This window comes from Megascapheus bottae, chromosome 13 (assembly GCF_031878675.1).
Source record: "Megascapheus bottae isolate mThoBot1 chromosome 13, mThoBot2.hap1, whole genome shotgun sequence".
Taxonomy (NCBI): domain Eukaryota; kingdom Metazoa; phylum Chordata; class Mammalia; order Rodentia; family Geomyidae; genus Megascapheus; species Megascapheus bottae.
Genome location: NC_143521.1, coordinates 53,377,875 through 53,522,053, shown reverse-complemented (window position 1 = coordinate 53,522,053; position 144,179 = coordinate 53,377,875). Strand labels below are relative to the sequence as shown.

General features: G+C 40.6%; 1 protein-coding gene across 2 annotated transcripts; it reads left to right on the top strand.

Annotated features, from left to right (window-relative positions):
* Positions 1–48,296: 48,296 nt before the first annotated feature.
* On the top strand, positions 48,297–137,335 carry C1qtnf7 (C1q and TNF related 7). 2 transcript variants are annotated; one of them, XM_090344103.1, is made up of 3 exons: positions 48,297–48,534; positions 130,388–130,633; positions 136,237–137,335. In XM_090344103.1, the coding sequence occupies exons 1-3, from the start codon at positions 48,522–48,524 to the stop codon at positions 136,866–136,868; spliced, it is 891 nt and encodes a 296-aa protein (XP_090200229.1). In that variant the 5' UTR covers positions 48,297–48,521; the 3' UTR covers positions 136,869–137,335. The 2 variants fall into 2 exon arrangements, with proteins under 2 accessions (XP_090200229.1, XP_090200230.1); XM_090344104.1 differs by lacking the exon at positions 48,297–48,534 and adding an exon at positions 83,324–83,741.
* The last annotated feature ends 6,844 nt before the right edge of the window (positions 137,336–144,179 follow it).

Here is a 144,179-nt window from a genome sequence, read left to right as displayed (position 1 = left end):
CGTGAAAATGGCAATCTTGCCAAGGGCTATCTACAAATTAAATGCAATACCCATCAATATCCCAATGTCATTCTTTAAAGAAATAGAAGAGGCAATCAAAAATTTCACATGGAATAATAAAAGACCCCATAAAGCAAAAACAATTCTTAGCAGAAAGAAGAGTGCAGGAGGAATTTCAATACCGAACTTGAGACTACTATAGAACTATAGTGACCAAAACAGCTTGGTACTAGCACAAGAACAGGCCTGAACACCAATGGAATAAAACTGAGGACCCAGATATTAACCCACAGAAATATGGCCACCTAATCTTTGATAAGGGAGCCAAAAACTAGAATAGAAGAAAGACAGCCTCTTCAACAAGTGGTGCTGGCAGAACTGGTTAAGCACCTGCAGAAAACTAAAGTTGGATCCTTCTTTGTCATCCTGCACCAGGATTAACTCCAAATGAATCAAAGACCTCAAGGTAAAAGCAGATTCACTGAAAACTTTACAAGAAATAATAGGAGATACACTAGGTCTCCTTGGCACAGGTTGAAACTTTCTTAATAAGGACCAAGAAACACAACAAATCAGAGAAAGTCTGGATAAGTGGGACTGCATTAAACTGCAGAGATTCTGTATGGCAAAGGACATAGCTAGCAAATTAACTAGAAAGCCTACAGAGGGGAGAAGATCTTCACTATCCATAAAACAGACAAAGGCCTCATATCTAAAATATATCAACAGCTCAAAAAATTGAATCACTCCCAAAGTAATCTCCAAAGAAACAACCATCCCATTAAAAGATGGGCCAAAGACTTAAAGAGAGTCTTCTCTGAAGAAGAAACAAAAATGGCCTATAGACACATGAAGAAATGCTCAACATCTCTGGCCATAAAAGAAATGCAAATCAAAACAACTCTAAGATTCCACCTCACTCCAGGTAGAATGGCCAGGATCAAGAAAACTAATAACAACAGATGCTGGAGGGGATGTGGCCAGGAGGGATCACTACTACACTGTTGGTGGGAGTGCAAACTCATTCAACCACTATGGAAAGCAGTATGGCAGTGCCTCAAAAGACTAACCATAGAGCTCCCCTATGACCCAGCAATTCCACTACTTGGCATTTATCCAATGGTCCAGAAACAAGAACATACTAAATCGATTAGCCTGATGATGTTCATTGCAGCACTATTTACCATAGCAAAGATATGGAAGAATTACTCTTTAATGGCAATCGACCAGGGACTTATATGTTTCATCTCCATTAAAGATCCCTAAGTGGAGCAGGGTGCAGTGGCTCACACCTGTAATCCTAGCTACTCAGGAGGCTGAGATCTGAGGATCGTGGTTCAAAGCCATCCCAGGCATTCAAAGTCCATGAAACTCTTATCTCCAATTAGCCACCAGAAAACCGGGAGTGACACTGTGGCTCCAGGGATAGGGTGGTAGCCTTGAGTTGAAGAGCTCAGAGATAGCACTGAGGCCCAGAGTTCAAGTTCCAACCAAAAGAAGAAGAAAAATAAAAGATCCTAAGGGGAAGTACATCATCCCTCTTCCTCGAGGGAGAAACAAAGACTTCAGGATTTGGTGGTACTGAGGAAAAGGATTTAGCAAAAGCTCCATGCCTCCATTCTCACTAACGGACCAGGTCTTTCTGACCCTCAATTCTGTAAGCTTACAAGAGAATCCTTCAACACTCTTGGAGAGGTAACTAGTGTTTAGACAAGAAAAGAAAATGGGATTTAGTGAGAACATTTTAGGGATTTGGGTGGTTAAAGACTCACACCATAAGTTGACATTAATAAAAATGTAGCATATATAAACTGCTTTGTTAAAGGTCAACTCTTTTGTACAACCACCTAAAGATAAACTTTTTAGAAAGAAAATAGAAATATTTGCATTAAAAAAAGATTCAGGGGCCAAGAGTTTGGCCTACTGATAGAGTGTTTGCCTAGCATATGCAAAGTCCCAGGTTCGATTCATCAGTACCACATACATTTAAAAAGCCAGAAGTGGTGCTGTGGCTTAAGTGGTAGAGTGCTAGCCTTGACAAGGTCCAAAGACAGTGCTCAGGCCCTGAGTTCAAGCCCAGGACTGGCAAAAAAAAAAAACCCAAAAGATTCATTCTATAAAAATTGAACACGATAAGTTAAAATCTCTTTGTAAAGCCCTTGGAGGATAAAAATATAAAATTAAGTAAGGTCAAACATAAAAAAATAATAAAGACTCGTTCCTTCAACCAACTGTATGAAAAATAAGTTCAAAATATTGATCTCTGTACAATTCTTGCAACTATCCTTCCAAAGGTTCCAGACACGTTTGCAATAACCAATGTGTTCCCAAATGTCTCATGCTACCACGAGAAGCATTTCCATGAAAACATGAAGAATCTGAAGCTCACTGAGGTGCAGCAAAAGGGTAGTAGAAATAGTAGGCCACATACTTATACCCAATGGAATTCAATGCTGCCATCAGAAAGAATGACATCACCCCATTCGTAAGGAAATGAAAAGACTTGGAAAAAAATCATATTAAGTGAAGTAAGCCAGACCCAAAAGAACATAGGCTCCATGGTTTCCCTCACTTGTAATAATCAATACACATCTAGGATTCTCCTAGCAGAGGATCATAATAGCATAAAAGCTATGTACATAAGTCATATAGGATTAGACTAAACAAAATGAACTCTAGCATATGGAAAGAAGAGATTTATCTTTGTGATTGTTGTTCTTAATGTACTATGTGCAGTTACTTCTTTTCTCTTTTTTTCATCTTATGGTTAATCTCATGTCATTACTGTATCTGACTTTGTTACCTGGTATATTGTATATAGGTTTATTTCTTTATTTGAAATAGGGAAGGAAGGGGGAAAACAAGATGATTGGGAGGGGGTGGGGAAAGGGAAAAGGGGACAAAAACATAGGAAGGGGCATCAATGTTCAAGAAGTAATGCAACTACTACCTGACAAATATAATTGTAACCCCTCTATACATTATCCCAACAATAAAATACAATAAATAAATTAAATTAAATTAAAAAGTAGGCCACAAAGATGGAATTGAATCCAAGATTCTTGGCTTCTAAACCACAGCTTAGCCTGTATTATAGGATGCTACTCCAAAAGCAAGTGTTCCATCCTCAGTCAACTTGAACCAACAGCCTTCTCACAGAACAATCTGGGAAACTAACTTCTCCCCCTTATTCTTAGTTTTCATACCTGAAAAAGCAAGAGGTCGGAATACTAAAAGACCATGAAAGTGTCTCTGAAATTCAAAATCCTGAGCGTGGGGAGTTGCTCAGTGGTGGAACACAAGATTAGCGGGAGGCACCAGGTACAATATGAAAAATGGAAAGCAAAGATCATGCAATTCTATGAAGGTTTCTTTAGTTCATATCCACTCTCCCTCAGTGTTGTGAATCTAGGTTTTAGATTCCAGAAAGAAATAAAACGATTTCATGGAGTCTGAACTCTGGATCTTGGCACTGTCCCTGAGCTCCTCAGCTCCAGGCTATCTCTCTATGCCTTGAACCACAGTGCCACTTCCAGTTTTCTGGTGGTTAATTAGAAATAAGAGTCTCATGGTCTTTAGTGCCCGGGCTGGCTTTGAACCACAATCCTCAGATATCATCCTCCTGAGTAGCTAGGATTACAGACAAAAACTATAGCCCCTAGCTCTGAAACCATTTCTTAAAGTTTTATGCATGTCATCACAAGAAAAATGTATGAACCTGTAAATATAGGAGCTAGTCATTGAAAATAAATAAAAAGCAGGGTTGATCATTAAAAGGATTGAAAAATCTGAAGATAAGTACTTTCGACCATCATCTCTCTCGCATTAAATTTTAAGACATCACAACACAAATAAGGAGTATGTTGTAACTCAACTAGAAAAATCACTGAATGAGAAAAGCATGAACAAGACAGCCAGAAGGACTGAGTTCTTCGCCACCATGTGAAGTAGACAAGTCATTGAGCAGATTTCTTTCTATGATTATTAGGAATCATATCATCATGGTAGCTAGGATGCAAGTTGTTTTAAAAAATGTCAAACACTATACAACTGTTAATCACTTGTATGAATAAGGTAATTTTCTCCTTGATGAGCATCATACCTTCTTATGATGCATAGGTAAAATTTTCATCTTCCAGATAGCTCATTACACAGAGAACTGTAGAAGTGCCATATTTTGGGCCAATTAGGGTTGAATCCAAGTGAAGTGGAAGAGACTGGTTCTCAAGACTGAGCTGGGAATCTTTCCCTGAGGGCTGACCTGTCAACAGGACAGGAACAGATTTTCCAAGCCCCCCACCTTCGAGGCAGCTCCCTGCCCTGCTGATACCCCAGACGACTGGGTAACATGTGTTTTCCATGTCATGCAACTTTATGCTATGACTTTAACAATTTGCATGTGACAAAGAGCTTCATATAAAGTGGATTGCTTGGATATTAGTCACTCGTCCTCCTTCTACTGAGTTTTCCAGATTGGATGGTTTTCTCCTAATGAACTTTTTGTTTTTTTTTTTTTAACCAGTCCTGGGGACTGAACTCAGGGCCTGAGGATGGTCCTTGGGTTTTCCTCTAGCACTAGTAGGCTAGTACTCTACTGCTTGAGCCACAGCACCAATTCCAGCTTTTTTTATGTATGTGATACCGAGGAATTGAACGCCGGTCTTTGTGTATGCTAGACAAGCACTCTACTAATAGGCCAAACTCCCGGCCCCGCTAAGGAACTTTTTGATACCTGTAAGTAAACATACATCCTTTGCCTTCCCCCAGAAATAATTTGATTGATTTCTCCTTCCCAGTGTTTGCATTGAACTTGTATTCTTGCATTTTTGGTAGGTTCTCACTCTTCTCATTAGGGTTTCTATGGAATCACCATAAATGCTGAATGAATACTGAATGCTGATCTTAGGTGAAAGAAATAATGTGTTTCTGAAAACTTCTGGTTATACATTTGAATAACCATCAATGCATAACTTTGATTTATGTGAAGTTATGTTTAATATAGCTTACCTATTACACAATGTTGGTTCATTAGAACTCAACTCATAGCCCACAATACATTTCTTGCTTGAACAAAACTTAACTGGCATGTGTTTGTTTCTGTAAGTACCTCCCAGTCTTCTTGCCTTCTTGTGCTTACAAACATTAGACTGTGCTTGAAGATCATTTTAAACAGAGAAATCCTCACGAAAACACCCAAAGACAAACACAAAAACAAACAAGCAAACCAGTGTTGTTCTTGTTGTTGTTTTGCCAGTCCTAGGCTTGAGCTCAGGATCTGAGCACTGTCCTTGGACATTTTTCTCAAGGCTAGAGCTCTACCACTTGAGCCTCAGCACCACTTTCAGCTTTTTTCTATGTATGTGGTACTGAGGAATCAAACCCAGGACTTCGTGCATGCTAGGCAAGCACTCTACCACTAGGCTAAACTCTTGGCCCCACAAACCAGTTTGAAACAGACATTCATAAAATATCTCTTCTGGGGTGACAGTTTGTTCATCCTTAGTTAGGAATGAATGTATGGACACTTTGCTGTTCTGAGAATGTTCATGAATGATTGGAAAAATGGCATAAATATTGACTTTGGAATTACAAATTTCAGCAACTGAATGACTTCCCCAATATGGAATCTATTATAACTCTGCTAGAGATCTTACCAATGTGCATTATTCTTTTGCTTTTGATTACTGTGCTCAGTGTTAAACCAAATAAGCATAGATCTTCTCACTGATTTTCAATTTTTTTAACCTTTATAGGTTAAGACTGCCCAGATTGTTTCCAGTGACTGGTTTTCTGAGTCTAAGAATAGCAAACATCTCTAAGAATAATTAAGGTAGATCCTCAATAGAAAAGATTACGCTAGCCAAGCTTAACTGGAATACCGATTCAGTTAAGATATGATTTTAACCTCCAGTTGTTGTTTCCTGATTTCTCCTGAAGGACCTATAATTCATGAAACACTCAAAACCCTCTATTCTGTTCTCTTTAGATACCTCCAAGCCATTTTGTTTTTTCAGATCAAGGTCAAGTGATCTAGACTCATTGTCATTTTGTTTATATTCTCCTTATTTTCTTTTCTTAAAGAAAATCACTTTCAGCCAAGCATGGTAGTGCAAATACGTATTCTCAGGAATGGAGGAGCGGGAGTAAGAAGTGGCAGACCACGTGTTCCAGGACATCCTGAACCCCAGAGCACAGCAATGCCTCACAAGCAAAACAATGTGTTTTTTCCCTTTTGCCATTTCTCCAGTTTTCTTATGTCCTAGCTTCCCATTTTTCCTCTTTACAAGCATATCCTTTTTTATTTTTAATTTTAATGCCAGTCCCTGGGCTTGAACTCAGGGCTTAGACATTATTCCTGAGCTTTTGTGCTCAAGGCTAGTGTACTACCACTTGAGCCACTGCTTCCTTCCAGCTTTTGGGTGATTATCTGCAGATAAGAGTCTCAAAGACTTTCCTGCCCAGTCTGGTTTTGAACCAGGATTCTCAGATCTCAGCCTCCTGAGCCATTGACATCTGGCTACAAACAGTTTTGCTTTTTTTTTTTTTTCAGATCCATGATTGGGACTTGAATTTGGTACCTGTGACTTTCAGTTATTGGGTAGCATTTTACCAAATGAGCCACATGTCTAACCCCCAAACAAATACTTTTTTTTTTTTTTGCCAGTCATGAGCACTGTCCTTGGACTTTCTCAAGGCTAGAGCTCTACCACTTGAGCCTCAGCACCACTTCTGGTTTTTTTCTATGTGTGTGGTACCAAGGAATCAACCCGAATCTTCGTGCATGATAGGCAAGCACTCTGCCACTAGACCAAACTTCCGGCCCTGCAAACATTTGCTTTTAACAAGTGGTTTTCATTCTCTTTCACTCATCTTAAGTGTTGGATTTTGGCCTCTGCTTTGACCCTTCATGATACCGTAGTCACTAAGTATGCCACTCCTTTCTCCACTCTGTAGCTATGTATATTTGTACATTTGGTCATATCAACTCCTTTCTTCCTCCTTCCTTCTGGAGAGCAAGGGAAAGGTTAAGGCAATTATCAACAACAACAACCTCGAACATCTGAGCAACTAAGGGCATGAAATGTCTAGTTGCACACTCCTCACCAGGATTTACTGTATCAAGAAAAGAACATGTTCTTAATGCAGGAATCAAAGACAGCGTTTGCAACTCAATAACCATCCCTAATGATACTGACCTGAGGATCACAGTTCAAAGCCATCCTGGGCAAGAAAGTTTGTGAGACTCTTATCTCCAATGAAGCACTAAGAAATGGAGGTGTGGCTCAAGTGGTAGAGCACTTGGTTTTTGCTCACAAAAATCTCGGTGACAACACCCTTAGTTCAAGCTCTAGGATAGACACACATACACACACACACGCACACACACACACACACACACACACACACACACACACAGAAATAATGGATATATCTGGGAATGGTGAAGAGTAAATCAAGGCTGAATATTGGATGTTTTAATTACTTTAGAATAAGAAAATAAAAAGGTAAACATCAAAAAAAGAAAAGAAAAATGTTCTTCTTATAAACGAGAATTCTGAATCCTTTTTATGAATAATGACTTGTTTTGCCAGTCCTGGGGCTTAAACTCAGGGCCTGACACTGTCTTTGGGGTTAGAGTTCTACCATTTGAGTCATAGCACCACTTCTGGCTTTTTCTATATATGTGGTACCAAGGAATCGAACCCAGGTCTTCATGCCTGCTAAGCAAGCACTCTACCACTAGGTCAAACTCTTGGCCCTTATGATCGCATAATGTAAAGTAAGTTTTCCAAATTCTATTGTGGGCAAACTATCATGTTAAAAAAATTGTTTACAGCAGTAAGAAGAAATTTTGTGTGGGATCCAAGTTCTTGAACAGGTGACACAGTTCTTGACTGTGAAAAGGATGAATTACGCCTGTTACTAAGACACAGCACTATCCTTAAGGCCTCACGCCTTTAGTGCTATCCTTCATGGTATGTGTCTTCTCCCTTGAGCTTTCCTCTGTGCACCTGCCTCCAAATCCCATCAGACCAACAGTTCATCATGGAGTTTGTGGAAAGCTAATTTTCCCCGAAAGGTCTTGCGCTTGTGTGTGTTTGCCTGGTTTTAAAAACTTACATCTTTTATTTTACTTTCAAAAACCAGACATCTGTGAACAAATAAGAACATCTCTTAGCTTTATTTCCTAATTTTTGGCTTTAAACCAAATGTTCGTGCAGCTCATAAAATCTCCATATATTAGCTAAAATCCTAAATTATATTTCTTTGGTTTCAACAACACTTAAATCAGGAAGATTTTGTCCAATGGGAAGAATCATATTCATTTTTTACCCAAATGACTTATAGCAGATTAAAACAATCTTAGAATCTTTCAGTGTTTAATTTCTAGAGAAAGAAAGAAATGTTCAGAATCATTTTAATAATTTTTTTAAGAACCAGTATATTCATTCAAATTTTCCCTTTAATCTGATCTTACTATGTTGTCAAAATGTTTCTGGCTATCTCTCCACTGACTGAGGAAAAACAATACAATTTAAACGATTGGTCCAGTTGTTTTTAGCTGTAACCCCATGTGGCATGCAGTAAGGAGGCGGTCTGGTATGTGAATGAAGAATACTTGCATTAGTTAACCTTAATCAGATCCCAGGACTTCTGTATTCCCATTCTGATTGCCTCACACCAATTCCTCAACCATTCCTCATCATCTCGTAGTCCTTTGTTTCTTTCCTTATTTTCATGACTTTTGAATTCCCTCAGACGTGATCTTGGGAAACTCTTCATCAATTCTGTTCATTTTGTTTCTATAAAATCCATAAGTTAGAAAGACACTTCTGGCAAAAGTCAGAATCTACCAGTCCAGTACGCGCGCGCGCGCACACACACACACACACACACAATTGCTTTCCTTTCCAGACTTGGAATCTACAGCTCTCCAGACCTGGAAATGTAAACAAACAAAAACAACCCTATGGAAAGAATCATAATCTAGGGGAATATTTTCAAGAAACATGACTCCAGTACCAACCTATCCAACCCCACCTACTTCCTGCCCTTGAGAAAAACAGATCAAGCAAGTAGTAAAGCAATCTTGCTCTATCTGTATCTCACCTCAGTCCTTGTGCATACATGTGCTCCACATACACATGAATAGAATGTTCCAGTCACTACATTGTAGAATTCAAGGAAAGCATGCTTCTTCACTCTCATGTATGTAGAGACTGCTTAGGAGAAGAAAGTCTACCTTTAGCATATAGAATGGCTGAAGACATGATTTGGTATGTGTTCTCCAAGGTTCCAAGCTGATTTGATTGACACCTCAGGAGGGACAGAGCTAAGGAAGCAAGCCCTTCCCACGGAGCAATGACTGTCCCTCCCCTAGCTTTTCTAGAACTGCTGCCAACTACTCATCTGACCATTTCTTCCACAGTGATTAGAATCAAATGAGAATGCAAAGTCCAGTCAAATCTGGGGGTGTTTGCATGTAACTTCAAAATTAAAAATTCAATTTTTTAATAGTAAGGATGATAATAGATAACAAAGTCTGGGGTGAGAGACATTCCACCCAGATACAAAAGGTCTCCTTACCCACTCAAAATTTGTTTCAGAACCGTGCTGTCATCCACATATCCACAAGGGTAGGAAAATGTTTGTTATTCACCTAATGAAGTTTTCTAGGGAATTGAGCACAATCCCTCAACCCCACCTCCCCAGCCAAGCTGGTCTGAAGATAGAGAGAGCAAGTAATAGATATTGGCTTGAAATCCTCATTGTGGTGGGGGCCAGGGGGGAGGGAGGTTGGAAGGACTTCTGGGTATATCAGAAGGATCTCTGGGCATTTTTTTTTTTTTTGCCAGTCCTGGGCTTGGGCTCAGGGCTTGAGCACTGTCCTTGGACTTTCTCAAGGCTAGAGCTCTACCACTTGAGCCTCAGCACCACTTCCAGCTTTTTGCTATGTATGTGGTACCAAGGAATCGAACCCGGGCCTTTGTGCATGCTAGGCAAGCATTCTACCACTAGGCCAAACTCCCGGCCCCTTCTTTTTTTTTTTTTTTTTTGTCAGTCCTGGGCTTGAGTTCAGGGCCTGAGCACTGTCCTTAGACTTTCTCAAGGCTAGAGCTCTAGCATTTGAGCTTCAGCACCACTTCTGGCTTTTTTTTTTCTATGTATGTAGTACCAAGGAATTGAACCCAGGTCTTTGTGCATGCTAGGTAAGCACTCTACCACTAGGCCAAACTCCTGGCCAAACTCCTGGCCCTGGGCATTTCTTATCTGATGCTTCAAATGATAGGAAAGAGCTAGGTTGAGAGAAAAAGCTGTCAGCAGAGAAACATTAGAAATAGATTCAGACTATCACAATGGTAGATCCTATACTGAGGGCATTCTCTGACTATTTCATTGGAAATCTCTCCTCAGCCCCTTGAAGCAGCTGATTTGTCTTTCTCAACACATGGGGAGGCTGACACTTTCACAGGAGCAGAGATTTCTCCTGGTCAAATAGGAAATGCATTCTGGCCTCTGAGAATCAGTGAGAAAGATCTGACCTGATGGACCACCAGAGCTGCCTGCCCAAGCTGACAACCCGGAGGCTGTGGTAAAATTCTCAGTGGGTGCTTCTCAATTTGGATGATCAGTGCAAGTCCTTGTTAATAAGTTAGTTCCAGTAATAACTGTTCCAGTAATGTCAGGTCCAAAGCCTGGATAGAGAGATTATGTCATAAAGAAGAAGACAAAGAAACAAAAATACAAAACAGGATACACTCCCTCTAAGTCATTCCCTTTCCTGAATAAGTAGAGCAGGCTTCTTCACACTCCACACTCCCTACACATGCCAGATTCCATCTGCAGGGTGGGTTCAAACAAAATCCAGGAAGCTTCCGAGCCCTAATACCTCGAAACAAAACGCAATATCTGGCATGAGCTTGGCTGATATTCTCACCATTCTCTACGCAGCTCAATACAATTTTTATGTGGATTGGCTAAATAGAAGAGCAGGTTACATCTATCCAGAGAAGTGATAGCGCGTTGTATGGGTTTTTTTTTTCAATATTTGAAAAGTGGTGACATGTAATAGTCTTGGCCCATAATCTCATGGAAATTCACATAAGAGTTCCCTTCCTTTCGTAAGCTATTTCCTTCCTGACAGGCATAAGTGGATGAATGATTACATCTCTGCTGTTTGCTCATAGGGCTGAGTGAAAAGTGTCTTGGAACCACGACTGCAATCTTAGGGTACTGTCAGCTGAGAGCACTTGTAAAGATGCAAATTTAATCTCCAGTTCAAACTTTACCAAAAACTCTCAGGCCACTTCAGCTCCTATCCCAGACTGCCGATGAATACATAAATTGTACAAAAGACATACCAAGTTTATTGTTCCTACTTCTCAGCAAGTTATATAGCCTAATTGAGAAAGCAATGTGACTCCGCAAACCCTGGAATGGATGACGGGAGCTTCTCTGCCAGAAATCAACTTACGATGCTAATAGAAATGATGAATGGTGTTCCAGAGAGTATTGAACAGCAGTCTGAGATTAAATGGAAGATGGCTACACACCCTCTTTGAGCTACTGGAGCACTGTTGTCTGGAAACACGCTCCCTGTGTGCTGTATTGCAAGGATATTGCAGGGGGACATTCTCCCAGTGGGTGAGGTCCCAGGTAGTAGCTGGAATCTTGAGACCAGCCTTCCTCTGTGTGTGTGTGTGTGTGTGTGTGTGTGTGTGTGTGTGTGTGTGTGTGTGTGTGCGCAGCATGGTCTGCAGTTTAACATCAATGATAAGTCACCAATTAATTTTCTCATCTTATGCTTTTATGCCCTGGCAGCTCTTTGGCACAATCCTAACTTTGCTGAAATGGAAAAATGAGGTTCAGGAAACTAGCCCAGGCTGTCAACTATGACTGATGGCTTAGAAGAGATTTTGTATTCTCCAGGTTAGTATCGTAATTGAATAAGAGAGAGGCGGAGATGGCGTCATCTGGAGCCCTGAATTCCCATCAGCAAGTGAGTGCCAAGCACGGATTGAGTGAGACACGTTTAAAGATCTCATGGTAATTTAAATACATTAAAATATTATATTAAGGATTCAGTTCCTAGAATGAGGCTTTATACCTGGCAGGTCCTTTGTATTTGTTATATGAATAAGGATGTATCGATCTTTTCTTAAGTATTATGATGTTCCAGGACCACAAAAAATGCTTGAAAGTTTAAACTAATTGAAGTTTAGCAACATCCTGTGAGTGCCCAAGGGGGAGCCTATGATATATTCTCCTCTTTATAGATGTGTTTTCAGAGATATGGAAGAGCTAAGTGATTTGGAAAGATAACATACAATAAATCAAGAATGAGGTAGAGAGAAAACATGTCTGAAACTTCCTGCTTCCCTTCTAGTGAGCATTCTGATTCAGTGCCTCCATCGGCTTCTTTTTCTTCCTTCTCATCATATTAAATCTCCCACCCAGCCTCCTGAGATTTCAGCACAGGAAGTTATGATCTTGATAAACAGATCTTATTAAGATGGCCTACGGTGCATTTTTGCTTCCGTTAGGTTCTGGCCACTTTGGACAAGTGCCAGAGCTTTACCTCAGACCAGGCCAGCAGAGGAATATGGGCTTCTCCCCACACCAAAGCCTGCTGTGCAAGGCCAGTGTGAAATAACAATGGGGGCGGAGCCCTGAGGTCTGAGAAGGACAGCAATAGACATGCCTCAGAGGGGCTGTTGATGCTGGATGTCCTACTTCACTTTCAGCCGATGAACAAAAGGAGTCTGTCAAGGCAGAAGTGGCACCTGCCCACAATGTAAATGAAATCACTCCAGAGCTTGCTGCTGGTGCCCCAGGCTCACACCACAGCCTCAGGTTCACAGAGAGATCACTTCCAGGGAGAGTGGCAACACTGTATCATGGGATTAATGTCTCTGTGTCATGTGCTTTGTGCTGTGAAAAAAAATGATCTGTTTTGAGATGAACTCAATGCCCTGAGTATGGGAGAATGAAAATCCATGAAAAAGGAAATGGTCAATTGGGGATAGTGTCAGAGGGGAAAAAATGAGGGAGGGGGTAACACTGTTGAAAAATAAGTGTGGCTAGGAATATGGCTTAGTGGTGGAATGCTTGCCTAGCATGCACGAAGCCCTGGCTTTGATTCCTCAGTACCACATAAACAAAAAAAAGCCAGAATTGGTGCTGTGGCTCAAGTGGTAGAGTGCTAGCCTTAGCAAAAGAAGCTCAGGGACAATACTCAGGTCCTGAGTTCAAGCCCCAGGACTGGCAAAAGAAAGAAAGAAAGAAAGAAAGAAAGAAAGAAAGAAAGAAAGAAAGAAAGAAAGAAAGAAAGAAAGAAAGAGAAACAGACTTATTACCTGACTTACATAACCCCTCGGTACATTATCTCTATAATAAAATTAAAAATAAATAATTAGCCAGGAGGAGAGAGTCCATGTTAAAGGCATCTTAGTACACCACTATTATACTATAGCCAGTTTTCACCATGGTGAGGACACTAATTGAAAAGTTGGTCTTCTATCCAATAATTGTTTCCCCTTGGAAATTTTAGAACATTTGGATGAAATAACCATTCTTATCATTCTGCAGTCCAAATGCATGTTGACAACGTGAAAACATGTATCTACCCTCTATAGACTAACTGGAATCATAGATCAGGTCAGAAACTCCCTAACCGTGTAACCTTGAACAATCTTCTTAACTTCTTCGTGCATCAATATCCTAGTTTGTATAATATCATCAGAGAACATGCCTCATAGTGTTGATATAAATAGAGACGACTTTGTAGTTATTGGTTCTTGAGAGAGTGTCTGGTCCACAGCAAACATGCTTATTAAGGGGTTTGTTATTCTCTTCACTGTCTTTTAGTCACTTTGCTAATAATTACATGCAATCACAGCTCCTCCTCCTAAGAACCTGCAATCTCACAATGGAAGTCTGTGTGTGCTTTCAGTACACAGTCCTCTACCCGTCAGCTCACCATATTACCATGTGACTCTGTTAGATGCTGAACACAAAGACGGACACATCATGGGTTGTTATTCTATGGTGACAGGGGTTCAGAGGCAGATACACCCCTGGGGTGAAGTGCCAGTCGCCGTGCATGATGTTGAGCAAGTTACTTAACCTCTACAACCTCCTGTTCTCTTGTGTGCAAATGACACTCACCTTTGGCCAGTGACATTCCTCTCTCTGGATGGAGAATATGAGGTACTAGCACAAGGCACAACACAAGTAGATATGTGGGAAGCTTTTCTGGGTATTCACAAAAAAAGGTGGGGGAGCAAGGTGCCATATATATCAAAGACACTGAAGGTACCAAGGAAGCATAGAATAGAGGTGCCCAGCTCGAAAAGAGCCAGGGGAGGAGAGATGAATGTTTGGGTATGCAGGATGTGATTGACTATTAAATAACAAGCAGGGTGATTATGCATAACATTGCAGAACACTCCAGCTTCAGAAAACCTGGTAGCTAGAAAGCATAATGCAGATAGAATTTTCTAGGATATTTTCTCCACTCTGGGTACCATCATAATAGCCCAGCTCTCCTGCTGAGTTCAGGTCAAAGGATATTGGATCATCCTGAGGTTTCAAAACTACATCTTGAGTTAATTGCCCACAAGAGAGCAGCCTAGCTCCAGATGCAGAGCCAAATTCTCCAGGTTTGTTTATGAGACTGGAACTTCATGGTGAGTATAAATGCTGTGTCCCTGGAGTGTCATCATCCCTTGCCACCTGCATTTGATGTGAAATCTGACGTGAAAGAGAGCCCTGGCTTGGCTGAGCTCAACTCCAGCTCTCTAAATTCGAGCTATTCCATATCATTCCATGTTGCTTCTCCGAAGAACAAAATTAGCACAGCTAGGACGCACAGCATAAAGAAGGTCAACACATGCTCCACCTAAGAAATTAGCAGAGTTTAAAATTCTGGCAGCTTCTCCCCAAGCCCAGGAGAGCCATAAAGTCAGACTACAATGCCAAAGACAATTACATTTCACAGCCCTCCACTGCGGAGGAGAGCTCTGCTGCTCAGCATAGCTGAGGACACCTCTACTGATAGAAAGCAGAGGTTTTCTGCAAACAAATGACCCCAGGAAACAAAGTCAGTCCTCACTCTTCCAGGCCCTGCAACTTTTAAACTAGGAACTATATAAACCAGAAATATTTAAGCTAGAGATGTGGCCTAGTGTCCACAGTATAGAGAATACGCTCAAGGAGTTGATGAAAACAGGAGCCTGCATCTGCTAGGAATGCACAGCACACACACAAGAAAACAGGGAAGAAGATGAAAAGGACAAAAATGAATGCCCTCTGCCATTCCTTATCTCATCTTTGTGGATGGCCCCTGTCTACATGGAAAGGTTGTGTAGCGGGTACACAAGAACTTAGCTGAGTTTGTTTGAGCATTGATTGTGTATCCCCGATTCCTAGGTGAGTTAAGCTTTAGGGGATGATGTGACCAGGAAAACACAGGAGCAATATCTGCTTCCTTTGGTGTTGGCTCTGTACAGAGGAATACTACCAGTCCTGGTCCCGTATGAGTATATTAAAACAAACAAACCCTGGAGGATGTGCAGTCTTCACCCAGAGATTTGTCTCCATCATAGCACTAGCTCATCTACTACCTAATAGATTAATGTTGGGTCACCTCCGAACCAGATCCTAGGTGGTTTGCTAAGCTTTCTCTACCTTCTTTCTTTGAGTGAAGTCCTCCATCTGAAAGGTTTTAACAGCTCCGGGCTTTAGGACTTGTGTACTTCTCCAGAGCGAGAAATCCCCTTAATCTCAAAGGCCTGAAACAATAAAGGCCAATTTACATGCCTACACCAAGTGAAATGGAGTCTGGATGACTGGTTGTGTGATGGTTCCGCATGAGCTTCTCAGATTGCCTTGACAGGAGTAAAGTGGTTCGATTATAATTAGGCTCTAACATGATTCTTTCTGGAAGAGACTTCTCTCACCTCTGACTGGCTAGATCACTGGTCCTACTCAGGCACTGACCCCTGTTGTCATTTCCTACTACTCACCCCTTTCTGGATGGTGTTATGCTAATCTGTGAAGAGTTCCCATGAATACTTCCCAGAATTCCCATGACTACTTCATGTGTTGCCCCTCGGGGAAGTTGCTAGAAGATACCTACATCCTGATCATCAATGCTTCCAAAAGAGATCATCATCTCTGCTGGCTTCACAGGTGTGATTGAGTTAGGGTCTCAAACATAAAAAGATGACCTTGGATGTTTGCGGTTGTCCCATTATCATCACAGAGATGCATAAAAGTAAAGGAGTGCTTGAGGGAGTATTGCTGGTGGCTTAGAAGATGAGAAGGAACTAGTCCGAGAAAGGCAGACAACCTCTAGAAACCCAAAAAGGCAAGAAAGTGGACTCCCTTCTGGAATCTCTACAAAAAATGTATCTCTAGGGATACATTAATTTTTGAACCCACTAAGACCTATACAGAATTGCTGATGGACTGAATCACAAAATAACACATTGGTGTTTGTTATACTATGCTAACAATAGCTATAGCAAATCAGCACAGTCCCTTAATAACTCTTTCTCTCAGAGATTTAAAATGTGTCCTAGACTCCAGAAAAATAAAAAAAGAGTTCAAGGAAGGTGCTGGGAGTTTGGCCTAGAGGTAGAGTGCTTGCCTAGCATGCATGAAGGCCTGGGTTCCATTCCTCGGTACCACATACATAGAAAAAGCTAGAAGTGGTGCTGTGGCTCAAGTAGTAGAGCTCTAGCCTTGAGAAAGTCCAAGGACAGTGCTCAGGCCCTGAGTTCAAGCCCCACAACTGGCAAAAAAAAAAAAGAGTTCAAGGACATTAACTCACCTGGAGATAGGGGTGGGTGAGGGACTTTTTGAGAAAGCTACCAAATTAGTTGTTTAGTAGTTGAGTTTGCATGTGGGAAGCCACAGAGGCCTTCTCTTGCTCCTTGGTATGGAGCCTGGACCAGCCACCTCAGCAGGATCCCATTGCTTATGAGAGAATAAGAAAGGATGAGAAGCCTGCTGACTTGCAATCTGCATGCTAATAAGACCTGCAGATGATCCACATGCATAATAAAGTTTGTTGCACTGCTCTCCCGCATCTGAAAGGGAACCTAAAAATAGTTGCATTGATTGATTGCTTTCCTGCCATCAGCATCTGTTTACACCGCCATCAGAATTCCTTAAGTCCTGGGCTAGACAGCAACTTGAAATGAGTTCAGTGAATGGCTTTCAAGCAAGTTCCTGGAAGAACTTAACTTCTAAAGACCTCCTCTTAGAAGCCCAGTTTATAAACAGATGAGAGTGAAGCTTCACAATTAGGGGTATGGTGTGGCTCTGCAGAATCCTAGACTACTTCACAGTTTGAACCTCCCTGTTCTATATGGAAAAACTAAGACTTACAGAGAATGCAAGTATTACATAGGCAGAAAGCAGGGCTAGAGGCAGAAGCTTCTCAATTTGATCATTTGTTAATAAGTACAGGGACATTTATTTGTGCAAAAGCATAGGAGTATTTTCTTTTTCACATTATTCTACAGAAATCATCCTGCCCCTCAAAACTCACTTGGAAAGCTATGTGGTTACCTATAGCTAAGCTCAAGTTTCCTGTCCAGAATTCACCATGGTGCACTCCACAGCACTCAGCCAGTGAACTCCACGGCTTCTTCTGAGTCTTCCCAGAAGGTCTTGGCAGGCATTGGGGAAGGAACATTCTCTTCCTTGGAAATAATTACAATCACCCACAGCTAAGTCTGGTAAATTTGGAGTTGGTAGAGTACTGTCTAATGAATAAAAATATTCAGGTATTTAGTTCGTGTCTCAGTTTAAGAACAAAAAAAAAGCAAGAAAGAAAAGAAGGAAGGAAGGAAGGAAGGAAGGAAGGAAGGAAGGAAGGAAGGAAGGAAGGAAGGAAGGAAGGGAAGGAAGGAAGGAGGGAAGGAAGGGAAGGGAAGAAGATTGATTCATGAAGGATTCTTAGAGAAGGCTATAATACCGCTTATGGAGATGAACTGATCTGTGATGAATATAAATCATCACAAATGAGGGCCTGGAAAGAGCCTTTAGTAAGCACCTATAGTTTGCCATGATTGAGTTCAGGGCCTGAGCACTGTCCTTGGACTTTCTCAAGGCTAGAGCTCTACCACTTGAGTCTCTGCACCACTTCCAGCTTTTGTCTATGTATATGGTACTGAGGAATTGAACCCAGGTCTTCGTGCATGCTAGTCAAGCACTCTATGGAGAGGGGCTATTTCTATTGCTGATGATAAACTATTTCAGTGAAGGAGTTGACGCCAAAGGTCATACAGACAATAAAGGATGTGGTAGGTTCCTATCCAGCTGTGTTCCTCTGCTAGGCCCCTTGGAAAACAAACCAGGCCACAGGGTCCTAGAAGGAGGAAGGCACTTGGTCTTCTGAATGTACCTCTGTAAAGAAAATTTCTTTTCTGTCGTGCTTATCAGTCTGCTAACAATAAGTTGTTTATATGTCTCCCTCCTCAGTTCTGGGGGAACTGTTGTATTCCCTGCACTTAGCACAGTTCTCAGCACTAAGCAGTAACAGTAACTCAATGCTGCAGTCTGAATGTTGGTATTCCCTCATAATTCTGTGTGTGTGTGTGTGTGTGTGTGTGTGTGTGTGTGTGTGTGTGTGTGTGTGTTAGCAAGCTTGCCAATACTAGGTCTTAAACTCAGGGTCTTGTGTTCTCACTTGGATTTTTGTTTTTTCTTTTTAAGGCTGGCCCTAACCACTTTAAACCATTTCTATTTCCAGCGTGTGATTCATTACCTAGAATTCAGAGTCTTCAAGCTTTTGGCACTGGCTGACTTTGGATGATTACCCTCAAGTCTCAGCCTCCTAAGTAGCTAGGATTGCAAGAGTGAGCCACCAGTCTGTAGAAACTATCAAAATTCTTACGTTGAAAGTTAGCTTTCGATATGAAAATGTCAAGAGTTGGGCCTCTGACAAAGCGAGTAAGTCATGAGAATTTCACCTTCACAAGTAAGCCAGAGCCAAAGAAACACAGGCTCATTTCCCTCCTTTGTAGTTACTTGAATGTGCCTAGAAATCTACAAGTAAACACACTGAAATACATACACCAGGACATGATAAATTACGTAGGACTCTAGACTTTCACACACCGAGGCCAAAGGAAGATATGCATAGGAGTGGTTGGCAAAGACTCAATAACTGTGCATATGATCATGTAAAATAATATCCTATGAAATGAACTCCAAGAAAAGCAAACAAGAAATGTTTTTAGTTTCCCTTGGTGCTGTTTTGTTTCCTTTTCCTTTTGTCTTGCTTACTTGTTTGTACTTGGGAGGATAAGGGAGGGCACAGAAAAGGTGGAACAATGGTGAACAAATATAACAGTGATACTCACAAGACACTATGTAGAAAATGAACTGTATATCTTGTGGATGGGGACAGGAGGACAAAACCAAGAGAGAGTAATGGAAGTGGAGACATGATTCAAATGAAAGTGCACTCATTATTTGTTTCATTTAACTGTAACGGCTCTGTATATCAACTCTACAATAATAATTAAAATAAAGAAGAATAGCTAAATAAAGAAAAGGAAGAGAGTAAGTCTATATCAAATTGAAATGTGGATAAATTGCTACATTGTAGCTATTGTCTTTATTTTAAAAGTAGACATAAAACTCACTGTTGTTGGGGCCGGGAGTTTGGCCTAGTCGTAGAGTGCTTGCCTAGCATGCATGAAGACCCGGGTTCGATTCCTCGGTACCACATACATAGAAAAAAGCCAGAAATGGCGCTGAGACTCCAGTGGTAGAGTTCTAGCCTTGAGAAAGTCCAAGGACAGTGCTCAGGCTCTGAGCTCAAGCCCAGAACTGGAAAAAAAAAGTCACTGTTGTTATGTGGCCAAGGAGAACATGAATTTCAAAGCCAAATGAGTGTGATTTTTGAATCCTCAATGCATCTCTTAAAAATAGTGAGGTCTTACGGGGTGTCAGTGGCTCATCCCTATACATAATCCTAGCTACTCAGGAGGCAGAGATTTGTGAGTCTCTTTATCTCCAATTAAGTATCCAAAAGCCAGCAAAAGAGCTGTGTCTCAAGTGGCAGAGGGTCAGCCTTGAGCAAAACACTTAGGCTCTGAGTTGAAGCCTGAGGACTGGAATGCAAGTGTGCATGTGCACACACATTCACACACACACACACACAATAGGATATCAATCCTAGGATTTGGGAGGCAAGGGTAGAACGATCACAGGTCAGGGGTTAGCCTGGACACAAGGTTTTACATAATGTGACATCTCCAAACTGGAATGAACAATAGTACCACGTATGTAGACTATTAGAATTAAATGAGATGTTGAACATAAAACATGCAGCTCTCTGGGTGGCACTTAGTAAACACTCAGTAAATACCAGACACCAGAGCATTCTTTCCCATACAGATGACTCGGTGCTAGCCAGCTCTTTGCAAGCTAATGTGAGACAAGTGATCCACTGTATATTTTAAGCATGAACTTGTTCCGTGAGCTTCACTAAACTCTAAGTTCCAGGGATTGAAGCTTGCTTTGGTCACACTGAGGAGCACAAGGTATAAAAAAATGAAAGCAATAGGAAAACAGAACATGAACAAAAACCCACGCCTGCAGATGGGTTCATTTGAGTGACAATACTTAACTGTCACAATATGCTGCCGTTTCTCCATTTATCAGTAATACTAAGAGCTATAAGAGGAGTTGGGTTATTAAATATGAGCCACTTCAAAGAGCATCAAGCATAGACGAATGTGTCTACAACAGTTTGCTGTTAAAATATGTTATTTTTATTAATATTTTTATTATTATTGTAATAGTATTATAGTATTTTTGTGTCTCTGGCACCGGCTGCAAAGCAAATTATAGGGATCACCTATCTTTTACTAGAGGTTTGGTAGGCCCATTAAAATCCACAGTAAAAGCATAGCTAAGATTTAAGCAAACTATGTCCCAAATTGACACTCTCCTTCCCCATCACGGCTTCCCAACTCTCACCGCATACCTCTATGAAAAATTTATTTTGTGTACATATCCTGCCTAATATAAACAGTTCTTTCATAGGCTTCTTTTTTCCAGAGTCATTTTCTCTTAGTAAATGGGTTTTCCAGGGTTGGCATGAAAATAGAATTCTTACTTCAAGGCTGATCTCATTAGCCAGGGCAGAGTCCAAGAAAGCCCAGCATTGTTGTGCCATGCAAAACAAGGAAGGAAGAAAGCAGATGAGAAGCAGCTTCATGCCACATTTTGGAGATGCTTAGAACTGATTTTTACTAGTATTTAATATAAACCAGTAGGATAATACTGGAATTTTGAGGGATAAGCAGACTTTTTTCCTTAAAAGTGACTTGGGCAAGGGTGTACATTTTTTTGTTCATCCTTCTAGTAATGAATATTCTGTCCATTTTCTCTAAAGATAACCCATTTTAGCCTAACAATTAACACCTAGGCAGAAATGATATTCTTTTCCCTGATAAAAGAGACGTGGGAGACAAAACCAACATTGTGTGGAGGTATTTCTCAAAGAGCTCCATTCAGAGCTAAAGCAGAGAACTTCAGGGGGGAGTATGCAAAGTATGTAACAGTTGGAAGATACAAAAGAAAAAAATGGATTAATAAAAATCTATGCCAGGGCAGGAAACCAACTTAGACATATTTTTACTTAAGTCTTTTGACTTTCTGTTTGGGTTGCATTTCAATAGCTTTGAACATTTTTTAATGACATGTAAAGCTATTTCTTTCAGATGGAGAAATTTTGGTGTAAATATGGAAATTCCATGAGATTCTTCTTGTGCTCTGGCCTCCCCTGCTGCCTCCAATGCCCCTAAGAAATTGACCAAAGCTCCAAATCCTGATGGTTCAAATCCTATGAAATCAAAAGCCCAGGTGCAGAGGGAAATTGGAGGTGACTTTGGGTTTTTGTTTTATCAGTTGTGAGGTTTGAACTCAGGGCCTGAGTGGTGTCTCTGAGCTTTCTCCCTCAAGGACAGTGCTCTATTACTCAAGCCACAGTGTTACCTCGGGTTTCTTGGTGGTTATTGAGAGATAAGACCCTCGCTCTGGATAGAACAACCAAGCACCAAGCACACGTTTTGATGTTTGAATTTCTCACTCTAATTAAAATATATGCATAATGCACAACATACTCTTGTTACCATTTCAAATGGATATTGAGGGGACACGAAAGCACATCATGCTGCCATCCAGTCTCCAGAATGTTTTCATCATTCCAAGAAAAGCCCTAGACCCGCCCAACAATAAACTGCTCATTTTATCCTCTACTCTCAGCAATCATCATCTTACTTCACTTTCCATGAATTTGACTATTTTATATGTTTTTCATTTCCAGTCTTTTCACTTAGCTCATTTTCAAAATTCATCCATATTGAAATATGTATCTGAATTTCATTCCCTTTTACAGTACAACAATCTTTCATAATGTGTATAGGTATATCCACACATTTACATATTTCCTAACCTAAAGTTCTTTAGCAGGAAGTAAAATGCATCTATGCGATTACCTGCCCACAGATTTTAGTAGTCCAATTATTCCCTTCAGGTATTTTTTGTACTTCTTTCTTGCATTCTTTATGTATTTCCCCTCATTCATGTATTCAGCTCTAACTTTGAGATTGCTCTTTCAGCAATACAAAATGTTTGGTACTTTATATTGTCTGTACATCCATCCATCCACAGACATTGAAATCTGAGTTTTTAATCACCTTTGTCAAGGGACGCGAAATTTTGCCTGGCAATCTTTGTTTTTTTCATCACCATCACAGGTTTATGAGATCTAGCTAATAAAAATACAGAATGTCCAGCTGAATTTCAGCTGGTAGACAAAATATTGTGTTTAGTATGAATATACCCTATACAATATTTGAAATGTAATTATACAAAAAATAATTCGTTGTCTGAAATTCAAATTTAACTGTATGTTCTGTCTTTTGTCTGATAGCGCAGTAGTCCTATTGAGTAAAACCACACACACCTATACCCATGCTTATCTATAATCTTGAGACGCCAGAGTTCCTTCTTTTGAATCACTTCTTACCCAAGGTGAATACAAAGCCCCCAAAAGTGTGGTAAATGCCTGCTACACCTACACACTTACTTCACTTTGTCTGATGATTCCATCCTTTCCTCAATGCTACAGTCATCAATCCATCTCCTAGAAAAGGAAACAGAGGCTCATCCAGATCTTGTCCATTTCCCCACTTCATGCAAGTGATATCAGGCGAGGCTCAGATTCAATATAACTGGCAATTTAGTTATCAATATCGTTCAACTCCAATAGATTTACTAAGTAAATAACTCTCCATCTTTAGGGACAGATTAGTCACCTCTCCCAAGATCAATACAGCCAACTGAATGAAGACAAAAATGTTTTGATTGCTGGGTGATTTGGAGTCAGACATTGAGTTTCCACTTGGCTTTGACAACCTAAGGGAAGAGCACAATGACCACGTGGCTGAGTTCACACCGCTGAGTCCACACACAGGGGCTCCTCTCCTTGCACTACTCCATTTATTTCTTCAAGCGCTTAAGACAACCTGACCTATTTTCTCATTTATTGGCCATGTTTTATCTAGTGTAAGATCTCTTATTGTGTTCCATAAAATAAGGCAACTCTAGCCACTAAACTATGGTGTCATTGAATATTTGCATTCACCTGTCAGAGGTGTTAAAAATGTGTGTGAGAGGACATCTAACAACTAACAAAACAAGGCATAAAAATGGTCCTTAAAGATATGAAGGAAATGACCAGTATCATTAAGAGTAAAAGCAATGTCACTCAGCCATTAGAATGATGTGTCATTTGCAAAGAAATGGAATGACCTGTAAACAGTCATGCTATGTGAAATAAGTCAGCAGAGCAAGGCAAAGGATGCATGTCTTTTCTCGTATGTGAAAGCTAGGATTATTTTATTAATATATATGTGAACACTTCTTGGTGTCACACAAGCATATTCAAGTATAGTAGCCAAAATACAGTAGATTCAGGGGACACCTCAAACAGTGTAATTCCTGAGAAAGGCTAAACTTACCATCCAGAAAAATATTTACCAGAAAATGGGTGCTCAGAAGGAGGAGGCTAGGAAGCAGAGGCAGGTAGATCAACAAAGAGAGAAACAGGGACAAGGCAAGAGGGCTGGGAGGGTAACAGAATGCAGTCATAAAAATTCAATGCATAGTCTATAAAATTAAGAAAAGTAAGGAAAGGGGGTGGGTTAGGAGGGATGGGGAGGAATAATGGAAGGGATGACATTGATCACGATGCATTGTACGCATAAAGTGCTTTGTTGAACAGTAAGTCTTGTATCACTACTAAAAATCACACTATCATTTCAAAAGGAGATGTGAACTAAGGCTACGCTGAGGTGGTATTTCTCATCTACCATAGGGACAGGGGTCCAGTGCCTGAAAGTGCCATGGACTGGAGAAATGCAGGGAAATAGATGCTGTCACCCCAGAAGAAGCATAAAATGAGAAGCACAACTCCTGCAGAGGAGAATTTGGCAATCCTTAAAACCACATAAGCATTTATCCATTGGTCCTATAATCTCACAGCTACAGTTTTACCCCAAACATATGCTTCCAAAAACTCTGAAAACACATGTGTATGTTTACTTTTTGCTTTCATTGACATCTAAAAATATTAGAAATGATATAAAAATTTTTCAGCTTTGGACACTAAATAAATTGTAACAAATTCCCAATATAGTACTGTGCAGCCTGAAGGTCTCTAAAAAGTAATAAAGACTCATTTCTGAAAGATGAGGATAAGTGACAAAATCAAAGTGAAAAAGAAGTTTTCATCATACATTATCTTTTGTGACAAACAGAAACAGAAATAAAAAAGAGAAGTCCAGCAATATAACTGCTTATCTCTTTACATGAAACACAGAAAGGAGAAAGCATCAGGGTTGATGGAACATAAGGTAGAATACTCACAGGATTCAGTGCTACGTTCTTATTTTATTTTATTTTGGTATGGATTTGGCTTTTGGAAGCATACTCATGCTCTACATATTTTTTTTAAATCAAAATAAAATTAAATCAACCAGAATGGAAACCTCAAATGAAAACCAAACTAAAATAAATAAACATAAACAAGAACATTGGGGGATGGGGAGCGTGATGAATCCAGGTACTTGGCACAGGGTATGAGTGTCTCACCCCATAGTTTTTTTTATTTTTTAATATTCTTTGTTATGGTAATTAATAGAAGGGTTACATTATATTCACCAGATAGAAGGTGCATACTTCACATTGATACCCCTTCTCATGTTTTTGTCCCCATTTCCTTCCCCCACCCTCTCCCCTCATCTAGTTTTCCCCCTTTCCTTTCCTAGTTCAAGTAAACAAATAAACATATATACCATATACTAGATAAGAAGGTAAGAAACTGTAACAATATGAGATAACCAAGTGACAGCAAAAGAGATGAGAAATAACATAGTACATTAAGGACAACAACCACTCATTATAAGGCTTTTGATTCTATATCCTGGAGGTCCTTTCATTTAGCCTCATCCTATATGGCCTTATGTATCTAGGTTTTGCCATATTGTAAACCTTTGCTAGGAGAGCCCAAGGTTTATACTAATTATGACAAATGAGGGAAACCATTGAGCCTATGTTCCTTTGAGTCTGGCTTACTTCACTTAATATAATTTTGTTCCAAGTGTTTCCATTTCCTTACTAATGGGGCAATGTCATTCTTTCTGATGGCAGCATACAATTCCATTGTGTATAAACACCACATCTTGTTGATCTAATCATCAACTGAGGGGCATCTGGGTTGGTTCCATATCTTCACTATGGTAAATACTGCTGCAATGAACATTGTTGTGCTGGTGGATTTAGTATGTCCTTGTTTCTGGACAATTGGGTAAATGCCAAGTAGTGGAATTGCTGGGTCATAGGGGAGCTCTATGTTTAGTCTTTTGAGGAACTGCCATACTGCTTTCCATAGTGGTTGAACGAGTTTGCACTCCCACCAACAATGTAGTAGTGATCCCTCCTGGCCACATCCCTTCCAGCATCTGTTGTTATTAGATTTCTTGATCCTGGCCATTCTAACTGGAGTGAGGTGGAATCTTAGAGTTGTTTTGATTTGCATTTCTTTTATGGCCAGAGATGTTGAGCATTTTTTCATGTGTCTATAGGCCATTCTTATTTCTTCTTCAGAGAAGACTCTCTTTAAGTCTTTGGCCCATCTTTTAATGGGATGGTTGTTTCTTTGGAGATTACTTTGGGAGTGATTCAATTTTTTGAGCTGTTGATATATTTTAGATATGAGGCCTTTGTCTGTTGTATGGTTAGTGACGATCTTCTCCCCCTCTGCAGGCTTTCTAGTTAATTTGCTAGCTATGTCCTTTGCCATACAGAATCTCCGCAGTTTAATGCAGTCCCACTTATCCAGACTTTCTCTGATTTGTTGTGTTTCTTGGTCCTTATTAAGAAAGTTTCAATCGGTGCCAAGGGGACCTAGTGTATCTCCTATTCTTTCTTGTAAAGTGTTCAGTGTATCTGCTTTTACTTCGAGGTCTTTGATTCATTTGGAGTTAATCCTGGTGCAGGGTGACAAAGAAGGATCCAACTTTAGTTTTCTGCAGGTGCTTAACCAGTTCTGCCAGCACCACTTGTTGAAGAGGCTGTCTTTCTTCCATTCTATTTTTTGGCTCTCTTATCAAAGATTAGGTGGCCATGGGTCTGTGAGTTAATATCTAGGTCCTCAGTTTTATTCCATTGGTGTTCAGGCCTGTTCTTGTGCAAGTACCAAGCTGTTTTGGTCACTATAGCTCTGTAGTAGAGTTTCAAGTTTGGTATTGAAATTCCTCCTGCACTCTTCCTTCTGCTAAGAATTGTTTTTACTATACGGGTTTTTTTATTATTCCATATGAAATTTTTGATTGCCTCTTCTATTTCCTAAAAGAATGACATTGGGATATTGGTGGGTATTGCATTGAATTTGTAGATAGCCCTTGGCAAGATTGCCATTTTCACGATGTTAATTCTTCTAATCCAGGAGCATGGGAGGTTTTTCCATTTCCACAGTTCTGCTTTAATTTTCTTTTTCAGGATTTTAAAGTTTTCATCATAAATCAACCCCTGAGTTCAGGTAGAAACCTCTCCCCTCCAAAAAAGCTCACTTTTCTCAGTGTGACGGGTGAAGCAGTCCACATGTAAGAAGATTCAGCAAATGAGTGACGTGTCCATAAACTTAAGTTTCTCACTAAGGAAGAAAGGATATTCTAATTGGGAGTGAAAGAAGTCAAATAAGAGCTCTCTAGGAGGTTCTGGTCACTGTAGATTCATGGTTCTAAGTAATATATGTCCACATGTGTAGATGCATGTGTGTGCACATGAATGTAGGTGAAGCATGTCCATGGTAGGTTGCAGACAGCTGTGCTGGCTTGAGAGCATTGAATTGCACATGTTACCACGTGTTTAAAGCCAAGTGGGCAACACAACTATTATCAAAATTAACTTATGTAAGTGTAACATTACGTAAATGATACTTAAAGTAATTCTTACTCAAAATTCATACTTTCTAGTTCTCTTCCAATATTTTGTTATCATCTCTGCCTTTGGGGGTTTTTACAATGATTCTGCAGATGTGCTGGCATCATCTTGTGGGATTAAATTTTACCTTGGATGGATTGTTTATACCGACACTGTAGAAATCAGTGAGTGTTACAAAGCATAATTTATCATTTGTTTTTGATAATCTGCTTGCAAATCATGTGGCAGAAACATTGCAGATAAATATTCATGCATCAGCTTTCTAGTTCTACTTGTGTTGTAGTTTTTCTGCAAGGTTAATATAATCTCCGAGTTGAAAGTTTTAATGATGCACACTTAAGAATTAGTGGGACGTGATCTAGTTTTTCTGTGGTCTATCTGATCTTCTTCTGGAACATTCTCTGAGGCTGAGGAAGGAAGGACAAAGCCTTTCTTACTTTGTGCATTTCTTAGTTATCAGCATTATGTTCAGATGAGTCAAAGAATCCTAAACACTAGCAAATGGTAATTCAGCAGTGTGCTCTCTTCTGCATATAAGTAGATATATGTATGCACAGACTTCAACACACAGCCTGAGGCTTTCCCCAAGCTCCTTCTGGACCACTTCCAGGAAGACATGGCTAGGCCTATCTGACTGCTTACAGCTTCTGGCTCAATATCTGGCCTCAAGTGGTCTCTTGATTAATGGGATTCCTTCTGGCCATCCTTTTATACAGAAAATGAGACTGACACTCTGTTACCCCACCACCAACACACACACATTTTTTACTTATCACCCTCTCCTAATTAACATCCATGTGACTTAAGGCAGATTTAAGGAAGTTATGCTCAAGCAAAATCCAAGTCAAGAACCTGATAACTTTATACCTCATCAACAACAAATTTTGTCTGGTTTATTTTGGATCTGGGCTTTGCACTTACTAGACAAGTACTTGGTATCACTGAGTCACACCTCTGGACCTTTTATGTTGTAGTTATTTGCTCTATAGTCACACTCTCTGCCTAGGGCCAGCCTCCATCTGTGATCCTCCTATCAGCATTCCCTGCCTAGCTGGGACTTTAGTTGTGAACCACCATGCATGCGTGGCTTGTTTGCTAAGATGATATCTCCCTAACTTGTGATAGGGAAATAATTAAGCAATATAAAGAAAACATTTATGAATGGGTCTCTGAAAGAAAGAACCCCAGAGAGATCTCTCCCTTTCTAGCAAATGAAATTGACAGCCCGAGGGAGGGGGGGGAAAGAATGAGGAAATAAGAATGAGGCAGTAAATCTTTGGAAATCTTACGGAATCTTACAGAAAACATAAAGGAGACACCAGACAGACTGCTATCCAATCACCATTTAACTCAAGGACAAAGTCTCTAACAAGGAAGATGGCTGAAGACAGTACAAAATGACTGACTTTAGCTATTTTCCCATGGTATATCTACACCATGTGCTCTCTTTCTCTGCCATCTCTCTCTTCTAATAAACTCTTCCATTACACTTACTATGCTAGCATCTCAGTTGAATTCCTCACTGGCCAGATGCAAGAACCAAGACTATTTAACTGCCATAAGCTTTCTGGTAACATATTCCATTCATTGACCAGGAAGTGAGGGATTAAGTATGACCTCTACTGAAAGACTCATCTCATCAATTGGTTTCCCATGTTGGAGTCATGACTCGAGTCAACTGTTCTGGTTACATCAATATCACAGATTTCTCTCTCCCTTTCTACATAAAGGAGCAAGTTGCAATGTAGTCCGTATTCTTCCAGCTTCTCCAAATAGCAGAAACATGGACACTTCCCTTCAGATGAAGAAGGATATAAGCAGATCAGCCTAGAAGTAAAGATAGGAAACCAGTGCTGTCAGTAATTCAACCTTCAGTTGCTTAATCTGGCCAACACTGACAAATTTTCACTCCACAAACCTGGACACAAGGAAGCAAGCTCTCCTTGCTTGTATCCCTGCACCCTCAAAATATTGAAGTCTGAACTACCCCAGGATATAGTAATGTACTACATTACCAAGAATATTAATTCTTATCATCTATAGTTTAAAAATTCATAATCCTCTGCTTAATTTACATGCTTTCTGAGGTACTAACAATCTTACCTCTGATGATGCATTTGCAACCCCTATCCTTTGCTGATTCCCACTTTCTCCTTTGTATCATAGACCTAGTACAATGCATTTGGTATCCAAAGGCCCCATCCCTATGAGTTTCTACCTAGCACAGCGTTGTTCCACTAATCCTACAAAGAAAAGCAAAAAAAAAAAAATACAGTGATAGCTGCAACCTTCTGGAACATGTTCATCGTGCACAAGATGGAAAAGGGGGCCAGTTTCTGAACCAAACAGCACCCAGCTCAGTCGAAGATTTATATTTGTCTTGCTGATTAGGCTTGAGCATGGAGCAGTTCAATAATCCTGGTTTCATCCACGTGCTCATTTATAAATGGACAGAGCAGTACCTCACCACTGAAAGTTAGATGAGACTATGGAACTAAAAATCATTCTTACACTGCAAGAACTATACAAATGCAAAAGATTGCTGGGTTTTTTTCAATGCAGACATTTCTAATTTCCTCCTATATGAAATGATTGCTCTATGCCAACAAACTCTCAGTTTCTTTAGTTGGAAAAGCTGTTGACAAGCCCATTGGAAGGCAGATGTGAATACAGAAATAATGACTTCAAAGGGCATAGACCAACATCATTATCATTAGGAGGCTTGGAATTCTTTCAAGAGAATTTCCTTCCTGCTCATTCTCTCAACAATTCCTTTAAGGTTCCCTTTATAGAGTGATTATAACTTGATACCCCATTTGGCTGCTATGTCAAAGATAATCATCTTCATCATCCATAATTATTAACCCACTGAATCTCCACGTCACTCGCTCTTTGAATAAGGAAAGGAATTAAGCGCATCATCTGCAGATACTAGAGTTCAAGTTTAAGTCTTTTTAATATATGCATCCCTATTTTATTTTACAATGGCATGCAGCAATACCTTATTAAACTAATAATGAACACTTATTAATATGGGATGAGCACCTGAAAGCCAAAAATCCAAAATACTCTAAAGTTGAAAACTTTAAGAATGCTAACACCATGAGTGGAAATTACAGCATCCAATCTCATGTGAAAGGTTGTAGTCATGATGCAGCTGCACTAAAAATATTATATAAAATTACTTCCAGGCTGTGGATGTATGAGGTATATATAAAACATAATCATAATAATTTAGATTGTGGCTCTAGCACACACAAGCTACAAATACACATAGAGAGCACATACAAATACTCTGAAATGGGAAAATCCCCAACACTTCCAGTCCTATGTATCTCGGATAAAGGATACTCAATTTGGATTTTCAATGGGCCATTGTTCTTTTTAACTTCTGTGCCTCCCAGAGAAGCAGAACCAAAGAGAGAGACAGAGGCTTGTTTTGAAGGACGGGTTCACCTGCTTGTGGGGCAAGCAAGTCCATGTTCTGCCAGACATATCGGCACCTAGAAACTAGGGTAGAACCGACATGTTATTACCCTGAGATAGAATTCTGCTCTCCTAAAGGACCCTCAACTGACTGACAGAGGGCCAGTTGTGAAGCTAATCTATTGATCCTATCTACAAAATACTGTCCTAGCATCAAGTGTATAGTTTGAGCTAACACTTGAGCACCAGAGCGTAGGCACATTGACACATGAAACTGACCATCACCTCTGGCTATGAAGGCTTTTCAGGCCTATTAACATGGGAGGGATGTAGACTGCTATATTTTGGCTCTGAATGAGGGGTACTGAAGTCCTGGCTCTCTCTACTTCTTCACATTGTGCTATGCAGAGAATTCTGAACTTGGGATTTTAAAATATATAGGTGGGGCAGGGAATTTGGCCTAGTGATAGAGTGCTTTATCATGCATAAAGACCCGGGTTCAATTCCTTGGTACTACATACACAGAAAAAGCTGGAAGTGGTGCTGTGACTCAAATGGTAGAGCTCTTGCCTTGAGAAAGTCCAAGGACAGTGCTCAGGCCCTGAGTTCAAGACCCAGGACTGGCAAAAAGAAAGAAAGAAGCAGGGTGGGTGGAGAGTTACCTAGGAAAAGGCAGTCAAGAAAAAATGGTTAACAAGACTTATTTCCTAAATGGGCTATTTTTGATAGAAAGTAAAAGCCTGACTGATTTTATTAGCTAGCTTCCATCTCAATAAAAAAATCATAAAATACTTGAGGTAATTGCTTTTTAAAAAAGAACAGATTAATTTTGACTTCCGGTTTGGGAAGCCTTAGTCCACGATCTGGTGTCCTCATGGCTTTGGGACTATGGCAAGATCATCAGAATAGAGGGATGCTTGACAGAACAAACGGCTCACTTCATGAGATGGAAGCAAAACTGGAAGACAAGGAGGTGAAGGTCCTACAAGGACATTCACTAATGACCTTAGAGGCCCCTCGTTGGTTCATGAACAGATTCTCTACTTCCCTGACAGCCACACCTTTAACACATGGAACTTAGACATTTACACAAGTCATAGCAATAACCAATTCCATTGCCATGCATTGTTTTATTTTGCTACTTAAAATTTAATCGCTGATTTCCAATAGTGGCAGCATTTTAGAACTTATTTGAAATGTAGAACTTCAGTTCCTCTTATACCTACTGAGACAAAAGCCTAACAAACCTTGGGTGTATTCACTTAGGCTATCTGTGTAACAAATGACCACAAACGCACACAAGTCACACTTCTTTATTAGTTCATAGTTTTCTAGCTCTGAATTGGGTGTAAATGAGAACTGGGGTGGGAGCTGTCAAGATTCTACATTCAGTCCTAGCTGTATGGAATCAGCATACACAAGAGCCCCACTGGGTTCTTGTCTGCCCTGAAGAAGGAAAACTTCAAGTTCATTCAAGTTGCTGGAAGATGTTTTCTCCATTGACACTGTAGGGATGAAGCCTTTTCTCCTTTGCAGCTATGATTTTGCTCACTATTTGCTCTCAGATACTGTGCACATTCCTTTTCCGCAGGGCCTGCAAAACCACGGTGCTTATGTGTCAGGTCCCTGGATGCACAGAGAATCCTGTACTGCTGGATGGAGCCCTCCACTTGAAGGACTGGTTCACATCTTCCTCAGAGCAGGTCTACTTTATCCCCAAAGAAGACATCATTATTGTTACACAAGCTCGGGGGATATGGGTGGGACATCTTTGTGAATGCACAAGTGCATTTGTGACATCTGTCTGTCACATCACTCTTCCCATTAAACATTGTCTTACAGGGTCTGGAATCATGAATTTATTCACACTGTCAACTCTTAAAATGTATGACCAAGAAACTCAAAAATGATCTTCAACTGCATGCGATGTCTCACTACATTATGAAAATGGCTTAAGTATAGTGGCAGATCTTTCCTTCTGAAGATGGAGGAGTTGAGACTCGGACTCGGTGTCCTGCATGGGGTATGAGATAAGTGGGCAGAATCATTGTTATTGGAACCCAGATTGCTGATTAATAGTCAGATATGTCTCCTCTCTCTCTTCTTCCTCCAAATAACACTTGTACACATGGAGAAGCCAGCTTCTGTAAATTATTAGGAAAGCAACTTAGGCCAGTAGACTCATTTTTACTGAAGCACAAGAGACTGATAGAATGACACATTAATTTTCTGCTGCATGACAAGACTATTCATTGGTACACAAGACCAGCTAGTGCTATCCTCACTGGAGTGGCATGTCAACAATCAGATGGCAGCTGGGCACTGAAGGAGCTGGCAACACAGAGTGACTATGACTGATCAAGAGCTTGAGTGCAATTTACTGTAGCGAATCTGAACAGATGGCTTTTAGATCACTTCAAAGATGGTACTCTAATACCCAGCCTTTCTTTTGAAAAGCCTCCTCTGTACCCCCAGAGGAAACCTGGATGTTGTTGGAGGTAAGAAGCATGGGTTCTAGGTAAGAAGCATGGGTTCTAGATCTGGTGTCAGCCACTGTCATTGAAAATGCCATGTACTGGCAATGAGTCCAGGTTTTGGCAAACCTTGCTTGGAGTAGAATCACTGTGACTCTTCAGCTCAAGATTTTGCCCTGAAAATAGCAGGGAACTGTAAGGGGAACTGGCCAAAGGAAGGACACGGTACCTGGAAAATAGCACATGGAAACAGTCCTCAGCTCTGGTGGCCCCGGGCTTAGCTCTCAGCCCACAGGGTTGGGTAGACAGCCGGTTCTGATCACTGAGCAAAAGCCAGGAAAATTGGTGGCAGCAGACTGAGCCAAGAAAAGGTGGCCTGGAGAACTTTGTTTGCCAGTGTTCTGCACATTCCCACCTCATGCCTGCAGGACAAGTGGGAGTGGTAACTATGTGTACCCCTCCTGGCCAGGACCCCACCCTGCTGACAACTTTGGACTACTTCCCTCCATCTACTGTCAGCCACCTTCTTCTTCAGCAGTGTTTTAACAACTCACACGGAAAACACTTAGGGACCTAGTTTCTGAAGCCTGGCGAGTCAAGTCATCAAGTTAAATGATGCCACCTGCATACGCTATTTCATCTGGAAGGCTTTTACAGTCATTTTTTTTTTAAAGTGGAGACTGAGCAGCTGGCCACCAGATGCCAGTCTCCACTCTGAGTTATGCTGGCAGCTCAGAGTGGAGATAATTTAATGACCAATAGTCACTGAAGCTGGTGTTCAGTTTCTTCTAGGCTAGACTTTTACTGTCATGTGGCATTTAAGTTCGGGACCATGGAAGGTTTAATGAAGAGAGGCTAAAGGTAAGCCAGGAAAAAAACTTTTAAGGACAGAGTGACTGGAACCAACCAAAGATTAGAATTTTGAGTTAAATAGTTTGTGTGTGGATAAAGAAACAGATCAAAATAAATATATAAAATAGGACCAGCGTACAGGTAATAATTCAAAACAACTATCAATTTGAAGTCCATATCAAGACTTGTAATGATTATCAGAAATGCATTTGTTCAATCATGAGAAGGGATATCAATGTTCCAGAAGTAATGTACCCACTACCTGACGAATATAACTGTAACCCCTCTATACATTACCTCAACAATAAAATACAATTTAAAAAGAAAGAAATGCATTTGTTCTACAAAGAACTGAAAATACCCAAAGCTATGTGTGAGAGGCATCGCATTCAAATATTGTCAAATTCACTGATGTGAAATGGCTATGCAAACTGAAAGGAGTAGATTTCTCAAATAATTGCAGAAAATAATTTAGGGCATTTTTCTTTCTTTTTCAAAAAAATCTTTAAGTAGTTGTACAAAAGTTTCCATTTAATACAACACTGAAATTCCACCTCACCCCAATTAGAATAGCCATTATCAAGAAAATAACAAATGCTGACGTGGATGTCACCAGAAGAGAGCCCTATCACACTGTTAGTAGAAATGTAGGCTTGTTTGGTCACCCTGGAAAGAAATATGGACCATCCTCAAAGAAATATATAGAATCACCCTATGAACCACCTATTGACTGTAGCATGAACAACAGGAATTTAATTCTCACTATTCTAAAAAACTGAAAAGCTCCATGTCAGAGTGCTAACTGATTGTGTTCCCCAATGAGAGCTCTCATCCTGAGCGGTAGATGGTTGCTTCCTGTCCATGTCCTTATGAATTTACAGAGGAAGCCAAATCTCTAGTGTTTCTTCTTCTGAAGACAGTACACCATCAGAAAGGCCCATCTGTATAACCTCATCTAAATCTAAATGCTTTGACACGATGTCATCTCCAAACATCATACCATCAGGGGCTTATGAGACATGATTAGTCCATAGCAGCCCTAGAATGACCACAAAGAAAAAGAAAAAATGTTGGCGAGCATGCCTGTATGTCTGCTTTAAATTGCAATGATAAAATATCTGAGAAAGGACCGGGAGTTTGGCCTAGTGGTAGAGTGCTTGCCTAGCCTGCACAAAGACTCAAGTTTGATTCCTCATACATGGAAAAAAGCCAGAAGTGGTGCTGTGGCTCAAGTGGTAGTGCTCAAGGCTTGAGAAGGTTCAAGGACAGTGCTCAGGCCCTGAGCTCAAGCCCAGGACTGGCAAAAAATAAAAATAAAAATAAATACCTGAGAAAAGCTAGCTTATGGAGAAAGAAAGTTCTTTAGTTCTTAGTTCTGGAGGTTCAAGGATAGAGCACCAGCAGCTCTGGAGAATCTCACTGACAAGGGTAGAATTTGGGTGGGAAGATGATATGCTAAAGCTGGAAGGAAGATAAAGGGCAGGGGTCCAGTTTCCTCCCTTACTAAGCACTTCTCTTAAGAACTATCAAGGACAGGCACAGGAACCACCTTAATTCCTATCAAGAGCATGTCCCCAAGCCAGGTGCTGGTGGCTTATGTCTGTAAACCTAGCTACTTAGGAGGCTACAATCCGAGGATTCTCCAACTCAGCTGCAAGCAGAAAAGTCTGTGAGACTCTTATCTCCGTTAACCACTAGAAAGTGGGGAATGGTGCTGTGTTTCAAGGAGTAGAGTGAAAGTCAAGCAAAACAGCTCAGGGACAGCACCCAGGCCCTGAGTTCAAGACCCACAACTGACAATAAAATAAAATAAAGTGCATGCCCCCGATGAGCTAAGAGGCCCTACCTCTTACAGCTCTCAGAACTTCCAATACCATCACCTCAGAAACCAAGATTCCAATATAGACCCCAGCCATGGCAGCATGTATATACTTTTCTTTCTCTCTGGTTTCTTTTCTTCCCTCTCCTTCACTCCATTCCTCCCTCCCTCCTTTTCTCCATATCTACTTGTCTCTCTCTCTCTCTTCCCCTTGCTTAAAAGTCTCTCCCTACTTCTGTTATGCTAAAATAAATCTTCTGCTAACACTTAAAAACAAGGAGTTACCCAAGCATATTTCATCACATTCGTGCTACAATTATTATAAATCTTTATAATATTCAAAAGTATGCACTATTATATGCTTCATGTTATTGGACTATTAGCTTTTCTTCCAAATGAAGTTCAATATTTTGATCTATGAAACTTGCACCATAAAATATGATATAAACTAAAAGAGTCACTATTATCAATGAAAATATATTATGTCAAATTTGGGTGAATTCTAAAACAATTTTTTGAAGATTTAGCCTTCTATGGGTTTATATAACATTTTCTTTTGACCCTTTGTGAACTGAGAGATTCACACTCTATAATCAGGAATAAGTTTATACATGAAGGCAAAATAAAAGTTGAACCAAAGATTTTGAACATCCCTGAGACCAATTCCAAGCAAAATGTTTTCTTGACTTTCTTCCCATTTCCTCTTTCATTCTGGCAAGAAACTATCATCAGAATGTAATCATTTTAGTTCCCCATTGCCTATCTCTGCTCTTTATAATATTTATTATACACTAACATTGTGTCCCAAGTAGCACTTACTGATTGAAAATGGATAAAAATAAGCACACATACCTTAAATCTGTTTCATAAGTCTGGCTACATTTTTTTAAGCTATAAATAACCTTTCAAATGGTTTGCCCTTACATGGCTTCCTTTACTTGCGTCAGTACATACATTCAAGTAATTACAGGCAATTTGAAAGCTACAAAGAAGTTCAAGACGTGGGACAGCTTTTCAGACATTATACCTTGTTACAGAAGAAAAGGACACACACATGAAGAAGAGCACCATAAAGCAGAAAGTAATAAATGCCCTGTACGTGATAAAGAGCTCCAGCTTGAAAGAATTGACTATTCTCTGCCAAGAGAGCTATGCAAGCAAGAATTAGCCAAGGGAGGGATAAAGTCATACTTTTATTAATAACTGAGAAAAGTATCCATCAAGACCACCCCATACTTGGGGAGTGGAGGGCATCTCTGAGAATATTGTTGAAGCACAATATTTATGCTTTCAGACTGAAAAAGGGCTTGTCTAGCCTTCTACTACCAAGTTTGTAAAACCAATACAGACCACATTCTTGATCAACTCTGTACACCAAAAAAGAAAAAAATCTAAAACAAGAAAAGAAAGAGGTACCCACTGCATGAGGAATTGATTTTCTTACACTTACAGGGGAAACTAGGAAATTGAAAATCCACCTTACCTGAGAACAGGAAGGACAAAGGTAAGCAGGAAGACTGTCTCTTCCCTGATCTATTACAGAAGCCACAGAACCAAACTTTTAAGCCTTAAAAGAAACAGTGTCCTGTGAATTTCAGTTTTAGATTAAGGAAATTATAATTCCACTGTCAGAAGAAACTTAGAGAAAGAAAAGAAAATTATGAGAAGGGAAAGCTGTATTGTTTTGCTTCAGTTTTTCCTTTCTGGTTTTACTATGGCTTGAATTCAAGGTCTTGCACTTGCTAGATCCCGTTATCATTTGAGCCATGGTCCCTGCCCTGTTTTGCTTTGGTTGTATTGTTTTGTTTTGTTTTTGTCTTTTCCTTTTTTTTTTTTGTACTGGAGATCAAACCCAAGATGTCACACTTGCTAGGCAAGCACTTTTCCACTGAGCTACATTTCAACCCAACTTTGGCTATTTTTTTTTAATGAAATCTCCTGTTTATGCCTGGATCCAACCTCTGATCATGATCCTCTCACCTCTACCTCCATGTATCTAGGAGTACAAGTATGTGCCAGTAAACACACCTTGATTTGTTGACAAAAAGTCTCCCTTTTTACCTGAGCTTTGGTCCTTCCAGCCTCTGCTTTCTGAATAGCTAAGATTGCTGATGTTTACCACTATACCCAGCAAACCTCTTTTCTTTTCTATAAGCTAAAGATGAGATAGGAGCTGAGGAGAAAGCATGCACTATCTGTCCTCACATACAAGTAACTTAGAACTGATTCTTTCCAAATGTGCTTTGCACAATATTTGTATCATAATACGTTTCTAAAAATAGGAATTCTTTCATCACAGGCTTCTCTGGAAAACATGGAGTATTTTACCCCCTGGTAGAAGATGGAACATATCTATGATGCCAGTCTCTCAAATCTTCTTGTATCCAGAAGTTATGGTTTGCACATATTCCCTCACAGGTTTGTGTGCTGAGAGCTTTATCCCAGTGTGCTAACATTCAACTAGAGGAGTTCTGAAAAGAAGGGGTGTAGTCAAAGATAATATATTACCAAAGATAACACCCTTAGAAGCGGATTCTTTCAAACCCTCGTTCTCACTTGTTATAAAGGAAGCATGTACCATGTACTTGGCAATTCTCCTTCATCTGTTCTGTTTTGTTTTTTCCTCTATGTGGCAATCTAGCCAGGGAGCTCTCACCCAAACACAGGTTCCATACTGTATGGGCCACCAAAATCATGATCCAAAGAAACCTCTGATTTATAAGGTATTGTGTTACAACCACATACACACAAAAAGACACACTAAGGCTTCACATTTTAGTAGATTGACGATGAGCTTAAGTATGGAACTTGCTTGAGCCAATCAATGAACAATAATCTTGGTACAAGCAAAGAATTTTTTTGTGGCCCATGGAGCTTGAATTCTGCCTGGGTACACTGTGCCTGAGCTCTTCAGCTCAAGGCTACCACCCTATCCCTGAGCCTAGGCATTGTCCCTTACCCTTGAACCAATCCCCATTTCCATTTTCTAGAGATTAATTAGAGAAAAGAGTCTCAGGTCCTTTTGTGCCTGGGTTGGCTTTGAACCTTGAAACTCAGATCTCAGCCTCCTGAATAGATAGGATTACAGGCATGAGCCACCATGCCAGCTAAGCAAAGAATGTTTTAGAAAGTGGGGGCAGGAATTTGGCTTAGTGGAAGAGTACTTGTCTACCATGCATGAAAACTCAGGCTTAATTCCTCCTACCACATACATAGAAAAGGCTAGAAGTGGTGCTGTGGATCAAGTGGTAAGAGTGCTAGCCTTGAGAAAGCCCAAGGATAGTGGTCAGGCCCCAGGACTGGCAAAAAAAAAATTAAAAAACCACTTTCATATTTCTACCTCTTCTCTTGGAATCTTAGAAAGGCATGTCTTCATGTCCACAAAACCCTGGTGGAGGATAAGACATACGCATCAGAGCCAGTTGCTTATTCAGTAACATTGAAGATGTACCAGACTCTGAGTAAAGACAGAACTGCCTAGCCTAGCCCAGTCAAGATCAACACAGCTGACCAAGCAACCTTGAGATTGATGAGAATGACGCTATTTACTGTTTATAGCTACTTAGATTTATTATGTTTATTAGATTTGAGAGGAGACTAAAGATAGGAATCATTTATTGAATCTTAGTAAATTCTATATATAATTGCTATTATTCAACTTTATTTTACTACATGTCCCTTTTGATTGAACATTTAAAAGTATGGTTTCACAGACAATACTCCAGGGAAACAACTGTGATAACACAATTTTTTAATACTTCGAAGTGCCTAGGATGCTAAGTTTAGAGAGATAATAAAGAAAAGATATCCAGAATTAGATGATGGAATGTTTGGAGAAAGGAGAGGAAGTAAAACCAATAACATGTGTTTAAAAGTCCTAAGCCCTTGGGAGAACTGACACTAATGACAAAACTAAGCCATTCAGAAAGAATGGATTAGAAGGAAAATAGTTCTGCTCCAGGAATATTAAACCTGAAAAGAATTCACTGAAAGGAAGTGACAGCCAGAGAGGAATTATGCCAAGAGAGATGCTGGATTGTTCCTATTCGTTCAGAATGGAAAATAACTGACTCCAAAAAGAAGATCTTGCAAAGAACTCCTAGTCCAGGACCCAGGGGTGCCTCGAAAGTTGTGACATACAGGGGGCCACATTCAGAGATGAAGGATGGGGCTGTGCCTTCTCCAGGCTAATAACAGAGACAAAGCTATAACTCAGACTGTTGATTCCTTGATCATCTCTTCACACTGTTTCTGAGTTAGTTAGCCCACAGTTGGATATTGCCTTATTGGAAGGGTACCAACCAAGTTAGTAACCTAATTGAAATCACGTTGCATAAAGCATAGTTGAAAAAAGCCATAACCATTGAACTTGAAGAAAGGAAGACGGAGTTGGCAGGAAGAGTGGAAGGCAGAATGGTGCGTTGGCTATTTGAAAAGTTCTTATATGTAGAAAATAAAGCCAACGTATTTGCTGATGTTCAGAAAATAATGTTAATTTCTGGTGAAATTGCATCTCCTTTTTCCTGGGAATAGCTCAACAGATGTGATATAGGCATCTGCCAAAGCTGTGCAGATGACCGTGAACACAGTAAGAGAATAAAAACACTTTCAAGTCTTCTTTCAATGTCTTCTTTCTGCCATCCTATAGACTCCATTAGATTTCTTCTGGTGTCTTCCAATAGTGTGAACTATCAATAATAAGCTGATTTTCAACCTTAATGACCCAGAAACTTAAAATGTGCCTTTACAGCCGGGAGTTTGGCCTAGTGGTTAAAGTGCTTGCCTAGCATGCATGAAGACCCGGGTTCGATTCCTCGGTACCACATACATAGAAAAAAGCCGGAAGTGGTGCTGAGGCTCAAGTGGTAGATCTCTAGCCTTGAGAAAACCCAAGGACAGTGCTCAGGCCCTGAGCTCAAGCCCAGGACTGGCAAAAAAAAAATGTGCCTTTATATTTCCCAATGTATCAGTCAGTATCTTCTTATAAAATACTTGAGACAATCAACTCATTAAAAAAAAAGTTGACTGAGAATATGACCTAGTGATAGAGTGCTTGCCTAGCTTACAGGAACCGCTGGATTTGATTCCTCAGTACCACATACACATAAAAAGCCAGAAGTGGTGCTATGGCTCAAGTGGTGGAGAGCTAGCCTTGAACCAGAAAGCTTAACGACAGTGCCTAGTCCCTAAGTTCAAGCCCCAGGACTGGCAAAAATAAAAGTTATATTGGCCCATGAAGCTTTATAGGTTTCAGTCCATGGTTGATTGGCCTCATTAGTGATGGCAGTAATGAGATAGGCAATCATGGGAGAAGCATGTAGGGAATGCAAACTGCTTAATTCATAGCCTGAAAACAAAGAGGAATTAAAAAAGAAAAAAAGACGTGTTGTCCTGAAATCCCAATCTCTTAAAGGTTCCGCTGTCTCCTAATAGTGTTGCTTATGGTATCAAACTTTTGTTTCTTTGTTTATTTATTTTCCCCAAGAGCCTTTATTTTAATGATGAGATTCTGCTTTCCATTTCCTCCCTACTTCAAATAAAGCTCATTTCATTCATTTCTAATCTGCAGACTTTGACTCTCTCCTTCAAAAGAATGGTGGAGTTTCCTGGTAAGTTTTGTTTCTTCTTTTGTCTCTTCCTTGATGTCTTCATGTTTGCCAGAACTCAGCAAAGGCTTCATTATAAAATCCAGATGAAGCCATCTGGGTATCACCATACTATATGAAACTTGGCTGCTTCCTGCAAGCCAAGGAAAAGAAAGGGAAGTTAACCGTGAGAGCATGAAGTTTCATATATGAAGAATGCTCGAGAGTTATAATTATATTCAGATAAGGAAGTGATGCTTTCCAAGAATAACAACCTGCTGTTTGTTCAGAATATCTTTCAGAAGCAATCTGCACTTATCTCAGACATCCAGCCAGCAATCAGTGCTAAGGAAAATATAGGGTTTCAGAATAGTCTCCTCATTTGGACTAGAGATGATTTCCCCAACACTTAAGAGCTAAAATTGCCAAAACTAGGCAGCCTAGATCAATTTTTTCTTACTGATTTTTATGATCATAACTTAAGTCACTTAGCCTCTCGGTGTTTCAAATCCTCTAACTATAACATGAAGGAGAATGTTAGAACACCTGCTTGCAGGACTTTTCAGAGACTAAATGAATGAAAATATATCATGCATTTAAAAAGGTGTGAGTAGAGTGCCTGCCTAGCAAGCACAAAGACCCAGGTTCCATTCCTTGGTACCACATACATACAAAAATGGTGCTGTGTCTCAAGTGGTAGAGCTCTAGCCTTGAGAAAGTCCAAGGACAGTGCTCAGGCCCTGAGTTCAAGGCCCACGGCTGGCAAAAAAAAAAGTGTGAGGGCGGGGAGTGTGGCCTAGGAGAAGACTGCTTGCCTAGCATGCACAAAGACATGGATTCAAAATACAGAAAAGGCCAGAACTGGTGCTGTGACTCAAGAGGTAGAGCACTATAACTTTGAGAAAGTCCAAGGACAGCACCCAGGCCCAGAGTTCAAGGCAAAAAAAAAAAGGGTAGTCAGTAATGCTCAACAGATGAGTTCACTATTGTTACTTCTGCTTCAAACTGGTAGAAGAGAAGAGTTTGGCCTTTTTCTTAAAAAAATTTTTTATAGAGTAAAGGAGGCCACATTTCTAGTGGAGAACTTCTAAATATCTAGGGTAGAAATAACTAGACGCTTTCTGTTCCCCTGTTCATAGTAATCTAAAAAGGCAGCTATTCTACATGGGCTTAGTAGAGGGGGAAAACTCAGGAAATGGTCTGTTAACTAGTGTTAATGGGACATCCTCTGTGTCCACTGAACAGCAGCCTAGACACGGCAAAACCAAAGTGGAGCAAGTGGAGTTTATAGTAATCAAATGCTATGGAGAATAACTCATAATGTTGAATTTCTACGTTTCTTTCTCCTTTGCTTTGAAGGTTGCTTATGAAATCTGACAGGAATAGACTGTGTGATTTTCCTAATTCAGGTATACCTTTTTTTAAGGTGATGGATATATTTAGTCTTGATTTTATTCCTCTTACTATCTTCCTATAGTTTTTCAATTATTCAGCCCATTCGTAAACACCAAACTTTAAGTTTATGTAAGTTTATGCACAAACTAGCACTCACTTGCATTTTCTTTGCAAAAACAGAAAATAGAGATCTGTAGTTAATAAAAATTAGCTATTAAAGGGAAAAATTTCAGTATGTAACATGAACAGGTCCTTGGTCTACTGTACAACAAAGTACCTACATTAAATGATTAAAGTCACTAAATAGACATTATTACAGGAGTATGTCTGCAATTCTAGCACTCAGAATGCTAAGACAGGGGATCCCTACATTTCAAGACTCTCTCAAAATAAACTAGTTTTGCTAAGAATATAGATCTTACATTAAGTGTTCTCATTAGAAAATAATAGGTAGGCAGGCAGGCAGACAAAAAGGAAACATTTTGGAGGAGAAAACATGGTTATATCATAGACTATGTTTTCACAGCTGTGTGCCTTCCAAGCTCATCAAGCTGTATACATTACATATGTGTGGCTTTTCTGTCCTCACAGTAGAATAAGGTGATTATACTAGATTATACTGTGCAATTGGCTCAGGCTAACTATATTCCCCAATCCAGTGAGGAAATATAATATCAATGTCTATGCTATTCAGTAAAGTCAGATGTAGGTCAGATGACTCTCATCTTCTGGATAGCAGAGGCTAAGAAATGCTTTGGGATTTGTGGTTCCTTGTACATCTTCTCTAAGTCATTTGCTTCCTGCCTTACTGATGACAGAAAAGAAAGAAGGAATGTGAAGGAGGCACATCAGGTCTTAGCTACCCTGGCCCAGAAATAACTCTATTATACCTGTTCACATCCCTTTGGGCCAGCAATCAATCTCCAAGTCAACATCCTGCAAGATGGGCTAGGAAATGTAGACAAATATGAAGACATTAGAAAATGCTGGAAGTATCTGCCAGAGTTTACCTTTTGACCACCAAGGGTGGTCAATTCATTCCTTCTTTTGAACACAGAACACATCCTCCAGAGGAAACATCCTTAATTCTGTTGGATCACCTGGACTTGACTCATGGCCAAGACCTCCTGGTTTTATGAATTTCTTGTCATAGGTCTGTAGGTGAACTAACCTAAGAGTTGAAATAGAAGTCACCCGTGACGATAACAGAGAACGTTACCTTTTAGCACGTGTATCTCTGTCTCTATCTCTGCCTCTCTTCCACACACATACACATACACACTCACACAGGATAATCAGAATAAAAATGAGAAGTTAGCCAGGCACCAGTGGCTCATGACTATAATCCTCACTCTTTAGGAGGCAGAGACCTGAGGATCATGGTTCAAGGCCAGCCCAAGCAGCAAAATCTCCATGAGACTCTTCTCTCCCAACTGCTACTCAAAAACTGGAAGCAAAACTGTGGCTTAAGTGGTAGAGTCCTAGTCTTGAGCAAAAGAGCTCAGGGACAGCGCCTAGACCCTGAGTTCAAGCCCTACAACCAACAAAAAATATATATATAAGAAAAGGACATAGTAACTACTGATATTTTATCTGGTAAAGATCCACCCGTCCATAAGCAGAGAAGGGTCTTGGCCCTGTTCTGTAATGGGGGTAAGGAGATTCCCTTTTCCATTTTTCTCTTCTAGCTCTTACTTCCTGCCGGGGCCAGCCGGCAGCAAACCAGGGTTCGCAGATTGGGATTCCTGAAATAGGGGCAAGGACTAGGAAAAAATAGAAGAGAGACAAACAGATGGAGTTCGGGAGGACTACAGCCCAAGTCAGCAGTCCAAGAAGACTGTGAGCTCCAGACTGCTGCCTAAGACTGTGTCGTTTATTTTTAGTTCCGACCTTAAATACTCTTCTTAAAACTAGGGAACTGCCAGAGGCTACATTCATACAAAATAGTAAACAAATCACATATAGGATAATTGAGAAAGGATTAACATTGCTTAAAGTCATCATGATAAGAACTGATTGACATAGCTTAAAGTCATCATGATAAGAACAGATTGACATTGCTTAAAGTCATCATGATAAGAGTTACTTCCTTGTGTATACCGTTGTGTAGGTCCAAGGTCAGGTCCAAGGTCATTGATCCCACAGTCGGTCCCCAACAACTTCCGAGAGCTCCACCACCACCACTCCACTCTCCTCTTGAGCCACCGTGGCAATGGCATTAGGGAATGTGACTGCACTCAAGCTTACCATCCAGTTCCCAACCAATGGAAGGAGGGATTTTTGGTCTTAAAAAACATGTTGAGAATAGATTAATAGAATTATTAACTGTATAGATGTGTCTAGCTCCTCAAGAAATTTGATAGGCACTTGCTGAACCATCTAACATCTGCCTTTCTCCCTATTACCTTTCATAATTTCCATTTATAATCTAGCCATTTATTTCCTGTGCCTATCTCATTCTTTAAATACCCTGTCAAATTCAGGCAACAATCTACACACTCTTGGTTTTTACTTTCCCTTGAGTTACAAGGTGTCTGAGCACTCTGCCTGCCCAAGGTGCCACACCCACCAAGATGACCACCCCTATAAAACCACTAGAAAACCAGAAATTCCACCTTCCAACCTCAGGTCTCAACTTCCTTTCCTCTCTTCTATTTTCACCATTGGTGTAATGCCACTAATTTAAACTTTGGAAAGTGAGGAAAATTAGTGTATGTGAACAATGGTTTAATGTTGTTTAAGGGGTTAAAGAATTTTCCACATTGGGTGGTCATAGTGTCAGTCAGGGAAAGTCATGCTCACTGCTATGATAAGTATCCCTCAAGCCCAGTGGCTCCTAATTTGGTCTTACCAAAAAAACTCATACATAAAAAGGAGCTTAAATAATATGACGTATACATATACAAATATGTTTTTGAACAAATTTGTATTTAATCTTTCCTCATAAGGGCAATAAGTAAAAAAGAATGAAGAACCACATCTAAGATGTTAAAGTAGGAAGGGGGTAGGTTTAGGGTCTGAGAGGTCTAGGATAGACATCAGGTGATAGAAGCTGCCCCCCTCCCTCTGGAGAAAACTGAGCATAGCAGATACTGTCACTTTCTCCATGCTTGCAGCCATGAAAACCACAGGTGTCCTCTTTAAACTATTTCTTAATTTTTATTTTATTTTTATCTTTTAAGCAGTTTTACAGAGAAATTGCCATTCAACAAAGCAGAATATGTACACAATGAATCTTGACCCATGTCATCCTTTTTATCAGCTCCCATCCCTCTCAGAAACACCCCTTCCTATGGAAAGACTTGGAAAAAAAATCATATTAACTGAAGTAAGCCAGACCCAAAGAAACATAGGCTCCATGGTTTCCCTCATTTGTAATAATTAGTATAAGTTTAGAATTCTAATAACAGACTATCACAATAGCTCAAAAGCTATGTATATGTGTCCATATAGGATGAGGCTAAGCGAAATGAACTCCAGGATATGGAAACAAGAGGATTTACCTTTGTGATTATTGGTCTTAATGTACTATGTGAATCTATTTCTTTTCTCTTCTTTTCCCCTTATGTTTTATCTCATGTTGTTATTGTATCTGAATGTGGTACCTGGACTATTGTATATATGCTTACTTATGTATTTGAAAAAGGGAAGGAAAGAGAAAAACAAGAAGAGTGGGAGGAGGTGGGGGAGGGAAAGTGGGAGAAAAAAACATGGGAAGGGGTATCAATGTTCAAGAAGTAATGTACCCACTACCTAATGAATGTAACTCTAACCCCTCTGTACATCATCCCAACAATAAAATAAATTTTAAAGAAGAATCACTCCATCCTCCTATTTTCTTAATTTGGTAGAATATGTATTGAATTTTATGGCTGCATTTTCTGCCTTCCTCTTTTCATTCTTCTATCTAGCACTGTTGATTCCACTCCTCTCTTCAAACACCCATTTAAACTATTTTAATCGAGTATAGCCTTCTACTTATTATGAAAGTTACTCTAGGTGACTGAAATAATACAGTAAACAATAATGTATAGTTTCTGCAATAATGAAGTTTTTATCCTGGAATTTGTTTGTATAACTTTGCGCCATGAATTTACTTAATGGTTTGTGCAGGGACAATATTTCTATTCTCTACCAAATGGTTCATCTATTAAACAAACATTTTCTATTCATTTAGGGGATTTAATGCATAGTTATTCAATAGTCTGACAAATGTTTACTTCATGAAATCTGTTACATATTAGTCATAATGAGAATATATATGAAAACTGAAATTGTCAAAAGCTGCTGATTGGTTTAAACATAGATAACATTCACTAATTACTAGTCACTAGTAAGCATGTAGCAGGCATAGAACAAATTTTAGTTAGAGACATACTATAAAGTATTTTTGAAATTCCTGTTTTTGGGTGCAAACACTTTAAAAGTTAGCAGTAATTTGAGCTTATAAATGCTTGTGTGTGTGTGTGTGTGTGTGTGTATGTGTGTGTGTGTGTATGCAGTGTTGATCAAAAACGGAAAGAAAATACTGGGAAAAAAAGAAACAAAAAGAAAAACTGTAACACATTCACAGATCCAAATGTCAGACTTATTTTGATTACAGGCTAAAATGTCAGGCTTATTAAACTACATTGAATTTGCAAAGAAAGTGTTCTTAGAATTTATGATTCCCATATGTAATAAATTTAAATATGACCAATACATAAAACATCATTTAAAGTACTCCCCCATTTTCTGAAAACCTTTACAATTATTCAGACTTTTCAAACACTAAGAACAAGTTGCCTAGAAGTAGTTCTGCTAACAAAAATGATATGTCGATGCAAATCAACTAGTATTTCCTGTATCCTAAGTAAAGGTATAAACTTTCCTAAGTGCTTTTATGACGTCCAGGGAGACAATGCCATTTTGGACCCTTGGGTATCACTTGAAACGGCAAAAGCAACTTGAAATAATATGGTGGGTAGAGCAATGGAGACGAGAGAAAGAGAGCTGTTTAGATACCTGAGAGTTTTGCTTTTCCTTTGCCTCTGTCTGGAGTTCGCTGAAGGGGGGAAATAAAACAGTTGCCCGTTTCTCATGCCTAACGAGTGTATATATTAAGCTCTTTGAAATGTGAGTATTATGGGAAGGATCGCAGTTGCTTTAAATTATAGAAGTTGGCAAGTGCCTGGGAGAAAGAGTGGGAGGTTGTTTAAACTCAGAAAGACAGTTGCAAAACTGAGTTCAACAGCATGAGCTCCAGGCTTCAAACACATTCTCATGCTCAGACGAGCACTTTATTTTTCATCAGGTTATTATTTGCATTGTTTTGGTGCAGCTTTGAATAACAACTATATTTCTTCTTTGAATATTTTCAATGGTTTCAAAATTCATGGGAGAACCAAAGCAAGAAAATCTCATGCTTGGGAGTAAAGTTTGATTCCGACAATGCCCAGAAAAGGTAAGCTTACCAATTTCATCCTTGTTTTTTTGTTTGTTTGTTTGTTTGTTTTTTCTCATCTCCTGTTTGGACTTCATCAAAATACTTACTGGAGGAACTTAAGACAGCTACTTGTAAAGAAATGGGAGACCTTGTAGAAAGAATGTCAACAAATGATAAATCAGAGGTTGGAAAAAAACCTCAGCCGCGGGGCTTTTTCCTACTTTCTATTCTCCTTCATGCAGGAATCTTTGTCAGAGATCTGACTATATTTTTTTAAGGTCATTTCTCTTAGAAAATGTGAGGGGGGTGGTCTTTACAATCTCCAGTCTGATAAACATTCCTTTTGTCTGTGTGGAAGTGGGCAAATTTATTTCCAAGGTCAGAATGCCTATGTTTTCTTAGCCCAAAGTATGCAATTCAAGTTCTAAAACTGTGATTCTTCTGACTCCACAAAACTTGCATGTAGGTTTTAATGTCCAAAACCTCTTTGAATCACATTTACGGTGATGACTTATTACAGACCCGTTTTTATAAAAATGTTTCATGGTTTTTGTTTTTTCAAAGTAAATCTGTTGACTTTTCCTCGGAGTGTCATGAGAGGGTGCCACAGACAGGCATCCTTCGAGGGGAGAAAAAAACAACAACAACAAAACAATTGAACTCAAAGATTCTTATTTCCACTCGCAGTCAGTTGATAGCCCTGCTTTGTTATCTGACCAGGGTGGGGTGACTTTGATTTCTCAGTGGTATCTTATGAACAAGTCGCAGCCTAAGCTAGTTCCTTGCTTTCCTATACCCTGGTTATAGGAGAGATGGCTTGCTTGGTGGACAGCATGGGGATGTGAGGTACATCGCTGCTGTTTCCTGGAGAAGCCTTCTGGTATCTGGGTTTCTCTCTTTGCAAGGCACAACTCCAGGTGCAAAACACAAGCTATCCACTGGGGAAAATTCTGCAACCTTCTTCCCGCAGGCGAAGGGTTTTAAACAGAGCCCCGCATGCATTCCTCCACACACATGGATGTGTGTGCAGGCCGAGGTTAAATAAACTGGGGGTGGGATGGAGCCTGAGTGCTGTGGGACCCACGCGACCTCCACATGCACAACTCATGGGGACAGAAACACTCCGAGGAAGGGGGTCAGAGCTTGGGGGAGAAGCAAAGGTCGTCCACCGCGGGGGATGCGAAAGCCCCTGCCTTGTATTTATTTCCCCTGTGTGGGCAGGCACAGCGACTTACATAAGGGCGATGACAGTGGCTTTCCACTGAATCACTTGTGGCCTCTGTGACTAAGGTCAGAGGAAGGACATTATTATTCAGAAGCCAGAAGGCAGCTCATCGCAAGGTGGTCAAGGGACATGGCTCTGTTACTTTCGTCTCCCCATCCGTGGCTGTTAGGGAAGCGACCTTGTGACTGACCATTCCCTGACCATTCTCTTCCCAAATGCTCCCTGCTCTGCGCTTCTGCCTCCCTTCCCATCCATGCAGGGAGTGGTAAGCTGTACAGACAGGACGATTAACCAGGTCCACTGAGCCCACCCTAGGCCTGTCTGGAGGGGGTCTCCAGGCCCCACCCATGACCTCATCCCAGGCAGGGATGGCCAGCGCTTGCTCGGCGCCTGAGCACACCCAGGGGATGGGTGTAGCCCAGAAATGCGCACTGTGGCATGACGTGGCTTCCCGTGGCGGGCTCCGTGGAAGCCAGACTCGCCAGGCCCAACCCCAGAACCCCAGGAAGGCCCAAGGAAGACAAAAACAAAAGGCGATTTAGGGTTGCTAACGAAGCCCCCACGCCAGCTGACTGACTCATCTACAGCCACGGGGAGCTGTGGGGTGAAACCTGCACAGCGCCCTGGAAACAACAGGACAGGGCTGTCCCCAAAATGGTGCTGCCGAAGGAGCTCCAAGCTGTGTATCTGGGGAGCCAGGATGAGAGATCCATGGGGAGAGACCCAGAAAGGGCATCTCCTCCTAATTCAGTAAGCCTTCCCCAAGGGGCGACTCTGCACCTCCCTACTTTGGCAAATCTGTTCCGACAAGGTTTTTTACTGAGGCGAATCAGGCTGACAGTGCAGAAATCTCTCCCCAAATGTCAGCAAGTGCTTTGCCAGTCAGCCTGCTAAAATTAAAGAAAAAAAAAATTTCGCTATAGTTTGACATTTGAGCTAGTCCTTGAAGGATGAGCCACTTGCTGTGGGGGGGGGGGGAAAGAAAGCCAAAACAGGCAGTGGTTTATCCAAGCAGAGAGGCAAGAGGCTAAAAATCATGGCTGTGACCATAGACCAAGGAATGTGGAAATTCCCAGGTTCTGTCTCCCAAAGCCAGTTCCAAAGCAGGTCAGTTTCATGTGTAATTCAGGAGAGAGAGCAACGTGTTTCGTGGTCAGGCACATTTGGGGAGGTACAAAGCTGTGCAGCACAGTAGATCAGAGCTTTGGGCTCAGGACTCAAAACAATGTATGACTTCAAATCCCTACGCCCATTCTAACACCCTTTTCTTCATTGTTAGGGGAGAATAGTAGAAATGTGAAGTGGAGTGGGGGGGAGGGTAATGGGTACCAAGACATGTGAAAGGGTATCAGTGTATGTGAATTAATGCACCTTCTATCTGGCAAATATCATGTAACCCTTTTACTAATTACAATAAAAAATTAAAAAAAAAACAAAAACAAAAGCAAACAAAAAAAAGAAATATGAAGTGGAGATGGGTGTGATGAGGTTTAAACTAGAGACAGGACAGAGTGCTATCAGAGTGCCTAGAAAGACAACTTGATGGATGTTCCAGCTATTATTAGCTGTGCGACACTGGCTTCTTTGCTGCGAGACCCCTTATACATTTCAGTGAAGTAACAGGTTCTCCAGCTCTCCCAAGTAGGACACTACATCTAATATTTTCCATATTTATTTGGCCAGGAAATCATTTGTTCTCCCTCCCCACCAAGCACTACAGATACATGCAAAAAAAAAAATAGAAGGAGGAGAAAATGGAGATGGAGTAAAGATGGTCTGGTGGATTGAGGATAAGCATCTTGAAAAAGGTTTAATTAAAATGTACCAATCTTTATCAGTCACTCCACAAATTATCTTCCATTTATCTAAGTCCAAAAGAGCCAGCCTTTGGGGACTCACATATCTAACAAAACTTACTTTTTAAAACTGTTGTCAATGTGTGTGTGTGTGTGTGTGTGTGTGTGTGTGTGTGTGTGTGTGTGTGTGTGTGTTGCTTCTGAGGCTTGAACTGAGGCTTGCTTCTAAGGCTGGGGCATGGTCCCTGAGCTTTTCTGCTCAAGGCTAGTACTTTAGCCATAGCTCTACTTTCAGCTTTTTTTTTTTTTTTTTGCCAGTCCTGGGCTCGAGCTCAGGGTCTGAGCACTGTCCTTGGACTTTCTCAAGGCTAGAGCTGTACCACTTGAGCCTCAGCACCACTTCCGGCTTTCTTCTATGTATGTGGTACCAAGGAATAGAACCAGGGTCTTCATGCATGTGAGGCAAGCACTTTAACCACTAGGCCAAACTCCCGGCCCTACTTTCAGCTTTTATGATGCTTAATTGGAGATAAGATTCTCACAGACTTTCTTTCCCAGCTGGCTTTGAACTGTGATCCTCAGACATAAGCCACCAATACCCAGCTTGGTTCTTCACTATTCTTTGGAAGTGAAGAAGGACAATGACATTAAAGTAAACCTTTGTCAGTAATTTCACACTTGAAAAGTCAACCTTGGCCTACAGTGTGAGGACCTACTATGTAGAGGATAATGTAAAAATTTAGGTGCTAAATGGTATTATCATGATCCATTAGAAAAAATAAGTATTCTGATTGATATCTGAGATGCAAAATTTGGCAATTACAAGACATAATGTCAAAGAAGCTCAAAGTGAATGGGAATTCAAAGAGAGGACCCAAGCAATTATTATCACGTTCTTTGACCCCTGCCAGGCAAGAGGAGCCAAGCTAAGTCCTTTGTAGTATGGTTAGACGATTTATATCGCATTCCATGGATGAGAAAAGTCACAGCGGAATTCAGTAACCTGCCGGGAATCTTTCAGAACCTAAGATGTCAAAGTGAAATCCATCTGATGATCTGTCTTCCTTAAAAGCAGCTTCTCAAGGCCAGGAGTTTGGCTTAGTGGTAGAGTGCTTGCCTAGCATGCACTAAGACCGGGGTGTGATTGCTTGGAACCACATACAGAGAAAAAAAGGCAGAAGTGTGCTGTGGTTCAAGTGGTAGAGCTCTAACCTTGAGAAAGCCCAAGGACAGTGCTCAGACCCAAAGCCCAGGACTGGCAAAAGAGAGAGAGAGACAGAGAGATTTCTCAAAGGAAATGACCTATAAGCTGGTCTTCAGAAATGAAGAAGGATTGGTGGGATGGTGCATTCCAGACAGGATAATACTAACAGATGCACATGTCAGAACAGCGGAGGACAGCCAGGAAAACTGCCCTGGCAAAAATATAGACAAGAAAGGAGGGAGATGCACTGGGAAGACTTGGCTGAAATCTTAGAAAGCCTTGGGTGCCAAACCACAATGTTTTGCCTTTTTCTTTATTTTCCAAAATTTATCATTAAAGGTTTGTAAGCAAGAAAGTAGCACATTGAAAACAGTGACTTCAGATAATTAATCCATGTATAGCAGAGGCAGAGACTAAACCTCTGCTTATGGGGCCAGATTTGTCAGGCAAGAAAGAATGGCAGCTAGGACTCAAGCAACAGTGAAACAGAGAAAGGAAAAGCTGTGCATGATAACGCATGCCTGTAATCTAATCCTAGGTACTTGGAAGACAGAAGCAGGAGGCTCTGAAATTTGAGACTAACCTAGACAAAGTGAGACATAATCTCAAAAGCAAAATGAGGTGGGGTGTGGTTACAGTGATCAAATGCTTGCCTGGGCAGAGTGAGGCTTCAGTTCCATGCCAGGACCTCTGAAGGAGAAGAGTACGTTTAGCCCAAACTTGGAGGCTGGCTCTTTCAAAATAACAACTCTGGGGCCTCACTAAAGCCAGATTCTCTGTGAGCCTCAATTTCAATCCTGTAAAACAGGCATAATAGGAAATGTAGGAGGGTTAGTTGACCCTTGAGGGCTCTCCCCAGCATTCAAACTCCATGGGACTAACATTCCAAGCCCTTTTATGGAATTCATTAACTATATAGCTCCCTATTCGATTACCAAGTTCCAGATATCTACTTCATATCAAACAGGCATATTTCCAAAACAACTTTAAGGTCTACAAAAGTTTTATGAGTTCACAGATATATAGCAATTACATAATAATGGTATTGGTATGTAACAACTTGGGAAGGGTAGATTTTGATATATCCCTTTGGGAGAATTTTTAATCCATCTTCCTGGCTATCTGCCTTGTGCTAAATTCAATTGTCTATCTCTCATGACTGAGAACTCTTACAGCAGCTTTATACCACATAGAAACTAGGTAGTGACTTGAATGATAATCATATAAGCAGTGTTTCAAATGATAATTAGTCATATTAGTAGTGTTTCAAATGATAATTAATCATATAACCTACTGCTGCTTCCAAATGAATGGTAAGCTTTCCAAGAGCAGGGATTAATTAATCTTTAGATTCTCCAGTGTCTTACACCTGTAGTAGATCTAAATCTCAATTTAAAAAAGATTCAGGGGCCAAGAGTATGGCCTAGTGGTAGAGTGTTTGCTTAGCAAGCACAAAGACCCGGGTTCAATTCCTCAGTACCACATACATAGAAAAGCCAGGCATAGTGCAGTGGCTCAAGTGCCAGAGTGCTAGACTTGAGGAAAAAGCCCAAGGATGATGCTCAGGCCCTGAGTTCAAGCCCCAGAACTGGCAGGGAAAAAAAGATTCTTGGACTGCAAGAAACACAGTATCATAATATTCCTATATTAAAAAATATATAACTCAAATCCAGTATCTAAGAAGCAATACGAGAAAGAACTTGAACTTTACAAATTACTGCTCTTCCTACATCTCCAAATACATGTTCCAGTAAACATACAGTTACAATCATTCTTATGGCTATCTGTTGCTTTGACATCTGTGTATTCTGCCTTCAAGCCCTAGCTGGAAACTGGAAACTACTCGGAAGACTGGGATTCTGGTATCTGAGCATCCCCAGGCAGTCATGTCCTTGATCTGGCCAGCCATGAGCATGTCCACTTTTCATAGATGTCCACAACCATACACTCCAAGTCTTAGGAATTTATCTCCCATCAGAATTTCTTCTCTTCTCCCATTGCCAAGGTACACTTTAGACCGGGGACTCTAAAATGTCATGAAGGAATGTTATTAAGACGCTTCTGATTTGATAGGGAAGGGGGGAAAACCAAGACGGGTGGGGGGTGTGGGGGGGGAGGGAAACGGGTACCAAGACATGTGAAAGGGTATCAATGTATGTGAATTAATGCACCTTCTATCTGGCAAATATCATGTAACCCTTTTACTAATTACAATAAAAAAATTAAATTAAAAAAAAAAGACGCTTCTGCTTCCTGCACTGTAAAACCCCTGACATGAGGAAATACAAAAGCAACATCCAGGAAATAATTAGTTGGGGATGGAGTACAAAATACTAAACATACTAACACTTTAGAGCATGCTTCAGCCTCTCTAAAGCCCAGACTTTTTTTCAATATATTATCATAATTGGTCTCCTCCATTAGTTACTATGAATTAGTGTTATTAACCCTTCATTGCACCTAATTTATAAATCAAAGTATATCATAGCACAAATCATCACTTTAGGCATGCCTCTAACATCTGTTATATAGTATTCAACAATCATCAATATGATTGTAAAATGACTTCTTATAAGTTACTCAACTTGTCACCAGAGGAGATATTTATTATGATCAGAGTGTCTTCCTTTTTTTTTTTTTCATCAGTCATGGGGCTTGAACTCGGGGTCTGGGCACTGTCCCTGAGCTCTTTTGCTCAAGGCTAGCATTCTACCACTTTGAGCCACAGAGCCCCTTCTGGTTTTCTGAATGGTTAATTGGAGATAAGATGCCTCAGGATTGCTCCTGGTTCTGCTTCTTTCCTCTGCCTTCCCTACCTCTCCCTGATGCTGCTGTCTCTCTCTGATGACTTGAATCTTAAAACTATCTTGATCATCCTCATAGAGAGGGGGACTCTCTCAAGCTCTAGAATGAGAAAGTAGCCAGACCCTGAGAGGAATCAGCAAAGAAGTATTAAAAGAGCAATTAGTGACTTCTTATAGAAAACCATTAAGGCTATACCTACTATCCTCTGCACATTACCTGAGAGCTCAGAGTACAGAGATCATATTACTCTTCCAAATTTACATTCCCTGTTACTCTTTATGTTTCTATGATTTGAATTTTTAATTATCATTTTTTTATTTTTACAATTAAGTAGTTATGTATATTTTATACTACTGTGACATAGTTATTCTTAGCAATTATCACAGTCACTTTTTTACTTTGCTAATACTAGGCATCAGTGTTACAGTCTACAAAATGTATAAAAGTTGGAATATACAAAACCTCTAGACTTACATAGAATGAAAGGTTTAACTCTTTGAGTATTGGCAATGAAACCATTTCTTCCAGGTCACATGTTATGTACAATTCTTCTCTTCTCGAGGGATTCAGTTATTTCCTCTTTCTCTCTCATTCTCTCTGGCACATCATCACACTTGCATTGTTTAGATCTAATACCCACATATCAGGGAGACTATGAGCCTTCTGGCTTATCTCACTCAGCATGAATTGCTCTAGTTCTATCCACTGCTAAAAGTGCATTAAATTTGCCAGTAAGTTCTTGTCATATAATGATAGACTAAAACACCCAATTCATTTACTAATTACAGAAAGACTTATTGCAACTATGTTAATTTGGGGGGGGTTGCCCTACTTAACTAAAAACAAGTTGAAGCATGTGGAATTATGATATTTTTGAATGGCAATTTCAGCCATCACTCTTCCTGTCTGTGTGATGAGTATAAAATTATTTCCAACCCTGAACTCAGGACAGAGGAGCATACATATGTTAGAAGATGAATGCATGTGTTAGTTATCATTAAAAACATGACTAGGTGATAGGAGATACACTAGGTCTCCTTGGCACAGATCAAAAATTTCTTAACAAGGACCCAGAAACACAACAAATCAAAGAAAGTCTGGATAAGTGGGACTGCATTAAACCGCAGAGCTTCTGTATGGCAAAGGACATAGCTAGCAAACTAACCAGAAAGCCTACAGAGTGGGAGATCTTCACTAACCATACAACTGACAAAGGCCTCATATCTAAAATATATCAACAGCTCAAAAAAATTGAATCACTCCCAAACTGATATCCAAAGAAACAACCATCCCATTAAAAGATGGGCCAAAGACTTAAAGAGAGTCTTCTCTGAAGAAGAAATAAAAATGGCCTATAGACACATGAAGAAATGCTCAACATCTCTGGTCATAAAAGAAATGCAAATCAAAACAACTCTAAGATTCCACCTCATTCCAGTTAGAATGGCCAGGATCAAGAAATCTAATAACAACAGATGCTGGAAGGGATGTGGCCAGGAGGGATCACTACTACATTGTTGGTGGCAGTGCAAACTCATTCAACCACTATGGAAAGCAGTATGGCAATTTCTCAAAAGACTAAACATAGAGCTCCCCTATGACCCAGCAATTCCACTCCTTGGCATTTACCCAGTTGTTCAGAAACAAGGACATACTAAATCCACTAACACAATGATGTTCATTGCAGCACTATTTACCATAGTGAAGGTATGGAACCAACCCAGATGCCCCTCAGTTGATGATTAGATCAATAAGATGTAGTATTTATACACAATGGAATTCTATGCTGCTGTCAGAAAGAATGACATGATCCCATTTGTAAGGAAATGGAAAGACTTCATATTAAGTGAAGTAAACCAGACTCAAAGGAACATAGGCTCAATGGTTTCCCTCATTTGTCATAATTAGTACAAACCTTGGACTCTCCTAGCAGAAGATTACAATAGGGCAAAACCTAGATACATAAGGCCATATAGGAGGAGGGCTAAATGAAAGGACCTCCAGGATATAGAAACAAAAGCCATATAATGAGTGATTGTTGTTCTTAATGTACTATGTTATCTCTGCTGTCCTTTGGCTACCTCATACTGTTACAGTATTTTACCTTGTTATATGATGTATTGTATATATGTTTATTTGGTTATTTGAAATAGGATAGGGAAGGGGGGAAAACAAGATGAAGGGCAGGGGTGGGGGTGGGAAATGGTGAGCAAGACATGAGAAAAGGTATCAATGTTTGTGAAGTAATGCACCTTCTATCTGGAGAATATAATGTAACCCTTCTATTAATTACAATAAAAATATATGAAAAAAATAAACATGACTAGCTGGCTGCACAGTGAGTCTTGCCCTTGTCCTGCTTGGTACAGTGGATTTCCTCTCTCTAGCAAAGTGACATCTGGTGTGGGATTTTTTTTTTTAAGAATAGCGGTGTGGTGTGGGGGGGGGAGGGAAATGGGTACCAAGACATGTGAAAGGGTATCAATGTATGTGAATTAATGCACCTTCTATCTGGCAAATATCATGTAACCCTTTTACTAATTACAATAAAAAAAGAATAGCGGTGTGTTGGTGGTTCATATCTATAATTCTAGTTACTCAGGATGCTGAAGTCTGAGGATTGTTGTTTGAAGCCAGCCCTTGCAGAAAATTCTGTAATACTTTTGCCTCTAATTAACCACCAAAAAGCCAGAAGTGGAGCTATGGCTCAAGTGGTAAAATGTTAGACCTGAGTCTTGAGGGACAGGGCATATGTCCTGAGTTCAAGCCTTAAGATCAGCATGGAAATATATATGCACGCAAACATATATATTATGTGCATATTAATATATGAATATATGTATATTATGCACATGCTAATATATATGTATATTGTAAGCAAGAGTGCCTAAAAGCTACAGTTCAAGTGGTAGAGCACCTGCCTAGCAAGCATGAAGCCCCGAGTCCCATACTTTAAAAAAAAAAATGGGCTGAAGGATGACAAACTGACATGAATGTGGCAATAAACATATCAGGAAAGAGAATTTAAGCCAAATGAAAATATTCTCAGCCTGTTGTCAAAGCAAAGGGCAAGTCGAATGAAAACCGAGGCTTGCTTTGAGCACAGACATGTCCCCTTCTCTTATCTGTAGTTTCACATCCCACCATGTCTGTCCAGTCCAACTATATGTTGTTGGCTGAAAATACTAACTAGAAAGTTCTGGAAATAAATAACCTGCATACCATTTGGATAGGGAAATATTACCCTATCCTGCTCTTTCTTGCCTGGAAACTGAGTTGTTCTTTGTTCAGTAGATCTATCAAGCAAATATTTTCTGACCATTGTTCTCTAGTTACTGGCTTTGTCTTGGTACTGCAGTGTGACACCACATTCAGGGTACCCTTAGACTTCTTAATAATGATCCCAAAGCTCAGACTTTTTTCAATATATTATCATAATTGATCTAATATGAAATGAATTAGCTTTTTAACCCTTCACTGCGCCTCACAGTGACTAATTTATGAACTAAAGTATAATATAGAGATGCTTGTATGGGGAAACATAGTGTCTGTGGAAGTCAGTTTGAACTGGTATTTTAGGCATTCACTGCTGGTCTTAGAGTGAACCCTTCTTACCTTACAGGAACTGGTCTATCCAAGGCCTTGAGTATTTGATTTGTGCTTGACTATTTCTCAGACAGTTCCATATCTCTGCCCTAATATCTGTTCATTGAAGAAAATATAACTATTTCTCAGAGACACATTATCAATAAGACCTTGGCATAGCTCAAAGAAACATACTAAAGTCATGGGCACATACCTAAATCTACAGGACAATTACAAGACAATTACTGGAGAGCCATTGGTAGATAGCGCAGAACACTTCCTGACATGTGCAGTCCCCACCTGCCTCAATGGGTGGAGGCCATGAACAAATACAGGGCTTAGCATTGTCTGAGCTGGAGATTTTCTCTAGACAACCAAGGCATCTAGATATGTTTGTGTGGAATGTTGTTGCTTTTTAAATACTTGCCGTGCACTTGGCTTATAAAAATAGCACTTTCTAGCCTAGTTCTGCTGGTTCACACCTATAATCCTAGCTACTAAAGAGTTTGAGATCTGAGGATCATGGTTCAGAGCCAGCCTGGGGCAGGAAAGTCCATGAGACTCTAATCTCCAATTAACTACCAGAAAACCAGAAGTGGAGCTATGGCTCAAAGTAGTAGAGCACTATCCTTGAGCAAAAAAAAAGCTCAGAGACAGAGTCCAGGCCCTGAATTCAAGATCCATGACCAACCAAAAAATAAAAAGAACCAGTTTAACCCACTATAATCTAGAAACATTAAATACTTCCTTACTTTGTCTAGGAAATCTTGAGAACTTTTCTTTTCATTCAAGAATCATGTCTTGAATAAATATGTTCACACACATGTACGCTACCCTTGCAGTAACAGAGACAAACACACTGACTCACTCCACAGAAGGTACAACTATATAAACCCTCATTTTATCTCATCAATACATTTAGATCCTACATCTATTCTTACTTCACAAAGAAAGCCTAAAGCCTTACCATTAGCAAAAAAGTGACACATAAATAAGTATATAATCTACAGACCAACACAGTTAGTATCCCAAAAAGCCTTTTGCCACAAAGAACGTGTTAGATGTCTCTTGATTTCCATCTTCCCAGAGGTGGATAACAGCCTATGTTGGTGTCTTCAGTCTTTATGCCCGTATATCCCTGGTTACCCCTATTTTATGTGATCCCCTTTCCCTGTCCTTAGCTTAGTCCTCCTCTCATCCACACCACTTCATGTACCCACTACTATTTTTCTATGCCATTCTTCGTGGCATGCATTTCATTTTTCAGCTTTCTTCTTCCCTCCTATTGTCCCTCTCATCATATTTCTGATTCTTCTTCTATTTCTCTTTTTCTTTGCTGTTCCTACCTTTCTCTCTCCTTCCATCCATGGTCTTCACCAAAGTCCTTTTCTCTGTTTTTATTTCCTTCATTCCCCCTTGACGCAACTAATTTTCTATGTATGCTTTACCTCCTGTGACTTTTATGACCCAGATAAATGAAATGCCTAGCACAGTGTCTGGTACTTGCTAGAATCTATATAGATACCATTTTGGTCCCTTCTAAACACAATTGAAAGCAAACTGAAAGGAATATGCCAAATAAAGCAGTCTAAATGGAAACAGAAAATCAACACCATGAAGAGGAGAAACAAAATATGAGAACCGTAAGACCCAATCTGGTTACGATGATTGAGCATGAAATTTCACTTCCTGACAACCAAACCCCAGTCTTTTCAGACTTAAAGTGACCCAGGCATTCTTTGGTGTGCTTAGGGTAAAGGACCGAAGGAAAGGAATTCTCCTTCTTTTGTCCTGATCTGGATCCTGCCTTGGAGCAATGCTTTTTCCTCTCTCAAATCACATTTTTATTTTCAGAAATCCACTAATCTCTCACTGAACATCCAGTGCTGTATTGTGTTAAAACCTCACTCAAATCCTATTTAAAACCATGTTTTGTGTAGTAAAGAATACAGGCCTTAAAATGAAGGCAATTCATACTTGACGCTGTTGCTATGGTGTTGCTATAGGAGTCCTGTAATTCCTGCTCAAGCTCCCTGAATACAGGTTTGAGCTGCCACTGGGTGGTTTATGGGAGAAAAGCACCAGATAAAGGAAGGAAGGAAGGAAGGAAGGAAGGAAGGAAGGAAGGAAGGAAAAATTCTTCTGAATTCTTATCCATTTTTCTGTAAAGATACTCCTTTGCTTCATCCTTTCTTGTCTTTTCCTTCTGAAGCTGGCTTTAGGTTTGAAAATTTTCCTCCAATAGGACTTCAGAAGGGATTGTCTGAAATTTGGTGTTAATTCTTTAGATTTTAATCCAAAAAGAGAGCAAAGCTGCCTTAGACATCTTATTTTTTAAAAAAAAATGAGGGCATGAGAATCTTTCTCACTAGAGTTGCTATGAGGATTTAAATACCATGGTATCCTATGGGAACAAAATAGGAGAAAAAAGTTACATATTCAGCATGTTGAAAGAATTCTAGAACATCCAGTTTTCTTTTCTCTCCTCTCCCCTTCCTCTTTCCTTCCTTCTTTTCTTTCCCTCTTGTCTTCTTTCTCCTTCCAAATCTATCCAATAGGAGCATAAATTCAGTAAGCTTTCTAATCAAACAAAAATTACAGATTTCTTTTTCAAAAAACACTATAACCACAACCCCAACTATAAATTGCCTCGATGTTGAGACTTTCGTCCTTTACTACACACACTATTTTGAATATGATTTGAGTGAAATCCCAAAAGAGATTCAGAACCACTTTTCAAGAAAAAGAAACAGAGCTTGACAATATATAAATGAGACAAAGAGAGGGGGAGGGGGGGAGAGACAGAGAGAGAGAGAGAGAGAGAGAGAGAGAGGGGGGGGGGCATTCCAGCCTGAGTTTTCAGTGTTTGCTGCACTTTAAAGATCAACAAGGAAGGCTAGAATGAATCCCAAGCCCAGTCTGTATTACAAACTATTACATCAGAAAGACTAAAGGGAGCATCCAGACACACACAATTTAAAAAAACAAAACAAACAAACAAACAAAAAAACCTCCAAGGTGATTCTATTGGACAGCCAAAATGGAGAAACATCATTTTAGGGGAAATGACCACCAATGATGTAGAAAGCTGCAGAGCTCTCAAAGCTGTTTTCTTTGTGCATGATGGTGAAGATACCAGTAACTTTCTAGACTCTACAGAGTAGAGATTGGAAGACATACACGTCATATTATCGGTGGCAGGGAGTGATTGTCACAAAAGAGCTAGGCAACTCAGTATGTTAGAAAGGAAACGATGAATGTAGCTCGATGGAACCCTAAAAATAAGTTCAGATATGGAATGCTCATACATTGTTCTGTACTTTGAACAAGCAAAATTATATTTTAAAAAGTAGCCATGCCTTCAAACTGTAAATAATTAAAATCTAAATCATTTGTTTAAAAAAAAAAAGTGAGGCAAGTGGGGCTTCATCCTTCAATAACCATGAAGGGTACCTAAAGGGAGAAGCAGAAGATAGCTTGAGGAGTTAACAAAACTGATTATTTTATTTTAGAATATAATTCATCTCTACAATATTGAAGACCTAAATATATTTGATCTCAAGTGTGTAAAACCAGGTCTTTTGGGGGGAAAATGGTTACCAAAATGTCTTCTGCTTCATATATTCCATTTAAATTGCCATTTGTTAAATCTCCTGATATATCACATATGTCACTGGATTAACTTTTCTCATCCTCATACATAGCCTGTGATTTGTTGCCTCCCATTTTTACAAAGAATTTTTTCAATATATTTGCAATTTTACATGAATGAGTACAAGAGTTTGCCTGAAGATAATAAGTGGCAAAGGGGGGGGAGCTATCATATCAAAAATTCAGGGTGATTTGACACTGACACTGTAGTTATAAAGCATAAATTTCAAAACCTGCAAAATAACCAAAAGAAAAGAAAATCTGTGTTCTGAAAGATACGCCCCACATCGATGCCTCTGAATAAAATAAATAAAAAGAAAATAGATCTGAGGCTGCTGCTATATCTTCTGGCTGCAGAAGGATTTGAAAAGGTCCAAATCATTACAGATAAATATAGGCGGGTGTAAAGTCTGTGCCATCATTAAACACAGATGCCCTGGACGATGGTGGAGGAGCAGCCAGAGTCAAGATTGTCTATGGCTGATACCAGTCACAGAAGGTAGCGTCCTGAGCTCCAGGCAGTTGGGCTTGTCTAGAAATGACCATTCCATGCACCATTCATCTCCACCATCTGCCCACTCCTCCTTTCTGCCCCGGGCATGCAGTCCTAGCAGACTTCTGCCTGCCAAATTCATCCCACATGGGCCAACTCATTTGGCGGTGTTCTCTCGCATAAACCATACCTCCATATCCCTTGGTTACCTTGAAAAATGATTAGTGTCCACTTGCAAGCAATATTTTCCTCCTAATCTATCCAGGTATATTATGACCTAGAGCAATTCACTGATTTTTCTGAACGATTAACTTAGAAAAGAATGAAACCTAATAGAAATATTAGATCAACTCCACATAGCTGCATAATCTGTGTCAATGAGATGATTTGTACTTGGTCTGTGGATTCTAGGCATCAGTATTCGTTATCATTTGCAATGGGATATGGAAATGAGCCAAACAGCACTTTCTTGCCAGTGAAAAAAGGCTTCAAATTCTGGAATTGTTAATATCCTTTTGAAAATGCCAGTGTCCTGCTTTGTTGTTTAAAAAAAATAGCATTTAAGGAAAAAAAAAACTAGTTTGCCAGTTTATTCCAAGGCAAATTTAGAGTCTTTGAGAATAATGTTGGATAGTACCATAACAAAGAGTTAAACAGAAAAATTGCCAGTCTCCCATAAGAACGTGAATAGCCTAAATATTTCCCTTTCAGCTCACATTTTCAGATTTTCTTCAAAAGTTATTCAAACAAAAACTTGAGAGAAATCATGTAATGCAAACATTTCCAGTTGAGCTCGTGTCTCAGCCCGAATTACTCCAGCGAGGCTGTGGGGTTCGGCGAAGGCTGCTAACTGACTGAAGAAGTTAAGGAAGACGTGGTTCGGGTGGTACGCCTGTCTCACTTGGTGCTGAGCAGGTCCTGCCAATGGCATCTTCAGCTAGTTTTGGTTTGTTTTTTCACCAAAAAAAAAAAGGTAGGAGGAGTTGTGACAGATGACATAACTAGATACCATGGCCAGTGAAAAGTCCCAATCTGATCACAAGACTGAAACTCCCATTTGTCTAAAACATGTTTGGGTCTCCAGACTGTATGATATTATATAATGAGTCCAGAGATACGGTCTATGAAAACGCTTCGACCTTAGAAACAGGAGTCTAAAGCTTTCACCAGGCATTTCCAGGGACTTAGGGATCTGACAAGAGGTGTCCTGGCCGCCTTCACGTCTGGTGTAGAAGGAAGACTGAGTATGCACTGTTAATCCTCATAAAAACCCACTTGCCAATAAGGGGAAAGGAGCCACAGACATCTCACAGGAAAGGAAAGGCAAGTCCTGGAAGGAATGAGAAGAGCCAAGTAAATAGTAACAGGGAAGGGAAAATTTACTCATGGAGTCTTTGATTCCCACCAAGTAGCCTTGTTTGGTCAGAGAGAAATGCTCTAGGGGAGGGTGGAAGGGGAAAGAGGTAAGAAAAAAAGATTAGGAAAGGCTCAAATGATGAACAGATGAAGATACAATGGTTAATGCTGGCTCCATTCTGAAGGATATGGGAAGGCATCAAACCTGAATGAGGAAATGACATGTGGGAGTCAGAGTTTGGGGGAGAGGAGCTGCTGTGGTGAGGAAGGAAATCGGAGGTGGGGAGACAGATGGGGAGTATCCTTCAGAATTCCATGGAAACCAAAGGGCAGGGTGGCTGTGGGGGCCTGAGCCGCATTCAAGCCCTGCTCTGCTCTGTCCTGCGGGCAGAAAATCTGTACAGCTGAAGCATTATTATCTTTGGGAGGCCATGTGCTGCCTGAGGTAGCTTGGATTAGATGGTCCAAATTCCCATGGTCATTGAGGTGGAAATGTCACCAGGATATTGAGTGGATTCCTGGAAATCTTTCAGGGGACAACATGCAATAAAGGACGCCCCGCAGTGCACATATATGGACCTTGCATAGCAGCGAGACAGAGATAAGGGGGTAAAAAACACAGCGAAGGAAAAATAAGATTTCATTTTCCTCCAATGTGATGAGACAGAAATTTAAATTATGGGCCCCAAGTAGAGATAATAATATGTGAAGGGATTACTTCAATGTTGCTAATACTTTAGAATGATTTTCTGCAGACAGCTTACCTCACCCCCATCCATATGTGTGTGTGTGTGTGTGTGTGTGTGTGTGTGTGTGTGTGTGTGTGTGTATGAGGCCCTGATGGATTCTGGTTGTTTGCAGAGCAATCAGTAGAAATCAATTGGGAATATCCTATCCAGGACTTATCTTCTGAAGAAATGGGTTCATGCAGTTTACAAGTTGTAAAAAAAAAAAGTATTCAAGAAAGCTGTGCTGGGGAACTAGAATTGGACCTGAGTTCACTTCTTAATCATGTGACTAACAAGTTTGCTCCTCTCAGAATAGTTATAGAAACATGACAGGCTGATGAAATAATATGACAACATCATAGTCAAAGTAAGAAGTTGACACAGCAGTGCTTAGAGGGTCATAAATCAATGCAACCGGAGCCAGGCAGGAAATATAAATGCATTCCGAGGACTAAGAGAAAGAATGAAAGGCCAGAACCCAAACTATACCCAAAGTGATGCTAGCTACTTGGCTTCATCCAGAATCCCCACCCCTGGGACCACAATAACAACTAGAAGACATATGACAAGTCAAGAGAGACCAAAGGAGAAAAGAAAAAATATTTTCTCTGGATTTTCATTTTCATTTTGAACAGGACCATAAATTGTATTTCTGGCCATACAAGTGAGATTCGTAGCGGGAAGAATCTCTGAGAATCTGAAAAGGGGAAAGGATTCATGTTGGTTTATAGCAATAACATTCGAAGTGACATAGCTCTACCCTCTGGAAAACTGTCTAGTGCATTTGGGGACACTTGGTATTCCCACCCCTTTTTTCCTCCCAGTGAAGGTTCTAATACCAACTACTCTCATGGTAGAGTGCTGGCCTGGCATGCACGAAGACCCGGGTTCAATTCCTTAGTACCACATACATAGAAAAAAGCTGGAAATGGTGCTGAGGCTCAAGTGGTAGAGCTCTAGCTTTGAGAAAAGTCCAAGGACAGTGCTCAGGCCCTGAGCTCAAGCCCAGGACTGGCAAAAAAAAAAAAAAGTTAGGATGGCACCATCCCATCCATTCACTAAAACCCACAAAGTGAAGAAATCCAAGATGCTCAAAGGAAACAGGTATCAGAAATATGATGGTATAATAACAATACAACATGCAGAGAATAAAAATGAAAATTACTTCTCTATTTTCAAAAAACAGACAAAAAGAAATATGATGGTAGAATTATGTCGGGCGTGGTGGCTCACATCTGTAATCCTAGCTGCTCAGGAAACCACTGGAAAGTCAGAAGTGGGGCTGTGGCTCAGGGGTAGGGCAGTAATCTTGAGCTGTAGAGCTCAGGGACAGAGCCTAGGCCCAGAGTTCAACCCCCATGACCTCCCCAAAACAAGTCCCATCACTGAAAGGACTGTTGCAGTCTGTCAGTCAACCAAATCTCTGAACCCCTCAGCACCTACTTAGCACCTGCTTTAAGAACTCCATGGTCAGTCCACTCCTGGTTCTTGTCAGAGAGCCCAAGCATACAGAAGGCTCCTTTTCCCTCAGAGCACTAGCTGTTTCTAGAGATTCATCTTCACAGTACATGCTAAATATAAGCAACAACTTGTACCCGCTTCCCAACCTCCCCTAAAACAGAGAAAAGGAGAGGATTCCTAGCAGGGACAAAGTGGCAACCCCTTTCCTGTCCACACAGGATAGAGTTAGCAGCTGGCATTGTCTTTGCAGTCCAGAGTCCCTGGCATGCCTAGGTTTGGTCTGGTCCCATCAATCAAACCACCTGGCAGGGTGAAAGCAGTTGTTTGATCGCAGAAAAATCCTCCATTTTAGCTAACTAGCCGTCCAAGTAGTCAAGGCTTAGGGATTGCATTAGACAACCAGGCATTTGAGAGCTGGGCTCTGATGGCATTTAGAACACAGTCATTTCTCATAATTCATGGTAGTTACGTTCTACAGCATTATCAGGAATGCTGACTTAGCAGTCACTGAACCATTGTCCCTAGAGATGTGTAAGATTAGGTTCTTGAAAGCCTGAGTCACAACAATTCTGGAAAGTGGTTATTATATAACTATGTTTTGTGCTAATCTATGTTTTAAGACATCTTATTTCATAATATTGATTCAGGAAAGTCAGGCTCATTGCCAAAGGCAAAGTAAGTAAGGCCTGCATGAAGCTTATCTAACACATGTATTCTCTCTGGAACACCAAGCAACAATTACATGCTTGGGAGCCATTTTAAACAGCAAAATCATCCAGGGAAATATAAAAATGCAAGAAATGATACACCTTAACCATTGCAATAAAAGAACAGGGGTTTACAGTACACATTACCTTTACAGAAAGCTAAAAGTATAAGACAAAGCAATGTCACCTTTAATGTCAGCTTTACAGATCTATAAATAGTCATCAAAAAGCCCTGAGTCCTGATTCAGAAATCACAGATACCCCTTAGCCTTTAGAAGAATTTGCAATAATAGAATCTGTGAACAGTCAAGACTGACTAATAACCACACAAAAACTTTCTGGTCTCCAGTGAAGTCATACTTAAATTTATAACTAAGACCTCAAAATGTTAAGTGGCCTAGATAATTCAATGTATTCAATATATTCCATTGCAAATGTGTGGTTTTACTCTTTTAAAGAACATGATTCCAAATTGAATTATTCCCAAGACATCACTCCAAAATACTACCATATATAAGATACTATCATATTTCAGCATTAAATTGGTAAAATATTTTTTCTGATTAAAACAGGGTTTCTTTTATTAACAAAATTTAAAGTTTTGTTTTTGTTTTTTTAATTACCACATAATTGTACACATCCACGGCATATAGTATTTCAGGACAAGAAAATGACATGCAGTGATCAAATCTGGGTAATTAGTATTACTGCACTCTCCACTTTAAACATTTGTTATTTCTTTGTGTTGAAAACATTTACAATACTCCTTTCTAGCTATTATAAATTATATAACACATTACAAATACATTGTGTTACCAAATACTAGAACTTAACCCCTTTATTTAACTACATTTTGTTTTTACCCATTAGCCAATCTCTTTCTATGCGCCCCTCTTGTCCACTCTTCCCAGTCTCTGGTAACCACTAATCTACTCTTTACTTTTATAAAACCAGCTTTTATTACCTTCTATACAGGAGTGAGAACATGTGGTGTTTGTCTTTCTGTTTCTGGCTTATTTCACTTAACATAACATCCTCCAGATTCATTCATATAAGTCAGACTTTCTGGAACTTCTGTAAATCGATTTTCACTATGTCTTGGGAGCTACACAGAACATGGCCACCTTTCTTCCACACAGGAGGCTTTCAACCCTTTACAGATACTGGCACAACCTCCCACCTTGGACATTCTACTGTCTGTCTGTCCCTTGTAATTTTTCTAATTTCAGCATCTTGCTCATTTTCTTGGGACATGCCCTTAACTGTCAAAGTTGATTACCATTTCCTGCTTAGCCTCTAGACTAAAATGAGCATCTTCAAACTCTACAGGCAACTTTTCTAGGCGATAATTTAGATAGATAGATAGATAGATAGATAGATAGATAGATAGATAGATAGATAGATAAAAGTCTTTAAAAAATCATCCCTTTCTGTGTTTCGAAATTCATCCTAAAGAAATAATCACACACATAAGCTAAAAATTAGTGGCAAAGATATTCCTTAAGGAACAGGTGGAAACAATTTAAACATCAAACTTTAGATCAATGCTAAGGAAATTGCAGCACATTCATAGAACCATGAAACACTACATCACCATTAAACGTGATAAAGTAAGCAAACCTATATTCGACCTACATACACTTCACACAGCCATAGTAGAAAATATTGCAGCAGAAAGTGTACAAGAAAATTACACTTTACTACAACGTGGGTCTGTGACCCAGGGGAGGAAGCATTCTCTACATCAGGCACTCCCATCATGATGATATTTATCATGATGGTAAATACTGGGGGGACACCTAAAAGAGACACTATTTCAGCTCATGGTCTCAGAGGTTTCCGTGCATCACACACCGGTTCTGTTTTTATGGCATTGAAGTGGCCAGGACAAGTTGGAGGAAAGGTGCTTGCTCATGGAAGAGGAAGCAGAGAAAGAAAAAAGGGCCTGGGACTAGGTATATGTTTCCAGTGCATGCCTCTATTGACCCATTTCCCAGCCTCCCAAAATAGTCCCTCCAAGCCTTCAACATGTATACTTGTGGAGGACTATATATGAATTGTTACATCCTGCCTCTGGTTTATAAGAAGTTTTTTGAAGCCAGGCTCACACCTGTAATCCTAGCTACTCTAAAGGCTGAGATCTGAGGATCGAGGTTCAAAGCCAGCCAGGGCACAAAAGGACCTGAGATTATTATCTCCAATTAACCTCTAGAAAACAGGAAATGGGGATTGGTTCAAGGGTAAGGCAGTGCCTTGAGTTGAAGAGCTCAGGGACAATCCTGCCTCTGGTTTATAAGAAGTCTTTTGAACCTCACCATAGAAAACGCATGTTGTCCAAATTTACCAAATCAATAATCCAAGTTTAAGGTCCTTGAGACTCAAACACTCAGCTTTGAGACGGTATTAAATCAAAATGAAATGACAATCCAACACACAATGACACTAAGTAAATAATCCTATGCCACTGGGGAAGACTAGGGAATAACAAGGGAGGACATAATCAAAGGGACACGGAAACCTGGCACAAGGAGTAAACCCTACAACTCCATACCCAGCTTCTGGGGGCTGGGCAAATCCCACCTCTACTGGAGTTACAGCCTACATGACCTCTCCCGGCTTGGTTTTTTCCCTCCATTTGCATTTCCCATATTCCTAGCATGTCCAGCTTCCAGGAGACTCCATGACATCTTAGGCTGCACCTTACAACTCCACTCATTGCCTTCCTGCTGGGACTCGGAACCTGTCACATATTGTCAGGCCTTCTAGACTTTGCTTTGATATGTTGGTGGAAGTCTCCATGACTCCAAGGGGTATATTTCTAGGGCATGCTCCCATGCTTCCTCTAGGCCCAGCTCTCTACATACTTTTTTTTTTTTGTCAGCTTGTACTCTGGCCTGGGCATTGTCCCTGAGCTCTTCAGGTCAAGTATAGCATCCCACCTCTGGGCTTGGGCACTGTCCCTGAGCTCTTCACCTCAAGACTTCCACCCCACCTGTGGAGCCACAGCACCACTTCCCATTTTTTTGGTGGTTAACTGGAGATAAGAGGCTCTCGGACTTTAATGCCAGGCTGACTTTTAGCCACGACCTTCAGCTCTCAGCCTCCTGAGTAGCTAGGATTACAGGTGTGAGCCACCACACCTGGCCCAGCTCTCTACTTTCAGCTATCTCCCAAAATAATGCCACCAGATTCAATCACAATTCTAACATTGATTCAATTTCATCTAATTTAGTCTTTATCTCTTACATTCTAATAAGTTACTGCCTATGTGATAAAGAAAAGCTAATTCTGCTTAGTGCTTAAAAAAATAAAATTAAAGTCATGTTTTGGTAGTTACATAATACTTTCCTAGCCTTGACCCCAGACTACCTATGATTTTACCTACTGGGTTCCTATACTTAACACTCCTTCTTCACTAGCAATTCTCATAATTAGCCACAATGAATCACAAAAGATCCCCCCAAACTTATACCACTATTTTCTACATGACATCTTTTCCATACAGTTTCCTCTAGGGTAAGGAATAGTCTCATGGAGATTGTCCATATTAAGTCACATATTAAGTCCAAAGCTAACTATCTCCAAAGTTCATGCTATCTCCCTGGTACCACAATTTACATGAGAACTGTCAGGGAAATGCTTAATTATCCTTGTGTTGCAATCTCAACCTAGGCAAGAAATCATTTACACTATCTATGATATTATCTAGGGAGGGAAAACACAGTCTTTTACATTTCCATGTACACAGATGGTAAAAACCACTCTAGTTATAATCTTTTCCTAAGCTCAGGGCCTGAGCACTGTCCTTGGGCTTTTTCAAGGCTAGAACTCTACTACTTGAGCCGCAGGACCACTTCTGGTTTTTTCTATGTGTGTGGTACCAAGGAATTGAACCCAGATCTCTGTGCATGCTAGGCAAGCACTCTGCCACTAGACCAAACTCCTGGCCCCCAGAGACACACTTTAGACAGACATTAAGCTCAGTTTACACACATAAGTCCCATGTAGTCAGATACTCAAATACGGCCTCCTCCGACTTCTTTGCCTCTTTTATCATAAGAAGTTAATATTGAATTTCCAAACCCAAACGGCAAAAACAAATTCCAGATGTCCTTCCAAATCCTTGAATCTCACGTTAGACTTAAAAGAGATATTGTTGCATGTGATTAGATGGCTACATTCAGTTCCCTAAAAGGCCAGAAGGGTCTTCAGCAGTTCTTCAGCCTTCTCCCAAGAAAATACGTAAACTCACAGGTTCTGAAGAAGCTGGATTCTCAGGACTCACAACACAGCTGTCTGACATATGTTTTTCTTTATTCCTCCCTTCATGGGGTGATAGCATTGTGGTAAAGTCCAGGAAAGGAGCCAAGCCACCTGGGTTCCAGTCCAACTAGATGACTTCGTGAAAGTCAGTTAATCTCTCTATTCCTCAGTCTTTTTATCTGTAAAATAGGATTCTTTTTTGGGGGGGGGTTGGTCATGGGACTTGAAATCTAGGCCTGGGTGCTGTCCCTGAGCCCTTCAACTCAAAACTACTGCCCTACCCCCTGAATCACAATGTCGCTTCTGGTTTTCTAGGGATTAATTGGAGATTCGAATCTCACAGACATTTTAGTTCCTGGGCTGGCTTTGAACCATGGTCCTCAGATCTCAGCCTCCTGAATAGCTAGGATTACAGGCATGAGCCACTGTGCCTGGCTAAAATAGGATTCTTTTAGGAAGATTCATGTTCCAAGCCTAGAATTTGTTATTACCTAACAAGTGACCGAAGAGATCTAGGTGGCCTGAGAAGCCAGTCCCTCCTCCTAGGTAAATAGGCTGAAGTCTTCTTAACCCTTGATTTCAAAGACTCTCCTGGCTCTGTGAGTGAGTAATGATCTAAGCTCTGATCACAGACTCCACCGTCCCTTATCTGTGTCGGTATTTCTGGTATGTGGACATCCTAACAACTCTTCAAACAACAGAACTCTAGTGACCAAAAAAAAAAAATCACAACAACTCAAGAGTTCTAGCCTCAGAGGTTTTGAGGAAACACCTTCATATCTGTAATTAATTACATATAAAATCTCTAAAATACTAATATGCTTACAATACATGATTTAAAATAGTAATTTTATGCATTTTTACTGTTATGTACCTCCTATATATGACTGGCAGCTATGTTTGCAAGAAATTCTTACTTATAATGAGGGAAGACTTGCATTACTAATTTTTAATAGGGCATTTAGAGTTAATACATGCTCCAATGGCACAGGCTCACACCTTTAGATCACATATCAGTGCCAGAATTTAATGGACAAAGCTCAGTGCTGTTTCACACTTGACATATCTTCACCTCTAAGAGTCACAAGAGTTTGCATAGTATTTCATTTCATACAAGGTACTTTAACATGTAACAGGTTGCAAACTCATCACATCAATTCTGAAAGTAGGACCCATTGTCATTATCATTATCATTATAATCACCACCACCACCATCATCATCATCATCACTGTCTTTATATTTGCATTGTCTACTTGATTTTGCTGTGATTCAACTACAGCTACAGTTCTGGCAAGCTTGTCAATGCCCCCCAGTCCATCTTCATTGACTTGTTAGAGCAATGAAGCAATGCCTCCTACATTCTCTCTCTTAGCTGACTCCACAGGGCAAAGTTAATTAACTAACTTTAATAACTAGTTAGTAAACTAACTTTTAGTCAATAATATGTGCATTAGTGGTTTATTGGCCTCTATGTTATGTCTAGAATTTGGTGGGAATTCAATGTTTGGTGAATGAATGAATTTCAATTTCATCATTTACAAACTGTGCCATCTTGGGTAAGTTTCATGCTAATGATAAGTGAGAAAAGAAAAGATATACTTGTTGCTATGAGCTGCTAGAACCTGAGTACTTATTGTACTGCCAGGTTCTTGCAGTAGTAGCTGATGACTAGAGTTGACCATTCTATACCCAGGAGAAGAAAATTTATGGGAAAGAGATATTTGACAAATTACACTGAAGACATTTATTAAGCAGTATTATTAATACTGTAATGAGACATGTTCTTCCAGCAGCATTAGTTATATTTTACAGATCATCTGGAATTGTAATAACTTCACATACTAAAAAATACCAAAAATATTCCATTAACATACCAGAATCATGCTCTGGGATTTTTATAACATACATAGAACACCACCACGTAAAAGAAATATTTCCTGGGCAAGAATCCTTCTGTTGCGTCAGTAGCTGAGCATTTAGGATGATGATGATGATGATAAGAGAAAATTGCCAGAATGCTTATCTCAGTGACTCAGCTCCATTATAAATGTTGGATTAGAGTGATGGTTAAGTAATCTTTCTTTGTGGAGAGCAAAATGGGTAAATAATCTCTTCTTAAGATGGAGAATGAAGAGGAAGAAGAAGTCAAGCACCCATGACTCATACCTGTAATCCTAGCTACTCAGAAGGCTGAGACCTGAGGATTCTAGGACGGAAAGTCCATGAGACTCTTATCTCCAATTAACCAGGAAAAAGCTGGAAGCTGACGCTTGGTTCAAGTGATAGAGTGTTCTAAGGAACAAGCTGAGGCACAGTACCCAGACCCTCAGTTCAAGTCCTAGTACAGAGTAAGAAGGGAGGGGGGGAGGGAAAGGGAAGACAAGAGTGGGAATAAAGCAAGATGAAAGACTGATATCTGTTGATTATGAAAGCCAGAGTGCATCTGGAAGCCTGATGAGTCATTGTCTGGAGTAACTATACCAAAATGTAAATTTGTACCACAGAAGAGCACCATTTTCCTTCTCACTTTATATACTCATGCATGAGGCCTCTTCATGGAGCATACTGTGAAACATGGATTTTGGAAGCAATTGAGCAGATATTTAGCATTATGTATGAAGGTATGAGTCAAAATCCAATATTAGGGGCTGGGAGTTTGGCCTAGTAGTTGAGTACTTGCCTAGCATGCACGAAGACCCAGGTACAATTCCTCGGTACCACACACATAGAAAAAGCCAGAAGTGGTGCGGTGGCTCAGGGTAGAACACTAGCCTTGAGGAAAGTCCAAGGACAGTGCTCAGGCCCTGAGCTCAAGCCCCGGACTGGCAAAAAAAATCCAAATAGCCCAAATAACTCGATTTTTTAATTTTTTTCATATATTTTTACTTTAATGAATAGAAGGGTTACATTATATTCACCAGACAGAAGGTGTATTACTTCACAAACATTGATACCCTTTCTCATGTCTTGGTCCCCATTTCCCTCCCCTCGCCCCCACCCCTCATGTTGTGTTTTTAAGCATCATAAATGTTAGACATATACTTGTGATGTTTAGAATTAAACAGATCAAGATTTGTTTTGCAGGTTTACTATATATAAACATGCAATCTCAAGACTATTACTTATCACCACAGATTTTTTTTTCTGTGAAGTAGAAAGACTTAAATTGAGCCAAGTGGAATTTCCGCATTTGTACTTAAAAGAAGCTGAATATTGGCACTTTTATATGGTTTAACTCACATATCCCTCCCAGGGCCAGGACCAGAATAAAATAGCTCACTTCTATTAGTCATCAGTGTTTGGGTTGCACATGGCAGGCATTCTATAAATGAGCTTAAGCAGAAAGAAAATGCATTAGCTCATGTGATTGGGCAATCTTGGAATACCACCATCTTCATGTATGGAAGGATCCAAGGTCCCAAATAATACCATGATTCATTCTCCTCTCTCTCTCTCTCTCTCTCTCTCTCTCTCTCTCTCTCTCTCTCTCTCTCTCTCTCTCTCTCTCTCTCTCTCTGTCTCTCTGTCTCTGTCTCTCTGTCTCTCTCTGTCTCTCTCTGTCTCTCTCTCTTTCTCTGTCTGTCTCTCTCTTTCTCTGTCTTTCTCTCTAATTCTTGTTTTTATCTCTCTCCTCTTTCCAGTCTTGTTTTTCTTTCTACAATTATTGACTGTCACACATAGTAGAGAAATGACCAGTGACCATCTTCACTATAAGCTAAAGGGACTTCTGTCTCCCAAGGCTATCTTTCTTGGGTTACATACCCACCACTCCACCAGATATGCTGCTATACTCCATCCTGCCCAGTTGAGCTGCTCACCTTAGAAGCAGCAAGCGTGAAGGACACTAGACATAAAATCCCCATTTGAACCACATTAGATAGGAAAGGAGATCCCCAAAACACTGCTGGAAAAAATCTACACACAGCATCCTGCATATGGAAGAGAGAGACTACCGTTAGCAGAAAACTTCCCTGTCCCATGCTCAAAGGACATGCAAGGGGAGATTTATTGTTTTATCCAAAGACAAAGTGACCAGATTTCCCCATGCTGCAAGAGATGTCTCTGATTTAGGGAAACCCCCAGGCAAGCTAAGAAAGCTGGACAAGTATAAATCTAAGTGACCGTTAAGGTCTGAAGTCAATTTATTAGTTGCAGCATCTGCAAAAGAATTTGTAATGTGGTAAGACAATCCTGTGGACAGACTCAAAGGAAAATGAATAGACTGAATCTGCTTTATTTGAAACTTTAGAATTTGTCCTTTCCATTCCACTCTGATTTTCTTTAATTTTGTTCCTTTTGTTCTTTTTTTTCTTTCATTCTTTGTAGTGCTTAGGATTTAAATCAGTGCTTTGTGTGTGTTAGGTAAAAGCCTACCCCTTGAGCCACAGAACCTTTCACCCTTTGGGGCTTTATTTTGTTTGTTGGATTTGTTTGTGAGACATTGTTTGTGAGATTGCCCAGCACAATCTCACACTCAGTGATCTTCCTACCTCCGTCTCCCAAGTAGCACCACACTACTATGCCCAATCTTTGCTGTTCCTTTCACTAACTTTTCTCCTCTCTCTTTCCTCTCTTTTTTATTGATTCCTTGCTTGTTTGTGTGTGTATGTGGGATGTGTGTATGTGTGTGTGTGTTTGCCACGACTGGAGCTTGAGCTCAGGGCCTGAGCACTGTCCTCAGGCTTTCTCAAGGCTAGTGCTCTACCACTTGGGCCATAGAACCACTTCCAGCTTTTTCTATGTATGTGTACAGAGGAATTGAACCAGGTGTTCCTGCATGCTAGGCAAGCACTCCACCCCTAGGCCAACCTCCCAGCCCCAAGTCCCTTTTTTTTCTCTCTCTCTCTCTTTCCTTTCTCCTAATCATTTTCTCTTCCCTCTTATATTTTCTCCTTTCTATTTAATTTCATTTTTATCTTTTAGTTAATATGTGACTTAGTCTTTGCTTGCATTCTCCAAACTGCCTGCGATGTGCTATTTGACTCAAATAAGTCAGCCACAGCAAGTATATTTATCCTGAATAAATATACAAGTAAGTAGAATTACAACTGCTGATTCTAACAAGAAGTTTATGAGAGAGTAATGCGGATTTACTGAGAAATTCAGGTCATGATATAAACATGAGGAATGGAAAAATTCAGACGGAAGTGAGGGGGTGGTCATGATTATGAGATGAGAAGACTGGAAATTGGAAGGGCTTGAGATGAGCTTCTTTCAAAGGACATATTGCTTTGGCTGTTTCCACAGGAGATCTATTTACCAATAATAAAAATTGTTGAGGTTTGAGCCTCCTTTCTTCTTTTGAATCAATATTATCATTAATTAAGAAATGTAAACCAAGAAATGCTTCTGGACCAAAAAGTATGCTTTGAAGTCAGGCCTGTGTTTGACTGTCTTCATTCAGAATCTTAAGCACTAAACAGCAATTTTCAGTCTTCAAAGAGGAGAGCTCTCATAAGGGAAATGCTTCACTAAGTTAGTTGTCTTTATTTTAGTGAAAAGTCCTAAAAAAAAAATTAACTCTACTTTGAGGCAATGTCAAGCTCCCTCACAACAAGGTTTTGAACAAGTCAAGGTCATATACGAGAGGCTCCTGATTCTTTGGGCTTCCCACGTATCAGCATTTTTACTTCATGTTCACAAGTTTTGTCAGTGAAGAGCACCACTCATTTATTGCCCTGGTATTTTTTTTCTTCTATAAATTGAGGTTTTTTTTAATTAGACAAACTTCCCAGGAGCAGCCAGGACAGCTCACAGGGACTCCCATATCAGTTTGGAAGGGCATGCTGATTTTCAGATATGGACATTTCCAGAATCTTATTAGGAAGAAATCTATTTTCACCCACAAGTAAAGTATAGAGGAAGAACTTACACACTTGTCAAGTGGCTTCCATCTTGTCTTTTTCTTTTGATATCCTCGAGATTTGGAATAAATGACATAAATTATCCACTGATATTGTGGGAAGGATTAAGGGAATGCCCAGAAGAACCTGTGCTAGCCCATCTCAAATGTCAGCCATGATTCTGCTCTTAGTCCCATTTATTTCCATATTTCTTCAGGAAAGATGTTTTGTTTTGTTCTAAGAAAGCTGACTAACTAGTGAATGTACAGGCAAGATGGTCATCTGAAATATATGATTTCAAGTTGCTGCATGCTCTGAGAGAAATAATTTTAAAAGTGGGAGGGATAAAGCTATGTTTCAGTATTTAATTACTCTAGCATATACAGCCTGAGATAAGATCTTGAAAAAGAAAAAGAAAAATTAAATAAAATTAGAGTGAAAGGTCACTTTGAGAGAAAATGTATCTAAATTAGGAAGGGACAAAGTATCCCTGTGGATCAAGAATCAAGGAAAAGAATGAGAAAGAGGAGACTTTTTCCCCCCAACACCAATTAAGCTGATCAAAAACTCAGTGGCAGGGTAGGAGACAGAAAAACAGAGTAGATGGCCGATCATTCTTCTGTAGACAAAACAGTATCAGCTTGGATTTTAAATGTTGTTTTTATGTGCTTTGGTAGGCTTTCATGGCATATTAGAAAGCTATTATTTTATATATTTATTTTTGTACATGGCTAATTTTTATCACATAGTAAGATTATACCTAATGTTCATAGGAATTCTTCTTATTTTTATACAGGTATATATTATTTGTTGGGCCTATTTTTAAGTATATGTTATTCAGTAATACAATTCTTGCCTCACCTGGGCAAGGCTCTGGTTTCAACCCCAACACTGTAAAAATAACTGCTTGGATTGTTTAGGATACAGTACTACTATCTGTCACCAATGATTATTTTGCTATCTCTAATCTAGTAACTATGTTTTCAGCGTTTGCTTCCTGCCTTATCACCTATAAATATTTTATTATTCTAAAGGAATAATGAAAACAGTATTGATCTTTAATTAGCTATGGTTCAGTTAATAACTTCTTCCATTTCTCTGTTGCTGTAGAGACTTAAGACTAAGTTATTTATTGCAAAAAGAAGTTTATGTAGGCTTGAGGTTTTGGTGGTTAGGAAATCCAAGATCTGGTGGTCACATTTAATTAATTCTTCATGTTGTAGATGTAATATGGCAGAAGTTGAAAAGGCAAGAGACCTGGTACAGGAGGGAGACAAGAGGCTGGGCTCACTTTATAATAACTGGAAATAGCTAATCTAATCACATATATATATATTAAATAAGAAGCTTGTTTAACAATAATACATTGTTATGCTGTAAACCCAGAAGCATATCATTGCTGAGTACACACCCTGACATGTATGATTCAAGAATCTCTCCCTGAAGCTCTGCAAACCTTACACACCAGCTGACAGACCTCATTCTGTCTATAACGGCCATCAATGAACAATGCTCTTAGCTCCATGTATGTCTTTCATCTTCTTGTAGTCTCTCATTGGATAACTATCCAGGGAGCCTACCTTCAAAGGATCTTGGGAAATGTAATCTTAGGTTCTCAGTCCAGAGAGACAGACAGAGAGGAGAACCAGGGATGATACTGAGATGAAAACATACTGATCTGGGCCAGGAGTTTTGCCTAGTGGTTAGAGTGTTTGCCTAGCATGCACAGACACCTGGGTTCAATTCCTCAATACCACATACATAGAAAAGCCAGAAGTGGTGGTGTGGCTCAAGTGGTAGAGCACTAACCCTGAGGAGAAACCCAGGGACAGTGCTCAGGCCCTGAGTTCAGTCCCAAGGACCAGTAAAAAAAAAAATCCTTACGGATCCCAATTTGCTGATCATTTAACTGATTTTGTAAGTTTGTCATTTATACTGAAAAGAAAAAAAATATTTTTTCATATATAAATTAAAGATATTCACAAATAATTCCCTTTCCCAAGAGGGTTCCTTAGTCTAATTTTTTATTAGCTTCCTTGGAATGATTTAAAATAAAAATAATTTTTAAAACGTTTTCCAAGCTTCTAAAACAATTCAAAACTCGATCTCTCATTGGTGCCTAAACAGCACTGAGAAACAATAACCAAAACACATAACACTAAGCTGGTCCTTTCCTTTTTTATTATCCTATTTCCCTACAGCCCACCAAAGGGAAAAGAAAAATCATACGACACTATTCTTCTTCTTGCTGTAAGCCTGATAGGCTGTTCTTCTTCTGTGTCCACTCAGCTGAAAATGTACTTCCTTGGTGGGAATTCTTTCTGTGCCTCTTCATGCCCTGCCCCTCACAGCTCTGCTTGGTCCTTCAAGGAACAGATGAGAGGCCCATGGGATATGAATAGGCAGCTTCACTGTGCAGGGTCTGGGTGGGCTACCTTTGCACATAGCCCATGTAAGCGGTCTAGAACGGTGGGCTAAAGCATGATGCAAAACGTGTATTCCTTGGTTGGGTCTTTTTACTTTAGGAAACTGCCCTTGATCAGCCAATCCTGGTACTCTATGCAAAGCAGAATGGGAAAAATATATCAGATGGTAAACAGAGGACTTAAGGGTCCTATCACACCGTGCCCTGATTTATGGTTGCTGAATGAATGAATGAATGAATGAATGCTGCATTGCCTCTCTATCTTCTGTCTTCTCACTTTGCCCTTACCTGAACATCCCTTTCCCATTCCTCTCCCCAAGCCCCCTTCCAGCCCTGTTGACTCTCATGTTGCTCTTCTAATGGCTAAAGAGCCTTAATAAGCAACGTGTTTAAACAAAATGTCCTTGCTTTCAAGAAGCTTAAGCAGCAATGAGGCAGACAGACATCACGTGCATTAACTTGGAAATATACAGCTATCATAATATTACTACTGTGAGAAAGCTAGATGTCTGTAGTTTTATAAAATGTCCAAAATATGGATCTGGATATGCCAGAGAAGAGGGACAGATCTAAGATAGCCCCACTAAAGGATGAAGAGCAGAATTGGGTCTGATCTCATAGGCAGGATTTTCTTTTGCTGTGGAGGATGAAAATGGAAGACAAGCAGCCTTCCTGCAGCCATGAGCCTCAGTTCGGTGTGGCTCCTAAAGGAATCTTGATCAGAACTTTCCTCTAGTCCCTTCTCCTTCTCATGGCTTCATGTCAAGGTCAGGAATTAATGAGAGAGGAAAACAGAGTCATAACTGAGCATCTAGGAGGAGACAGGGGTGGAGAACTCTTCATAGAGAGAGTAAGGCTTATCTCATCCCAGTTTCATACTTCGGTGACCTTGAAAACAAGGCTAGCAACCTCTCACTTTAAGGATTCAATGAGCAATGAAATAAGTAGGTCTAACCAATGTTAGCCCTGTGTTCTCACTTGCTTCCTTCCAGCTGCTTTAGAAACTTTCTACCCCCGACATCCCATCTCAAGCTGACTGAGACAAAGCTTAATTAGAAAATTGCTCTTATAGATGAGAGAGTGCAAATCTTAACTGAAATGACATTTCAAGAATGAATTTATGAAAGGGCAAAGCAAGTGAATAGAGTAATTAAATATGAGTTAGAGCTGGCTGAGCATTTCCATGGGGGAAGCAGCTCTTAGGTCGTGCGCTCTCTGTCACTGTTGAGTTGATAAGGATGACTTCGTATTTGTCAAGGTTCTGCAGATGCTTTGTGATGCGATGGGACAAGGTTTGAGTGTATTTTTTTCACTCTTCCTAGGATATAAAGACATTATAATGGACACTTTACAAGGACAATTGGACAAGTGGAAGGGTAATCTGAACTGTAATAAGGAAACACAATGGTGGCAAAGCTTAGGGACATGAGTTCCAAAAGATGCTGATAGAGGAACAAAAGCTAAACTGTGCTCCTAAGAAGGAAGGCCAAGGCAGAACAAGGAGCCGTGAGTCATGGGTGTGCACCAGGCTCGGGACAAAATGAGAAGTGGAAGTGGTACTGTCCGGTCCACAGGATTCTCTCCATGTTTCATAATGAAAAATACCATGCTCTCAATCTAATAGTGCTGCTATAGTAAAAGTGCCATAGGCCTGGTGATTCATTTCTCACAGATATGAAGGCTGGAAGGCCCAAGATCAAGATGAAAGCTCATTGTCTGTGAAGGCCCTGATCTTTGCTTCCAAGATGTCATCTTGATGCTTCCTACTCCAAAGAGAATAAACATTCATGTCCTCACCTAGTAGAAATGCAAAAGGACCTCCCAGAGGTCACCAATCCATTCTACTGAGCGCTACACTCAAGACTTAATTATCACCCCAAGGCCCTCAGCCCAGCAAACAAGGGACCCTGTCCCCAGTGAGGAATATTTCTCTTACTTCACTGGACTCCCTTGGTTAACAAATATTTTAGGTTGTGACTAGGCCAAACTTTAATTTTCAATCATATTAAGTGAAGTAAGCCAGACTCAAAGGAACATAGGCTCAATGGTTTCCCTCATTTGTCATAATCAGTAGAAACCTTGGGCTCTCCTAGCAGAGATTTACAATAGAGCAAAACCTAGATACATAACGCCATATAGGATGATGCTAAATGAAAGGACCTCCAGGATATAGAAACAAAAGCCATAGAAACAGTGATTGTTGTCCTTAATGTACTATGTTATTTCTCATCTCTTTTGCCATCCCTTGGTTATCTCATATTGTTACAGTATTTCACCTTACCTGATATATTGTATATATGCGTATTTAGTTATTTGATGAGGGGGGGGGAGGGAAATGGGGACCAAGACATGAGAAAGGGTATCAATGTATGTGAAGTAATGCACCTTCTATCTGGTGACTATAATGTAACCCTTCTATTAATTACAATAAAAATACATGAAGAAAACTTCAATTTTCTGCTGCCAATCCAGCCTCTTTTCTGCAAGACATGTTATATACCTTCTCATCTAATCTTTACCTGGGTTAAAATGTTTCTCCACAGCTTCTTCTATTCCCTGACTAGTACTTTTCTTTTCCACCCAAAAGTAACTCAGTGGCTTCTTCCAGCACAAAAAAATAACACTGAAGAGAATAGGGAAATGGAAGGTTGGGATGGGGAGCAGAGGAGAACAAAGCAAGTAATTTTGATCATGATATGGCATACTAGCTTCCACTGTTTTTTTCTTGGGGTTTGAACTCAGGGCCTAAGCATTGCCCCTGAGCTGTTGTGTTCAAGGCTGGCATTCTACTACCTGAGCTACAGCTCCACTTCTGGTGTTATGGTGATAAATTGGAGGTTAGAATCTCATGGATTTTCCTGCCCAAGCCAGCTTCAAACAGATCCTCAGATTTCATCCTCCTGAGTGGCTAGGATTATAAGTGTGAACCACCAGCACTGGACTCAGTTGTTTCCATTCTTGATGGAGCTCTCAAGACCACCACCTTATGGCATGGCTAAACGAAGAGTGGTATCCTTACAAAGTGCTATTTGGCAGCTGTAGAAACTGAGATTCAGAAACATAAAGGGATTTGGCCCTGAAAGATCAAGAGACAGATCTCAAAGAGCTGCAAGCCAAGACACAGTCTTGGCTTGACAGGAAGCTCTTTGATTCCAAATCTTCCAGTGACGGAGCAACCCTGGTGGCATCTCGCAAGCCCTGGGCTGGATTTCTTTTGACTGCCAACTGAAGAGGCTGAGCTTCCTGGTATCTCCTCCACTGGCTGGTAAGCAACAATTGCAATTGGGTCTGAGAAGGTCATTCTGGACATTCCTGGCTCGCCCTACGTAGATGACAAGGCACTCAACTTGAATATCACACTTAAAGAACTCCTCGTGCTATTTCTCAAATATGGTTGGAAGAGCAAGCCAAAAGATAAAGGAGGATATTGGTTTTGTTTTTGTTCTGGAGAAACCATGATATCATCAGGAGTTCTGTGGAGGGCTTTGCACGCTCCCTCCTCCATCACTGCTCAGAGCTTGGAAGTTCATTTTTGAATCAGGAAATAACTTATCCATCTAAAGCTGCCGAGTTATGAGTATTCCTCACTGTTAAAGAGCAGGGAATTTCATGCGGAGGCTTCCCATCTGCACACCCTGAGTTCAAAGAATCCAGCTGTTGGAAAGACTTGCAAGCAAGCACTGTAAGTAAACAGCCTTCTCTCCAATCCATGCAGACATCTTCAGGCTCTTTTCCTTCTCAAGACAAGTCCTTTTGCTCCAGTTGGTGTTTCCGTGTGTGTGTGTGTGTGTGTGTGTGTGTGTGTGTGTGTGTGTGTGTGTGTGCAAGCATGTGTCTCTGATGTTTAGAGGTGTTTACTAACAGGCTTAGTCAGTAAGAGTCTCTGCGGAATATTTCTGCTCAAAGAGGGAAAGTGCAAAGTCCTCAGGCTTGCCTTTGCTTTTGCAGGGTTCCTTTAGGAGAGCTCCCAATTTGGCAATTACTCTCCTCTACAGGCCTGTGCTCAAGAGCAGAATAGCTAGATGTGGTGGGAACAGGTGCAAGTGGCTGCTAACTAGAATTCTCACCAACTCAGTGTCTACAACTGTCAAATTTCAGATGATGCTTTGGTTTGATATGCTAGGATTTCAGTGCCCCGTGAGGCGGGGTGTATGTGAGAGGGCTGGGAGGACCAGGAGGGAGCCAATATTGGGGTTTCTTTCAAGGACATTTTTGTAGTGGTATAAGCCCTGTGTTCAATTTACTTTTGGTTAAAGGTGTTGATTTATTTTATGATTAACGAATGTGCTCATGAACTCACATAGTTATGTAAAGCCATCGTGGCAATATGGGAGCATTCGTATTGAAACTTGAGTGGTAAACAGTATATTCTTACTAATAGGAATTATAGGAACAGAGTACACCATTTCATAAACAATGTAATGTGATATGTATGTTTCTTTTATGGGTAGTTTACATCACATTGTGGTTAATGTCTGGAAAGTAACTGAGGGAATCTAATATGCTGAAAGGAAACGATTGAAATTATTTTTGACCCTACAACTTCCTTAAGAATATAAGCATTCTTGGGAGCCAGGAGTTTGGCCTAGTGGTAGAGTGCTTGCTGAGCATGCATGAAGACCAAGGATCGATTCCTCAATACCACATATATACAAAAAGCTGGAAGTAGACCTCTAGCCTTGAGAAAGCCCAAGGACAGTGCTCAGGCTGTGAGGAGTTCAAGCCCCAGGACTATATATATATATACATATATATATATATATATATGTATATATATATGTAGCTAGTTATATATATATATAGCTAGTTATATATATATATATATATATATATATATATATATCCCTTGCTGGACACTGGTAGCTCAAACCTAGCTACTTGAGCCAGCCCAGTCATGAAAGTCTTATCTCCAATTAGCTACCAGGAAACCAGAAGTGATGCTGTGATTCAAAGTGATAGAGCATTAGCCTTGAGCAAAAGAGCTCCGGGACAGCTCTGAGGCCCCAAGTTCAAGTCTCATGACCAACAGGGAAAAAAAAACAACAAATTAATAGATAAATAAAAGACTCCAAGCATCCCTTCTCAAGTCCCAAACCATGTGGGATATGGTTGCATGAGACATATACCCCAAGATTTCCCCTTTTGCCCTACCCTCAGACCATTTCAATAACAAGGTTCCAGACTGCCAGCCTGCTCTTTCTGACAGTATCTGACTTCCTTTTTTTGGCTTAAGCAATGTTGACTCATACCATGACATCTTGTGACCCTGAGACCATCTCTGTGTGTATAGAGCAGTCATGACAGTACACAGCCAGGCCGCATCCATGGTTTACAAAGCTACAGGTAAGACGGGGTTTATCTCACTGGGAATTCACACAGTCCAGTTCTCATGCAGCAATCCCTGTGAACAAGTCACCTCTGTTTTGGGCCTGATTCACTCTCTAACCTTTCGTGGCTATCACATCCTAAGTGCTAAGAGCCATATACAGCAAATCTCAATCATGTTCCCAACGTTTGCCGTTTCCATTTCCTCAGGTAGTTAGTTGTTAAATAACGTGGATGCTAACTGTGTGCGATGTATGGTACACCATCTTATAAAATAGAAAGACCCAGTGTGGAAGATGAAAGGAAATTACTCAGGCTCAGGAAAATACTTATTGAGCATTGGTTGGCCACAGCTCATCAGCGCTGGGGAGAGGGTGAGTCCCTGCCAAGGAGTTGAGGGTGTGAATGAGAGTTCCTGGAGAAGAGATATATACCCAACTGGACTCTGTATGATTCTGAGTTGGTTAAACAAGTCTGTGCCTCAGTTTCCTTACATAGAGGTTATGATAGCAGTTTCAGGTCATGACTGAAAGTTCATACAGGTATTTATTTTTTCCTTTCACATGTAGAGAGGTAATTAGTCATTAGTCATAGTAAGTGGCTGGCAAATCTAGGATTTAGAAGGCCAGGATCCGCTTTGATAATAATGGAGACAATTTATTTATCGTTCCTTCTTACTGTCTTGTTTTTTTCCTATGGTACAAGAGTCTAAACTCGAGGCCATCTACTTCCTTGGCAAGACGTGACCACTGTGTCATGCAATCAGCTCTTTTGTGCACTGATTATTTTGTGACAGGGTCTCATTGTCTGTATAGGCAACTGCATCTGGTCTGTGATCCATCTGTTTTCAGCTTCCTTACATAGCCAGGATGACAAGCTAGGCTCACTGCACCAGGTTCATTCACTGAGTGACTTTGCATGCACTTTTGGGCCCAGGCTAGCCTGGAAGTGTAATCCCACTGATCTCAACCTCCAACAAAGCTGGATGAGAGCATCCTGTCATTGTAGCCCACACTTGGTTGAGAAAGGGTCTTGTGTATGCCCAAGCTAGCCTTCAGCTGAGAGATCCTCTCAATCTCAGACTCTCATCTAACCAGGATTAAAGGCATGAGCTACTGGCATCAATGGAAATTCCACATTGTAATTTTTGCCTTCCTCTCATTTGTTGACTTTGTTCTCATGCATTCCTTTTCCCTGCTATTTCTGGGACCTTCAAGATAAACATTATTCGTCTTGATGACTTTACAAAAGCAAACTGAAACTCAAAGATGCAAAGAAACTCACCCCAAATGCCACCTATCTAATAATTAATAGAGCTGGGATCTAAACATAGGTTTTCAAATTCCAGATCCTGAGCTCTATTTATAAACCTCATGTTCTTTTTTTTCTTTTGTCAATTTGTGCATGGGTTGGGGTCATGGCTGTCCCTCTGCTGTGGGGAAGACTCATATTACCAGTACTTACCATGCTAACTATCAGCTAGACTTTAATGCCAGGACTAGACAAGTGTCTCATTAAGTAAAGCAGGTACCCACACTGTTTGGCTAGTAAATTCCCTACATGAATGTGAGAGTTCGATGAATCACTGTCCTTTGTGACTTCCGCATACTGACAAAGAGCAAAAAATGTTGAATCCAATATGACCTTCACCAGAAGAAACGAAGGTGACATGGTGTGTTTAGGCTAACAGATTGGGCATTTTCTCAGTATGCGTATTTATGGTCAGAAACAATGGTAACCCAGGGTTACTTACTGTTTTGTTTTTAGTCCAGAACTTTCTTCATCTTTTGGCACATGTTACTTTTTAAGCTCTATGGCAGCCGAAAATGTTGTCATAAATCTCTGGTTGTATCAGACTATAGGGAGCAGCAGATGAAGGCTTTTGGGGGCTTTTCAATCACAAATCAGGGCAATTCAATAAGAGTTGTCAACAAATTAAAATAAAAAATAAACGTATGGTATTAGGAGTTTCCTTAATAAGCTTTCCACAGAGAAGCCAGCAACAGAGAATATTTACTGTGCTGCAGACAATGCACTTGATTTCTCTACAGATCACTGTGACACAGATACATGAAAGACATGAAGATGCTGAAACATATGCTTGCAATCTGGGAACTTCAGATGCCTGCAGGGGGTCTGGAAGTGATTCTCAAGGGTGACCAATGTGAAGATTTGAAAGGAAATGGCCCTGACTTTGAATTCTCTCTCCCCCACCTTTTAGCTTCAAAGCTCTAAGCACTTTGGGCATAGTAGCTCATGCCCAGAAACCAAGCTACTTGAGAGACAGTGATTAGGAGACTTATTTGCCCAGGTAAAAGTTAACAAGACCCCATCTCAACAAATTAACTAGTGTGGTGTTTATGGTTTCAGCTACTTGGGAGGTAGAGCTAGAAAGATCATGGTCGAAGGCCAGCCCAGGGCAGAAAAACAAGACCATATCTGACAAATAACTAAAGCAAATATTCTGGAGGCATGGCACAAATGGTAGAGGCAGCAAGGCTTTGAATTCAAACTCCAATACTATAACTAAAAAATAAATAAAATAAAAAATAAACACTAAGCACATTATATACCTAGTGAGGTTGCATTACAGGTATAAATAACTCAGCATAGTTCCCTAGCAGAGAAGTCATGTACCCACTACCTGACAAATGTAACTGCAACCCCTCTATACATCACTAGGGTATTTTTTAAAACACCCTAGTAAAATAGGTTCCTAATGAATGTAAGTTCTTGTCTACTTGAGCTCTGGTCTCTTCAATCCATATATATGTATTATGTACCTATAATATGCCATTCATTTTGTAGATATAACAGTGAACAAGAGCCTGAGTCTCTGCCTTCATAAACTTTACATTTTAGAAGAATAGACTACAGAATTATAAAGTAGAATGTGCCTGCAACAACTAAGCTCTAGGAAGAACATAACTATAGTTATCATTAAAGCAACTAACAGCTCTAAGGAATGGAAGGCTCTTTAGCTAAGTGGGCCTCACTGAAAAAGTGGCATTTAGCATAGATCTTTGTCATAAGAAAACACAAGAACACAAAGCCACACTACTAACTAACCACATGACATGAGACCCATCATGTTTCTAGACAATATTCTAATCTAGACCTGCTCCTCTAGCCCTTAACTGCAGAGCTAGAGAAAATCTATAGAACTTCCTTCAGCTTTGAAATTCTGTTTGGAATTTGTTTTCCTTCGTTACTATTGTGTACTATGAGTAATTGTATGAAAAAAAAATTTGTAAACCAGGCTGGATGACAATCGCTGTTTCCTTTTCAAAGATACATTAGTTAGGCCCTGAATGGAGATTAATAAATGAATTTTTATAGTTAGTGAGAAGACAAGGAGGCAGATTTTGTAAGGATAAATTGTGTGGCTTTACAATGACTTCATGTGTGGCTGCAAGTCTGAAATTATACATAAGCTATTAGAGCCAACATGTCTGTCATGTTGCCAGGAGCCAGCAGATCCAAAGCACTATTATCCAAGAGACATGTATGGCTTTTCACAGTAATCCATGGTCTGGAACATTTCCTTTTTAAAAATGGTGCCCAGACCTGATGTGGCTCTGAGGTAGTGTCCTCCAAAATGAAGGTAAAATCAGACAATCTGATCTGGAAGAGTCTTCCTTTGTCTTCTAATCAAACAACAGTCGCCAAAATCTCCCTGGCTGTAAGTACCCCAGTGACTGAGTTCTGCATTTTACACCATATGATAGATCTTGGCGATGGACACACCACCTGGAATGAGAAGGAAGGAGCATGTGACATTTTCAATTCTCTACTATTGTCTTTCTTTTTGCTTACTTTATAAAACAAAATCTCTCCAAATTCCAAAAGTACATTTAAATCGAAAACAAGTTCTCAAATTAAGACCCAAATACTGAAAATTAAGAGCCAAGAGGATAATATTACGAGACTGGAGTTAATTAGTTCATCATAGGAAAGCAATCAGTAGAACACTCCATGATATGTGTTGAGGTTCTGCAGAATTTTTACCCAGAGAACAGTGGTGAATTCCTGTCCCTTGGGGAGAGAAAGGGAAAGGAAATCAGGTAAACATTATTATTAACATTTGCTATACATTAGCTCTTCATCAGGACTCTGGGGAGGAGAGAGGAGCTACCCGTCCCACAGTCTTCACAACTGAGGAGCTGGGGCTTAGTGAATTTAAGTCACAAGGAAATCCACTTAGCTAGTAGTTAATGGAACCCAAACTTACCCAACTGCTGTCCAACTCTAAAGCACGCACATTTTCTACTCTACCATTCCGCCTGAGAAAAATTAAAGGCTGATTTTCCCTCCACATGCAATACACATTTTATTTAAGGAAAACAAGAATTTCCTGAGAGATTTTAAATACTGAAATGGCCTCTGGAGGGAAGAGGCTCAGGAACCATCTTCCTTGGAGGTCTATTGAAACCAGATTGGTTATCATATATGCCTGGTATGACTTCAGTGTGGTCCCTGCCCCAAGGTGAAAAGATACACAAGATGATTCCTCAAATTCCTGTCTCATCTTTTCTGGTCAAAGGCCAAGTCTCCAAACCATGCAGAGCAAAATGGTAGAGCCATAATCAGACCACTCATCCTACACATCCCCACAACTACTCAATGCTAATAGTTTCGGCGGAAGCAATGCTTGTATCATGAGGAAGGGCCACAGTCCCTTGGCTAGCAACTGTGTTCACTCATCCACCATGGACACAGAGGAGACCCAACTCTGTTACCATCTACACCCAATGAAATGAATCTCTTGTCAATTTTCCAACAACTAGGAAATACAAATGGAGGCCAAAACTGGCATGAAGGCAGAACAGTTTTAGACCATGGAAGTGTCTCAAAATCCCATGATTATGTGTTATCTGTTAGTATTCTATTTACCCACAACTATCAGAACACTAGGATCCTTTATCTCCTAAGGGGTTCATTGTTTTGTTGTTTTCCTCACACAAGAAGCCCAGGAGTAGGTGGTCGAGGGATGGAGCAGCTGTCCAGTGATGTCCTCAGGAAATCAGGCTCCTTCTATGTTATCGCCCCATCACTGACAGCATGGGACTTTCAGTTCCATGGCAGCAATAAAGCTGCGCTGTCTCCGGCTTAGAAGCCCAAGTTGGTTGACAGTTGAAGAACCGATTCGTGACAAGAAATTAGAGCGAATCCACTAAATGGCACCCAGTTTTGTGTCCACACAAGCCAAATTCTCTTCATTTCAGGCATCGGGCTCATATTCTATAAGGCAAGCAAAGGTCTTCTCTTGGTTGAGCTTCGCTTTAAGTTAGAGATAGAACACACCTGTTCATCCTATTGATCTAACGGTGGATGTAACATGTCCACTCCTAGCTAACAGAGTGCTAACACCAAGTGGAATCTCCTAGATTTTTGCTTTCCAGTCTTTGATATAGAAAAAAAAAAGACAGGGAAGATATAAATTGGAATGGATTTTGAGTGCCTTGTCAAAAATATGCCATCAAGTCCTGTTTTCTGAAAATAATAAATTTGGAATTTGACATATAAATAAGACTAAATTACACAAACATTTACTAACTGTATCTTCTTTCATACTTAAATAGTTCTTGTAAACATGAAAATATTTTTAGGATAAGAAGTAAGAGCAACCAGGGACTGAATTCTATTCAACAGAGGCAAAATGGGAAGATCTGGATTTGGGCAACCTATCAAGTCTTTAATCACCTATCTAATTATAGGTATGAGGTGCCTCTGCACCTCAATATTTTTGTTGTTCCAGTACTAAGGTTTGAACTCAGGGCCTCACATACTTGCTCGGAATTTTTTGCTCAAAGCTACCACTTCCATAGTTGATCTATGTCTCCATTTGCAGGTTTTTGCTTGTTAACCAGACATAAGAGTCTCATGGATTTGTCTGCACTCAATACTTATTAAATATTTCAAATGAGGTCAACAATACCCACTCATATAATTGCTTTAGAATTCAATGAATTCTATAAATTTTCTATGTACTCTATGAAGAGTCTGGCACTTATCATTCCAGAAAGTCTCCCTAGCTTTGTATACTTATAAACTTATAAATGCAAACTGATAAACTTTCATGAAACCCAGCTTAGAAGCCCAAGTTGGTTGACAGTTGAAGAACCAATTCATGACAAGAAATTAGAGCGAATCCACTGAATGGCACCCAGTTTTGTTTCCGTACAAGCCAACTTCATTTCAGGCATCAGCGCTTTATCTTAGTAAACCAGACAAAATGTCTAAGTGATTTTGTTGTCCAAGATGCATTGTGTGCTTCAAAGAGCCATCTGCTTATGACTTGTTACAAAACAGAGTCAAGAGAGCCATTTGGTGACATTTTCAAAAAGTGACTTCAGTGTTTATAACCAAGGGACAGAATTCCTAGAATTTGTACAATTTGTTCTTTGTTGCAATGTGCAATTTTTTAAAAAACCCTTCATGGGGCTCTCGGCTGTTTCAATACATTGCCCCCATCATCTAAACCCATGAAGCCATGTTTTCAATTGGGTTTCTTTCCATTTTTAATTATCTCCTCATGTCACTCTGATCTTTGTCATCAGAGTTGAATGCTCAGAGCTTATCACTTCATAGTATCCACTACAAAATCTAAGAAAGGAAATAAAGAAATTCAAAGCATCAGGAGACAATTCTTATGGACCCTACCTGTCCCACTCAACTCACCTGGTTCATTTGAAAATCAAGAGGGGCTTTATACAAGACAAGTCACGGGCTGGGAGTTTAGCCTAGTGGTAGAGTGCTTGCCTAGCATGTACAAGAACCCGGGTTCGATTCCTTGGTATCACATGCATGGAAAAAAACTGGAAGTGGTTCTGTGGCTCAAATGGTAGGGCTCTAGCCTTGAGAAAGCCCAAGGACAGTGTTCAAGCCCTGAGCTCAAGCCAGGACTGGCAAAAAAAAAAAAAAGACAAGTCATGATACACTTATGCCTATTTTGGCATTTCCTATCTGCTGGAGTACAATTTCTGCCATGCGATTGCTCATGACAAATCTCAGACCCTTCTTAAACTTCTGTTTAGTTTCTCAGACTAGTTTTCTTTCTTTATTTTTTTGTGGGTCTTGGGGCTTGAACTCAGCCTGGGCGCTGTCCCTGAGCTCTTCAGCTCAAGGCTACAGTCCTACCTTTGAGCCAAGCCCCACTTCTGCATTTTCTAGAGGTTAATTGGAGATAAGAGTCTCGGGTCCTTTTCCCTGGCTCCACAAGTTTTCTTACAAGAGGCCATTGTTCTTCCTTCACTGCCTCCCTTCCACAGCTGTAGTTTGGCCTTACCAAATTCTGCCTGGGGTCTACTTGATTTCTGTTGATCAAATGAACTATTCCATGCAATTTAGACTAACTCCACCTCCTGTCCTGAATGTAGCCAAATTCATTTTTTCACTTTTATCAAAAAGAATTAATATAAACCAAGTAAAGGGTGAGCTAAACAAAAATCCCTGTCCTCTAGAAAAAGGCATTTCATCCTCTGATCTCACAAGAAATAGCATCAATTTTAAGTCCCCCCCCCCCCCGGCCAATCTCCCTCAAGGATCTTGGTGTCTGTTCTGTGCCCACCTATGCTCATGAAATCCCAGGTAACAGTCACAGCGCAAATCACAGTTCTATTCAAAGGGAAGGAGATGAATGCTGGACCATGGTGGAACACAGTGCAGTGACAATAGTGACAGGAAGGAAGCAATTCCTCATCTTCCCTAGTAGTCATTGTCTTTTGTGCACAATTGCCAATTCTGGGACAGAGGTAGAGATAAAGCTACTTCCCCAGGTGATCATCTGGCTTCCAAAGTCATTGTGCCTGTCCTCAGAGACTCCCATCTCTACTGAAATGTCATCTGGAAAGATTTCCTGGGAACATTGCTTTTACTGTCTGACATTCACAAGTTCCTCCATAAAAAAAAACCTCAAAACAGGGGCCGGGAGTTTGGCCTAGTGGTAAAGTGCTTGCCTAGCATGCACAAAGACCCAGGTTCGATTCCTCAGTACCACATACATAGAAAAAAGCAGGAAGTGGTGCTGAGGCTCACGTGGTAGAGCTCTAGCCTTGAGAAAATCCAAGGACAGTGCTCAGGCCCTGAGCTCAAGCCCAGGACTGGAAAAAATAAACCCTCAAAACAGTCCCTGGGGAAGGAACAGAAACAATTTCCATACTTCATTATCCTTACGTAACCTCTCCTCATTTATGTACCAATGCATATATATCCCCTACACTTGTCTCCCTTTGTGTTCAGTCTCTAACTTTTCATTGAACTTAGCTAGAACATCCTAGAAAGCAAAGAAATGTGGGGGAAAAAACTATCCAAAGCTCTGTGCCTTCAAGCTGACCTCATTTGAACACAGCCATTCCCACCACCTATTTCCTTTAGAATATGGTAAAGACTAGTTCCAAGCTCTACTAATCTGAAAGCCCAGGTTGGTACGTTGAACATGGACAGTGATAGTCACATGTGCTGTCACCACTGTTGACACTGGACACTTTCCAGTAGCAACCTCTGTCACATCCTCACTGATTTGCTTCTCTGTCCCCTCGCCATCCTGCAAGATGCCTGCAACAGGTCAGATCCACTTCCCTTGAAAAAAAGAGATGTGTCAGCGCTGTTACCTCATGCCTGTGATCCTACGCGGGAGGTTGAGATCTGAGGATTGCAGTTCAAAGCCAGCCGGGACAAAATAGTCATTGAGATGGTTATCTCCAAGAAATGACTCAGAATGTGCAGGACACAGAGCTGTGGCTCAAATGATAGAGCACTAGTCTTGAGCACAAAGAGGCTCAGGGACAGTGCCCAGGCCCTAAGTTCAAGCCCCAAGACCAGCCCCCTTCAAAAAAAGTACATAGTGATTAGAGACATGTCAAGTTTGTGTTAGAAACAATCAGCCAGTAGAAGCTGAAGGGTTCAGGAGTTGGGGAAGGTGTTCGGTCCAGGTAGAAGGTAGATGAGAATAACCACATAACCCCTCAGATGGACAAGTTGGTATTAAACTAGTACAGGTCTTGAATGGCACCTGTGTCCACTAAGACAGGACAGAAGCCATCTAGATCCTTAGCCATCTAGAAAAACTGGGGAACTAAACAGGGAGAGTAAGGAAATTGAGACAACCAAAATGATGCTGTTTTCCTCTCGTGGTTAGAACTGGGATCGTTGCTGAAGGTGCAGGCAATGCATTGATTCAGTGCATCTCAGCCCAACGTTTATCATGAAGCAAGCACTAGTAAAGCAGATTATAGTCACTGCTTTCCCTCTAGGCAGCTCAACATTTATAGCAAGTGTTTATCTACAAAAAGCTCCTATAAAAATAGCTCGGGACACCACCACATATTTTGCCTTTTAAGTGAAACATATGAGCAGTTCAGAAACTTTTATTTTTAATTTTTAAATTGTAAGAACCTCTCTAAACTTGTCTGCATTGGGATGGGGGCTGGGGAAAGAACTTGGCTCAAATACTCTGCTAAAGGCCCATTGACTACATAGACCCGTTCATGACCAAGCCTGGAGAGTCCTAGAACTTTGCCAGCAAGAGGTGTGTACAGAAATAAAACTAAACACCAGAGCCTTTGTGTTTTCATGTTGTACAAAATAGCTCCAGACATGACACACGAGAGAGACAGAATCTAAAACATGGACCATTTTTATGTTTGGCCTTTGAAGATTTTAATAAGCATGAGCCAAATCAGGTTCTTGGCTTCAAATGTTGCAGACTTTTTCTCCGGTCTTCCTTTGATTATTTGAAATCACAGGGCTGGTTTGAGAAAGTTTCATGCTCGGACTTGAAGGCAGCTGGCAAACAGACCACTGTGCCAGCACTCCTCATCCCTAGCAGAAAGGGGTGGCACAGGAGTATGGTGGGTCCGCTGGCATTTCAACCTGGGCCTCAAGAAAGCAAACAGCGGAAGGATTTAACCAGATGTTCTAGAATATGCGGGTAGCTTTGAACTGACTGATACTCATTTGAATGAGTTTAGTTATGGGGGGCGGGCGGGAGAGGAAGATTTGATTTGGTCAGGTAGCACATGCTTAGAATCTCATCACTGAAGAGGCCACGGCAGGAGTTGGATCATGAGTTTGAAGCCAGCCTGGGCCTCTCTCAACTTAAAACTAATGAACAAATACAAAATCATCAGAATGTGCCACTGGTCGGATGGATGCAAATCCTTCTATCCCTCCACTTACATGGAGAAACTTGATTCCATTTCCTGCCAGGCCTGCTTTCTGTGTACATCTAGGAAGCTCTCTCCACACCTCCACGCTGGGGGCTGAGTGGACATAGCCATCTCTGTACATCCTCTGGCCTCCAGCCAGAGGGGAGTGGGATACAAACATGAATAGCATCCTTTGTGAGTCTACTTTGCCTTTCTGGGCCTATTTCTGCCTGTCCCTCTTAGCTACATATCCCAGCAACTGCAATTTATACAAGAAGGAAAGGAAGTTGTCCTAGGGGGGAACTCTGAGGTACAGAAATCTTAGAAGAGAGAGTAATAGGAAACAGGAAAATGCCAAAGCCAGGAGCTTGCTGTCCCTTCACAAGAAGGTCTTCATACACTTTTCTGAGAAGCCTAGAAGCAGAGACCCTGAGTTAGTCAGAAAACAAGTCCTTAATGTTAAGAAATTGGATCTAACTGGCTTCTCTAGAGACCATTCTGAAGAGCTCTCTCCCAGGGTGGCCAGAACCTTGGACCCTGGCTGCCAAGTCTTAGCAAGAGGAGGCCCCCTAAGGAAACTAACACTGAAACAGCTTAGCCAGAACTTCCCAATCCTGTCCTTTCTCAAGATGGCCTGGGACAGTGTGAAATGCAGACTCTTGGCCCTCACCCATAAAAAACCTAATCTGAATGTGTAGAGTAGGGCATAATATTCCCTGGCTTGAAGAGGCTCCCTGGACATTCTAAGAACCAAGTTAGAAAGGCATCACCCCAAATGACCTCCTTCGCTGTGTGTCCTGGAGTAAGGGAGATCACTTCTCTGAGCCTGTTTCCTCAACGTTAGAAGGAAGGAGCCCTACCTGGGGTAGGCAGCTGTGAGAATAAGGGACTAGAAGAGCATTAGCACCACGATAAAGTGATGTACTATATTTGCCACATTTATTGAAGGCCCGCTGTATGCAGGGCCCTTTGAGACATGAGAACACAAAAGGAAACAAAAAATCCTATACCATTTTAACTTTCCCAATGTTCCTGTAGGATGAAAAATACTATGATTGTTTTTTATCTTTGAAGGGGAGAGAGTCTATGTGGTTTTCCAACACCATGCCATTAGTGAGTAGCAGGGTAGGGATTTAAGGTCACTTGCACTATTCTGCAAAGAGGCATAACTGTGGCTCTAACATCAGGCTGGGTTTAAGAAAAGGAATCCTGAGCTATTGTCTCTAGGCCCAATAGTAATTCAGAAAATTCAAGGTTTGATTTTTCAAAAATGTCTTAGGATTGTAGTTATATTCTTTTAACTGTAAAGAGGAGGGGTGGGGAATGGCCAATAAAAGGAAAATGAGAAAACATTTATCAACTATCAATTGCAATAAGACCTGAAGACAACTGTTCCCCTGGCTCTTTGAGGATTATAGATGATCAGTTAATCTATTATAATCAGCCAGGTTTGTTTGGAGATCATCAATAATGCTGTCGACAGCATTCACTTGAGTGCACAATAAAAGATACATTTGTGGACTGGAGGTAGGGCTTACTGGTAGAGGACCTTAGTAGCCAGCTTCAGGCCCTGAATTCAAGCTCCAGCACCACCATTTTTTTAAATGATACATTTCCATGAAAGGAAGCAAAGAGAAACAGAAAAGGATTGGTTGCCATTGGTTGTTCTCTGGTGAACACAGAAATCTGAAATTCCCTGCAATGAATTCTGAAATTCCCCTCACTTCAAAGACTACATTTCTCCTTCAGCATTTGAGGAAAGTATTGGAGCTGGTGTTGTGGGTGAGTGATGAAGGCCAGCTCCCATCCTTACCTTCTAGCCAGTTGCTCATGAGCATCTAATTCCCAGGCTTTCTTGTGTTTGCTACAGAAAATATTGGCTATTCTTGCTCTGTGTGAGTCAAGGAGGTGGGACAAAACAGCAATGACCAACAAACCCCAAATCTCAATGGCTTCAAACAGCACAGGTTTATATATGAATGTCTCACATCAGGAACCAGCTGAGACCTCTGTTTCTCATGCAAGATTGAGAATCTACCAGCTTTACCATCTCCCAACACAATGGCCAGCATAATGTAAGACTTCGCAGCTCACAGTGAACGAGACGGAGAGCAGGTGGTAATCTGTGCTTGCATTCACTGCCCACGCAGTTCATCAGGCCGGCCTCGGCCAAGTTTGTGGGAAGTGAGGTGTGGGAGAAAAGAATGATCTTTCTATGCATCTCAAGAAGATTGAACCAGAAACTCGTGACGACCAAACATCCAGCACAGCATACCACACATAGACTCAATCAGGATGTTCCTATAAAAATCTGTTTCCACGTTGCAGACGACCCATGGGGAAAGGGAGTGGCAACTAAATCAGGACAAACAAAAACAAATACCATTTTAGTTAAGAGCTAACTCTGGCTGGGAGAGGCTGTCTGGGAAGAAGAAGGGAAGAAGATTCTACGGGAGGAGGCGGCACACCCTGACACGAGTCGCCACACAGTTGATGTTTGTGGCTTTCCTGAAAAGCCATACTGGTCTCCTGGACACCAAAACCGGAGGGTAACACACCAACCAGGAGCTGATCACAAGCACAACTTGGAAAACCGACAACTCTCAATCCTGTCCATACGACTATCCTGACTGTTGATTAAAAATGGATGCACACATTCACACTGGAATAACACCAAGACAGAAACCAGGCAAGCTTTCTGGCTTGGGTATTAACAAAAGGAATGAAAGGGAAGAAAAATAAATACAAAGGGCAGAATTTTTTTTTTTTGCCAGTCCTGGGCTTGAGCTCAGGGCCTGAGCACTGTCCTTGGACTCTCTCAAGGCTAGAGCTCTACCACTTGAGCCTCAGCACCATTTCTGGCTTTTTTCTATATATGTGGTACCGAGGAATCGAACCCGGGTCTTCATGCATGCTAGGCAAGCACTTTAACCACTAGGCCAAACTCCCGGCCCGAATTTTTTTTAAAGTAAGTGTATCACAAATAATCTCCCTTCAGAGAGTACAGAGACTAGTTCTCATCGTGAATTAATGGCAGAGATTTTTTTAATATATTTTTATTATAATTAATAAAAGGGTTACATGATATTTGCCAGATAGAAGGAGATTTTTAAGAAAAAAATATAGAAAAAAATCTGAAATGATATAGAAAAGAAAGAAAATGAGGAAAAGTTGAAAAGCAGAGCTCAGAAAGTCAGTGAAAGGTCAAAGTAAAACATGGCAGCCACAGAAAACAGATAAATAGCCCTGAAGCAGAGGAGCATCCTTATGAAATTCCATGAAATGAAACAGAAAGGAACAAGAGCAAATAAGAATAGATAAGATCAGGCAAACCAAAGACAATGGAAGCTGTCATAGTTAAATCCGTGCACTGAAAAGTAAAAGGAAATACTATGGCAGTAGAAAAAACCCTTCAATTCAAAGAGGCACCTTGACATTAAAAAACAACAAAAAAAGAAACTAGAAAACTCCAAATTTGAAAAACACACCATGTCCCAAGATAAACAAGAGAAACTGATGCTGTCAAGAGCTGGAGTATGATAGGTACGGATGGATAGGTACTGAATTTCAGAGAAAACTGTTTTGTACAGATTCTTCAGGGGTGATGAATCAGAAGAGGCCTGGCAGGTTCCCTCAGTCTCCAATAGAAAACTCACCACTAGAAAATGACAGAGCAGCAGTCAGCAAATACTAAGGCAAGACAAGAGGACCACAGACTCTCTTCTCAGCCAATGTGGTGCTACATCCATTAAAAACCACAGGCCAGAATTCTCAAACGTGAACACATCCAAGGACTATATTAACAGAACCCTTCTTGAAAATTTGATGATGAAATCCAGCATATCAAAACATAAACCTAAATAAAAACACTCGGCAACACAAAAGGGCTAGAGTAAGTGTTAGGTCCCTCCAAACATAAAATCAAGACTAAACAATAATGAGAGTTGCTTGACAGCATGAAACAGAAAAAGCTGTGATCTCGTTTAACTTTGAGGAGGTTGGAATAAGGCAAAAGAAGTATGGAGAATCCTCCTTTGTCATCAAAGAAATTAAACATTAAAGTCAAGGCATACAGAGTTTCTTAAAAGTAAAATTCTCTTTTTTAAAACTAGTATTTCTCAACTGATGGGTTTCTATCTCAGACATGTCTATTCAGAAACTTCTATCTCTTGTTACGTACAAATATTTATCTGAAGTACAGTAATTGCTTGTTTATTCCAGTGATTTTTTTTCTGGCAAATTCAAATCAATTTATGCTTAATAATCATTAGGAAAAAATTGTTAAATACAGTATGTACCTATATCATCACCAGGACAAAAAAATAGTTAATCATAGTATGCCCCTATTTTTATAAAAACTCTACCTGCTAACACTTCTAACAAAAAAAAAATCTGAAATGACAAGATCAAGTATGGACAAGTGAATGTCTGAGAGGTAAACGTTTGTTTTGCTTTGTATTTCTTACTTTGCTCTTTCCTGAACCCCAAAAATTTTTGTGAGCAGCAACATTTCTGCAAGTGGAGTTAGCACAGTCTCACTAAAGTAAACACTGCTGCAGATAATATGAGCCCATGAAAATGTAACTGTCCCTAAACTCCAAGCCTTCCCCCAAACCTTCTGCAAAAGGCAGAAGCCTGAGGGGTCCAGCCTCACGGAGGCTCCCCACCACCATAGTTTGTCTTCATTTCTGGAAACAGCTGTGTTTCTCGGCTGAACCCTGAGTATTGGTCTCTTCCTGCCTCCTCCTCTTAAATGAAAAATGCCGTCCTTGTGCCCTAAGCCTCCTGGAACAAATTACCGCCACAGAAATTTATTCTCTCTGAGTCCTAGAGTCGAAAAGTTCAAAAGCAAGGTTTTGGCAGGGCCGTTTCCTTCTGGGGTAACTAAGGGGACAGTGTTCTTCCTCTGCCTCTCTCCCAGCAGCTGGGGCAATCCTGGCAGTCTTCCGGTTATGTGTGTTATCACTCCCTTGTCTTTACATTGCCTCCTTTTCCCTATCTTCTTTTCTGGGGACGCATGGGTTCATGATACACCTAATCTAGGAAATCTCATCTCAGCATCCTTAACTGCATCTGCATAGGCCGTATGCATGTGGGGGTAGAAATGTTACCATTCGTCTCACTGATAGGGATTTCTGCATAGTATAAAAACTCAAAACCATTAGTCGCTCCTGTTTGGAAATTCACACAAACAGCAATCTTTGAGATGATAGCTTCATAAAACACATGGGGTCCAAAGATCACAGAGGAGCACAGATAGTTCCAGAATTCGGAATGCCTGTTCCTTGTCTTTCTTAGCTAGATGATTTCATTTAACTTTTCTGGGTCTTTAAGACTGAATGAGGACTGGAAATGATGTTCATAAAGTGCTTCATAAAGTGTTTCAAATATAGTAAGTAATTATTATGCTAGTGCTCCCCCTCCAAGAGATTAAGCCAGAGGGATTCAAGCATTTGCATAACTCAATAAGCCCAATTACTGAAATAATCAATTCTCTCTTTTTTTGTATGTATTCTTGGGACTTTTACATCCTGTAGTAAAGGGCAGATGATTGCAGATGGGTATCACTTCTTTTTTTTAATCTGAGCCCATATTACGGGAACCAAACAGTCTGAAGTTATGGAAACCAGAACTGTGAGTTTGGCTTCCTCATCAGAAAGGATGCCTGGTTGGCATTGTGAAAGACATTCTTAAATATCAGGTGGCAGTTTCAGGATACATTCCTATAGAACTTGAGATCGTGAGTCCTAATTCCACAACACCCAGGATTTTTTTTTTTTTGCCAGTCTTGGGCTTGAGCTCAGGGCCTGAGCACTGTCCTTGGACTTTCTCAAGGCTAGAGCTCTAGCTCTTGAGCCTCAGCACCACTTCTGGCTTTTTTTCTATGTATGTGGTACCAAGGAATCGAACCCGGGTCTTCATGCATGCTGGGCAAGCATTTTAACCACTAGGCCAAACTCCTGGCTCCAACACCCAGGATTCGTAAATAGGCTCAGACATGGTCTCCATTTTAATACACATTGGATATGCAGAACCTCAGTGAATATTCCATACAAATCTTCCATAGAATCACTGAGGGTGTCAGTTCTTACTTTTCCACATCACTAAGCCTACCAGTCAGGAACAGTTTGCTTGTAGGCAACAGAGTAGAGCAGCAGAGGCTAGAACCAGGAGACATTTTTATGTAGTCATGTAACAAGGAGTCAGGTGGTCACAGCAGCGGCTCAGATGCTTGTCAAAGCCACTGCAGATCTGGGCTGCATCTCCCTCTCCACTGTCTCATCCTCACGTCAGGTTAATGCTCATGCTTGTCATCAAATGATAAGGAGATGGCCTGCGCTTCACACAACACTTCCACGAGCCACTGATGAGCTAGTCCAATCTGTGTATTTTCATCAGAAAAGTCAAGGTCTTCTAGAATTCCCTCTGAAGTAACTGCTTATAGCCCATGGGTAGACTCCTGTCAAATAGATGCCTCCCAACCGAGAAGGGTGCTGGGAAGTGAGGATACAGATTATCATAGATCACCATCCACTAAAGCTCCGAATTCTTGATAGAAAGCTTAGAGCAGGGCAGGGGGGGCGGGGAATGGATATGTTTAATAACAGCTGGTGCCACAAAAAAAAGAAAGAAAGCAACAACAACAACAACAACAACAAAAAAGCCCTGTTGAGTTTGGCCTCCTCAGAGCCAATATCTGTTTAAGAGTTGTCATTCTCCCTCCTGAGAATGAGTGATTTCGTTCAATTTCTTTAAAAAAGTAATCTTTAAAACTAAATATCAAACTCTGTGACTTTCTTGCTTCCTTCACAATGTTCCTACAGACAGAAAAATTTAAGGTTGGCTCAGGATGTTCACGATGCTGCGTCTCCTGGTCCCAGCCCAGCAGCTCTGGCTCTCACAACCGCACCCTGGCCCTGTTCTTTTGCCTGGCTCTCTTCCCTGCTGTGGCTAATCCTGTGTCCTTCTGCTGCCAGCTTCTGCAGAGATCTCCACTCCCTCTTCCCATGCCCATTGGCCTCGAATTCCCATCTTTTAGATGTCTACACAAATGTTCCTCTTCAAAGAAACCACGGATCCTTTCCTACCTACCTGTCGACCCTCTCACCAGAGCTCACCATCCTGCAAATAGCTTTCCAGTCTTTATAGCAGTCGGGCTATTCAAAACTGTCACCTTGCCTGTCTGCATGCTTGACATCTGGCCACCACCATATAACACCAGCATTCTCCAAACACAAGACTTGCATATATTCTGTGTTCCATGATTGTCCTTAGCACCTAGATCCTTCCTTTGCACCTATAGCAGGTTTTCAATAGCTCTCTGATGAATGAGCAAGGGATGGACCAATGCTCACGATGCAGCATGGCAAATTTCCAAGCGGAACTAGCAATAGAGACAGAGAGGCTAAGGGAGACACTCTGAGGAACTCCCATGGTACTATTAGAGAGGAGGAGATCTATGTGCTACATATAAGTCTACAGGCCTAACTGAACAAAGCAAAGGATGAGAAAAGGGATGTGAGAGGGAGAGAGAGCAGGGCTGAGCACGACAGCTGCCAGCTTCCAACTTCCAAGTTGGAAACAGCACACACGCAGTTTCCCTAGGGAGATGCTCCTCGCAATGTTATTGGCACAAATAAAAAACAATCCCAAACCACCCCACTATCCAACAAAGATACCAGTACTAAAATAAAAAGCATCTCCAACTCATCCATGCGATGGAATTTTTAAATTATGTTGTAAAGTCACACTTCATTACACAAAATTGGTCAGATAGAGTGAGAGTCAATAAGTATATGCAAAGTGCAAAGTGAAACAGAGAGAGAGAGAGAGAGAGAGAGAGAGAGAGAGAGAGAGAGAGAGAGAGAGAGAGAGAGAGAATTCTGCATCTTTCCAGATGTAGATCCCAAAATGATAACAAGGTTGTTTCTGGGTGGCCTGATTACAGCTGAATTCTATTTTCTTCCTTTTATTGTCCACATACTTTAATTTTTCTCTGATTAATTTGTTTTTAATTGCACAAGCTTGCTCCAATTTGAAACAATCCAATTAGGGTACATGTTTTAAATATCCTAACAGCAAGATTTAAACTATAAATAGCAGAAAGTTTTTTTTTAAGTAAAGCAGAAGATCAAGCTTCTATTAAACATTTTTCCAGATAAATGTACAAGTGGCTAGGCAAGAATACGTGATGGTTACACCAATAAGGCTGCATGATGAGGCCTACGACCCTCAAACTAGCAATGATCAGAACTATTTTTCAGAGCGCATGCAGGAAAGAGTTCATTGCCAGTGACCTGAACCAGGCTAGTGCCAGAAAGCATTCAGATGGTGACTGAGGGAGATGCTGGGTTTTATACATGCTGATGACACACAGAAAACAGGCATTCATCAGAAAGGCCAAGGTCGAGGGTGTGGGGGGGGGGGTGACAACTCCAAGCCAGGTGTGCAGTGTCAGAAATAACCTGTGGGCTTTCTGTTCTTGCTCCAGAGAGCCCACATTCCAGCAGAGAGTCTCACCCAGCTACGTGCTGGCTGGAAAGGCCTGGATCAGGTATAGAGTAACTAGGGAAGGATAGCTATGCCTACTGCAAACTTGAGATACAAAAGTACCAGAGAGACATAGGAATCAGCCACCATACCCACAACTCCCCCTTAGCCTTGTGCCCTGTGCTAAACTCACTTCATCCTCAGAACTTGCAAATTCTCCTAAAGTTTGAGGAGGCCCAAGAACATAAAAGACCAAGCTGTGCTCATTTCCAGCCACCTTGCCTTGTTTGCTTGTCTGGCACATGCCCCCCTCTACACGGTACTGTCTGTCTTGAGTCTGGACTAGTGGAAGTCACTCAGTGAGCAGCTAATCCAGCAGGGAACACCCAGTTCACCTGCCCATTGTTCTGGAGAATAACTGGCTGAACTGAAAGTCTTTAAGCAGAGGCCCGATCAGCTAAGACACTAATATCAACGTGGTGCTTACACTGGATTCTGAAAGAAACAAAAAAAAAACATTAGTTTAAAATAAAACTGATGAAATCTGGGCATTCTGGAGTTTGATTAATGCTATATATACATAAATAAATACATGCATCCATGTGCATATGTGTATACAAGTACACATGTACATACCCACAAATACCTAAGTGTATACAGATAAGAAAGATCTGCTCTTATGGAATGATGGTGGAGTAACTCAGCTATTTAGTGGTAACCTCCTTTTCATCTCCAAAGAAGTTTCTAGGCTCACTCTGGGGCTGATTAGTTTACCCCAAGTCTCAGAAGGGGATTAACTAGCTTAATTGTACTCAGAAAGTTGCTGGCAGGATGGACTAGAAGTCACATGCTATGGATTGAATGTCTGTGTTCCCAAGAATTATATTGAAATCCTTCCCCAGCCAGTTCTCCTTCTAATGCACCAGCTATGGCTTAGAGACAAGTAGATTTTTTCAGATCAACTTTCAAGTTTCTTCTGCCCATTTCAATTTTTACCCTACTCGGAAACATCTCCAATTAAAATGGTCTACTCTCTAAAATGGTTGTATTTGGCAAAAGCAGGAAATAATCCACTTTTATCAAACATCTACATCCTTGAAAGCTTATATGCAACTAAAATACTGTTGACATAAATAGGGTGAATTTGCCTGTCTGTTGTTTTCTATTCATGGAGGCCTCAGTATATCACCTAAGCAATAGTTCTTTTTTTTAATTTAATTTTATTTATTTTTTTTGTCAGTCCTGGGGCTTGAACTCCAAGCCTAGGTGCTGTCTCTGAACTCTTCAGCTACCAACCTACCCCCTTGAGCCACAGTGCCACTTCTGATTTTCCAGTGATTAACTGGGGAAAGAGTCGCACAGACTCTGGCTTTCAATTTTGATCCTCAGATCTCAGCCTCCTGAGTAGCTAGGATTACAGGCATGAGCCACCGCGCCCAGCCTAAGCAATAGTTCTTAACCCCAGGCTCTTTATCCAAAGGACCTGGAAGGTTTGTTAAAATCTACTTGTCTGGCATGCCTGTAATCCTAGCTATCTCCGGGGGGCGAGAACTGAAGATGACGGTTCAAAGCCAGATGGGCTGAAAGTTCATGACACTCTTGTCTCCAATTAACCATGAGAAAAGGCACTGTGTCTCAAAATGGTAGAGCACTAGCTTTGAGCTGAACAGCTCAGGGACAGTGCCCAGGCCCACAGTTTAAGCCCCATAACCAAAAAAGCTACTGTGTGGACATATCTGATATCTGGGAGAATCTAAATCATTAGATCTTTGGGATAGATACTATCTATGTTTATTTGATGAATAGATTAAATGATCAAAGTACAACATATGCCCATATAAAATGCTATAGTAAAACACCTTTGTATATGTATAATTAACAGACACTAATAAAATTAGCTGTCTAAAAGAACAAAGCATTGTACAGAACCAACTCAGGGCAGCCCATGTGATGGAGCAATTGAATCAGTAAGCTTTAGACTCTGACATCCCAGAGTTTGAACTGGCTTCTTCCTCGGTGATTTCATGACCCTGTGAATATTTTCTTCCCTTCCCTGAACATGTCTTCTAGAAAGTCCATATGGTAAGACCTACCTCACAGAGAATGTCCATAATATCTCCCTAACAGAGGAAGTCCATAGGATAAGACCCACCTAACACAATTAAGATGGTATGTTTAAGCGTGCTACCTGAAGCATGGCACCATGTGAGCTCTGAATAAAGTATTGACAGGATATCCTTTTTGTTCCTCTGGGCTCCCATACTGGAATGGAGATACTTATGTGATCAGGACTGAGTTATGTGGGGTGGCAAAGACTTCTTTGTCTTAGAAAAGCAACTCAGTCAACTGACTTAAAGACAGAAAGTAGATGTGAGAAAACAGTTTCCATATGCCTTGCTAAGTGCTAATGGCTAGAATTTATCACCCTTGCTTTCCTGCCATCAGAACTGATCAAGGAAATTATAACTCCCTGGGAATTTTAAATTTAGGGTTATAAATATACACACTCATAATTTTCTTGGATGTCTTCCATACTATTTTGGAGCCTTGGCTTAGTGCTGTATGTGTTCATTTAACTAATTTTCCCTTTGAGATGTAAATAACTATATGACTAAGTATTTGGAAAGTAGAGAGAAGGAAATAATAACTCATAGATCTGCCATCTTAGTGCAAGCAGTTAATACGTGAGCTAGAACCAGTGCAATCACACTGACCATCATTTCATTTCTCAAGTGTTTCTCTCAACAGTGGGCTGAGAATATTTTCCTTATTGTGAAAAATTCATTCATGGTAGCTACACTTGGAACAAGTTCAATAATGGCCCACAGAGTGGCCACACCCTTAATGGATATAATTGTGGACGTAACAATCGTACTGTGGGCAAGGATTTCAGTTTATTCCACTGGTTTCTTTCTTCATTTTTAATAATGCTGAAAGGAGCATCTTTCATGTTGATATTTTTCCTGAATTTTAAAGTCAGTTCCATGAGCTAGATTTCTGGATTAGAAATGCCAATTTTACATTTGAGAGCAGTGCTATCCTAACTGGATAAATTTAGAAAAACCACAACTATTTCTTTGAATGTGTTTTCTCACTGCCTTGCGGAGAGCAACTTTTCCCAAAGCAGCAATAAGGCAGGCTATGATCTACCAGACATAAACAGAATTCCAACAGGGCACAGGATCCCCTTTTATTTGGCTGGTAAAACTTCGACATGAATTGTGAATTACAACCAAGAGACAAAACAGAGTCCTGAGCAATGACTGTCATCCAGATTGTGTCTCATACCACATTGCCATTGCTACGTACACAAACATGCAAGCACGCACACACACTAAAGGAAATTCTCACAGTCAAATGAACATGTATACAACAAATGGTATTCAATCACTATCTAGTGAACATTCCTTGACCTTAAAAGCAACCATTCCTTCATCCTTCATTATTCCTGGGAGACAGCAAATTCAATAAGAACGTGTGTAAACAAATAACTATCTGCATTTATTGAGTACCCATGATGTACTACAGCATGCTTTCATCTCATCCTACAGGACAGCGGGCACAGTGAGGCAAGCAGAGCACATTCTCTTTTCACAACCACAGTTGTGAGAACGCTCCTATTATCAGTGGTAGAGGTGATCTTTAGACCTACACATTGTGGCTTCAAGGTTCATGATCTTAGTCAACACCAGAAACCTTCCTCTTGTCATTACTAACCGCTCAGCAGGGCACCCTGGTTTCATCTTAATGTATTAGTTTCCTACTGCTGCCATACAAATGAACACAAACATTGGTTTACATGAAGTAGCTCCATTATGACCCAGCAGGGCTCTGGAATATAATCCCTCAGGAGAGATTGTATTCCAATTGAAGATTCTCAGGCAGAAGCTGAGACTTGTCACTTCTCTATTGTAGAGGTGGCCTACACTTAATGCATGGCCCCTTCTTTCTTCAATGTTCAGCGGCATCAGAGCAACATCTTCTGCCTCTCATCTTTTTCCCTCTGCCTCCACCTGTCTATATGTCTGCCCCTCCTGCCTCCTTCTCAAAGGACTCCTCTGATCACGTTTCTGGGCCCACCTGGACCATCCAGACCAGCTTATCATGCCTGAGAAATGAATACGACTAAAAGACATAAATGTACGTGGAGAACTACTTTTTCTAGAGCTTTTGACAAGCATGGAAAGCTTCAAAGTTTGGAATTGTAGCAATCCCAACAAAGCCACCACTAAGAGATGAAGAGAGCAGGAAAGAAGCCAGATCTATCTTCTTAGTGTTTGCACCCTAAAGGTAGCACCAAGGTCACAGTGACCTAATCCACTTCATGGTCACAGTGGTCTTTCCAGAGATCAGCCTGGACCTCAAGGCAGGGACAAGAAAGCTGAAGTTTAGGTGGTTACGAGGCTCTCTGGAGGGGGAACGGACCTGAAATGAGGACCCAGAAGGCTCTGATTCTGAAGCCCAAGTATAGTCCACCCTGCAGAGACCACTGATGCCTCATTTGATCCAAAGGAATAGAACCATCAAAAACATCAAGAGGCTGGATGCTGGGGGTGGGGGTGGGGGAAGTATTCCCATAATCCCCCCTCTAGGGACCCAGAAGTAGGAGGATGACAAACCTGAGGACAGCTTGGATTATATAGGAAAACTTTGTTGGGGGGGGTTGGGGGCAGAAAGAGACAGAGAGAGGTGGTGACAAAGAAAGAGAAAAAGGTGGGCAGGCTGGGAGTTTGGCCTAGTGGTTAAAGTGCTTGCCTAGCATGCACGAAGACCCGGGTTCGATTCCTTGGTACCACATACATAGAAAAAAGCCGGAAGTGGTGCTGAGGCTCAAGTGGTAGAGCTCTAGCCTTGAGAAAGTCCAAGGACAGTGCTCAGGCCCTGAGCTCAAGCCCATGACTGGCAAAGAAAAAATAAATAAATAAATAAAAATCGTCTCTCTCAAAAAAAAAAAAAACAAAAACAAAAACAAAAAAAGGTGGGCACAGTGGCTCACACCTGTAATCCTAGCTACTCAGGAGGCTGAGATCTGAGGATCATGGTTCAAAGCCAGCCTGGGCACAAAAGTACCTGAGAATCTTATCTCCAATTAACCTCTAAAAAATGGGAAGTGAGGCTTGGCTCAAGGGTAGGATGATAGCCTTGAGCTGAAGAGCTCAGTGACAGTGCCCATGCAGAGTTCAAGCCCCTTGACCCATCAGAAGAAGAAAGAGGAGGAGGAGGAGAAGGAGGCGGAGGAGGAGGAGGAGGAGGAGAAGGAGAAGAAGGAGAAAGGAAGAAAGGAGACGAGAGGAGATACAGAGACAAAAAAACCTCCCACTTCATACAACTGTGAATCACCACCCTTTTCACATCATCGGCCTCGGACATCACCAACATAGCTACTTGCTAGGAGATGTGTTTAACCTTCCCTCACATGTATGGCCCTCATCTACTACTGACTCTTGTCGTACAGAGTACTGAAATCAAGATTTGTGTAACAAACAAATACCACTCCTTTGACCCAGAAACAGCCAATGGGAGAAGACCCAAGTTCTTGCATCATAGATGGGAAGGATGCTAAAAATGAACAAATACATTGAGAAAACTTATTAACTGCCAAAACAAACAGCACTCCATCCAAGTGAATGAATCATCTTTTTGGAAAAATCCCTTAAGATCTAATTCAGAGTATGTGTTCTCTCTTTAAAAACTGATTTATAACTCACTTATTGAGCATTTCACTGCACAATTCTATTAAAAAGTATATGCTTTAGTTAACATCAAACATTCAAAAGATGCACCAAGATGTCACTGCATAGAAATAAGGGTTCAGAGACATTCATTACCCTTCTCAAATTGACAAGTTTTGAAGCTTCAGCCCTCAAGTTCTGATGTACTCTGTACACAGTGTGGATGCCCAAGCTTTTAGGAGAGGATGGAGAGAAAGAAATCAACCCAGCATCCAAGAGATGATAGACTCCCTTTCATATACCCAGAATATCATCATTCTAACGATGTGCACTTAATTGTTTTTAAGTTGTGACTATCTGAACACATAGATAATGACCACTTTCTTTTCAATTCACTCCTGAACCTCAAGTCTAACTTTGTCTGGTTGCTATCCATCCCTTAGCCTGGGATGAGTCTTCCAGAATGTCTCTTTGGGAGCAAGAAGTGATTTAATCATCTGTGACTCTCTAAACTTAGCAATTGGTACATATATATTAGAGGAATGAATCAATTATCATAAAAATAATGCCTACTCATTAAGGAATTTCAAAAGATAGGAAAAAGGAGCAAGACAGAAACATAGTTCTATGTTTATAGCAAAACAAAAGTAACTTTACATTTCTGTCTGTACTATTTTTCTATGTCTTTAATACAGGATTTTTTCTTTTCTTTTTTTGTTTATGAAATCGTACACACACTTTCTATGATAGGACTTTTGTAATAAACATTATAATTATTGCCTCAGAACATCTCATTGTCCCAAAATTTGATTAAAGGTAAAGAATGTTGTAATATGGCTTTGGGGGACACAAAATTTATACCACTGAACACATTATTAACTTTAACTCTAGTGTGATCAAAAGAGACTGCTGACTGTGGTCCAGCTGTTAGGAATCAGGCTGAAGTTCCCCAACTTGACTAGAAAATCCTTTTGCTTTGCATCTTTTACATTTTTTTTAAGAAAAATCTGTGGCCTAAATTTAGAATCTCTCTCTGCTCGTTGTGATAAGCAAGAAACTTCTAAATCCATCACTGAAAAATCCCCCCTCTACCAAGGCTCCCTTGAGAAGATCAGGTGTCAATCACTCTGCTTCTAGCATTGTTTTGGTTTCTCCCCCCTACTAAAATAAATGTTTTAGGCCAGCAAGATGACTCACGAATGTAATCCGAGCTACTCAGGAGGCTGAGGTCGGAGGATCATGGTTCAAAGCCAGCCCAGGCACTGAAGTCCATAAGACTCTTATCTCAAGTGGTCCTGTGGCTCAAGGGGTAGGGCTATAGCCTTGAGCTGAAGAGCCCAGGGACAACGCCCAGGCTCAGAGTTCAAGCCCCATGACTGACAAAAATATAAAAATAAAATGTTTTACGTACTCACAAAATGTTTTAGTCATAGCCATCACAGAGTTCCAATTAATTACTATAAAACAAGCCAGGTTTGGGATCTAATTCAAAATGCCTTTCTTACTCCAAAATTGTTCCTACTCAACAGAAAACAGGGGCCAATGCCTTGAAACCAAGCATATTTTCATGAACCCAAACATCATAAAACATGAGTGAGAGAACCCTTACATCACTCAGGCTCCTAAGATTAATTGACACGTTGAAAGCATTTGTTTCACACTTGCTCAATTTAACAAACACATCCTTTCACAAAACAAGTCCAAGATCGAGGCCATTCCCAGATGTCTAAAATCCCAGACTTCTTGCTTTTACTTCCTCATCAAGAAAAGTGTAGGAGAAGAAGAGAATCTGGGACTTGAATCAAATGTTGAAGTCTGGTGCTAGCCCAGGGAACACGCTAGAATTGTGAAGAAACCAAATGAACGATGACATGGAGATATAATAGAGGAAACAGGAGAAAAATATTGTAAAATAGTCTTGTGAGATGAAGTATATTTCTTTTCATTCATGCAGAATGGTGCCCATAAGAATAAGTAGAGGGTTCTTGCCCTGTTTACAGACAGCAGTTGCTGACTTTGTTCTAAGACCCAAAGAAATTTGCTCATTGCTTCTTTCCAGGAAACTTGAGAAATAAAATAGAAATAAAACATTAAAAAATACACACAATCCCAACTCCTGCACACAGCAACATAGCCACACATCTATCATATTAATGAATCTATTTGTCTTATTATCTGATGCACAAATTACTTTTTAAACCAGAGGCAGTATTTTTAGCCTACATTTTCCCCTGAAGCAACATATCATAAATATTTGCCTTTGGCATTAAATGTCCTTACAGAATATAAAAGTTTTATAGCACAATATTCCTTTTATTGATGGACCAATGACTACATCCCCAATTATAGAAGAAATTATTATTTTTTTGCCAGTCCTGAAACTTAAACTCAGGGCGTGGGCACTGTTCTTGGATACTTTTTGCTCAAAGCTAGCACTCTGCCACTTGAGCCCAACACCATTTCTGGCTTTTTCTAAGTATGTGGTACCAAGGAATTGAACCCAGGGCTTCACACATGCAAGCACTCTGCAACTAGGCTATAGTCCAGGCCAAGAAATTATTTTAACAGTTAAAAAAAATGGGGCCAGTTTCAATGTCTCATGCCTGTAATCCTAGCTACTCAGGAGCCTGAGATCTGAGGTTCAAAGCCAACCCCAGGCACAAAAGGACCTGAGACCCTTATTTCCAATTAACCTCTAAAAAATAGGAAGTGAGGCTTGGCTCAAGGGTAGGGCGGTAGCCTTGAGCTAAAGAGCTCAGGGATGGCACCCAGGCTGAGTTCAAGCTTCATAACCCACAAAAAAGGGGGAGGGTATTTGTCTATGACCTATACCCTTGAATGTAGTGCTTTGACAATTTTTAAATTCTTTTCTTAAAATAAAATTTTAAAGAAAAATGTCAGGACACCTGGCTTGCTCTAGTTTTAGACTCTTAAATAGGTGAAAATATAAATTTTGTACTTCTAGAAAGATTATATGCAGTGCCAGCCACGAAACAGTGGCTCATGTCTGTAATCCTAGATACTCAGGAGGCTGAGCTCTGAGGATCAAGATTCAAAGCCAGCTCAGGCAGCCTGTCAGATTATCTCAATTAACTACCAAAAAGCTAGAAGCGAAGCTATGGTTTAAAGGAGTAAAGTGCTTGTCTTGAGTACAAACACTTAGGAACAGAGCCCAGGCCCTGAGTTCAAGTCCCAGGATTGACCAAGATAAAATGAATACAATGCCATGTTTTATTCCACAATCTGTCTTCCACAGAACCTGAATAGCTGCTCAAGGCTCTGTGCACCTCATAATGCTTTGATGATTTTATTCTGCTATTGCTTATTCCTGGGTCCAGGCAGCTTTACACCAGGCTTTGTTCCAAGGCTGGAAGATCTACAGCAAACCTACCCTCACACCCAAGTAGGAGAAGGAATTGTATCTCGGTCTCACTCCCTCTGCCACCTGGGTCCTGTTCTTCAACTGAGCCATAACAGCCTCCTCCAGAGAATGGCAGCAAGCCAAGCTTGTCTAGATTTTGTGCTTTGGATGTTTTATGCTTCAAAGAAATGAAAAGTGATAGACTAAGGTACAGATCCCTCTTCCCTGAACTTCAATGAGGCCATTAGCTGGAATCTATGAGAACTATGAGTGAGGCAGGCAGTGTATTTGTTTTAAGTTGACATCACGTAATAGAAAACCACCTGTCTTGGGCTGGGAGTGTGGCCTAGTGGTAGAGTGCTTGCCTAGCATGCACAAAGACCCAGGTTCAATTCCTCGGTACCACATGCATAGAAAAATGCCAGAAGTGGTGCTGTGGCTCAAGTGGTAGAGTTCTAGCCTTGAGAAAGTCCAAGGACAGTGCTCAGGCCCTGAGCTCAAGGCCCAGGACTGGCAAAAAAAAACAAAAAAGAAAGAAAACCACCTGTCTTAAAGTGTACAATGCCATGACAAGGAGATGGTGCAACCACCATTTAGAAGATGTTATCAAGCATTTTCACCTTCCCCACAGAAAATCCTGTACTTAGTATTTACAGTGTCCAATCCAGCCTTTAGCAACTTGTATTTACCTGTTCTGCACCTGTTCTACAGATAGTCTCTTCCCGTTCATGACATTGTTGGATGTCTTTCACTTAGTGTCAGGCTTTTGAGATCGTACACATGGTTTGGAGCATTTATCAGTAGCCCATTCCTTTTAATGGCTGAATAATATTCTGTTAGATCACCCATATCTGCCATGTTTCAGGTAAATGTTGTGTCCATCTGCCTGCTATTTTGTGACCTGGCTTTCACCTCAGTGAGGTTGCAAGCAAAGACCCAGCTACCCTAGCTGGGGGGACTTACAGAAACCATACCATGTAGCCTAGTACTCGTGTCTGAGGTCTTCATCACCTGCATATTTCATAGTCACATGCATGTGTTAGAGACAGCTGACCTCCTGGTTCCTCCTCTAATACATGGCTGGGAACCTCAATCACCTCACATGACTGAGAGCACAGGGTAGGAGTTAGTAATACACACCTTGAAGAATGCTCTGCCATGACAAGTCCATAGCAAGTCATCAATTCATCAGATTCTAAGAACACTTACCAAGTACCCACTATATAGCAACTACCACTCCAGGAATAGAGGCATCAGAAGGAGAAAGAGAATTTGGAAAAAAGACAAAAACAAAACTAGATAGCACATGGTATAGAGAGGATGTTGATGGAACTTCTGAGCCACATAACAGGAAGGATTCCACAGAAGCACAGAAGTGCTACAGAGGCAGCCAGAAGAGATAAGCCCTGAAGAGGTTTCTAGAATGCTGCCCCTGGACTATCAGGACCTGAACACAGCATTGACACTCTCTCCATTTCCAGCTACTCCTGGTCTCAGTCACCAGGCATTTCCTTCCCACCCCACTCAGCCCCAGTGACCTCCCACTCACCACCTCCACTCCTCCCCAGCCCTGTCTAGTCCCTTTACCAGAAAATCATTTCAAACATTTCAAAGACCATTGTTCTTTAGCCAAAACCCAACACTCAAGCCCTGCAGATATCTGATACTACCTTTTCCTCTGATCTCTTCTCTTGTTGGTTATTTTATCTAACTCTCTGCCTCCTTGGCTGCTAGAATTCTTAGCTTCTTCTCCTGCCCCAGGATCCTTTCATATGCTGCCTTTTGTCCCAGAAGGCTCTTATGCCTTCCCTTGACTAAGTCTTCCTCCCTCCGGTATCCCCTTAAACATCTCTTCTTTAGAGTGACCTTGTTTGATCTGGTTTCCTCCCTCCCCCACCTTCACTCTGAATCTCTATCCCCAGCTCCTCTTCTTTGGTATCATAGCATACATCCCCTTTACTTCGTCAAGTTACTTCCTAAAAAGAGAGGGTAAAGTACAGAGGTAAAAGTGGAGATGGTAAAAGTATAGAGGGTGAATCCTCAGGTCTTGTGCCCACAAGCAGCTGTCTTCAATCTTTTCATCCAAACCATGGAAATAACCACTGTGTGATACTAACCCCTGCTATAGTGGCAGGAAGACGGATCAAGTCAGTGTGATGAGCTACTCAGTATGGAACCTTACCCACAGTGGGAGCGTGAAGGCTTCTACTGCTATCTAGCTCTTCCCCCACCTCAGGCCTCCCTGCGTCTTTTCAACATACTCACCAGTATCAAGGCTGCTGGTGGCTGGTATGCAGGAGATGCCGGGGGAAGCTCAAGGGGATGAATAAATCCCCTAGAGTTATGAATCGGCTTTTGGCAAACCCTGGAAACACGACAGGTTCTAGGTAGCCTGGGGACAGAGGAAAGACAACACGACTCCAGCAAACACTCCAAGCAAAGGCCACACATGAGGCTGGGTATGTGGAGAAGAGGATCAGGAAGATGAGAAATCCTCTGTGCGTGTGTGTGTGTGTGTGTGTGTGTGTGTGTGTGTGTGTGTGCTGGTACTGGTGCTTGAACTCAGGGCCTGGGCACTGTCCCTGAGCTCATTTGCTCAAGGCTAACACTCTCCTACTTGAGCAACAGCTTTGCTTATGGCGTTTTTTTTTGTTGTTTTTGGTAATGTATTGGCAATGAATCACACAGACTTTTTCTGCCCAGGCTGGCTTTGAACTGCTCTCCTCAAATCTCAGGCTCCTGAGTAGCTAGGATAAGGTGAGATACTTTTAGTGAAGAACAAGAAGTGGATTCTCCCTTCCTAGTCACGTGACTGCTGCCTATATCATGACTATACCCTGGTCAAGTTACTCCTCTCACACATGATTGCATTACCACTGGACCCCAGAAACTGTGTGTGTGACGTCCAAAAACTCCACAGAAAATATGCCCTACAGTTGTGTGCTAGCAAGCAACCTGTAATCCTAGATGCTCAGGGGACTGAGATCTAAGGAAAAAGGTTCAAAGGAAGCCTGGGCAAGAAAGTCCACAAGCCTCTTATCTTCATGAAACTTCTTGGAAAAACCCAGAAGTGGAGCTGTGGATCAAGAGCACCAGACTAGAGAAAAGGTATCTTAGGGTCACTACCCTAAGGCCCTGAGTTCAAGCCCTAGGATGGACTCCCCTAAAAAAAAAAAAAAAAGAAAGGAAGAAAGAAAGAAAAAATATAATGTCCTGGGCTGAAAGTGGGGCTGATAGAGTAGAACTGCCATTCAACCTGAGGCTCTCAGTTCAATCCCCAGTGTCACAAAACAGAAAAAAGAGTGGGGGGGGGGAGCAGAGAAGGGAGGGAGAGAGCATGGATGCACTGTGGGTGTTGAAGGCCTCTTCTGTCCTTGAGCCCAGCAGTCCTGGCTACCTCCACGGGTTCTGTTCCAACACAGGACCATCTGGTGTCCTGCAGAGCTGATTCCTCCATTGGGTTGAGGAACCAGTAAGGCCAGGCAGGGTTCTTCATCTGACCCCAATTCTGCCAGTGTACACTGCGCTCCTACAATGAGCCAGGCCCAGTGTGAGTCCTGGGAGATTACAAAAGAACAGGATTTAACCCTTGACAGGGGTTATGTAGAATATGAGACATATACACTAAGTGACTTATGAGATGTCACCCAACCCAAACATGGCAGAATTTCCAGGACCACAGCAAGCTCTGATTCTCTTTCTACCGTGAGCATCCGCTTCACCAGCCTTTAAAGTGGCTTCCAGATCTTAGATTCTGTGCCTCTGTTTGTGTTCCAGAGATAAAAGGTGCCTGGCTGCTGAGGAACACATACTCTTCTAATATTGTTTTCATACAGGGATGGGGTAGTATAAATCCACACAGCCTTTTGGAAAGCAGTTTGGCAGGGCATACCAAGAGAGATATAAAACATGCAAACTTTCTGACCTAGTACTTTCATTTCTGGGAATCTATCCTCCCAAAATAACCCTAAATAAGGATAAAAATTTCTGCATACAAACTCTCAGTGTAATCTCATTTACAGGAAAACAGGGCCAGGAGTTTGGCCTAGTGGTAGAGTTCTTGCCTACCATGCACAAAGATCTGAGTTCAATTCCTCAGTATCACATGCATAGAAAAGGGCCAGAAGTGGTGCTGTGGCTCAAGTGGTAGAGCTGTAGCTTTGAGAAAACCCAAGGACAGTGCTCTGGGCTTGGGACTGGCAGAAGAAGAAGAAGAAGAAGAAGAAGAAGAAGAAGAAGAAGAAGAAGAAGAAGAAGAAGAAGAAGAAGAAGAAGAAGAGGAGGAGGAGGAGGAGGAGGAGGAGGAGGAGGAGGAGGAGGAGGAGGAGGAGGAGGAGGAGGAGGAGAGGAAGAGGAAGAAGAAAAAGAAAAAGAAAAAGAAATAATTATAGGACAACTATGTCAGGAATATTTTGCAACCATTAATGGATCCAAAGAAATCAAATGATTAATGCTTATGATCACATACGAGGTTAAAGAACAGACAACAAAGGAGGGGGTAGGGGAGGGGAATGGGACAAAAACATGAGAAGAGGTAGCAATGATTGTTAAGTAATGTACCTTCTACCTGGAAAATATAATGTAACTCTTCTATTAATTACAATAAAAAATATAGAAAAAGAAAAGACATTAGAATACAGGTAACAGTAAAAGATAAATGAATACATATAAATACACATGATCAAGATAATGGAAATAAACGAAGATGGTAACTGGCTATTAGAAACACAGAATTAAGTATAATTTTTTACCTTTGCCATCTTACACATTTTTGTCAGTCCTGGGGCTTGAATTCAGGGCCTGAGCACTGTCCTTGGGCTTTCTCAAGGCTATAGAGCTCTACCATTTGAGCCACAGCACCACTTTTCCTAGGTATGTAGTACCAAAGAATCAAATCCCGGTCTTTGTGCATGCCAGACAAGCACTCTACCACTAGGCCAAACTCCTGGTCTCTTACACACTTTTTTTATTGTATTGTTGCAATAATGTATAGAGGGGTTACAGTTACATTTATCAGGTATTAGGTGCATTAGTTCTTGCATATTGATACCCCTACTAATGCTTGTGTGTGTGTGTGTGTTAAATTTTTTTATTATGTATAGAGAGGTTACAATTACATTCACCAGATAGTAGGTGCATTACTTGTCATGTTTTTTCCCCATTTCCCTCCACCTACCCCCTCCCAATCATATATACAATATATATATATATTGTATATATATAAACATATATATAATATACCAGGTAACAAAGTCAGATACAGTAACCACATGAGATTAACCATTAGAGCAAAACCAGAGAAGAGAAATAACATAGTACATTAAGAACAACAATCACACAAGATAAACCCCTTGTTTCCATATCCTAGAATTCATTTAATTTAGTCTCACTCTATATAACCTTATGCACATAGGTTTTGAGCTATTGTATTCCTCTGCTAGGAGAGTCCTAGATGTATACTAATTATTGCAAATGAGGGAAAACATTGAGCCTATCTATGTTCCTTTGAGTCTGGCTTACTTCACTTAATATGATTTTTTCCAAGTCTTTCCATTTCCTTACAAATTCTTTCTGATGGCAGCACAGAATTCCATTGTATATAAATACCACATCTTCTTGATCCAATCATCTACTGAGGGGCATCTGGGTTGGTTCCATATCTTAGCTATGCTCTTACACACTTTTAATGAGCAAATATTTAAAATATCATTCCCTATTACCTTTGCTCTGTGGAGGCAAATGGCAGCATGTGTATTTTCATCAACATTTTATGCCATATTCATTGGAAAAAAATATTAAAAAGAAATCACACACATACATACACACATAATCAAATAAGCCAAGTTTGTGATAGTCTATGAGAACTCTGTTATATAAAGGCCCTGGATTGGATCCTCAGCACCTCAGAACAAAATAATAACACTCTCCCCTCTCTGCAAGGGAAACCATTTCTTGAGCAGCTTCAATAATGTCTCAGCCAATGACACACAGTACCTCATTAAACTTTATAACCATCTCACTTGATGGGAGCACTATTTTTATTTCAATTTATGAAAGGGAATATCAGGATTACAGAGCAGAGTCATTTGGCCAAGGTCAAATGGCTAGAAAAAGATAACTTTGACCTTCAAACCACTGTCTTTCTCCACCAGCCACCCACAGAGAAACAGAAAGACAGAAGGCATGGCAGTGGGCTCACGAATTTGCATTTTAGGACGTTTATCTTTTTTGCTCCAAACTATGATGCTCAGTCTTTCTCCCCACCCTGTAACTATAAGTTATTGTTGTATTTCCAAGCTCTCTCTCTGCTCTAATGGTCTCTTCAGAAAATATGGGTTTGGTTTAAGAGGCTTGTGTGCAGGAGATACCATCCGCTGCTGCTGCTCAGTCTTGGCCCTCATTGAGTCTAAAGTCAGCTCTGGACTCTGTGCTTGGTTCCACAATTCCTTTGCCAGTATGCATCATATGTTTCAACAAGAAAGAAAGCAGGGAATGTGGATCTGCCTCTATCTGGAAAGAGGTTGATAAATACCAAATAGACCCAACATGTTAGAAATAAAGTAAGTTTGGGGGGGGTTCACAGTAAGCAATGAGTGTGATCTTTGAGTATCATAAGTACTACTATTGATATTGGTATTCACATATAATGTCCTAAAATTCTCAGGTGTGAAAGTTTGAATCATTAAATGGCCACGCTGTCTCTTAGCCTCTGATCTACCTGCAACCAATGAGGAGCCTCTGGGTGATCACCAGGTGCAAGGTTTAACATCACAAAAACACAAGACAGATAATAGCTCTCAGCAGACCCTAGAAGCCAAAACAGCAGTGCAATGATGACGATAGTATTCCTTTATTTAAGATTTGCTGAGCATCCACCATGACCCATTTCTTGTGAGTCATTTCAACTCATCTTTACAGCAATCCAAGTAGCCACCTAGTACCACTGTCCTTCTTTTAAACTAAGAGCTCAGGAACTCCTTTTGGGGGCTCCTCCCAGAATGGAAAGTCTTCTTACTCTCCTTTCATTTTCAAATAAGCTTACACTGTTCATTGTTAAATTTTTAGGTAAATAATGAGCTCAGTTTGTCAGGTCAAGCGAGTCTAGGTTTCATGCCTAATCTGTCATTTCCTTGCTGCATGCATTAGAATGAGCGCTCTCTTTTGGAAGCCTGGGTTTGCACACCTGCAATAAGAAGTTGCTGAGACCTATTTCACAAGATGGTCATGATTCACTGTGGCCAGCATACAGGAAGTGTTTAGTAACTGAGTATTTATTCATTGTATGCTGTCTCCTAAATCACCCCTTAAAGATTTCTGGGTTGTACCTACAGCCCCTCAGCCAGACCCCTGTCCTGGGATGCTGACCAATGTCCTGAGAGGCCAGAAGTGGACATTTTAACAGCCACACCATCCTACCAGAGGAGGAGCAACCCCTCCTCAGCTAGAAAGAAGTTTAAGTTTCTGGCTGCCAGTGAGTTCTGAGAGTCCAAGAGTAAACCTGGTTTCACCATTCCAACCAGTGCCACCCCAAGTGCTGGCAAACCACCCCTCTTTCCTTTGCACCATCTTGAATTTCTCTTGGATTGGCCCCTTGGCCAAGTTCTGTGTAACAAGAGGCCTGCAGCCAGTTCTTTTTCATTCTTCACAAGCTGAAGAGGTTATTGTTAGCTGGCTGCCAGAAGCTGCCTGATTCTTCTCTCAGCCAGAAGGGGAAGCTCATGTCCCTCCTCCCTTTTAGCTTCTCTTGATCCCTTCACAGGAGGCTCCACCTGAAGGGGCCATTCAAAAGCCAGATTCCCCTGTCATCCTGAGGCTACCTCTATTCTCTTTGCCTCATCTCACACTGGTCCACTGGGCCCTGGCCATAATGAAAATTACAGCAGGATCTCTTGGCTGTTCTTGTCCCACCCACAGTCTAACTGGGCATCTTTAGGAGAAGCAATTTTTGTGGAAACTTGGGACCTTGGGGTGTTCCACTTGAAGCCATATTTTCATCTTGGCTCCAAAACTTAACAACTGTGTGCCTTTGGATAAGTTCATTACCCTCCTGAAGGTGGGGATGATAGAAATGGGCAATAGAATTATACAAATGGGTAATATGCACTCCTGGTCACTCCATGGAAAGCTTCTCATAGTGAACAAGTCCTTCTCGTGTGTGTGTGTGTGTGTGTGTGTGTGTGTGTGTGTGTGTGTGTGTGTGTGTGTGTGTGTTTGTGCCCGTACTGGGGCTTGAACTCAAAGCTTTGTAATCTTGTTTGGCTTTTTTGCTCAAGGTTGGTTCTCCACCACTTAAGCCATACCTCTACTCTTCTGATTTTTATATCATATTTCAAATGTCCTGTTTAACAAACAAGTATTCAAGAAGGGAATCTCCATGTACAATCACTGGTACATAGATTTTAGAACATAATTAAAATTAAGCTGAAGGTTTGTATGTCATAGATATATATTAATAGATGTAATAAAACAGTATGTCTATAGAGTATATAGCCCTTCATAGATTTTTATGTCTACCTAGTTATGTTTATATCTCCAAGACCATGTCCACAACCTTGGGTACCCAAATATTGAGTCATTGTGTTGTACTATTTGGATCTAATATCCACATATTAAGGATACCATGTGCCTTTTGTTCCTTTGGTCTTGACTTATCTCACTTAACCTTATCTCCAATTAACCACTAAAAAGTCAGATGTGGATGTGTGGCTCAAGTAGTAGAACACAAGCCTTGATCACCAAAGCTCAGGGATAATGAGTTCCAGTCACACACACCACACACACACACACACACACACACACACACACACACACACACTTGTTCATAGAAGGCTGTGTTTTAGAATCAGTTACTATATAGACAGGAGTCAATTTGCTAGTGGTAGGTCATAATTGCACTTTTATATGGCCACCGTCTCCATTTACATATTCAATACAGAGAAAAATAATCTCACAGATGATAACTGACTTTAACTGTGTCATCAACCTCAATGTAAAAAATCTTGAAGCAAAAATAAGAATGGCCTATAGACACATGAAGAAATGCTCGACATCTCTGGCCATAAAAGAAATGCAAATCAAAACAATTCTAAGATTCCACCTCATTCCAGTTACAATGGCCAGGATCAAGAAAACTAATAACAACAGGTGCTGGAAGGGATGTGACCAGGAGGGATCACTACTGCACTGTTGGTGGGAGTGTAAACACCTCCAGGATATAGAAACAAAAGCCATATAATGAGTGATTGTTGTTGTTGTCCTTAATGTACTATGTTATCACTCATCTCTTTTGCTATCCCTTGGTTATCTCATATTGTTACAGTATTTCACCTTGTTATCTGATATATTGTATATATGCATATTTGGTTATTTGAAATCGGAGAGGGAAGGGGGGAGAACAAGATGAGGGGAGGGGGTGGGAGAGGGAAATGGGGACCAAGACATGAAAAAAGTAACAATGTATGTGAAGTAATGCACCCTCTATCTGGTAAATATAATGTAGCCCTTCTATTAATTACAATAAAAAAATATATGAAAAAATGAAAAATAAAAAAGTAACAAAAGCAAAAAAAATCCTTAAAGATGCACTTGTAATCTAAGGTTGGCAAAGATTTCCTGGATATTGCATAAAGTCACTATGAAAGACAGAAGTTCATGAACTATATTTAATCAAAACAAAATAGTTCTGTTCAACAGATGTTGAGAAGCTTAAAAGTCAAGTTGTGGGCTGGAGAAGTATTTGCAAAACACATCTGAAATATATCTAGAACATACAAAGAACTTTTATAAGTAAAAAAACCCTAGTATGTAGAAAAGATTTGACTGATGCTTCCCCCAGAGCTCTATAGATAGCAAATAATCACATGAACAGATGATTAGAAAAACACAGATAAGACATTGTGACACCACCACACACCAATTAACAGGACCAAATTTTGACAGCAAAACCAATAATGCCAAAAGATGACAAGGATAAAGAGCAGCTAAAACTTTCATACACGCTGCTGAAGATGCAAACTGGCAGGCAGAGCCTCCATTAAAATAAACTTAGCATAAAGCTCTAGAAGCTTTATGCTTATAGAAGTGAAAACATAGCCCCACACAAAGACCTCAACACACAACTGTTTATTGTAGTTTTAATTCAGAATAACCAAAATTGGAAAGAAACCCAACATCCATCATGTGGGAGGGACGTAGATAAGCCACTTGTGGTACAACATCATAATGAAACACTCAGCAATGAAGGAAAATGTAACACAGGGACACTCAAAAGCACTATGATGATAAGAAGTGTAGAGGAGCCATAAATGGACGGGTCAAATCATAACCCCCTCATACAGCCATTTGCTTAATTCTTTTAAAGCAATATGTTTTGCTATATGAGAAAGCTTCAAAAGGACACGCATTGGAAATTTCATTTGTATTCTATTCCAAAAAGGCAAAATTAATAGTGTCAGAAACAAATTCAGTGGTTGCCAGTTACTGGGGTGGAGAGAATGACAAGAGAGAAAGGGAGTAGGGAGGGGGGATGAAAGGAAGGGAGCAGAGGAGAGATCAGAGCCAATTTGTAGCAGCTAGTAAGGGCTAATTCTGCACATACCTTCTTAACACTACATTCAGTAAATATCAAATCAGTACCTAAAATTAAGCATAGAAAAGTATTTTCACTCTAGAAACTGGAAAAGCCACAATTACAAACTTTATGTTCTACATTTTTTGAGAGCTGGTTACCAATACTTTGTTAGCTGCCATGAGAACACTGACTAAATTTGAGCTGAATTAAATTAAAAACTATAGGGAAATGAAAACAGACTCACAGGGGAAACAACCTGCTTAGAGAAAACAGCCTAAGGCCTTGGCCTTCCGGTGAGAGGCAGAGGAACTTGGAATCACATTTTCTCAAAGTCAGAGCTCCCAGCAGTAAATTTTTCTATCCACTGATTTTTTAATTAAGTGTGAAAATTACTGAGTGAAATGAAGAATAATAAGTTTTAACTGTATCTAAAGGTCTAAAGTTTCAAATAGACCATTTCAAAGATTTGTTCTCTGTGGATTAAAAAATAATAAATCTAGGAAGATATAAATTCTCTTAAGTTATTTGAAATAAAAAAATAATTTTTAGAAAAGGAAAAAATAAAATGTTGCAGAGCAGAGAAAACACTATGAAACCTCAAAGACACAAGAAATCTTGTCACCTCAAGTGTGATTACCACACGAATGCAAAATAGTGATTAACAGAGATTAGGATGGGGTAGGGTGGCATAAAAGAAAATTTGATTTGATCAGGACATGCTGTATATGTGGAAATATCACACCAAATCTCTTTATACAATGACTACAGGTTAAAAAATAATTTTCTATTATGTATATAAATGGAATGACAGAGCTTGTTGAGACTGGTTTGAGGAAAGTGAGACAGGGTGAGTTTGATCAAGGTACATTTTATGCCTATAGAGAGAGGTTGAGATGAAAGCCATGAGTTGGATAGACTCCAACTAATTGATCCTAGCTTTAAATAAAGAAGTAGCAGCTGGGTGCTAGTAGTTCACCCCTGTAACCCTAGTGGCTCAGGAAGCTGAGATCTGAGGATGGCAGCTAACCCAGGAAAGAAAGCCCATGACATTCTTCCTTCGAATTAGTCACCAAAATGCTGCAAGTAGCATTGTGGCTCAAGTGGAAGAGCCCTCCTCTTGAGCAAAAGAAGTTCAGGGTCAGTGCCCAAGCTCGGAGTTCGAGCCCTAGGACTGGCAAAAAAAAAAAAGAAAAGATAAAAATAAATAAATATATGAACTGTGGTAGGCAACATTAAAAGGAAATCAAAGATGGCAGAATGAATCATACACACACTCACACACACACACACAACCTAGTCAAAACTTGGCGAAATGAAGGTAGAAAGCTGAGACCACATCTATCCTGTTATTGGCTAACAAATTCACTCAGATTCACAGGTAGACATTTTGCTTTTCCCTAAAGAACAAATGATAAAAGCCCTTTTCAGAAAAAGTCATCACTTACAAACAAATACACATATTAAAAGTCTGGACCACTTGACAGTTTAATACATGTTGTTAGAGAATATTCAGAACTATAAATTACTTAGGCTCACCATTTTACTTTGAGGATGAGAAAATCATTGATGAAATCCAGTGCTAATTTACAAATAAAATGTGACTGGCTTCTACGCTCATGGGATTGTTTTACCATGTCAGGATGGCATTCAGATATTGAAAGACAGCAAATTCAAAAGACCATTTCCTCTCCATCAGAGGATCGGTAATTACGGTGAAGAATAAACCCTATCGAGATGGAGCCCACCACTGTCTTTGGTTGAAAGTGTGGGCTGCATTCACATCCTTAACTTTTGGAAACAATTCTTTTAGAGTCCTCTTTGCTTGAGAAGAATAAGGGAGAAAGCAAGATAAAAACAAGATTTTTTTTCCCCAGTCACTTAAGCTTTGTAAATGACATCTATGAATTATATATTACTGTTGCCAAGGAGACATGAGAAATCCCTATCAAAGGGACACAAAGAAATTGATTGCACCAAAGACGACTAGTCTTAGACGTTGGACAATCATTCCTCTTTTTGAGTTGTTATGATGGGTTCTTTATGGGAACAAAGGCCCATTAGTCTGAAAATCCTCAATCATTTATCCATTCAACAAAGAACAAAGAAAATATCAGTGTGGTATGTATACCCTCTTTCTTTCATGCAACCCATAGAGTGAAAGACCATTTTTCTGCCACGTTTACAAGAATAGGGGTAGTCCCCCAGCTCGTCCATGACACCACCTGGGACTAGACTAAAGATGCAACTGACTTCTTTCTCTAATTTAGTAACTCTCATTTCCAGTTAGAGAGTAATTTTTTCCCTGAACCCTCCACTCAGTGGAAAACAAATGAACAGGGAAATCACTAAATAAACAAATCGGAAAAAGAAGCCACATCACATTAGAGACTGAGACCTTTCTAAGCTGACTAGTCAAGGAAAGCAGACATTGCAAGCTTATCCCAAACAAAACAGTCGTTTTAACTGGTCCCTCAGCTGAGCTTTGCTGGATGAATGACTTCCAGGGCCTCTGGCTCTTTGGGATTAAATGAGAAAAAATATTTTTAGCCCAACTATTTTGGAAATCTTTTGAGAACTTGGACCTGCCTTTCTGTCTGGTACCAAACGCAAGTTTTTCACTGAGCTCTCACGAAGGAGCCTCAGATCCCTTATGCACCAGAAGTCCACCACCATCCCTGAGCACGGTATGGCATTTATTCTCTTTGTAAAATTTTGGTAAATATAGATGCAGTGGCCTGTCTTCCTTCTGGTAGATTTTTAACGTATTAGACATGACTCTTTATTAAGAATCCAGGAAAAGTGAAAACCTAGATCTCAATGTCTAGTCTGACTCTAGCTTTTCAACCATGGACAGTGCTAGAAGTCTTTAGGAGAATGGAAAGGACTTAGCATTGCTCTGTAGACTATTAAATGTTTGGGGCTTTTTGGCTTTGTTTTGTTTTTCATTTTTGCCAGTCCTGGGACTTGAACTCAGGCTCTGGACACTGTCCTTGGCCACTTTTTTATTTGCTCATGGCTAGCACCCTGCCACTTGAGCCATAGCACCACTTCTGGCTTTTTCTGAGTATGTGGTATTGGGGAATCGAACCCAGGGTTTCGTGCATGCTAGGCAAGCACTCTACCACTAGGCCACATTCCCGGCCCCTATTAAATGTTTTGTAAATACTAGGATTTTTCTTTCACTGTGTTACCGTGGTAAAACTTTACCTTTAAAACGTCTAAGCTTTATAAATTGTGAGCTTTTAATCATAATAAGTACTGATGAATATATACTTTATTCTTCATTTGATCTTTATTGGCCTCTACTATCATTGCCCAGTCTCTGTCCTATATGTCAGAGATGTGAGTTTGCCCCATCGCTAGGGACCAAGCTATGGCACCTGATTATTGCATGACCTCTGTGGGGACCCATGTGGTGCCAAGGTCAGGAAGCTACTTGAAACAGAGGAAATGAGACCCCACAGGAAAGGAGCCTCAGAGCTGTGACCTAAAAGTAACTGGTGTGGACAGGAGAGGTCTTCAAAATCAGCTCCCTTCTTCATATAGCCAGGGAAGAAGACTGGAGTGAAATCTCCACACAAGAAGTACTGTTTTGACTCTCCCTGGCCACCTCTCCCCATTCCAGTGATGCCCAGGCAACATGCAATTTCCACTTGAATTAATAGAATCCAACCCTTGGTCCTAAAGTCAGATATGATAGCTTCCCTCCTTCGAGTGTTTAGAGACAAAAAGAACTCAGTTCAAATCCTGACTGTTCCATTTTAGGACAGTGCAGACGTAGTCACAGATTTCTGCCTCTTGAAATGTGACCAGTCTAGGAACGTGGTATCATGCATGTTGATCCTGTCATAAATGGCCAATGTCATATTGCATAATGTCTTGAAGGCTCATCCATGTTGTTTTCAGTCCTTCCTTTCCAAGACCAAACAAGGGGCTGAAAACATAGCCTAGCAGTAGAGTGTTTGCCAACCTTGCATGAAGCCCTGGATTCAATACCTTGGTACCACATACTCAGAAAAAGCCAGAATTGGAGCTGTGGCTCAAGTGGTAGAGTGCTAGCCTTGAGCAAAAAGTGTTCAAGGTCAGTGCCCAGGTCCTGAGTTCAAGCCCCAGGACTGGCAAAAAAAAAAATCAAACAATACTTCATTGTAAATGTTTGCTATGTTTTGTTTATCCAATCATCTGTCACTAAATGCAGGCTACTTCCAACTTTGGGCTACCTACCACAAATAATGTTGTTAAAATCTATTGGAGTCTCTAGGTTTACTTCTTTTAAATATGTACTCAGAAGTGGAATTGCTCGATTCCATGGCAATTTCATTTTTTTGGAGGATTGCTATAATGTTTGCCATAGTAAAAGTATGTTTATATATTTTAGCAATTTCCAAAGGGATATCTCAGTCTATGACTGATAAAGCACAGCCCTTACATGGACTAAGGTAATATTTCTCCAAGTGTTTCCTAGTACTAGTTTAGCGATAACAAAAGATCCTATGACTAAAAATTTTAGGAATCATTCTCAACTACTAGCCAACAAACCTGTCTTAAAGATTCAAAATACTCATTAACATGAAAGCTCTGTCATATAATAAATGCTTTTAAATATGTGTTTTAAAAGCTAAAATCCTATGAGAGCCCAAGGTTTCTACTGATTATGACAAATATCAGATATATTTGTATTTGGTTATCTGAAATTGGATAGGGAATGGGGGAAAACAAGATGAGGGGTGGGGGTGGGGGGGAGGGAAATGGGGACCAAGACATGTGAAAGGGTATCAATGTATGGGAATTAATGCACCATCTATCTGGCAAATATCATGTAACCCTTCTATTAATTACAATAAAAAAATAAAAATTAAAAAAAGCTAAAATCCTGTCACATTGTTGTCTCTACAGGAAAATAAGACAGAAAATCATCTCCAATTAGCAGTAGAACAGACCTGTTTTAGGATTAGTATTGTTTCCAGAGCTTTGATTTTTTTTCTTAATCTAAAAGAGCGCAAAATGTTCAGTAAAAAGAAATGCACTTTAGTACACAGTGTACATACATTTGTGTAATGTAACGCTTTAAAACATAGAATATTTTTTAAATATTCTATCATTATATTGTGCTATGTATGGAGTTGAATACCTTGTTTTGGTGGGGAGGGGTATGTGTTTATGTGTGTGTGTGTGCACATGCCTACATTGAGGCTGGAACTCATGTACAGTTGGCTTTTTTGGTCAGCCTAAGGATCACATACTTACCTTGAAATCTCAAGTCACTTCAGCCTATGCTGTTACCCCTCCCCCTGCCTTGGTCTGTATTCCGATGCCCTGCTGATAAAGGATGATCATTCCCCACTTCCAGGCTTTGTGGAGAGTGAATCCAGGTCCTATTAAATTAAAAGTGAAGCACACTGCCGCCTGCTTCACTCTGAGAGCGTGGCACCACGCATGGTTTAATTTCACCCAGCTCTTTAATTGACCCTGAATGCTAACAGCTTAATGGGGCGCCACAGCATTATATCCTGCAGATTTTAAATTAAAGTTTGAGACTCCCCTCCGGATATGCACAGTACTCCAATTAACCCAAACTGGCATTACACATGATTATCACATGAAAAACATGGTTTTCCTGGGGAGAAAAATGCCTTTTCTTTTCCCATTTTCAAAAGCCCAAGAATTCTTTTTTTTTTCAGTACATTCCTTTTTCTTTTTAATTGTTGGGATAATATATACAGGGGTTACAATTACATTCGTCAGGTAGTAGGTGCATTATTTCTCACACATTGATATCCCTTCTCATGTTTTTGTCCTGGTTTCCTCCCGCCACCCCCTCCTAATCATCTTGTTTCCCCCCTTCCCTTCCCTACTTCAAATAAACAACTAAATATATATACAATATACCAGGCAACAAAGTCAGATACAGTAAAAATATTAGATTAACCATATGAAAAGCCCAAGAATTCTAAGACAGTGATACTGGATGCATGCAAAGATAAATCAGAATTATGTCTACCCACGGTGCTTAGGTTGACAGGACACTGGAAACAACATAATGGATGGCTGTATACATAAAAATACAGAACAAAGCAATAATATTTAATGTCATGAATAATTATTGACACGTCACAATGTTAAGTGAAAAAATGCTAAAGGATTCTAGATATGGCACAGCATCGTTTCCTATATCTCTTAGACACAAAGGGGCTGGGAAGATGTACGGAGTAAACCTTGAGGGGTCTGGGTACGCATGACACCTGTAATCGTAGCTACTCAGGAGACTAAAGTCCGAGGGTGACAGTTCAACTCCAGCCCAGGCAGGGAACTGCGGGAGATTCTAATCTCCAATTAAGCAGCCAAAATGTTAGATTGGAGCTGTGGCTCAAATGGTGGAACAGCAGCTATGAGTGATAAAGCTTCATGAGAAGTGATAATCTCCTCTCCAGGTAGGTCACGAGTTCCAATACTGATCTTATTCACTCGTGTCTTTCATTTCTTCTTGCAAAAGAAGTGCAATCATTTATTTTTGAAAACTGTTAAACCAATCCTTCATCTGTACCAACCCCTTGAGGAGAGCACAGAGAACTCTGCAACAATCGTGTATTTTAGCAGCTTTCTGTGGGATCGTGGGGTAGAGGAGAGGGCACGGACACAGGTGAAAAGACACACAGTGGACTGAGGTCTCACCAGTGTGTGTCTTCACGCTCAGAGGGAACTGCAGAGGTGAAACCCTCCCCTTAGAGGGTGCCTTTATGTCTGTGTATATTTCTCTTCCAGAGCCAAAGATGTTTGTCTTGCTCTATGTGACAAGCTTTGCGCTTTGTGCAAGTGGACAACCGCGGGGCAATCAAGCCAAAGGAGAAAGCTCCAGCCCGCGGTATATCTGTAGCATCCCCGGCTTGCCTGGACCACCAGGCCCACCTGGAGCCAATGGTTCACCTGGGCCTCACGGCCGCATTGGCCTTCCGGGAAGAGATGGCAGAGATGGCAGAAAAGGAGAGAAAGGTGAAAAAGGAACTGCAGGTAACTTCTGAACTTCCATTAAAAACACACTTGCTTCACTCCCAACTCGAAACAGTAAGCTTTGCTTATTCTTCTGATGGAAGATGCTCCATCAATGCATTCTGTATCTCACCATGATTCATGAAAAGAATGTAGCTGAGTACCACTCACTCCCGTCTGTAGTCCTAGCGATTTAAGAAACTGAGATCTGAGGGTCAGGGTTCAAAGCCAGCTGGGGAAGGAAGGTCCTTAAGACGCTTATCTCCAATGAATTCCCAAGAAGCCAGAAGTTGAGCCGTGTCTCAGCTTCCATTCTGGAAGCCCCCACTTTGAGCAAAAAAAGAAATACCTAAGGGACAGTGCACAGGTTCTGAGTTCAAGCCCCCAGTACCTGTAAAAGGAAAAAAATTCAGTCCTTACTATTCTCCAGATACTACATTGAAATTTTTACCTAAATCCTTACATTATTGTATTAACAACTCAGGAATGCATTAGTATATAAAGGTGAGGAAATCAAACCATGGCATGATTATGGTTTTGAAAGAATAGACATGCCAGGTGCAATATTCATGCTTGCCAGAGCTAGACTGTGATATCAGATGCCTGGAATCACCAGGCTATTCCAGCTCCAAACCATGGCTAGGTGCATGGATGGATAGACAGACAGATGGGCCAGATGGGAGGTCAACAAACTGAACACAGATGAGAATTCGAATCCAGACGTCCATTGTCATTCTGTCTTGCACTGATATACTGAATAGATACCACCCCCCAAAGACTTCTAGATTTGATTCTGCACAGATAAAATGACACTAGTGCTGCATTTCTATCCTTCCAGTTCATCATCTGGCCTGCAGTAGCTAGAACAGATTTTGACAGCCCCTGGCAGCGACACAGCTGTCCCCTTGCTCTTCAGTCATTTTTACTTTTTATCCTCCACAAATAAGTTGGCCCTGGAAGCTTTCCAGCCTGTGTTGTGCTTCAGAGTAAGCCACATTAAAATTCTACACAGGTTGGGTGAACTCAAGAGAGGATAGGATTTTGAATCAATCTTTGAAAACAACTTTCTGAGGGTAAAGCTAAGACAAAGGATAGGAAGGGGGTGCAAAAATCAATAACTCTAACAACCATGCCTTTTATCTAACCATCACTCCTGATTTCCATGGTGTTCTGTGAGATAATACACTAATATGCAGATATTTGATAACTAATGAATTTTCCTTGCAGGAAAATATTTGATAAGCTAATAGCTACCAAATGGATGGACCCTGTTCAATATTAGATAAGCAGTCTCTAGGTAAAGATACAACCTCAGATAAGGAATCTTGAATCTGAAGCTTAAATGTAATTATTCAAAGGGCTCTATCTAGAGTACAAGTTACCACTTAGAAATCGATAACAGCATCAAGATTATGCTTATATATTACTGACACTTTTAGTTTTACTGTATGTAGAAGTAATATTGTCATTGCCAAATATATTAGCATTGAAGTCAGAAAATTTTTGGCTCAAATCTTGACCTCTTTGCATCACCTTTACAATAACAATAAGGGGTGTGTGTGTGTGTGTGTGTGTGTGTGTGTGTGTGTCTGTCTGTCTGTCTGTCTGTCCAAGCCTTTTCAATTCCCTTGTTTTAAGTCAGTAATCATGTAAATGATTGTGAAGCATGGAAACAAGAATACATGCAAACACTTCAGGGCATTCATAGTATGGGCTATGTAGTAGGCACTCGGTAAATGTTATGTTATTATATTTAGATCTCCAAAGATAGGTCACTGATAAATGTGTGGCTACGTAAAGCCATATAGTATGCTAAAAGTAATTAAGCTGTTTCATCCAAGGGTTTTCATGTTACCTCAGATTCAAGTGTCTTGAATCCCTACAATTTTGGTCCTATGTGGTTAGACCCCACATCCACCAATCCACTTTGTCCATGTACTCAACTCTACTAGTGGCTTCTTTCTGGTTAACTAGACATAAAAGGCCCACAAGTGCTTCTTCCTGACTGGCTTCAGCCTTTGATCCTCAGATTCAGCATCCTGAATAGCTAGGAGTACAGGCATGAACCCCCAACAGTAAATGGAGGCATGATACTGAAGAGCAAATATAAAAAAAACATACTTCATTGAGAATTAGGAAGTTCTTTCTGTCCAGGCTATACTAGCTAAGCATTAACTAACCATTTGCTCATGATTCTCCTCTCTGTGCAAGCATTTATTTAAGTAGGGAGAATAATTCCTCCCTTCTTTCTAGTCTTAATCTGTAAATCCTTAGCATATGGACAATTTTTATAAAAAAAATATGCTGCAAATGAATGATCTACGACTATCAGCCAGCAGTTCAGCATACTAAACCAATATTATTATAGACAATCCAAGCATTAAGAGTCCAATTTTATTTTTCTGATATTAATTTCATTCCATTACTATTATTTGCATTCCAATGCTTCTTAAGATTCAATTAAGTATTTTTTTTTTTTTGCTGGTCCTAGGACTTAAGCTCAGAGCCTGGACCTAAGTTTTTTTGGGTTTTGTTTGTTTGTTTTTGCTCAAAGCTAGTACTCTATCACTTGAGCCACAATGCAATTTCCAACTTTTTCTACTAGTTTATGGGAGATAAGACTCTCATGGTCTTTCCTACCCAGGCTGGCTTTGAACAGCAATCCTCAGATCTCAGCCTCCTGAGTAGCTAGGATTATAAGGCCAGTAATGGGGACAGAAAAAGTTCAGCCCCTAATGAAAATAATCATATAAAAGTCATTGATTCTGAATTTAACTTAATAGAAAAATAGTACGGAGGTCCCACTTCTACCAAAAAGAAACAACTAAGGAAAACACAGACTATTAAGATCTTGTTTCAAGCTGGGAGTTTGTCCAAGTGGTAGAGTGCTTGCCTAGCATGCACGAAAACCTGGGTTCAATTCCTTGGTACTACATACATAGGAGAAAAAAAAAAGCCAGAAGTGGTGCTGAGGCTCAAGTGGTAGAGCTCTAGCCTTGAGAAAGTCCAAGGACAGTGCTCAGGCCCTGAGCTCAAGCCCAGGACTGGCAAAAAAAAAAAAAAACAAAATACAAGATCTTGTTTCAAAAAAGATGATATCAGAATGTCCTCTTGTTAGAACTAAGAGTTTTAACTTAAAAATAAAAAACAACTGGACATGGTGGCTCATGCCTATAATTCTAGTTATTCAGGAGGCTGAGATCTGATTATTAAGGTTCAAAGCTAGCAAAGAGCTCAGGGACAGCACCCAGGCCTAGTTCAAGCCTCATGACCCACAAGAAAAAAGGTGGGGAAAGAAGCTAGGGGACAAGACAGTAATCTTTTCCTTTTTTGTGTGTGTGCCAGTCCTGGACTTGAGTTCAGGGCCTGAGCACTGTCCTTGGACTTTCTCAAGACTAGAGCTCTACCACTTGAGCCTCAGCACCACTTCCGGCTTGTATATATGTATGTGGTACCAAGGAATCGAACCGGGCCTTCGTGCATGCTAGGCAAGCACTCTACCACTAGGCCAAACTCCTGGCCCCAAAACAGTAATATTAACTCACCAAAAAAGGATCATATTCACTGTTAGTGAAATGCAGGCATCATAACTTGTTGAACAGCTGCTTTCCAAAAAATTATTAAAACGGAGTACTTGGTATCTTAGGGATACAGATTTCATTTCCCTTCAATTTACATTATCCAGAACACTCTGTTGCTAACTTTGCCAACTAACTAGGGAAAACAACAATGTTGACGTATGTGTAACGTGTAAATAAATGATATCAAAACACTATCAAGATTAAAAAAGGCTTGGCTTAATAAAAATTCTTAAGAACAAAAGCATAGTTAAAAAAGGAAACTGCAAAAAAAAAAAAAAAAAAAGCAAAACTGCATCAACAAAAGTACATCACAGGGGCCGGGAGTTCGGCCTAGTGGTAGCATGCTTGCCTAGCATGCACAAAGACCCAGGTTCGATTCCTTGGTACCACATGCATAGAAAAAAGCTGAAAATGGTGCTGAGGCTCAAATGGTCGAGCTCTAGCCTTGAGAAAGTCCAAGGACAGTGCTCAGGCCCTGAGCTTAAGCCCAGGACTGACAAAAAAAAATTCCAGGGCCAGAAGTTTGGCCTAATGGTAGTCTAGCATGCATGAAACCCTGGGTTCGATTCCTTGCTACTAAATACACAGAAAATGCCCAAGTGGCACTGTGGCTCAAGTGGTAGAGTACTAACCTTGAGAAAGCCCAAGGACAGTGCCCAGGCCCTGAGTTCAAGCCCTAGGACTGGCAAAAAAAAAAGTACATTACACATCACTGAAAATTTGGTTCCTTTAGGAGACAATGTTCTTATATAAGCACTATTTATTAAGTGGAATTGCTCATAAAACTAGATAACATCTTTTTATGATAGTGTGTCATCTGTTTTTTTTAAGTATATTTGTGTTTTACTTCTAAATGGGCCCATTTTTTTCTGCATTTAGCCTTTAGTAGATATTTAGATATAAAAATTTGGACATAACTTGGGTGTATAGAAAATAACCTTGTTTGGTGAGTTTGAATTTGTTGAGATTCTTCCAGCTATTACTTTGCTTGACTATACTTTGCTTGTATGTACACATATGTATGTGTACATATGTATGTGTGTATATATATGTATGTATATATATATAATATATATGTTCAGCCAGGTGCCAGTGGTTCATGCCTGTAATCCTAGCTATAGGAGGCTGAGATTTGAGGATCCCAGTTCAAAGCCAGCATGGGCATAAAAGTCTGTGAGACTCTTCTCTCCAATTAACCACCAGAAAACCAAAAGTGGCGCTGTGGCTCAAGTGGTAGAGTGTTATCCTTGAGCTGAAGAGCCCAGGCCCAGAGTTCAAGCCTCACAACCAACCAAAAGACAATAAAATATATATACATATATATATTTTATTCTATTTACGTAGTTATACACAGGAGTTGCCACTCAACAGATCAGTTTATGAATGCAATACATCTTGACCAATGTCACCCCCTCATCATTCTCTTTCATCCCCCTCAACTGCCCCTTCCTTCAGTTTTCTTAATTTTGCAGTATATGCCTTAAGTTTCATGACTGCAATCTCCCCCACTTTCCTCCACATTGTGAATGTTTAATAAGATATTGCATGCTAGTAAAACATTGCTCTTGCTGCATAGTAAATGGTTGACAAATGGAAGCAACCCTTGATTGCGATTGATGATACTTTTATTATTAATACTAATAGAAATAGAATGTAATGTGAGATGAAATCATTTCCAAGGACTTGTTGCTTCTATCTGCCCTCCCCCCAACAACTTACTGTAGGGAATAATATTATCAAACATATTGAATTCTTCTTCTTACAGTGATCAGTACCTGGAAAAGGAAAAGATCCGCCATGAAAATGATAGCTAATATCTTAATTAGTGGCCTAAATAAGGGCTCTCCTACTTGTGAAAACGGACATCAGATTCTGTGGAAATTGTCCTATGTTCATTTGTAACGCATCAAGGATTCTTAAAGGGTTTGTTACTTAGAGATACAGTGTTGCGGGCTGGCTGAGAAGAGTCAGGGAACTGGTGTGGGTATGTTGTTGGTCACTCTTTCAAGAAACCATTGATCCAATTTTCAACTCTTTTTGAAGGTCTAAGAGGTAAAACAGGACCCCTGGGTCTGGCTGGAGAGAAAGGGGACCAGGGAGAGACCGGGAAGAAAGGCCCCGTGGGACCCGAGGGAGAGAAAGGAGAAGTTGGCCCCGTGGGGCCTCCTGGACCCAAAGGAGACCGTGGAGAGCCGGGGGACCCCGGGCAGCCGGGCGTGTGCAGATGCGGCAGCCTTGTGCTCAAGTCGGCCTTCTCCGTGGGCATCACGACCAGCTACCCCGAAGAAAGACTCCCCATCCTATTTAACAAGGTTCTCTTCAACGAGGGGGAGCACTACAACCCCGCCACCGGGAAGTTCGTCTGCGCCTTCCCGGGAATCTATTATTTTTCTTATGATATCACTCTGGCCAATAAGCACCTGGCCATCGGGCTGGTCCACAATGGACAGTACCGGATAAGGACCTTCGACGCCAACACCGGGAACCACGATGTCGCCTCTGGGTCCACTGTCATCTACCTGCAGCCGGAGGATGAAGTCTGGCTGGAGATTTTCTTCAATGACCAGAATGGCCTCTTCTCAGACCCAGGTTGGGCAGATAGCTTATTCTCTGGATTTCTCCTCTACGTGGACACGGATTATCTGGATTCCCTATCGGAAGATATTGAACTGTGAACCACTCGGAGGGGACCTGAGTCTTCTGAGACCCCTGCGGCTCACACTTGGATTTCATCTGGGATGCTGGATGGTGGATCAAGAGGAAGAGGCACCAGAGATTCCAAGGTATTTAAAGAAAGTCCAAACAAGAGAAACCACCAAAGAGATGCAACCACACCAAGATGAACTATAAAAGAATAACCTCCAGATATTGCTATCTCCTGAAAGTAATGTTCATAAATATTTAAACAAATTGAAGGCAATGTTCACAAAAAATGTATTAAATGTTCTTTATGATAAAAAAAATTAGCTGGCAATGATATTGCCTTATTAAATCTTCCTAAAACTATGTTTTTGTCTATTATTTAAGAGGATCATAACATCTCAAAGTCTTTGACAATTCTCAAATTTGGCTATAGGCCAAAACACAGATAAGAGATGCTGAGTTATTTTTTGGAGCAAATTAAAGTGAAATGACAAATTTCTTTGTTCTAGTATTCATTCTTTAATGCTCGCGTATATTTACTCAGCAACCTCTCAATGAGACTCGTATGGGCCAGACACAATGGTACCACAGTGGAAGGAATATGAGGAAAATCCGAAGTCTCTCTTTCATTCATGCTAACATGTGGTGAACACATGTCCATAATCACTGCAAAGGGCAGATTCATTCAACACTCAGTGTACACAGAACCCACTTTTTGGGGGGCTGTGACTCAGAGAGGATTTTACACTTGGAAGACACTAGACACTAGGCATACCAAAGGGGTGTGTGTGTGTGTGTGTGTGTGTGTGTGTGTGTTTAAGTGGGTGTGATAGAGATAAAGCAAAGAATTCAACATCTGCACTTTCCCATCCCTTCCTCAACACATCATTGTTATTTATAGTTGAGGAAAGGTGAAAAGCCTAGAGAGAGAGGAAGCTTAGGAAAAGGAGACACAGGGAGAGTAGGTCACTCTTCCAATTTCTTCAGCCTGAGAGAATTCTCACAAATAAGGACACCATTTTGCATTATAATAAGACATACACTTCCTACAAATTCCCGAAAGATTGAATGATGCTCACTAGTACGGACTCAAATGACGCTATGTGTAAATCACCACACTGCATTCTGTGACATGGAAAAACACAAAGATCAACATAGCATCACCTTGATTGCCAGATTTCTAAGGATACAAGAAATGATATCACGCATACAAATTTCATACATTCTAGAAAAGAACATACCAAAACATGCCAAGTACTAAAATGGAGATAGTGACAAATTCTTTGAAAGAGAAAAAAAAATGCTTTATGCAATTCTAAGGTGCTGAGAAAGACCAAGGAAATCTCTGCCCCCTCCCCCATGGGCCTTCAGTGGTGATAGGACTTAAAGTGGCCCAAGACAGAGACAGCGCCCAGTCAGAAGTGTTGAAATTATTTGGACTGGGGAATCATTTTTTTAAGGGAAAGAAACCCATAGATAACATTGTATTTAATTAAATCCATAGAGAATATTGTTTTTAATTAACAGGTGTAATTTAACAAGTTAGTTAACTTTAGTGGGATCAAGTAAAGAGAAACATCTCTTCACCTATTTTCTAAAAGTCACCTTTCTTTACATTCTTATACAGTTGAAAATAGTTAATATCCCCCAATGGTAAGCATATCCCATCAAAATTAAGAGGGCGCAGCTGATCAAGGTGTCTCAAGCATGCCATCCCCACTAGCTGGGAGTAGAGATCAACAGGTTTCAAGACAGTCCAGTCATAAGAAGCTGTTAGACCTGCATCTTAACCAATGATGAGGCACAATAGGGCATACCTGTCAACCCAAACTACAATGGAAACAGAGAAGACAAAGGGAAGCACAAATAAGAGGACTGCAGTCCAGGCCATCCCAGGCCAAAAAACCAAGATTCTATCTTGAAACTAACCAATAGTTAGTGGTAGACTGCCTGTTTAGCAAGAGTGACCTAGTACAACAAAAACTAAAAATAGGAAGGCCTGGAACTTTAAAACAAGCAGAAAATGTGAGAAAATAACAAATGACTCCAGTGTTGAAACGTTTATATGTATTAAAGATCAAACTGTACCAAGAAAGGTAAGGGGAACAGAGGTGCCAGATTTATAAAAAGAAAAATCTAGCCAGGTGTGGTGGCTCACACTTGTAATCCTAGCTATGCAGGAGGCTGAGATCTGAGGATCATGGTTCAAAGCCAGCCTGGGCACCAAAGTCCAAGAGACTCTTATCTCCGATTAACCTTTAGAAAACCAGACGTGACACTGTGGCTCCAGGGGTAGGGTTGTAGCCTTGAGCTGAAGAGCTGAAGAGCTCAGGAATAGTGCCAAGGCCTAGAGTTCAAGCCCCACAACCGACAAAAACCAAAAAGGAAAGAGAAAGAAACATGGGTTATCCGCAGTCAGAAGCCACAGGTGACCTTCCCCAGCTGTTTCCGTACAGAATCCAAACCACATTCATTTTGTCTGGCTGTTGCGAAACAAATGAGTTGCTAGGATTCTTTTCTCTAAGGCAATCTAATTTCCGGAAACATTTGACAGAATTGACTACTACACAGATTGTACGATGTGAACGCAGTCTTCGTGATGATCTCCTCCCATGGGCAATCACAATCTTCACCCCTAAGGGACACTTAATGATATGTTATTCTCTACGGAAGAATGTCTTCGTCCCCTCCAACCCTCTGACTTTTTTTTGCCAGTCCTGGGACTTGAACTCAGGGCCTGAGCTCCGTCCTTGGGTTTTCTCAAGTCTAGAGTTCCACTGGAGCCACAGCACTACTTCCAACTTTTCCTATGCATATGGTACTGAGGAATTGAACCTGGGTTTTCGTGCATGCTAGGCAAGCATTCTAACACTAGGCCCCATTCCCAGACCACCCTCTGACTTTTTACATCTCCACCCTACAGGATGCGACAATGCAGGAAATTACCTGTGGGAGTGGGAGAGGAGCAGCCTTTGAGATCTAGCTATGAATCAAGAAGCACTGGTAGACCTGACTCAGTCTTTAGACCATGTAACAGCACTGAAAGTCAGCTGACATCATCTCAACATTACTGTTCCACTTTCTTTCTGGGTTTTTAGTGTGTGTGTGTGTGTGTGTGTGTGTGTGTGTGTGTGTGTGTGTGTTTCATTGTTATAGTTGTTTGGTCAATTGGTTGTTCTTAGTTTCTGGTTGGGGGGCTGGATTTTAAGAGTCTGACTATGCAGTTCAAACAAGCTTTGAAGTAAGGATATTCCTACCTCAGTCCCCCAACCAGTTAGTCCCGGAGTTTAGAAGCTATGGGCATGAACTACCATGTCCAGCTTGGTTTTTTGAGAGATCACAAATCCATTCCCAAAGACACCAGCAGCTACACTGTTCCTTCATAAATGGCACCAGGCTGGATGCCCTTGTACTTGTAGCCTGCCATTGTTTTATGCTCAGGAAGAGATCAAGACACTGGGGAGAATTCAATACCACTGCCATCCCCTTCCCAATGAAAGAAAAGAAAGGAGGAGGACCGTGTATCTTGAGACCACAATCAAAGTCTCTGATTTCTTCTATCTTGAGCAGGGGCTATGAAGGGCACAGAAAGGAAGCAGTCATACATGATCATTTCACCATGAGCAGGTTAATGGAAGGACTGTATTCAGAGGTGCAAGTGGGGTGGGGTTAAATGACCCAAGCAGAACAACAGGAACTCATCACACCCTAAGTCTGGAGAGGGTGGGGTCCCAAGGGGTTGCTGAGCTGAGCATGTGAATGATGAAGATTTGGAAGAGAGACCATTCCACAGAAGGTTCACCTAGAGAAGCCACTGCCAGAACCTCACAGGCGCAAAGAGGAAAACAGAGCTATTAATCTTTCTCTTCCCTTCTTGGTCAAATCCAACAACTCCACAAAGCAAAGGAATCTGGGCAATGCAGTGCACAGACAAGAGAAGGAAGGAGGAGGGGAGAGATGCAAAAGGGGCCATAGGACTTGATAGAGTGGTTGGGAAATAACCAACACAGAATCCTTTCACAGATCCCTTACCATTCTAAAGTCTCAAAAATCCCATATAGCTGCTGCAGGAAACCTGGCAGCCTGTCCCAAGAAGGGCAGAGAAGACCCTTTTCTGTAACTTATGCTCAAGGCACTCTCAGTTCTCAGAAGTTGTCCAACTCCATTTACAAGAACATTGCATGGGCGTGTGTTTTTAGGGCCTTGCAAAGAGGAGCAGAGGCTTCTTCAGAGCCCCCTGGAAGCTGCCCCTCTACACCTACAACGGTAATGAGCAGCTTGTGGAATATCAGGGCTCTGAATTCTGGCCAACCAGCTTTCTAGCTCATCATAAGTTCAATGGTCTTCTTGCCACTCTAGAAATGAATATCTGAAGACTCACTAAGTGACTGATTTACCCACCAGGAAGCCTCAATAAGCACAGTTCTCACTCCACCCATCTGCCCCCAGATCCAAGCCCACACATCTGCACTCCTTGGCACGAATGGGCTCTGTTTCAAGGCACACTTTCACAGACAGGGTATTTGTTCTGTACAAAGCATTGAGACTGGACTTCAGGGTCCAGTGTGGACCCTTCACATTGGGTCTGATTCTTCCAATGAGAACCCAAGGGCATTCAGCATCCTTGTCATTGTCATAAAGCTTAGAAAAATACTTCTCCATTTTCCTCACAATAAAATCCCCTATAACAAACACACATATACATGCACATTCATACACACACACACACACACACACACACACACACACACACGCACACACACACACACATTCACATTCTTCTAAGGATTCTTCCTACCAGATTTCAAATATAAGCAAGACCACCCTTCCCACAGGCCTTCTCTACCCCTCAAAATGGTTTGTGGACCAAGATGTTCCAGATATGTTCAATAACTGAAGAGTCCTTTACGAAAGAAAATTAGTTTTACAAACTCTCTGAGCCTGGCATGGAGACACCATATTCTTCGCAGAGGCAAGACGGTCAAGCCAGGCCAGGAAAAGTTAGTGAGATCCTGTTTCAACAACATATAAACAAAAGGGCTGGAGGTGTGGCTGAAATATCAGACCACTTGGCCTGGCAAAAATCTGGGTTCTATCCCCTATACCCTTCTCTCCCAAATATAAATACTTGTGAAAACTCACAATGCCATACTGTGGTTTCCAAAAGATGTGTTCACAGGTCCTTTCTGTTTCGCTCCATGGCATAGGATCTCACCCTCAGCGATACTGACATTTCAAGCCAGATCATCAAACATGAAACATCACAGGATGTTTAGCAGTACCTCTACCCCCTAAGTGTCAGCTGCTCCTCTTCTACATCATGACAACCAGGAATGTGTGTAGACACCCAGACCAGAAGGTCAGGATTGACACAGGATAGTGCTGAATCTTCAGCCCCTGACTTACCAATTTGCACATAACTACTTTCTTTCTTTATTCTTGGCAGTACTGAGATTTAAGCTCGGGTCTTTGTTCTTGCTAGACAAGGCCTCTACTTCTTGAGCCATTCTCCAAGAGCTGCCTGTAACCCTTTTCTCACTAATCTTTTCTTTCTATCACTTCAGGTAAGATATATATATTTATTCCTTTGTAATAATTTCACAGAAAAAAGCAAGAAACTCTGTCCCATGTGTTGGCAGTGTAGCTCAGGTGGTAGAGTACCAGCCAATGAATGGAAATATCAGATACCAACATCAATTTCTGGTCTCAGACAGAAACAAAATTTCTTCATCCTATAGCCAAAGTATGTCTTTTGTATATAACATAGAGAAATTGCAAAGTTTCCTATTTCTAGGAATTTACTCTCAGAAAATAATCAGTAGTGTTTGCAAAGGTGTAATTATACATAGTCTTGCAGCAAACCCTGTGAAACAGCAAATTGAGAAACAGCCTAAATGTCTGATAATAGCATATGTGTTAAATGAGCTGTGGCATCAGTTCTAGTGGAACATGGGCAGAAAAAACTAAGCTGGAAATGCATTAGAACCACAGAATGATTGCGAAATATTAACAGAATGAAGTTAATTTCTAAAGAATATTTCCATAATTATTCTGTTTTTAAAGTGTGTTTAAAATCCTATTAAGTGAAGTAAGCCAGACTCAAAGGAACTTAGGCTCAATGGTTTCCCTCATTTGTCATAAACAGTAGAAAACTTGGGCTCTACTAACAGAGATCTGCAATAGAGCAAAACCTTGATACATAAGGCCATATATTATGAAGCTAATTGAAAGGACCTCCAGGATATTGAAACAAAAGCCATATAACGAATGATTGTTGTCCTTAATGTACTATGTTATCTCTCATCTCCTTTGCTGTCCCTTGGGTATCTCATATTGTTATAGTATCTCACTTTGTTATCTGATATATTGAATTTATTTGTATTTGGTTATTTGAAATTTGATAGGGAAGGGGGAAAACCAAGGGGGGGAGGGTAATGGGTACCAAGACATGTGAAAGGGTATCAATGTATGTGAATTAATGCACCTTCTATCTGGCAAATATCATGTAACCCTTTTATTAATTACAATAAAAAATATAAAATAAAAAAATAAAGTGTGTTTGTACATGTCCATAGGGAAAATCCTGAATAAAAAACAAACTAAAGGAGCCTGGCATTGGTGGGCCTGTACACATAATCTTAGCTACATAGGAGGCTGGGATTCGGAACATCAATGATTAAGATCATCCCTGGCAGAGAAGTAAATGAAATTCTGGCTCAAAACAGACAACTGGGCATGGTAGTATACACCTGTTTTCTTGGCAACAACCCAGCAAACACAGGTGGGTTACACCCAGGCATTGGTTGGTCAGGAAGTGAGATCCCATCTTAACAAAAGCCAGCATAAAAGAGGGCTGGAGGGCTAGGAATTTGGCCTACTGGTAGAGTGCTGCTTAGAATGCAAGAAGGCCCGGGGTTCAATTCCTCGGTACCATGTACATAGAAAAAAGCCAGAAGTGGTGCTGTACCTCAAGTGGTAGAGCGCTAGCCTTGAGGAAAGCCCAAGGATAGTGCTCATGCCCTGAGTTCAATCCCCAAGACTGACACAAAAAAAGAGGGATGGAGTCCTGAGTGTAATAATGGATTGAGAAAGTATACATATATATAATAGAATTGTATGCTTCCATCATAAATAATGTTACTGCCCCATTCATAAGGCAATTAAAAGACTTGCAAAAAATTACATTAAACAAAGTAAGCCAGATGCAAAAAAACATAGGTCGTCATTAATAGTAATTAGAATATACCTATAAATCTACAAGCAAATACAGTGGATGGTAAAAGGCAAAAAAAATTACACTCAGACATGATAAACTAAACAGGACTGTAGACATTCACACAGTG

What these genes read in the sequence shown, in the direction of transcription:
- C1qtnf7 (XM_090344103.1), top strand. An exon ending in AGGTGAAAAAGGAACTGCAG is followed by an intron (nt 130,634 to 136,236) that starts GTAACTTCTGAA and finishes CTCTTTTTGAAG; the next exon opens with GTCTAAGAGGTAAAACAGGA.